The sequence below is a fragment of the Spermophilus citellus genome (genome assembly GCF_964194105.1).
Source record: "Spermophilus citellus genome assembly, chromosome: 6".
Taxonomy (NCBI): Eukaryota; Metazoa; Chordata; class Mammalia; order Rodentia; family Sciuridae; genus Spermophilus; species Spermophilus citellus.
This window is the reverse complement of record NC_138187.1, coordinates 118,743,856-118,859,291: the sequence shown is the minus strand read 5'-3', so window position 1 is coordinate 118,859,291 and position 115,436 is coordinate 118,743,856. Positions and strand designations below refer to the sequence as shown.

Genomic DNA, 115,436 nt, shown 5'->3' with positions numbered 1-115,436 from the left:
TGTGCATTTTTAACTTAGATGAGAATTAATTTTAGTTGCTGTTATTTCTTGCCTTAAAGGTCTTAATAGAATTTGAAAGGTCCTCGACATAGCATTGACTGAATACCCATTGTGAGAACTGCGCTAAAACTGTTCCTTTCTCAAATTCATGTATTAGGATTGGTATGACTTTATGTGTGATAGATATAGAGGCTGTCAAGACTTGAGGACGAAGACTATTTGAGGTGAATTGGCAGTAGAGAAAAATTTTGGAAATAGGAGAGAGAACTTACTTTGTGCGTACAAAAAGCTCTCTTATTCATTCCCCAAGAAAACAGGAATCTGAATTGTAGCCAGTAGGGTAGATGAATCTTACTGACTACTGCAGCGGAAGTAGGCCTGGTAAATTTTTTTTACCTGGTGAGATTTTTCTGAAATTTTATTTTAATATATTAGTCAAGGGGACCTCTACGTAGATTAAGGAGAAGAATGATATTTGAGGTGAAGAATAAGATATTTAGAATTGTGACTGGTATTTTAACAAAATGCTAAGTTCTAATGAATCTAATCAGAACTATGTAGATGGAAGATATATTTTAACTACTTATAATTATAAATTTTTTAAAGAGTGTTTTCTAAGTTAGAGAGCCACTTTACTATTTTTCATCCAGTCTACTAAACATATTTTAGTAAGTTGGAATTTAGGACTTTTTATCTAGATCAGTGGTGAACCTTTTATCTTATCCTACTTTTTTAAGAAAAATTATGTCCAATATCACTTGATCCCTTCCCCTCTCTGGAGCAGGAATATATAGATTTCTGTTAATGTTCTTTTACTTTCAACTAAATAAGATAAGCAAGGATATATACTAGAAAAGTCAGCATAATTCCTTATAATTTGAGTTGCTAGGTCATTGCTGTCCAACAGGACTCTTCTGTGCTGATGGAAATATTTTGTCCATACTAATAGGTAATCACTAGCTCAAGTGGCCATTTCATTTAGTTATATGGCAGAACTAAATCTTTAATTTTACTTAATTACTTTAAATTTTAAAAGCTCCATGTGTCTAATAGGTCTATTACAGCTATAAAGAGAATAGTCAGAGTATATATTTTAGTCTAATAAAAGGACAGTAGATTTTGGAATCATAAATTTATCTTGAACTTTTTCTGTAAAATTTTATGGATATATTTATCCAAATAAATATTGGTAAATACTGATATAATTTCATTGGTTGAATTTTTCATTTCTTTTTTGACTATTTTATAAGAGACAAATTGCTTTATAATTAAATGGTATCCTGGATAACTGTTTGTCCTTATAAGTAGGCTATTCTTGGTAACAAATAGCATCTGATCCCCACCCCCAGTACCAGGGATTGAACCCAGGGGCACTTAACCAGTGATCCATATCCCCAGCCCATTTTATTTTGAGACGGTTTCAGCAGTTGCTTAGGGGCTCTATAAGTTGTTGAAGCTGGCTTTGAACTTGCGATCCTCCTGCCTCAAGCCTCCCAAGTCACTGGGATTAGTGTCTGATTTTTAACATTACTGTTTGAAGTTTTTTATAATTAACACACCAAACTTAAGATCTTATTACTATACTCCAAGAGTTTAGATTTATGATGTATTGAAAAGGACGTATTGAGCACTGCTGGAGCAACAGATACCAGACACCATTCTAGTTTTGAATTCCCATGATTTGCACTCATATCTGGGTGCTCACTTATTTAGCAGGTTTTCTGAGAAACTGCTTTTAATTGTAGGACCCTCTTAAGTCTCCCAATCTATTCTAGTATACTGTCCACATATTGCCAGAGCAATTGTAGGTTGCAGATTTGCAGGGTTGGGGGGGTGATAGAAAACAAAGAACACAATGAATGTTATTAGCACAGCCAGTTTAAGATGATGAGGTGTTAACCACATTTGTATAGAGAACAGTTTCTCTAACCCCTGAATCATTATCCTGCATTTTAATGCACTTGGTTCATAAACATCAAAGCAAGAACACCACATTTGTATGGGGTCAGGACCAACTGGGGCCCAGAATGGAGAGACAGCTGAGAGCTGTGTGCATGTGTGTGGGTGGCCTTGCAGCTGTTGATTCACCCTCAGGCTACTAGACAGTTGCCTCTTTGCTCCTGCAGAACCAGACTTCAGTCTTAGGTAAAAATGTTTCCCCTCCCTTGGAAAGGACATAAACAATGGGTTGACATCAGTTCTGAAAACATCAAGGAGGCAGCCGGACACAGCAGTTAGTCTGAAATACTGAGCAGTACCAAGCATAACATCAGGGCTGTTTCTGACACAATAATATTTGTCTTTGTACAATAACACTGGATTCTCTTAAGTGTATTATAAATATAAAAGCCCATCATTCACAAAGTTCAGTGTGATTTTATCCTTTGCAAATGGCACCAATGTGAGGAATAACTTGATTGCATGAGTAATGACTGCCATATCTTGGTTGTCTCTAGATGCTGAGATATACTTCTTAACAATAAATGAAGTTATATTTACATTTTAGGAAATACCAGTATTTATTGTTACATGAGGACATAATTTTGGAATAAACTAAGTTCAGAAGTCAGTTTGGACTCTTATTAGCTATGTGTTCTATCACAAATCTCTTAAATTCTGAAACTGGCATGTCAATCAGGTATCATGAATGTATGCACAGTGCCTGTGTAGCACAGTACCTGATGTGTGGTAAGCCTTCAAGAAGTGTTCTCTATTTTTCATTTGGAGGTTTAGATGCTATGCTTCTAGCTTTGACATTCTTTCTCTGGTACATAATTATAAATAAATAAATAAAGCCCCCCCCCAATAAAAATATAAGGTCTGACATATACTGGATACTTACTGAGGTCTAGGAATGTTCCTGGAATCCCTCTCAAGAATTCTTAAGATTCCGGTTATATACAATACTGTGTGAACAATATTGTAGAATTTTTCTTAATCATCAGAAATTTTAAACATCCTCCAAGTAACATGAAGACATTTATGTAAACTATGCAATTTCAACTTTTCTGCTACCATTTAAATGTCACTGTGAAGACATGAAAACATGTCACTCATATGCTAGTTAAATGTAAACATTATGAATAGTCTTAAGTAAAAGTTTTAAGTGCTCCAAATATATTAAATGAATATAGAATATATAGTATTTTTTTTAAGAACATGATTTTAAGCCAGGCTTGGTGGTGCATCCCTGTAATTCCAGCTACACTGGAGTCTGAGGTGGGAGGATTGCAGCTAATTAGGCAGATTCAAAATAAAAAGGCCCAGGGATGTATCCCAGTTTGTTGAAGGTTTTGCCTGGCATGGATGAGGCACTAATTCCAATTTTCAGTACCACAAAAAAAGAAGAATGTAGTTTTAATAGTCTGAAAAGTCTCACATTGAGTAAAATAATCCTGACATTTATGAGATTCTAAAACATGTTTTTTTGCCTACTTACTCTGTTCTAAAACCCAAACTGTAAATAATGTTTAAACACTTTTAGGGTTCAGGGAGAGGTATATGCATTAGATGAATATTAAGAGTCTTGTTGGCTAGAATCCTGGATTATTTTTTAAATTTTACTAATTATGCTGCAGTGAACAATGAATATAAAAAATTTCACTCTCATTTTCACCTGTTTGTCTTCTCTTTTTTTAATGGAAACCTATTTTCTTGTTTTACTTTAGTGCATCTTTATCTATGGTTTTACCTTCTGCAATTTCAGTTACCCATGGGTACTCATGATCTGAAAATATATGGAAAATTCCAGAAATATAAAGTTCATATGTTTTAATTTTATGCCATTCTGTAGCATAATAAGTTGTTGGACAGTTCTGCCTGAGATATGAGTCATCCCTTTGTCCACCGTGTCCACACTGTATATCTACCCGTCCACTAGTAGCCATCTTGGTTATCAGATTTGACTGTTGTGGTATTGCAGTACTTATATTCAAAACTCTTATTTAATAATGCTTTAACGTGCAGGAGTAGAGATGTTGACAATTTGGATATTGCCAAAAAGAAGCTGTAAAGTGTTTTCTTTAAATAAAAAGGTGAATGTTCTCAAGTTAATAAGAGAAAAAAAATACTGAGTTGCTAAGATCTGCATAAAATATTTATACTCTCAAAGCATTTTGAGAGCAATCACATTCATATAACATTCCAGTATATTGTTATTCTGTATTATTATCATTAATGTCTGCCTGATTTATAACAATGAAACTTTATCATAGTGTATATGGACAGGAATAAACATACTATACAGGGTTGGGTACTATCCACAGTTTTAGGGGCCTACTCTATTTTTTAAATGTTGCCGTGAAAAATTTATATCTTAATTATCTGGATATGGCAGAAATGTACCTACTGGTATGACTAGAGTGCTGTCCAATCTTTTGTCTATTGGGAATTTACTGTGTATTGATATTGTTCTTTGTAGTACTAAGATAACAATATATTGTCCGTGCCCTGTGTTTGTTAGTGGAATTAAATGACTTAAGATGCAAGCGACTGATTTTTTTTTTTGCTATTATGAATTTAAATATTCACATTATGCTTTATACATGAGAACTAGATTTTAGCTTAGAAGGTTATTTTCTTGGAGATAATAGATAACCAAAACTTTGTAATTAAGGATGACCTATTGCTTCGGATTTACAATGTTTTCTAAAAATACCCATTTTACGATATTTATGTAAACTTATAATTTTTATGTGCACTAACAGTAAATCAGTAGAATATATTCTTGAGGTGGAAGTCTTATATATGTGACAATTTTTTAAAAGGATTTTATAGCAGACAAGTAGTAGGTGATTGTTTAATAAGCTGTGATGAAAATACTAAGTAAATAAGCATGTTGGTTTTCTTGAAATGTAAAATTAAAAGACATACCACTGTTCTCCTCTAGGTGGCATGGTCTAGACTGTCACTGAAACAACTGATATTTTTTTTTCCCCACTATAAACTAGTGGCCAGTTTTTAAACAATTGGTATAATTGTGGTGTTGATCAATTGTTACAATTGGTCAGATAACCATATTGATGTTAGGACAGTCTCTTCTTTAATGATCTTAATTGACTTTAAAAATTATAAAACAAATACCTTAAAGAAACAAATATTAAACCCAAATCATTTTTCTATGATGCTGGAGTCATTTGGGGTCACAGTGACACTCCCATTTTTTAATTTATTCCTTTAGATTGTGTAAATATCATGCCATTTGCTAGAAACTATAACGATGCTTTTATACCCAAAAGAACATATAAAGATATAACTGAAATAATCTAAAGAGAAACCACAAATGTTAGGAATCTTGATCCCCCTAAATTTTCAGGTTAATAGGAAACAACCTTTTCAATTACAAGATTGACTTTCCAGGCATCTCTGATTTTGTGAAGGCCGTTACTGTTTATTAATGGAAAAAATCAGCATGTAAAAAGTCAGTATTATGTTATCCATCAGCACATAATACTTCTTGTGTTTTGTATTGGAACTAAAATAAAAAGGGGCAAAACGTCTTCTACTTGTGAGATTCCTTAGTCTCTTATTTGCTTTCCAAAATTTAAAAATTCATTTCTCAGGCTCCACACAGAATACGTGAAACAGCTGTTAATCTGGAATCATCATTTTATTTATCCTCTTCTTCCTTTCTGCATGGCAGATTGGCTTTTATGGGTCTCAAAGAATCTTGACCAAGCACCTGTTGGAGACTTCATTTTTGTGATGTGCAAGTTATATATCAGTGTTAAATTTGTACAAGTAAGCAATTTCAAAGTGTAGCTGTAGTAGAATTTTAGAATTTGCTGCAGGGGCAAAGCAGAAAGACTTGGAAATATGTAAAATATGGTATCACCATTGTATTAAAAAGGGTGAGAGTCTGACCAGTTTATTCTTACAGGTTCAGATTTTAAAGTGGCTTCATATTATAGTGATTACCTGGGACAGTCTTGTTTTACCCCTGTTGTCTTAATGTATTTATGAAAGGCATCCTCTTCGTGCCTACAAGTTCTTATGTTTGTATTATTGCTCTAGTTCTACGGACTTTGTTTCAAACTTTGTTTTATAAGACTTGAAATAATTATCAGCATGTGTGATCAAGAGTGTCAAATTTTACAAAACTGTCAATTTAGCTGTGCTTTTAAATTATTAACAAACTTTTGCTGTTTAGAAATACTTATTTACTAGTTTTTTTCTTCTATTATAAAAATTTTATTAAGGTTTTCTTTTCTGTCATCTGTTATTTTTTGCTTTGTTTTCATTTTTAATTTCAGACCAAAGAAGCAGAAAGGCAAAGTTGATTGATACATGGATTTGCTAGTGGAAATTGACACATTTTGGAATTGTGCATAATCTATGAAGCCCACTGAGATGATGACAAAAAAAAATTCATCTAAAGATCATACATCTTTAAAAAACATTTCTATTTTATATTAGTCATACTCAATTATGAAAATGCATCTTTTTTTTCTCTTTCATATACCTTCTCGTTTCCTTCCTTTTATTTTTACTTTTTTGAAATACTTCTCTCCCCGACCCTGCCCTCCACAACCTAGTTCTGGGTTCTTGCTTTTTAAGTGATCCATGAACTGTGAGGTGGTGGGTAAGTGAGGCAGAAGTAGAGATTATGAAAGGGCATGTGTCAAACACTGCCCTAATCTGAAAGAAATTCTGTTGCTGGCTTCCTTTGTCAGCATTAGCATTTATTAAGCATATGTCTATATTCGTATGCTATCTCCCAAATGTCCCCATATGTTTGATTGCTTTTTCTCAGTCACTAAATGCTGTTTTAGTGGATGGATTTTACCAGGGGCAGAAATTAAAGGCTGTATTAATTTCAGAATATCCTGGAGATGACATAGGCCAGACTGCTGACAATTCACCTCCTAATGTAAAACTTTCCTCTGGAATTCTCACAGACAACTGAAAATGCAGAGATATGAGTGACCGAAAAGCCACAAGTAGTAATCAATCAGTTAATCATAATCCTAGAGGGTGAGATGATGTTTCCACAGTGGATCATTGAAGTGTGATGCATTTATCTCTTTTAAAGTCTTGCAGCCTACTGGCATGCTCTGCTTTTCCCTCTCCCTGTCTCTTGAATGTATCATTTATCTTTTTACCACCTCTGATCTCTTTAAGCCCTTCTCTTTCCATTTAGCCCTCTGGCTATTGTTGCCTCCTATTTCTTTATCACCTCTCACTTAGATTAACCCATAGATAAAAAATAGAAGTGTACTGGATTACTTTTCCTGGGGAAATCACTAACCTTTCAATTTCGTTATTCTAAGGTAAAAATGACCCAGAATAATAATTTATTATTCTGTAGATAATAGTTATTATTCCATAAACTTGTTTGTAAAAAAATGTATGCAGGGCATGAAAAAAAAATGGACTGCAAACATTGATTTTGGATTTTGGAATCAGATAAAATTACGTAAGACTGTAAAAACGTTCAGTGTATTTTTCATATTAAATGATTATTTTGCATTTATCAAGCGTTACTATTTGATGAAAAAATGTGATTCATTATGGGGCTAGGGTTATGGCTCAGTGGTAGAGCGCTTGCCTCGCATGTGTGGGGCACCAAGCTCAATCCTCAGTACCACATAAATAAATTTAAGAAAAAAGGTATTATGTCCATCTACAACTAAAAAAAATTTTTTAAAATATGATTCATTATAGTAGTTTCCTATATTTGTCCTCTGCACCTCCTGGTTTTAATGCCAGAAACTTTTGAGGAAAGCTTTTAAAACTTAGAAATGAAGTTACCCTTTGATGAGAATTAGGACTTATTAGATCAGATGCTCTTGCATGGCCCATAGGGGTGAAACTGCAGGACAGGGATGAGTTTTGTTCAATCTCTTGTAGGAATTGCACATGACTGAAATGAGTAGACCCATTAATGAACAGAGAAGAGCAACTGGCTGAATAGCTGCACCCTGTCCTCTGTTCTAGAAACAAACAAAAAACCCATTTTAGGGCATTAATTAATAAGAGAACTTAATGTTGAATACTTAACCACACTTTGGTAGTCATTTAGTCTTCTATTTGCCAAGTGTGTTTTCTTGTCCTTTTACAGTAACTGGGTACAAAATACTTTAATGTACATATGATATATATGATAATTAAATAATGATCATGTGCCCAAAGAAACTGCAAGGAGGAACAACCATGAAGCAAATTCTTATTGAGTTATTTCCTGGCGTTTTCATTCTATTTATGTTTGCTAAAGAGTGGAGGCCAGATGTATTTTACTACAAATTCCCTGACAATTGAAGAAGGATAGGATAAGGTAATTGTAAGTAACCTTTAATAAGCACATACTAAGTCCCAGGTATTTTCATAAGTACTTTCTCTACCTTGTGTAGTTTAATCCTCACAGTAATGTTATATGGTGCATACTCTGTAAATACTCACATAGCTAACAGTATCCAAGTAATTGGTCAAAATTACAAAGCCAAAAAGGGACAGGAATTTGAACCCAAGAAATTTTGTCTCTGGAGCCTACCCTTTTGAACACTGTGCTCCTCTGCCTCCTTGAGGTAATCAAGACAGTGTATATAGTTTACTCTTTTAGAGTCCCTAGCACACAGAATCATAGAAAATTTAGTGAATGATTTGCTTTTTGAATACAGAGATGAAAAGGCCTTGAGTTATTTAATAGATGAAGGATTCCTTTATGATAACCAGGGAGAAAGCTCTTGCAGTCATGCCTGTTCCACCCTGAATAAACTGCTCACCTAAGAGATAGAAAGGGGGGTCTCTTCCTCTCTTACAAGGGGGACACTCTGCCCATTTCCCACACCAGAAGAATTTACCACTCCCTTTCTGTCTCACCCTCCTGGACTTTGGGGAAATTAAAGCAGCCTCTTATAAATAGGTCAGAGGTCTTAGGTCTAAGGGGCATTAAGTAAGCAATATGTGTTCAACAAACTAAGCATTATGAACCAAGTGTGGATGTTTATGTTGGGAAGGGGGTGGTTATCAGAAGAACTTATGGCTTATGTTGTTTTCCAGAAGTATAGATGGGCTTTTGCTGCTCTACCCACACTCTGATCACAGTCCATGAAAACACAGGTGCATCTGTGTAAATACCACAAAGGTAGTCTCTAAATACAGTGAGAGTGCTCACTGACTTGACAGGAAGCTGAACCCACATCCTCCACGGAATATGCTGACAGCTAACTCAGGAAGCCAACCATATTCCAAAGTGACATCGTACTCAGCAGCTCTTTTGTAGTTCCTGCTGTTTGTTCTATAATTGCTCCAGCCATAAGAATCTTCACTTTTTGTCTTCTGTATAGCTTGATTACTGCAGCTCTCAGACTGAAAGGAATGACTTCACTTAAAGTGAAGGAATGGCTTCACTATGAACCTCCATCTTCAAGGGAGTTAAGTTTTCTGCACAATTTTCAGAGTTTCTTAATGTAATAATGAGAATTATGATTCTCTAAAAGGGCAAGAGAGTATCCTATATCTCCCCAACTTTTTGACCATAGAATTCTTGTCTGTCAGAAAGTATTCTGGGATCGGGGTTTCTTAAAAGTACACAATGCATAAGGATGTAGTGGATTCTGATGCAAAATCCAGCTCTACCACTTTTTTTTTTTTATTAAATTTGTTTTTTGTTTGGTACTGGGGATTGAATCCAGGAGCAATTTGCCACTGAGCTACATCCCCAACCCTTTTATTGTTTATTTTGAGACAGGGCCTTGGTATGTTGCCAAGACTGGTCTTGAACTTGCTATCTTTCCTGCCTCAACCTCCTGAGTCTCTGGGATTACTGGTGTACATCACGTGCCTGACTTACTGTGATATCAAACAACATATTTAACTTCTCTGTGCCTCAGTCTCTTCATCTACAAAATGTGGATAATAATATCCTACATTACTATGTGTGATGTATGTTAGCTGTTATTGTTGTTATTCAGTCCTCTACTGATATAGACCCCATACACATCTAAAGTTTAAATCCCAAAAGCTTTAAATCACAAGGAATTTTCTGAAACGTTTGAACTAGGGAATATCTGGACTAGGGAGTAATCTAGAGGTCTTGAATTTGGGGGAAAACTCAACAGAGTTTCCAGTTTAAATCATCTGTCTAGTCAGTATGGCCACAGAGTCATGCTAAAATTAAAATGTTGACTTTGAGCAACTAAAGGTAAAATAAAAAGGGAAAATTGAACAGTGGCAAGAATTATGCTTGTATTCATTAATTTGGACAAGGTTGAAGTAGAAAATGTCAAGTTATGAGTAGTGTAAAACAGTAGACATCAAATGCTTAAAAATCCAGTTTCCTGGATATAAACCGTGGAAAGAATGAAGTTGGTTGATAATGTCTAGTCTAGGAAGAAGAAGAGAAAGCCATACAAGAAATGTTCTAGGCAGCAAATTAAGAAGATGATATCCATGCCTTCAAAACAGTGAAACAAACATAACATCCTTTAGGTTAAAAAAAAAAAAAAAAGATGGATCTCTGTTTTCCAACCATCTCACAATCAAACGGAGGATTAGGTTGTAAACAACAATCTAATAATTTTTTAAAAGGCTTCAGAATAACAGCCAGTTATGGAATCCATAAAATTAAGGATAGGTCAAGAATCAGACTGGAAGGCATGTTTTCAGGGCTAGCCTAGCCCTCAGTGCACTGTTGCTTCGTGTGTGTGTGTGTGTGTGTGTGTGTGTGTGTACACGGGTGCACAGAATACAGAAGAGAAAACTTAATTCCAGAGCCAGCTATTCAATCTAGGAGGCTGCGAATGAACCACACTAAGTAAAAACGGAATGCTTGATAGACGTCCTTCAATAGACACAGCCAAAATGCCTATGGACAGTAAATAACCGTAAATCACTGTTGAAGGCGCACGCTCCACTCTCTCCCTCTCTTCCCAACAACCGTCCTCATTTCCACACCCCCTCACAGTTCGGGAGAGCTCGTGGTCTAAGTAGCGAGAGGACTTCTGACTGTAATCCTAGCACGTCACTTTGTTGAAGGCAAACACGTGGTTCGGAGAGAACTTATAAATCTCTCCTCCCGGCAAGATCGTGATGTTATCTGCTGGCAGCAGAAGGTTCGCCCGGAGCGGAGCTCCAGAAGCTCCCGACCAGAGAGAGAGCGAGCCAGGGAGCAGAGCAAGGGCTCAAATGAAAGAAGCATGAGAGAGGGATGGAGAACATTAGTATAACGGTCTAGGGAGCCATTCCAGGATAAAGTGAGGTGCTGGCCGGCTGAAGAAAGGAGGAAAAAAGAAAGAAAGTGTATTTCAGGGCGGCAAGTGCCTATCTAACCTTAGACAGAAAGTCCAAGCGGGATAGAAGCCAGGAGCAGTTGGGGAAGGGTGGGAGTCCAAGGGAACCCCTACGCAACTCCCTTAGGAATAAAGCTCCGCAGCCAGCGCGTCCCTGGGGCTGCTGTTGCAGTCCGTAGCGGGTGAAAGCGACCGGGGCGGTTGATCGTCAGTTGCCGGGTTGGCCTTTGGAGCGAGAGGAGAAGGAGGAGCAGAAGGAGGGAGCTGGAGGCTGGACGCGTTTGCAGGCGGCGGCGGCGGCGGCAGCAGCAGCAGCAACGTGGAGTAACCGAGCGGGTCGGCGCGCGAGGGCCCGGGTGTAGGCCACAGCGCGCCGCTCCGGGAGCACTAATTTGCGGCCTCGGCAGCCTCTGCTGGCCCTGCGGCACCGGAGCGAGTCCCCAACGCGCGGTGCGAAGCGCATCTGCCTCCCCGCGGCGCTCCAGGCTCGCCCGCAGCGCGTGCACGCACACGCGCCCGCGCGGACACACACACACACACACACACACACACACACACACACACACACACACGTGCGCTCCTCTGCTCGGGAGCTGCTGCTGCTCTTGCTCTCAGCGCCGCAGTGGAAGGCACGGCCGAATCTCTCCTTCTTTAAATATATTAATTACAGCCCGGGTTTGCATCGGCGGCCCGCTCACAACGCTCCCGACGCCCCTCCCGTCAGTTCGCCAGCTGCCAGCCCCGGGACCTTTTCATCTCTTCCCTTTTGGCTGGAGGAGCCGAGTTCAGATCCGCCACTCGGCACCCGAGACTGACACACTGAACTCCATTTCCTCCTCTTAAATTTATTTCTGCTTAATAGCCACCCGACTCTTTTTTCCCCCTCATCTCGTCGCTCCAAGAAAACTTTTTCTTACTCCGTAAAGTCAGGGTTCCATTGCCCATCCCATATTAATATTTCCACTTTTGGAACAACTTGCATTTTCTTTTTTTAAAGGAATTCAGGCAAGATACATTTTTCTACTCAGCATTGACTCGATTGTTTGCAAAAGTTTCGTATTAAAAACAAACAAACAATTCTATCCAATCTATGCTTTGAGAATTATTGGCTTCTATTTTTTTTCTTCTTCTTCTTTTAACCTAAAAAACAAAACACTTTTTTTCCACTTTTTTTTTTTTTTACAAAAAAAAAAATGCACTACTGTCTGCTGAGCGCTTTTCTGATCCTGCATCTGGTCACGGTCGCGCTCAGCCTGTCTACCTGCAGCACACTCGATATGGACCAGTTCATGCGCAAGAGAATCGAGGCGATCCGCGGGCAGATCCTGAGCAAGCTGAAGCTCACCAGCCCTCCTGAAGACTACCCTGAGCCCGAAGAGGTCCCCCCGGAGGTGATTTCCATCTACAACAGCACTAGGGACTTGCTCCAGGAGAAAGCGAGCCGAAGGGCGGCCGCCTGCGAGCGCGAGAGAAGCGACGAGGAGTACTATGCCAAGGAGGTTTACAAAATAGACATGCCGTCCTTCTTCCCCTCCGAAAGTAAGTACTGTTTTTCGCTTCCCCAAGGCTTAACGCTGGCCCGGAGCTCTCAGAACCGCAGCAGCTCTGGGAATCGCCCTTCCCTCTCTGGGTCCGGGGTTGCTCTTTTCCGGTTCTGTCCTTCGTCCCATTCACCTCCCATCCAGTCGTGTGCTGGAGACCCTCAGGCTTTAAAACGTTCACTGTCTGCCGTGTTTTTTCTCCACCTCTCCCTTCCCCCAACGCCTCGGTCCTTTTTAAGGAGTTATTCTCCTTTGCTCTTCCCTGACATCCTCAACTCGGCCACCAGTTAGGAAGCAACCTTCTTCTGTCAAACTGTTGGCGTTCCCCGGAGCAGGAGTTAAACTCAGAGGATCTTAGTAGCTTGTTTTCTTTGCCCCATTGGCGTGGGGCGCGCCAAACTGGAGCACGAAGGGTTAAAAAAAGTGGCTCCAAACTAGCCTCTCCGGAAGGCGCCCCCTTTCCGAGCCGACCTATCAGCTGGTTCCCCGGAGCCACCTCTATTGTTTCTCACTCCCCTAAAAATGTCAGCATCGCCAAAACAAAACCCGATTTGGAGACTCCTTGAAAAACCCTTCAGTACTTGAGGTATCTATTGCAAGCGCTAGGTGTTTACATTCCCCCTAGGCAAACCCTTGTAATCACGTCCCCTTTTGACTTCACCTGGAGCGGTAGAAAGAACAACTTGGTTTCTGACGTTTTTAAAGAAGGTTTTACTTCACTTTGTTTTTTCAGAAGTCACCAAACGTGCCTTCTTAAAATCGCTGGGTAGCAGGTCATTTTTCTTAGGGGTCTATCGACCAGATCATTTTAAACCTTGAGCTCTGTACTCCTGCCCTTTCATAAGTTTTCTGCAGTGCCTTTGGTGCATTCCTAAATCTAAGAAAAGACAGCTAATTTTAAAATAATAATAATGTTTATTATTATTATTATTATTATTATTATTATGCTTCCCTGAAAGCAGTGTCCTCAAAACTGGCTGGCACACAGTAGCACTGAGAGTGAAATGATTTATTGTGGAGTTCTTTGGGGAGGAGAGTAGTATAGAATTATCTTTAATTTCTTTAAAGAAAGAGCAACAGCAGCAGCAGCAGCAGCCAGTGATACCTGAAAGGGTTAAATACCAGGAAGAACTAGAAGAAAAAAGTGAAATACACTTCAGCATTTGAGTATTCCAAATCCTAAGTCATAAACTTTTCATTGGTTGCCCATTTCTCTCCTCCCCTTTCCATGCCCTATATACTTGCTGGCTGCCTTTGGGAAGTCTCCGGGTCTTGCCTAAATAGATAATACAGCCATCTCGGTAATTTTATCACCGAAATTCTAATTGCTGGGTGGTGCTTTTCTTTTTTAATATTTATTTTTATTTTGACAAGTCTCAAGGATGTGACTTGCCATGTCTTGTATTAATGGCCTTGGAATGTCTGCCCATATGTCTAACCCCAGTCTTTCTGGACACCTTTCTTTTGCTGCAGTTGTCTTCTCTTGTTATTCAATGGCAGAAAGAGATACAGGGAATCCTGGCAAGCAGGATAATTTTATTATCGTAATTATGGCACTGTCCACAACATCAATGACAAAATACACTCCACCCTGGTTATTCCCCTTGGGAAGCAAAACTCTTTATCTGGGATGGAGCCAAGGAGATATTAGGAAAGAAAGTTCATTGTACTTAGTCCAAAACCATTGAGACTGAACAAAGAGTTGAGTCAGTTTGCTCTCTCTAGCACATGCACTGGTTCTACTGGTATTTGGGGAGACAAGCAAATGTTATGTAGGACCTGGATAACTCATCCTTCAGTGTGTACATGCAAAAGCTCAAATGAACTGCCATGTGTTACAACACTGAGAGGTCTGATCTCACCATTCTGTGGATGTGGAAAGAGCAAGTTATCCAAGAAGGCATTCATTCTGAGTTCTCTCAAGCATTCTTAAGTCTGAGAGATGAAGATGAGCTGAGACAGTCCAATCCAGGATCATGGTCATAAACAGATTGGAAAAATTCCTGGATTATTAGGAGGATTTCAGAATATGGCATCTAAGACCAGTGTGTGGGTTCTCCTTTCCATTCTGCCCTCAGCTTCCAGACAAATTAAAACCTCTGATGAGATCAGGATAAAAAATAGACTATCAGTGTTCAATAAACAAATACAGGCTGTAAGAAGCCTGTGGACTGTATGGAAGTTTAGGAGCAGAAAACCATATTAATAGCAGAGTTGATACTACTGTGCAAGAACTGTGGATCATTTTATAGAAAGTAGGTTAACTGATTTTCCAGCACTTTTCTAGTTATTCTGGAATACAGTGAACTCTTCCAAAAAAAAAAAAAAAGGAAGAAAAGAAAAAAATTACTCCACCATATTTTTTAAAAGCAAGTTAAAAGTACAGCGTTGGCTTTTATACCAACTTTCCTTCTTGAAGACTTTTCTGCCTAGCTTTTAACTCGCCCATCACTGAATTGCTGCAGGGAGGGTGTGCGCCTGTCATTTCTTGCAGTGGATCCGGTGAGGGTCACAAGTCTCAGAGATGAAGGCATGGGAAAGATCGCTGGTTCATTTTTTTACCACCGACTTATTAGTGTTCAGGGAGTGACTTCAGCTCAAGTATTACAAATATGCTCTAATTATACTCAATGAGCTATATATCACTACAGATTGCTGATAGCCCTTTGTGGGACATTTTATGAAGTTCAGACTAAATATTTTTAGCAATGTGGAGATTTAAAAGTAAAAATATAAGAGATATTGTATATGCCCTCAGGCATATTTTGTCTTAAATATTATCCTTGGCTAAGTGTACTGTATAAATACAGTAAATATGAATAGAACTGGTCAGGTGCCAAGCTCCTAGTATGAATTTTAGTCAAGAATGTATTTATGGGATATAAATAATACTGTGTCAACATTTAAAGAAGGGGTCTGATTAGTTTTGAATTTATTCATATTGATCTTTTCACATGCTGTTAGTTTAAGACTCAAAGTGGAGTTAGGCTAAGGTTTACCGATGGTTTGCCCAGTGGGAATTAAGTGAACTTTGAATAGTTTGACAATCCATTTGAAGTCAATTCAAAAGACACTGCACAAGGTTTTAGAAATTTAGAGAGTGACTGTTGAATCAAAGTAGCATCTGTAGAGGCTTGGACATTCAGAAAGAAGAAAAGAAGAGACAAGTTTTTAGTTTCTTTCTCTCCTATTTTCATTGTAACAAATCAGGTAATGTTCCGACTATGGAAACCCTCACCTTCCCACCCCCATCATCTCTGCAGGGTCAGTTGGCAATGTCTGAAGACATTTTTTGGTTGTCATGACTAGGTGTGGAGTAGTACTCCTGGTATTCATTGGATAGAAGCCAAGGATGTTTCTAACCTTCCTATAAAGCACAGGACTGCTCCCCCTTCCTCTATATATCAAGAATTATCTGGCCCCAAATATCAGTATTGCCCATGGTTAGGAGCTCTGGAACCCCTGGTATTTATCTTGGCCTACCGAATTCTGTTAGTAGTACCATTTTAGAAGTAATAACAAAAGTAAAAGATCTTTGTGACCAAATAATATTAAAATGAAAGCATTGAATATAACAATCAGAAAGTTATCTAATTAAATAGAATATTAATTAGACCATTTTGTATGGTGTATACTTGAATATTGTGATCTTAACATCACCTACATTAGAGACATCAACATTTTCCTTTTATTTAGTTAAGAAATGGTGTTGACCCTTCCATGAGTAGCCTCACTCAGCAACAGTATGATGTTAGTCAGAACACATCAAAAAAAGAAGTGAGGAATTACCTTGGATTTTCCTTTCAAGTAAAATAAGCTGTTTTGTGTTAATGAAGAGTGGAATCGCCAACCTAGGGAACTGAAGAAAATAATCATTTTTGTTTATTCTATCATACTAATTTAGATAAACTAAAATATTCAGCTTAAAAAAATCACAATGAGGTTACCTTTGTAATTGTTTCACACAAATGCTAAACATTTAATACTAAGCAATCTGTTTTTCTATTTTCCTGTAATTTTCCTAGTGAAATTTTGGAATATAAAATGACTACCAGTGACACTGGTTTTGGGGAATGTGACTTAGTCTTCTCTTCATGAATATGTCTCTCTCTATACAAATGGCTGGTCTGTTGGCCAACTGCCCAATGAAGGAAAATGTTAGCAATTGCTGGAATACAGTAGCATATTTGGTTTATGTAGTATTTTTGTTTTATTTTTTTAAAGGCTTTCTCATTGTGTGTGTGTGTGTGTGTGTGTGTGAGAGAGAGAGAGAGAGAGAGAGAGAGAGAGAGAGAGAGAGATATGAGATCAAAGAACAGACATGAACTCTTTGACTTCCAGAAAGATTTATTTATGTGCAACAGACCAAACTTTAATTCCTTCTCTTTTATTGCATCATTGCTTGTACTAACTCTGGTACCTAATTGTGGTTACATTTAAGTTAGGCCACATTCTCATCTTTCAGGATTTCCTCTTTTTTACTTTTCAGACTAGAAAAAAAAAAAAGTCCTCAGTTTTTAACTGAAACAGTTAGATAGTCTTTGTTGCCAACGTAGGACAGCCAGCCTTATGCTTCTCCTGAGGAGACCCTGCTGGATAGAGGCTGGTCTTCAGAGAAGCTTGAGGGGTGTCCCAGGACCACTTGACCTCTTAGAAGGAACCCTGGAGTCCTCTCTGTCTCCACAGCGACCCCTGTGGACTACCCAAGGAGCTGCACTTTTTGAATTACAGTTTCTCCCTGGTGAAAAGACGATGATGTAACCTAGTCACAGCATCTTCCATATAAAGATATGAAAGAATGACAGATCATTTTTCCTAGAGGAAACGGGAATGTGAGAAAAAGGCTAATGACTCACTGTTGAACCCACATCAAATCTGGGTTAGAACTGAGGAGTTCATTGACTCCCAGGCCTTTGCCCAGAGATTACAACACACTTCAGGCTGCAATTTTAGAAGGTTCCGGAAGATAGACTGGAGGAGCCTACCTCTGGGAGAGGTGTGCAGGTCACCACTTGGGTTCGACTCCGGCCTGACTTCTACCCCACTGCCACCCCTACCCTTCTTTGGAGGTTCAGGAGTAAGGTGAACTGCAACCAGGAGAATGTGCTGAAGATAGCCCTTGCTGCTCTCTTGATGGAGAATTTCCGGTCCTGAGGGGATCCTGCAGAGATCACTTGGATCTGCCAGATGTGCTTTCCCTGCTTCGGCAGCCCTTCTGCTTTAGGGTGTATTCCATTTTGCAGATTCTGAACAGCTTGATGAAACATGGCCCTGGCTGAGATAAACAAATATTTCCATTGTCATTTTGAAAGCACATGGTGTGCTTTTGGTTTTTCGAGTGTCCTTTAAACAAAAATGTTTTTTAACCTAGGAATTCAATGTTATCCAAGTATTTTACCTTAAGTTTGATAATACATTAGGGATTCTTTGATGGGCTTGTTTAGACTGAAAGGCTTGCTTCTGTCATTTGTTTACATGAAATCTGCATCAGGCTCCAATCACTAGCTACTTCTGTTCCTCATTCGTTTTGTTTCTTTTCTGATGTCTGATCTCCAGAAATGGATGTTTGACTGCACTTCTCCAGCACCTTGCTGCCTGGATTGGCTGGGTGGCCTTAACTCAACACAGGGCTCTTCCTCCCAACCTGTGATTTGTCTTCTTGCCCTTTGCTATGATGTGCATGGAAGTCTACTGCTTATACATCATGTCCCTGTTCCACACTCAGCTGAGTCTCTGGGAGACAGAAGCCACTTCACTTTAGTGGGCCATAGTTTCTTCACTGGGTCATCTGCTTCCTGGAGGTGCAGAGGATTGAGATGATGTTTACGAGGAAGCACCTGGTACAGCTGCGTTGGACATGTAGCAGGGCTGTGCAAGGCAGCTCTTATTCACTGAATGGCAAACACCATTGACTTTAAGATGCACTGTTATTTTATGTACCACTGAGAAAGAAGTATCACTCCAGTTAATGCTAAAATGGCATTGATGATAAAAGAAAATCTGGACTTTAGAGATATTAAAATGTGATTTAAAAAAAAATGGCACCTGGGAACCACTTCCACTTCAGACTTCCATTCCCTTTTTTCTTTGTAAGTTCCAATCAGTGAATCTAGTTTCCTTGTTCACTCTAGTTTCCTGGTCCTTTAGGTGACCTTTGCCATTTATGGTCAGGGCACATAGAATGGCAGGGCTGGTAATCTACTATATGAGAAGGCCTTGAGAGTTTAGGCTTCTTCGGTTCTGCTTTCTTAGATGACATCCAAGACCTTTCAAGGTCTGGCCCCACCTTTGCTCAGCCCCTTCTCTTACTAAAGTCTGACATGAAAACTACATTCCCACTATATCATCTTCTTTGGTTACACAAATGGGCCATTTATTTTTATGCTCCTGAGCCATTGTTGGTGCTATTTCTTCCACTGGGAGTATTTCTTCTTCTTTTTTTGCTTCACTGGGAATTGAACTCAGGGATGCTCTACCACTGATGACATCCCAGCCCGTATGTATGTATGTATGTATGTATGTATGTATGTATTTAAAGTCAGGGTCTCACAAAGTTGCCCAGGCTGACCTTGAACTTGGGATCCTCCTACCTTGACTTCTCAAGTAACTGGGATTATAGGTGAGTGCCACTGTGCCCAGGTGAGATCTGTCTTTTATCACTTATTATAAAAGCCCTTCTAGCTTTAGTAAGATGCCACCTCCTTAAGAGGCCTTCTTTGGTTTCGTAGTCTTGCTGAATTGGCTCTCATTCTGCACCATCACTATCTTAAGTTTTATCTCTATCTCTGCCTCTTTTGTTCTTCGTAATTTCTCACTGTGCTCTGGGCTGTCTTCTTTATTGGTTTGTAAATGTTCTCGGAATAGGAACTGAGCGTCTAACTTCTCTGCACTCTTACAGAACCTCGCATAGTGTCTTTGTTTAATAAATATTTAACAGATGAATGAGCACTAAGATTGAACCACAGAGGATCTGAGTTCAAAGGGTCTGGACCAGGTGACACGGAACTGAAATCTGCTCACCTTCAATTTCAGGGAAGATATACTTAATGGGTATCACGGGCCAAGAGGCAGCCTAGGGCTTCTCGTGACCTTACATTTCCTGTTGCCCGTTTTTCAGACCATAATGAAAATGACAGTGATGATAATGGTGAAAGCTAACCTTTATTGATACGTACTCTGCAGAGATTTAAATACTATATGTGTATGTTCTACTTTCTTCATCTTCACAAGCATCCGTTTGAGGTTAGCACTTATTTTTTCCCTTTAATATCTGAGGACAAGGATATTTCTATTTCTAGCAGTGATGTGTTATAGAAGTAAGGCTTTCAGTCACCACAGATAGAAGAAACCATAATTCAGAATAGAAGCCCTAATACAGAACCCAGAAAATGGAGAACATGACTTTTCTTGTCCTCTTGAAAAATAATGCAGTGCATCTGGGAGAGCATGGTGACTCTCCTAGCAAGAATTGAATTTACATGAGTTTGGCTCTATTTTCCCTACCTCTAACATATTCAGCTTTTATCTCTGTATTTGATTGATCCCCAAATTGGAGATTTATCAAGTCCTTGGTTTTGATCTTTCCCTATAGCTTTGTTTTCCCCCATAAATTTTTGACAGATTTGATTGATAGGACATTCCTCTAGTCTCTTTCAGAGAATTGTGTTTGGGAAAGCAGGATGGTGCCACACATGAGCATGGGCTTTGAAGCTGGACAGATCCAATAAGTAAAGAAGGAAGAAGAACAAACAAGGGAATTGCACCAAAGCAATCTCAGAGGTTAAAAGGGAAACATCAAAGCCAAGAAGTCCTACTCTAGGATGGGTGTGGTGGTGCACACCTGTGATCTTAGCTACTCAGGAGGCTGAGGCAGAACGATCAGAGATTGGAGGTCAGCCTGGACAATTTAGTGAGACCCTGTCTCAAATAAAAGTTTTAAAAAGGCTGGAGATATAGTTCCATGTTAGAGTGCCTGCTTAGCATGTGCATGGCCCTGGATTCAATCTTCAGTACAAAAAAAAAATGTCCTACCATGGTCACAATGGTTAAAAAGTGGTCCTGTTTTGGTTACAGATTGGCTCTCTCCTTGAGAGTTATCAGAACTGTCTCATTGACATTCAAGTTGCTTCCTGCAGAGTTCAGATCTGGGCTCTGCCTTTGTTGGCCTAGTAGCTGGGGTTGGAGCCCCTTCACTTGACCTGGCTCAGTTTCTTCACTGGGTGAAGATGGCCGTTATAAAGTCTTGGTGAGGAGGTGTGTGAGGAAGCACCTAATGCAGCTGCTCCTGGCCCTTCCAGTCCCACCCCTCCTCACAGGTTCCTTTTCTTCCTTCTTCCTTTGGCGAGAGTCTCTGTGGAGGAAGAAGCCAGGACATTTGGAGCCAAGACTGAGCCTGGTTTGGCAGCTGTGGCTAGACTTGGATAGACCTCATTTCACCTTCATTACCTAGCATTAGCCACAGCAGTTTCTGAGCTGTCAGGTGAAAAGGGCCTTAGCAATGGAGTGACATTAGGAGAAGAGGTCTCAAAGAGGAAGCTGCATGAAGGAAAGTGGAAGGACTGTTCAGGAGAAATGAAAACCTGGGTGCTGGTATCAGAGAGCAAAGCCACCCTAAAACCTTAAGAGTGTTGTTGGCAGGGCAAGGTATTCACTGAGAACTGAGTTAGCTTCTGGCTTTGCTGGGGCTACCCAGGAACACCACTTCACTGATGTGAGAAAGCATTGCTGTCTGACAGGAATTGAATTGCTTAGATTTTGTGTCTCTTACAAGAAGGGAAAGCCTTATGGTGCTGAGAAAGAGATCCTCTGTGGACTGGGACCATCCCTTCCTCCGTTCTCTCAAAAATGAGCACTTGGATTTGTTATGCCTGATAAGTAAGAAATGTTTGGCTTAGATGTTCTTTTAATCACAGCGACTGAGAAACAGAAGGCAAATGGAAAATGCTTTTTGGATGTTGTGAAGCCCAAACTTTCTGAAAATAGTTTGAACACATTTCCAAGCCTCCACAGGCAGCTGTTTTCTTTCACACTAGCATGTTCCACACATCTCTGTTCCCTGGGAGAGGGTCCTTGTTGCCTCAGGACTTCCTAGGTCCTTGTGTGTTGGTAATGGGGGAGCAAGTTGTTCCCAAAGAAGTGACACTGTGTTCTTGAAAGAAAAATCATGGAGCAGCTATTTGAGAAAAGGAGTTGCTTTTTTGGAGTTGTTGTTTGTTTCAGGAAATACTACAGCAGCTTTCTGGTTTCATGAAAGCAAATGAAAGATGCTGGGACTTCAACCTTGGCTTTGGTCACCTGGCTTTCCCTGTTACCACCCTGACGAATACCACATCTGTCTTGACAAATTAGTTCACAGATAATCACTCATTCCTGACTTTAGGCTATTCTAGCCATCTTTGTTACCTCATCTTGTGAACAAGAATGCAGAGTTTGGTTGTGAGAAGGACACTGAAATGACCACAGGGTCCACTGACCTTTGCAAAAATTTATCTGAAAAAAAAAAAAAGATCATTGTAATTTTGTAGTGTATTTTATGAGTACTGAAATATTTCCTGTTGCCAGAATATAAATGTGAATATTCTGGAAAGTATAATTTAATTTTTAAATTTCGGATTCGTTTCAGTATTGGTTATTTCAATCCTTCTTAGAACAAGTGTATCAGAAATGATTCTGTCCACACCATTGTAGCTGTAACTTGGCATTCCTTCCATTGGGGGGATTCTTTCTCATACGGTCATTAGTTTCTTTCTGTTGACTTAGTCACATTTTCACTTCTGCTTTGACATCTTCATGGCAATGTCACTGGAGTCATTTTTACTTGTTTTATAATGAACTCTTATAATTAAGCTGCTGGCTCATAAAGCCCATAAGAAAGAAAGGTCAATGACTTATTCTGATTTTACATTATTATTATTATTATTATTATTATTATTATTGTTGTTGTTATTATTATTCCAGAGGCATTTCACCACTGAGCCACATCCCAGCCCTTTCTTTTATTTTTTATTTTGAGACTTGGTCTTGCTAAGTTGCTTAGGACCTAGCTAAGTTGCTAAGGCTGGCATTAAACTTGTGATCCTCCTGCCGCAGCCTCCTGAGCCACTGGGATTACAGGCATGCCCACTGCATCCAGCTTGATTCTACTTTAGGAGGAGGAAAAAACAATCATAGACAGAGAACATTTCATTTCTTTGCAGAGGATGGATGATTTAATGAAGGAACTGTCTCCTTGGATGTCTCTCTTTCAGGACTTTTTGGGCAAATCTTTCCATATCCAGGTGAATCATCCCTTGGTACTTTTGGCTCTGAAATTTGGGAAGGATGAAGAAAGGGGTGCTTCTGAGCTCCCAACTTCTACCTGCAAGTGGCAAGGCAGAACCAGAGCTGAATTATAGCCATCCTTTTAGGTTGCCTGTCCATCAAACTCCATCACCATAGGTTGCTGGCACTGTCTACACCCTGTTTTATATCTGAGACATCTTGAGGCATTTTTTAAAAAAATGTTACCTATTTGAAAAGTAATTTTGTCACTCATTTGGTCCTCTTTAGTATTAAACCTTCAGTTGTTAAATGTGTGGGCCATAGCCATGAACTAAGGTCTGACTTACCACTGTTTTACCAACTAGACTTGAGTTTCTTTCTCCATGGAATGAGGTGACTGGTGCTCATTTGTCTTGGAGAGAGGTACGTTTCAGAATTCCACTGTCAGAAAATATCACCATCAATAATGAAACTATGCATGTAGAGTCATGTCAAATGTCATTAATTCTTATTCTAAAATAGGGTCTCAAACCAAGTTGACCCCAAATCATTGTATATTTGGAACAGTTTTCCCTTTCTCAGTAATACTTGCTGGAAATTCTCTAAAAAGAGTTTAGTGTCAGGAGGAAAGATAGCATCCATGTTTAGAATTGTTAAAATTACAAGAGATGCATTGTGTTATTGGAGGGGTTGGGAGGACTAGAGCAGGAGCTAATTTGACATAAAGTTTATTGAAGCAATTTTAATGGAATTGAAGCATTTTAAGGAAATTTTTAATTCTGAGACAAGATCTCACTAAATTGCTGAGGCTGGCCTTGAACTTGTGATACTCCTGCCTCAGCCTCTTGAGTAGCTGGGATTACAGGAATGCACCACCACCACTGACTGCATTGAAGCATTTTTAATTCTGCTTAAGATATTACAGCAAGAATGGCTTTATTTCTAGCTAATAGACATTTTCACATTATATAAAACTGTTGCTTACTCAGAACATATATAAACCTTATGAGGAGATACTTTTTCCTTGACCCACCTAGATGGATTGCTTTGAGGTCAAATGATGTTTTATAAATGGCCTTTCTAACCTATAAGTCACAAAGACCTGGACGAATGGTTCTCAAATTTACCATGCGAAAAATCAAGCATGGTGTTTATTAGTAAATGTAAACTCCTAAGCCTTTGTCTCCCACCCCATCTCCAAATTATTATTCAGTGGTTTGAAGTTAAGCTTCAGCAACCTGCATCTTGACAAGCAGGCCAGGTGATTCTCTCTCAAATGATTCAGAAACACACTCTGGAAACATTGTTGCTTTATTTCTGAGCTGTGTTGTCACAGGCAAAACTGAACCCCAACACTTACAATTCATATCAGAATCATTTAGTTATTTTGTAAATCACCTATACCAAATTTTAATTCTGGGACTCCTATTTTATAACTTGTATAACCCATAGTTGCCCATTTATTAATTATGAGTGCCCAGAGTCTTCTAAAAAGCACTGTCTCTAAGACTATAAATGTCTCAGATTTTACAAACCATTTCGCATATATCTAGAGCTTCACTGATCTTAAAAAAAAAAAATCCATACCCCAATACTGCTTCAGTCATGTAGATGACTGAAAATTGATAACTTAAAAACTAAGGACTGCTTTCTGAGGCCTGAGTAGTCACTATTCGCATCTTTATGTCTTCATCCAATTCATGATCTTTTAAAAAAATTTTTTTTTAGTTGTGGATGGACATCGTATCTTTATTTTATTTATTTATTTATTTATTTTCTAAAGATAGAGTGAGAGGAGGGAGAGAGAGAGAGAGAGAGAGAGAGAGAGAGAGAGAGAGAGAATATTTTTTTTTAATATTTATTTTTTAGTTCTCGGTGGACACAACATCTTTGTTGGTATGTGGTGCTGAGGATCGAACCTGGGCCGCACGCATGCCAGGTGAGCGCGCTACCGCTTGAGCCACATCCCCAGCCCAATATTTTATTTATTTTTATGCAATGCTGAGGCTTGAACCCAGTGCCTCACATGTAAGGCAAGCACTCTACCACTGAGCTACAACCCAGCCCCAATTCATGATCTTAATTGCTAAGGCTGTGCTTGAAAATAAAACAGAAAAAAAGAAAGGAAAGAAATAATTTTAAGACTGCAACTTCATAGCAGAATGAAAGTAAACCAAAGGGGCATATTAAGTCGGGCATGCTGGAAATTGTAAATGACAATAGTCACGTCACCTTGTTCCTACCTGTGACCTGGGTGACCTAGGGCAGTGTCAGGGATCTGAATCCCATGGATAGAACTGTCCCTCTTCTGTACCACGACATCCAGTGGCCTGAAGAAGGTGCTGTTTCCCAGGAAAAGGATTGAAATCCCCCCAAGAAATGCATAGGGCCATAGTTTGGAGAAAAAGTATTACTAGCCAAGCGACTCACTTTGCATCTTCTACCTTCCTTTGGTTATTTTCTTGTGGATTTTTATTTAGGATAACTTTCAGCATCTCTTTTTAAAGACCAACTTTGAATGAGAAATCTTTGATTGCTAATCTTGTGACAAACAGTTTATACCCAGTGTAGCTTCCTGTCTTTGCTGACTGATTATTTGAGGGAATATTCTCCCTATCAGGCTGTGGAGAAAGCTCTGAAAATAAACAGCATGGTTGCTTCTTGGTAGGAACATATGGGAACAGATGTCAGCTGGAAGCAGAATATGGTGGCATCAGGGTAGCAGAATGTGTTTCTAGCAGCCCAGATGCTAGGCCTTCATTTCCATGCCACACTGGCCACAGAGAACCCCCATCTCAATGAAAGAGTGTGTTGGCTAGACCGCATAATTCATGTATGTGTGAAAAAGTGTCACTGGGGTCTTTGTAGGAGGCTGAATGTTGGAGATGGTAAGTTGCAGAGTATGGGAAAGGCTGACACTATCCATGTTAAAATTGAGTGATAAAAGGCACAGATCTGGCAAAAAAAAAAAAAAAAAAAAAAAAAAAAAGAGGATTCCATGAAGCCTTTGTTTTTTTTATCCAAAGAAGGGTTCAATTCAGGGAAGGATTCAATTCAGGTCTGAATAGTGACAGTGTTACTTGCAGAAGTATGCCCTGCATATATAAAAGATGCATAGTTTGTATCTATGCAAGGAACCAGGACAGAATTATATCATGCCAGGCCTAGGAGGGCTCAGTTACATAGCTAATATGATTGCATTCCTTAATCACTTTTATTTGCCAGTCTTTTTTTTAAATATAACATCTCATTCCCATCTTATAAAAACTCTCGAAGATAGCAGTATGTCTGCCTCAACTTGTAGGCACTGAAGTTCAGGTAAACTCCAGGGCTTGTCCAAAGATTCATGGGAAATCAATGATAGAATGGGGATTTTTAGCCCATATCTTCTCATCCAAAGCTCCTACTATAGGCAGGAAAGCCTTTGAATATTCAAGAATGTTTTTTTTCTTCAATTTGAGACATTTTTTTTTTTTGTGTGTGTGTAGTTTTGTCTCTAAGAATCAGGTGGGAAATATCCAAATTGCTTTTATTTTAAGGAAAGTGAAGCTCAGAATTTCTGGATGTCATACTCTGAGGGGAGAAATGTTTAATCCATTTCAAAGAGCTCCAGTTTTCAAAACTGTAGCTAAGCAGCTACAACCAATATGCCCTTATACTTTTGACTCATTTCAAGTCAGAGTTTTCATATGCCAGTTAAAAATAATGACAGGTGGTTTTAAGAACTCTAAAAATCTAGGCCAGCCAAAGAAACACCAAGTATTATTCTTAATGAGTAGGCTGTTTTTTGTCAAAGAGAGTCAAGACCTTTCTTATTCATCTTTAGTATAACTCAAGGTATTTATTTTACTATTTTAGTTTATAAATTGTACATTGTCATTTCAATGTTAGAGTGTGTTAAAGGGAAAACAGAATCCAGGAGTCTGATAGCTGGTTAAGGGAGGCCAGGAGATCTGGGAGACCAGAATCCAGAATCCTCTATAGATCTTTGTGTGTGATCTCCTGACCCTGGGTTGCAGGGACCTTGTATATCTGGGTGGGGGCAATAAGAACATTCAGTGAGTCCCTCTTCTACTTTGAGTCTTTGTATAGTTCTGTGTCGGGCCTCTCTTCAGTAAAATAGCTAATGACTGTGCTTTTTAAAACTCCTAGCTGTCTGCCCAGTTGTTACAACACCCTCTGGCTCAGTGGGCAGCTTGTGCGCCAGACAGTCCCAGGTGCTCTGTGGGTACCTTGGTGAGTACACTCGTCTGCTTTATTCCTCGTTTGACGTGGTGATATCAAGTCCGTCTTTGGTTTCTGTCTTCTGTGGGGTGTACATTAGAGGCTAAATAGGATTCTGAAATGCAGCCTTGTAGCTGAGTTTATCACAAAGGTGCCTGACATTTTCTAGTCAGAGTTTACATGAGAAGAGCTGATGAACAGCTTGGAAGATGTGCCATGATTTGACTGTAGCTTGTGAAAGTATTACTTGGGGGTAATGAAATATGTGTTCCAAGGGACACAGAGGGATTGGAAATATTGATCTCCTGATCCCCAGGGAGGCTTCTCTGGAGAGTTGAACAGTATAGCCTGAATGTCAAAGGAAGGTTGTTTTTTCATATCTTGCTTATGTGTGTGTTGCTATTCCCGACACATATTAGTTGCTTAATTACTGTTTTTGTTCTGAACTAAAGGGGGAAAAGGAGATTTTTCTCTCCTTTGAGGTTTTTGCAGGAGGCCTAAGGGAGAGTTATGCTGATGCCATTATTTGTGACTTTCATATTGACATGTCTGAGTTGCATGAGAAAATGGACTGACAGGGGTCAATCCTCAGCTAATTGGACTTGAGCTTGCTGCTTGCTTGAACTATTTATCCCTGACCCTCACACAAAGTGCAGGCTTCTCAGAGCCAGTGCAGTGGGTTAGGAAAAGGAGCACCAAAGCCAGAGGTCTCTACCTCTTTCTGATTTGGGACATTATTGTATTGCCACCAGCATTTATTGAATGCCTTCTGTATGCTGGGCAATGAGTCTGGACCTAAGATTAGAGCTTGAGTGATCCTAGCATTCAATAAATTCAGTGGCTGAGTTGTCCCCAAATCCTGCTTAGGAAAACAAGAAACAGACTCACAATCCTGGCATTAGTTAACCACCTGTATTTGAGGCCCTGAGAAGGTTTTGATTATGTTGATTGTAAATGTGGGAGGGCGGTGACCTGGATAGAGACAAAGGAAATGTTTCTATTTTTCTGATAGAAGCCTGGTTCCCTGGATATCCTATTCTGTAACTTACCGTGCTTAATCTTTCTTCTTAGGAGTCAATATAGTTTATTTACAGTGGCCTATGCTGGGATTTCCTCAAAGGGGGAAAAATGAAAGAAAAAAAAAACAACACCCTGTTTCTGTTGAGAGTACATGTTTATTTTACTACAGAAAGCCTAAGAGTGGCTAGAAGCTGCTATATGAATGAAGAGTGAAAGATTTAATGCATGCTTTTAAAGCCCCCTTTCACCAGTTTGGTGGTTCATGTCTATAGTCCCTGCAATGGGTTGGAAAGAGGTAGGGAGGCTGAGGCAGGAGGTTTGCAAGTTAGAAGCCCCAGTAATTTAAAGAGGCCCTAAGCAACTTATTGAGAACTTGCTTCAAATTAAAAAAAATAAAAATAAAAAGTTTTAAAAGGCTGGGAATATAAAAGGAAGGAGGGAGGGAGAGAGAAAATTTGAAAGAAAGAAAGAAAATTCAAACTCAGTAAAGAAAGATAATTAAAAATCCCTTTTGTGAAACAAACTATATTTGAATTTGAATTTTATTTCACTCCTTAAACCCAAAAGTGGAATGTCCAGTTTTTCCCTACCCACTGACTGGCTTGTTGGAAGGAAGAGAAGGGGAAAGAAGGAAGGAAAAATTTGTTGGAGAACCCCATGTTTCTAGTCCTCATCCTGATTCTTCTCATGTTGGTTGGGCAGGGAAGGCCAGGAGGGCAATCCCCAATCTTCAGGAAGTTGGGGTTTGGAGAGCTAAATGCCTCGTCCTTGGTCGCGGATCTAGATGCTGTCACCCATTCATTGGGTCCCTTTCTTCCCTCCTGCTTTGGACTGATTTCCTTTTCATCCCTCCCTCTGGTAGTAAAGAGGTCTTCCTTGGTTCTTCCGTTGGTTCTTCTTCTTAGAGTCTCCTTCTTACTTGGGGTGATTTTTTTTAACACCTTTATTTACTTGTTTATTTTTATGTGGTGCTGAGGATCGAACCCAGGTTCTCGCACTTGCGAGGGGAGCGCTCTACCGCTGAGCCACAACCCCAGCCCTTGGTGTTATTTTTTTATCACTTGTTTGTTTCAAACTTCCCTTTTCCTTTGGGGAAAAACACGGGAAGCCCACCTGCCCTGAAAAGACCAATCGTTTCTCCAAGGGTGTGGCCAGGTAGACGGGGCACGGCTTAGTGGATTCCCATGAGTGGGAGGCTCTTCTACTTTCCCAGCCCCCCGACCCTTCTCAGACCTTCCATGCAAGACAGTGGGGCTCTGCATGTCTTGTCTTGTCTTTATTTCTTCCTTTCTTTCTTTTTCTTTTCTTTCTTTTTTTTTGTCTCTGTTCTTAGAAATAGTAATTGAGTAAAAATGTAAGTGAGCGTATGCCAGGGGGCAAGCATCCAGGGTCAGGGTGAATTTCTCCATGCTGAGTGTGATTCTGAACACTCGTTAAGTGGAGTGGGCCCATGCCAAGCAGCTCGAGGGCCATCCCTGTCACCTTGTGTGACCGCCTCTCAGTTCCAAGGAGATGCTGGGCGTGGCTGGAGGCATTGTGGAGCTTTTGGCGCCTCTTTCTTTCCTCCCTCTGTAACCTAAGTGTGGTTGATAACTGCATGTCAGACACTGATGCTGATGGTGGCTCTGGGGCTCCATTGCCTTGAAATAAGAACAGGGAAGATGAAATGGTCCACGTCCTCACAGACCATGTGGTTGCACAATCACTTTTCTCTTTCTAAATTCATTACCCCCAATAATATTGGTGGAGGTTAGGATGACCTGCCTAAAGTTTCCTAATAAGATAGAGGAATCCAGGGCTGGGGTTGTGGCTCAGCCATAGAGTGCTCGCCTCACATGTGCAATGCCCTGGGTTCGATCCTCAGCACCACCTAAACATAAAAAGCAAATAAAATAGAAAAGATATTGTGCTCAACTGCAATAAATAAATAAATAAATAAATAAATAAATAAATAAATAAATAAATAAATGTTTTTTTAAAAAGATAGAAGAATCCAGAGGACAGGCAATAGAGACAGTGTCTCTACATGAATGAATGGATGTACAATCATGAAGGTGAATTCCACTTTTTAAGTACTTACTGAGTAACAGGCTTTTAAGTAACTCAGTTAAGACGTAAAGATGTTGTTGTTCAAAGCGTGGCTTGTATTTGTATCTCCTGAGGCATCTTAAAAGCAGATTCCCTGGCCCTGTCTCAGAGTCAGAAAGGCTGGGTGGGCGGAGCTGGGGACTTTGCATAGTCCAAACAGGCAGTGCAGGTGCTTCTGGCCTTGAGGATGTTTGCAGCTGTGTGAGGCAGCAGATGCAGGCCTGTTTACTTGTAGACATCCTGCTGGGAGGATGCAGATCAGTGAGGCCTCTGTTTGATCAGCTGGCCCTGCAAGCATGGGACCCCAATCTACAGCCCTAGTGGAGTTTTTGCTAGGTGCTTTTCCTTTTCCTAAGTTCATCCAAGAACTGAGGTAGTCCTGTTGCTAATAGTATCACATAAATCCCTTGCTCACTGTTCATTACAGAGGGGGGACACTGACTGTGCAAGGAAGTAAAAAGGGTCATGTAGAGAGGGTGGCAGATGCCCAGTTTGGAGATTATGCAGGGGAGTGAATTCTTTCACCCAAGAGCCTTTCACTCCAGGCAATCATGGAGTGGGAAGGGGATTTTTGAAGTGAATATTTAATGCATATGTGACACATACTCTATAATGTATGTTAATGTATAATTCCCTGGGGTAGTGTTTGGTCAAAGCACTGCCATCCTCTTTACGGCCAGAATCCCGTTCTGACACATTCCATGGGGTTAGGATCTAGCCAACAATGGAATGTAAACTCTATTATCTCAGCCAAACTCAGTTTCAGTGAACTACAGTTTTCTCAATCCAAATGGTGTTTTCTTCAAGCAGAAGTATTAGAGCAGGTGGGAATCTGACCAAGCTATTAATAAGTAACGTTAATGATAAATGACTTGGTATTTGATTTGTGCAACCCTGGGCCTCCTGGTATTCTGCTGTGATTTTTGAACCACCCAGTATTTTGAATCCAACCATGCAGTATGAATATTTTATGATTTTGGTAGTGTGTGTGTGTGTGTGTGTGTGTGTGTGTGTGTGTGTTTGTTTTGTCATCCTACCATTTAATGAAATATCTAGTTCTCCTAGGTGGTCTGCATCATTTAAAGCCTATGTGGCTATTAAAACGTGAGAAAAAATAACTTTCCAACACATCTTCAACCAAAAGATCTCTCTATATTATTTAAAAATATATATAGGGTTCTAAAATAAATGTCCAGTGCATGCAGAGATCTTTGGCAGCTAAAAGAGGACATCCTTATGATATACTAATTTATTCAGTGGTATTTATTGTGTGTCTACTTGTATCAGGCACTCATGGATGATAGGCATGGATGATACCACCAGTGAGTAAAACAATAAAAATCCTTGCCTCTGTTGAGCTTATGTTCTGTAGAAGAGGGAAGAAAATTAATAATAGAGGTTAAATAAGAATGATAGCATTTGATGAATGTTATGGGGGAACGAGTAGAACAAGTTTAGGATAGAGAAGTGAATTACGATTTTAAATAAGCAGGCCGTAGAAGAGTTAAGGCAGCATTTAAGCAGACTTGAAGGAGATCAGAAAGTTATGTGGGGAAGAGCGTTTTTGGCAGAGGGAACTGCTAGGCTATTTCTGGCCTGTTCTAGGATTATCAGAAGTGTCCTCAAAGATGAGATTAGAAAGATCATGAGTGACAATTCATGTGGGACCCCATAGGCCATTCTAAGGTCTGTGACTTTTTTTTCTCTGAAACGGTGGTTTTCGCCAAGGGCCCACTATGGCTATTAGATTGGGAGTGGAACTTAGGGTGGCCAGGGTAGAAGTGGTAAGTACATGAGCAGCCTTGGTAATGCACTGGCTGGAACTTGGTGACTGCAATTCTAGGTAAAACCACACAGGAATCTCAGACATTCCTTGTGCCGAGTTCTTTCTTCAGCAGATAGTTTGAGAGGTTCTTTATGTAGATTCTGTTTTTTTGTCTGTTTGGTGGTTTTTAATAGTCCTGAGTTATTGGCAACTCACCTCCTTCCTTTCTGGCAAGGAGTTGGCGCTGTGTGAAAATAGTCCTGTAGGTCTCCCATCTTGTGCTGACCAGCCGGCTGTGGCAGCTGTTGAAGTTTATACATGCTGTAATGCCTGGTAATAGGCCCCCTGACTCCGTAGCCAGGGACACCTGGCACTAAACTCATAGGTGACCATGCTTTAGCCTTCAAGAATGACAAACTACCTTTCCAAGTCAGACTTGGAAGGATTTTTGGATCTGTCCAGCTGTGCCTAGTGCAGGAAATGGAAGTGCCCTTGCCTAAATGTTGAAATGGGGTCATAAGCCAGGGAATTTATAAAACTATGTCTCTTATCAGTCAAAAAGCATTTCTTTTGGAGCAGAATTTGCTTTTTTTTTTTTTTTTAGTATTTGCAAAATACTTTATTTTTTTATTTTATTTATTTATTTATTTTTTATTGGTTGTTCACAACATTACAAAGCTCTTGACATATCATATTTCATACATTAGAATCAAGTGGGTTATGAACTCCCATTTTTACCCCAAATACAGATTGCAGAATCACATCGGTTACACATCCACATTTTTACATACTGCCATATTAGTGACTATTGTATTCTGCTACCTTTCCTATCCTGTACTGTCCCCTCTCCCCTCCCCTCCCATCTTCTCTCTTTGCTTTCTAATTCTTAAGTTTTGCATGGCAAGGATTACACTGGGATTCATCCATCTGTATAAGAAATATTGATTGAATCTCCTGGGTGCCACATGAAGCGTAGATCCTGTCTTTGGGGAGCCTACAACTTACTGAGGAAGTCAGGCAGCCCAAACCAACCAAACCAAAATGCCAACTCTGTGTGGTTGATCACAAGTGAGACATCTGAGAAGCCAGAAGAAGAATTGTTTAACTTGGCCCAGAAAGGTGAAGGAAGTCTTCTTGTGGGAGATGATATTCGCCTCCTGAAAGATGACCTTTGAGATTGTAGTTTGGCCATCAAGCAGCAATAGGAAGCTGTTTTATGTTTTCTGGAAGGAGAATGTGTTAGTCAGCTTTTCATCTCTGTGACAAAATACCTGAGAAAAACAACTTAAAGAAGGAAAGATTTATTTTGGCTTATGGTTTCAGAGTTTTTAGTCCAAGGTCAGCTGGCTCCATTGCTTTGGGCTTGAGGTGAGGCAGAACATCATGGTGGAAGGGTGTGGTGGAAGAAAGCATTGGCTCCTGAGGGCCAGGAAGCAGAGAGAGAAAGAACAAGGAACATGTCAGGGACAAGATGTATACTTTTAGGGCACATTTCTAGTGGTCCCAGCTCCTACAGTTCCCACCTTCTTCTGAAAATGTTATCAAATTATAAATCTATCTATAGACTCATTTACTAATGAGGGTAGAGCCCTTATGATCCATTCGCCTTCCCTAGAGTCCCACTGCTGAAAACTGTTTCATTGGGGACTAAACCTTCATTCAACACATGAGCCTTTGGGCAACATTCAAGATCCAAACCATAACAAAGAAGGTTTGTCCTTGCATATCGCTTCTTCCTATGTGAGCTTGCATAACCCCTATCTTGATGAATCATGAAACTGCAAGAAAGCTTAGTGTGGTCTTTGGAAAAATTGATTTATTTTTTTAAGGGAATATTGAAATGCTGGGTCTGGAGAATAGTCCAATATGTTTATGTCAAGTATTTATTATTCAAAGCGAATATGTTCAGAAGACATACTTGGCCTGTTGTATATGAACATCCATGTAACGATGTGCTGTGGTATAGTGGGACTCTGGAATAAAGCACTGTTTTACAATTTCAAGGTCACTTTCTAGGGCTTTCCTCTCAGTTTCAGTTGTATAAAATAAAAAAAATTCTCTCTTATGCATAGATTTTTCATTCATTCAACTTTGTGCGTTGGCTAAGCTTTGCTTATGAAATCTTCATTCTGGGACCCAGGCCAAGGGAACAGGCCCCCTAACCTGAGCATGCTTATCCAATGGCAGAGCCATGAGATATGGTTGTCTGGCTAAAGCAAGTCAAGTGTCCATGCCTGATTTTTGTTGTTGTTGTTGTTGTTGTTGTTCATGCACAAGGGAGAGGTAACATGGGGATTGACCTAGAGAAAAGGGACAGCCAAATTTTTGAACAAATGATAGTTTACTATAGATAGTAGAGGAGATGGGAAAGAAGATTTCACCCCTGTTAAAAACTTGATATTGTGAGAAGGACATGATCAGAGCCACACTGTTGCTGTATTGGTGAAACTATGGGAAGCTTGATAATAGATATTTACTAAATACTTAGTAGGTTGATTTTATAAGGTCAATATAAATGTTAATTCTCTCCATTTTTATAAATGACTTGCCCCTCCAATATAGAGCAAGTTTATCTACATAAAAAGCACAGTTGGAAGGACCAGGTTTCTGAAGCAAGTCCTGATGTGTTATGTGAAGTTTATGTATGTCAGGGAAAGTGAAACTCAGGCTCACCTCCAAAACATGTAGTGACATCCCTTAGCCTTAGGGTCTTAGATTGCCACCCTGGTTCTGACATGCCCAGCAGTTATCTGGAAGATGTTGTCCACGGTAAGGATTCAGGCTAAGTTTCCATGAGAGTATAAGTCTGGAGATGTTTAACTGTTTGCTAGAGGGAGCATGGTTTTCCTGCCTCTTATCTCTCTTGTGTGAGTCCCATGCCAACTTACACATCATGTACCGTGTCAGTCCCTAGAATGTTGTCTAGCCTGAATCTTGGTCCCCTGAAAGGGACCCAACAGGTAGACTGTTTGTCACACTCCTACCTGTTGTATCCAGTGAGCAAACTGAAAAGTCTAGCATGGGGCATTTGCTGTGTGGACCCCAACACAGTTACAGCTCTCTTCTCTGACAGCCCCTGACTGTGCAAGGTAGCTTGATGCTTGCAAGTTCGTAAATAATTATCTCCACAGCCTATTCTTAGTAGCAACAGATGCTAAGCTTTTCCAGCCTGCTCTCAGGGTCAGTGGTGGGAAAGAGGAGAAAAAAAATGAAAGCATTGTTTTGCACATGGCTGGACATCTGTATTTCTGAATTGCCCTGTAGTGGGTATGATGCAACTGCTGGAGCTGTTTTGCTGAATGTGAACTTTGTCCACCAACTGGAGTCTAAATTGGTTTTGGATCCTTCTGAAATCTAAATGGCCAGACCATATTTTTCTAATATTCAGTTGGATTGTATCTTTGCTCTGAAGTGGAGCTGACTTCTAATGTGTTCGCATGAGCAGCAGGGGTTGCTTCTCTGTTTTCCTGGTCTGTGTACTTGTTTTCCCAAGACTGCTACTTACTTCTTCCATTATCCATATTTGGGAGACCAGGAAAGTAGTTCCCTGTGGAACCCAGGCCACTGGGACTTCGAGGATGGTTAATTCTAGTGCTATTGTTAGCCAGAAAACAGATTGCTTTTCAGAAGTTAAACAGGTGAATCACCTAGGACAGCTAATCTATCAGGTATCAGGTATGCTGGTAGCATGGCAGACTTGGACTTGGGCTTTATATTTCAAAGTGTTTGGGTTCTAACTGTCAAGGCTGTGGTTTGTCTTTAGAGACTCTAGTGAAGAAGTATTTGACTTCACTATGCACCAAAATCACCTGGTGAGCATTAAATGTATTACATATCTTATTTACCTCCAGAAATTCTGTCTCAGTTGGTTCACCTTTTTAGCTTTAAAAACCTCTCCAGGTGATTCTAAGGCACAACCAGATCTGGAAACTTCTGTTTTGGGGATGTACATAGCTTTTCATAAAACTGTGTGGCTCTGTCTAGCTATCCATGTTTTATTTTGCATGAATTTCTGCATCAAACCAGCATCTATTTAAGTAGGGCTATTGATGGATGGGGAGCATGGATTCTGTTTTCAATAATAATATTACCGGTAACAATGCTAAACATCAGTTACTGCATAGTCATATTAGACACTGGGTTAATCTCTGTATTAGCACTCTACATAAACTCCACTATCACTGTCAATTTTATGGATAAGGAAGTTGAAGCTTACAGACATTGTATTTAATTTCCCCAAGTTATACAACTGATAAATGATAGAGTCAGACCTTGAACTTGATCTGTCTGAATCTACAGCTCATCCTATTAATCACTCACTTAGGAGGATAAACTAAATTTAAATAATTTTTTGAAAGAATGAAATATCAAAAGAGGAGAATCCACCAAGTGAAAACCATAGTCATATCTGCATGTGTTAAGGAATCATTCTTTTCTAACAAAGAAAAAGAGATGTGTTTGGATGTGTTTCTTTCCTTCTTCTTATTTTTTTTTTCTTTTGCAAACAATATTTTTCTCCTAAAAACATGTGGAACTTAAAGGCAGGCAGCAGATCCTGTGGGTTTGAATGCTGGTATTAGAATTAAGCAGTGGCCTTTGAGCTTAACTCAGGCACATTCTTCGTATTCCCCATTTGAAGAATGGAAATAGTTTCTTCTGATATGAATTTATATAGAGGATAAGTGCATCCCTGCAGTTATTCTCTTGCCCAGGCTGGGTAATAATTAGAATATGCAATATAAAATCCTGGTGTTTTTCATTTGGTTCCCTGGATAGAACAACTGTTTTTTGTTTTGTTTTGTTTTGTTTTCAAGCTGGTAAATCTGAGGAATTACTTTTGACTTAGATGACTGCATTGATTCTCTGATGCCTATTAAAAGATTAGAATAGTACCAGCACCTATCATTGGGCAGGACTCTAGAAATTCCATAACCAGTTCCTGGAAGACCTGTCAGTCCCCATACATAGGAAGGAATGTTGCAGATTGAGCCATCCAATAAATATTTGTTAAGCAAAGGACTGAACAGATTTTGCAAATATGGGTCACAGTAAAAGTAGCATCCTGCACATTGCTAAGGACTTCTTGGGAGATGAGGGAGGTCTTAGTGGATTGTCATGCTCCCACTTTCTTCTTGGGGGTCCCATGGCCAACTCTTAATTGCCTACCTGGAGGGACTCTGTATAAACCAAGCATAGCAATATTAATAGGCTTTAAAAAGAATCTCGTCATCACTAGCCTCTGTTTATATCTTTCAGCCTTGATGAAAGAATACTGACTTTTTCTTCCCCTAAGTAGTATTTTTCATATTAGAAGTTAGAAAAAGTTCAGTGTCCCCAGGGCACATAAGGAGCAGGAGAAAAACAGCTTGCCAGCGCATGTGAAAGATGAGAAGTCCGACTTCAGTGCCTTTGTATCCCCTGCTATGGGGACACCTGGATGAGCCCCTGCTCCCTCTGTGAGTTCAAACTTCTGTCACTGGTGCTATAAAGGGACATTTAGGCCTGTGTTTGTGGGTCTGTAGCCAGACAGCACAAGTATTTTTAGGGCTCTTTTTGTCTCAATTTGATTTCTGCTTGAAACTTTAACACATACAGGCTGTACCAAATGACTTTTAAAGTACTCTCCGAGTAGTGTAGGAGGTTTGGATTAATACTACAGCCTTTAAACAGTTTTTTCTTTCTTTCTTTCTTTCTTTTTTCCTCTCTTTCCTTCTTTTTATTGCTAAATATCCAACAGGCTGAACGGAGGAAATTCAAGTCTAACCCTGGAGGGACCCCTGTTTAGTCATCTGTCTAGACAGACGGAGTTCATATAATAGGCCTCTCTGTTTCTTTTGCTTTTTATGACAGACGGTGGTCCCTTTCTTTCAACTTAGTGAAGATGTCAACCTTTGTTTTGTTGATCCCAACCTGCTGTTGATAAGCCAAGAAAGTGACTCAGCCATGAGCCAACAATGACTCTTGAGTGTGACAGGCTGTGATCTCATAGAAGACAAATACAGGTTTTGCATTAAAGGCGACTTGGGCAAAATCCTGACTGTGTTACAGGAGGACAGTCAGTTACCCTTTGTGTACTTCATTTTTCTTTTCTCCAAAATGAGGATTAATTTATAAAAAGAAAACCCTGCTCTTCATCGTTCTTTAAAGATAGAAGTGATCTGACATATAAAGATACCTTGCACATAGTAGGGGCTGAATAAATTTTCATTCATTCATTTGTCACTCATCATTTCAAGCCTTTAGCTTTCTTGCTTTCCTGTTCTGAGAACCTATTGAAAAAATAGGAATTCTAGCTCATGTTTTTAATATCAAGATGACATACTTTGAGGACAGCAAGTGATATTTTTTCAAAGTTTAAAAATATTAAAAAGTCATACCAGTTTCCGTGACAGGAAAATAATACTGGGGATATTGTTTAAAAATGTGAGGCATCTAAAAAATAGTACAGTTCATAAAACCAAAGAGAGGAATGGAAATTGGCAGAGGCTGGGGTAGGGAACAGGGAATTACTAATCAATAGGTATAAAGTATCAATTAAGCTAGATGAATAAGTGCTACAGCTCTGTTATACAGTGTATCTCTAGTAGACAATAATATATTGCACATTTAAAATTTTGTTGAAAAAGTAGATATCATATTGTTTTTAACAAAAACAATAAAAATGGCCAGAATAAGGCAGAATTGAATTCTTTGTCATCTTAGGAGGGATGGAAACTCTCGAACTTGCCTAGAAGGACTGTACATATTAGTAACTTTTTTTATACCTAAGTGGCATGTTAGTCATCTCACTTTCTCGTCATTTCATTTTTAAGTTCCACGTGCATTGACTCTAAAAACAAGGATCTAAAAAAAATGTTTAATTTTGTTTAATTCACTAACATACACTGAGCAAATACTGTGGCAAGAACTCGGTGCCTCAACTAAAAAGATGAATTTAAAAAAAAAAAGAAGGCTGGGGTTGTGGCTCAGTGGTAGAGTACTTGCCTAGCACATATGAGGCTCTGGGTTCAAGCCTTAGCACCACAATAAGAGTAAATAAATAAAGGTACTATGTCCATCTACAACTAAAAGAAATAAAAATAAAAACAACAAAAAAATTAAAAATGAGATAAGAAGGATAGGAGCTCTCCTAAAACAAGAATTTCAGACTTCCCAATGGGAAGATGCTAGGATCACAGGATCCAGGTTTAAGTGGAGGTACTGCTGCTTCTAGAGACATAACCTTGGGGCTGGGGATGTGGCTCAAGCGGTAGCGCGCTCGCCTCGCATGCGTGTGGCCCGGGTTCGATCCTCACCACCACATACCAACAAAGATGTTGTGTCTGCCGAGAACTAAAAAATAAATATTAAAAAATTCTCTCTCTCTCTCTCTCTCTCTCTCTCTCTCCTCTCTCACTCTCTCTTTAAAAAAAAAAAAAAGAGACATAACCTTGGGCAAGTTCCCTTTTTAAGCCTCAGTTTCTTTTCTCCTATGCAAATGGGGTAATTTGGGTGAGTATATGATAAAGGACATACTCCCAATAACTAGTAGCCTTGCTTTTGGTATTATTGTTCCTTGTTATTCTATTATCCCTGTCTTCCCATAGATTAGAGCCTATTTGTGGAGACAAATTTGTAAACCAACAATCCTACACAAAGAAAAAAAAATTTAAATGCCAAATGGTGTTTACAATCAAAATACAATGGGAACACACAGGAAGGGGAGGGGGGTGGTTAATGAAACCAGCTTGTAAGGGAAGCTACCCCTGATGTCCACAGAACCACATGTCTGTTTGAGCCATGAATAGCCCCAGTCTTTACATGAAAAAGGATATAGAAAATGCAGCCTGTTTGTCAGCTGTTGGAGGGCAGAAGCAAATGTGGATAGTAAAACTTCTCACATTAATGTATGGTTCAGGACATCTTCCTACACTGAAATTCCAATAGGATCCAGGGCTTTACGTGGCTTGTGGCTTTGGATATGGTACGTCTGAGTCATGTCTCTTTCAATACAACTGTAATCAATAAAAATCCCTTTGTGGTTAACCACAGGGCATCCCTCCACACCAACCCCACCCCCACATCAGCGCTATGATTCAATTTAGTGCTCTTCCCCCTAATAGACTTCACATCGGGAGGCACTTGGCACTTCTCCAAGTACAAAGAACAGACGTCCTACTCTTGCTGACCCCTGTTACTCTGATGTCAGACTTCACTCAACCTGGACCCTGGGAAGATCAGTCCAGCCCGATACCCCGGGTGGGGAGAAGCCCCCCAATTTCATGGGAACACAGGAGAGACACTTCCCAAGGATGTAGTCTGAGGTCCCAGAGAGGCATCCCCAAGTCCAAAAGTCTTTTCTTCTAACTAATGTAACTCTGGCCTCTTCCTATATCCTCTTTAAAGTGAAGGATGAGACGAGGGTCCTCATCGGCCACCACCTCCTTAGCTGTGATTCGTTCTGTATGTCATAGTGTGTTTTGTTTCTTTTTCTTACCTGGAAGTGACCTGAGGCACAGCATGAGTGGTCGGTGCACAGGGAGGATGGGAGGAGAGGAGGCATGGAAAGGCCTAGAAGGGAGCCTCCAGCTCCCAGGGTCTGTGGCCAGCACCCATCTGGCACAGCACTTCCTGAGCCAGCTGAGCTGAGAAGGGTGCCTGCCAGCAGAGTCCAGTTGTCACCCAGCAGTCCTTGAAGCATGACTTCTGCCACCTACAGAGGACAGCTGGCTTCTCTGTTAACCTTTCATAGCAAAAGCCCACTGAAAGAATGTGGTGTGTTTAACCTTATGAAAATGCTGCTTCTGTCTCTGTTCCTCCCTAAAGCACAAAGTTAGCATTCCCATGTTTCTTTCAAGGTTGTCGCTTGGGAGGAGATTTCATTTAAAAGTTCTGAGGTTAAATATCTGGAAGGGAAAAGGAAGCTGATTGAAATGGTCTCCTTTTTCTGTTCACACATCTGAGAGAGATGTTCTCTGAGTTTTGACATCGGAAGAGGGAGGCTGAAGCCCATCAGCTGTGCTATAATCTCCTTTTACCATTGACCTTCACTTGCTTTGGTTGTTGACAAGAGATGGATCTAGAAATGTCCAGTTGTGATCAACTTCTAGTATTTACTTAATGAACCAGTTTACTCTTTGTTAAGTACCTATTTCCTGCCTCTTTTCTCCATACCTGTATTTGGTCAATAACAACAACAGTAATAATAACAAGCATACTGCTTCTTGTCTGCAAAGTACTCTTCTGTGCATATTAGTGACTGATCCATTGGATCCCGGAAGGATTATCATTTTCTGCATTTCACATATGAGGAAACCAGAGGAGAGAGAGATTAAGAACTTGATGGAAGCATTAAATGGCAGACCAGTGACACCCCACCTACCACTGTCATCATTACCCACTTCTAATCATGTGACCTAAAGCAGCAGTGTGGTGCATTGGTTAAGGTACAGACTCTGCACTGAAAATGGCCCAGGTCTAAAAGTTTGCAGAAAGACATTCTACTCTAGAAATAGATTCCACCTGATCTAGACCAGTGTACTCTCACACCAACTTAAAAACCTTCATGGTGCACACATATGCCGAACTCCTTAGGGTCTGAAACTGGGAAGAGTAACCAGCCTGCCAAGTTCTCTTTAGATGACTTTTTTTCTTTTTTTTTTAAACTAACCCCTTTGATTAGCAAACAGTACAAATGTTTATAGAGTTGGAAGATTTTTAATATCTTTATTTGAATTGCACAGAGCGGCCAAATGTAATTTGGCCCCAGGCTGCAGAGTGTATGTGTCTGGGTGCCAAGAAGCAACTGCACTCCGCCTGGAGTGCCACGCATTCCAGACCTGTTACCTTGTAAGTGTAATATTTACCAGATTTTTGCTTCATCTGGAGATGAAGAGCAGAGCTGAATAGAGAGAGTGGGGGGTGGGTCAGGCTGCTGGGAAGGAAGCTCAGCGTTCAGAGGAATCCTTCAATGAGTAGGTAGCTGGGAAGGTGAACGAAGATTTGCCAGAAACAGCCTTTTGGTTGGCAACTCTGGTGTCTGGGAAGAAATCATAGAGGCTAATGTATTAGAGTGCTTGACATGTGTCAGGCACAGTGCTAAATGCACCATCCTTTTATCCTCAATTCTATGAAGTAGACACTGCTCTTACCCTTTTTATAGACAGGGCAGGTGCTGCTGTGAGGGGTAAGTGGAGAATACCCAGCATCAATTCTGTGCTGCCTCAAGGTCTCTCTTTACTATAGTAAAAGGGGTATAGAGCAAGAGTGAATGCATCACCCTGAGCCAGAATGACCCAGGACCCTCCCTGCATCTTCTACCATGTTTCATTCCTTAACCTCCCCAATGGCCCTGAAGGTTAGGTGTTACTGATACCTTCAATATGAGAAAACTGAGGCCTAAAAGGTTAAGACAAGGGCTACACTGTTATGTGGAAGGGACAGAGTATGGTTTCGGGTCTGCTGAATCCTTAAATCGCTTCATGTTAATACACGGCATCTTCCTTTGGCACCACTGACAAGATCAAGCAAAACAAAACCCTAAAACTCTGGACAAGCTCCTCTCTATGATGTTCCTAAAAGAAAAGGGGCTTGAGGCAGAGTTCCAGATGGTCTGTTCGGATCCCTGTACATCAGTAAACAGCGCCAGTAAATGAGATCATGTTGGTAGGAGTGGGGTGTGTGTGTGTGTGTGTGTGTGTGTGTGTGTGTGTGTGTGTGTGTGTAATACCCAGGATCAATTCTGCGCTGCCCCAAGGTCTCTCTTTACTTTGGTAAAGATGGTATAGACCAAGGAGTGAGCGTATCACACAGGGCACGTGTGCACACACATGCAGAGGGGTATTGAGGGCTAGAGCAGAGAATTATTTTCAAATGGAAGAAATTAGCAGTTGCCAGAGAAGCACATGTGCAGTGTCCTATGTTTTTTTCCCATCATCACTTCCTCTGATGAGTAAAGATTGTGGGTCAGCAAAGGAAGGAGAGTGAATGCTGATTTCTAGTTCTTTCCTGCCTTTACCAGATGGGGGCTGCCATTAGTACCCTTAATGTGTCTGAAAAAAAAAATTTTTTTAAGTGTTTGTGTGAAATGAACTGTTGTGTTGAAAAGGACCCCTCCACCCACCCTGGCTCCTCCACCTCTTGCAGTGCCCAAGTCTGTCTTCCAAGGAGGCCGGAATTACAAACAGAAGAGACTTCTTGCTCCAAGGCCCCTTGCGAGGGCCCTTATTCAGCTACTGCTCCCTTTGCTTTTGGAGATTATGCTTTGGTTGAATCTCACCCAAGAACCAATATTTCTAGTTGAAGCTGGAAAATTATAAAAGCAAAGGTGTGAAGTGAAGCTGTTTGGTGAGTGCTGTTTGTGGAAAGACAGTCACCCCCAGTGAGGAGGACATGTGCTCAAGACACAGGCTCAGATTCCAGCAGGACCACCTCCATCAAGGTGCTCAGTGATGGGAGGCAGACGAAGTGGTAGTCGTAAGCCATGGGTGGTACCTCCACATTAAAGTAGACAAGTTGTTTTTTCTGTAGAAAATGGGATTTTCCTCTACTGGCTTTCATGCCACTGTGTCAGGTTTGGACATTAGGACAATGGAAATTATCCAAAGGATAATTTTCCATCATTTGAAATATTAAAGTAGAAGAGAAATGGATTGACATGCTTGTAATGAACAAGCCAGTCTTTGGGTAGAGGAGTTGGGTTTTGGAAGACAACTTGAACTCGTCAACTCCTGCTCCCAACCTAATGCATGATCATCTTCAAATGCCACCTCTGGTTTTCTTAAGCACTTGAATCTTCAATGGGCATTCATTTATAAGCACTGGTGATATGTGGAGGTATGACATGCTTTTCCTTTTTTGGCTACTTATCTTTGTTTTTGAAAATAAATGTCCATGGGGATGAGGAGGTTGTTGTATGACATATGCCTACTGCAAGTTGTTCTGGGAATCTTCTTGAACAAATTAGTTTTGCACATGCCTGTATTCCCAGTGGCTCAGGAGGCTGAGGCAGGAGGATTGTGAGTTCAAAGTCAGCTTCAGCAACTTAGTGAGGCCATAAGCAACTCAGGAAGACCCTGTCTATAAATAAGGTACAAAAAAGGGCCGGGGATGTAGCTCAGTGATTAAGTTCCCCTGGGTTCAATCCTCAATACCAAAAAAAAAAAAAAAAAAAAAAATTCTTAATTGAACACCAGATGAGAAAGAAAATGAGAATAAAAGGAAAAAAGAAAGGCAATTTCCAACTAGGATTCAAGAAAACTGTATTAGAAGCTCAAATTGTTGGATTCTGTCCCTAGATATTACAGGAAAGCACAAGGATCAGATTTGTGATGAATCAGGGGTTTAATCCGAAGTCTATGAGCATGAATGGACCTACATTGAGGCAGGATCTGGAACTTCTGTTTTGTCAACGTATAATCCTACAGGGATTTGCTAGTGACCTTTAAGAAGATCCAAAAAACAAAACAGGAAAACATGTCTTTTTTTTTTAATGCATTGACTATTGCAAATATAAACCTTCATTCAGAAAAATACAGCATTTAGAAATACAATAGCAGATTTGCTAATTTGCCTTTCAGAGGTCCCTTTTCATTTTCTTTTTTGATGGGGAAGTAGTTATAGGAGAAGTAAGAGTGTGAATGGCAGGAGGGTGAGGTGTCGCAGGCAATATCACACAGGCCCCTATTGGCTTCAGAGGCAAATAAAAATTCTTACCAAGAACTGGCAGCCCTTGCATAAGTCCTTCATCCTTTATGCTTGGGATGTTTGGGAGTTTTTTACTGGAGGATTTAATCAACATGTCAGAGGACTCACAAGATTCAGTGACATGTTCCATGAGTCAGAGATTAGAAGCTGCAACAAAATCAACTGCTGGCTTCTGAAGAACTTTCCATGAAAGGCATTTTTCAAGAAAGAAACATCACCTTTGGATTTCCCCGTCCCCAAAGGTAGAGAGTAAACACATCCTGAAAGAAATCACCACATTCCCAGAATCATTGTGAAATGACACAAGCGTGTTTTCTCTGTTCTTTTCCTTCCTTTTGACATCACAGTTTCTCACTTAGGAAGATTTTCTGGTTGTTGTAGCAGTTCCGTAAAAATGAGATATAGAGAAAGTTGACTGGGTTTGATTAGATTATGTAAAGTAATTCATGGTTTTCCCCTTCTCTTCTACAATATCTTGATTCATTAAAAAGAAAAAAAATGGAATTAAATAAATAGCATATCTATTTTGAATGTACTGGATGTGTGTCTTATTTTTAGTGTCTGTATCTTGCCACTCATTATTTTATAGGGTTGGAAGTTACAATCTTTTTCTGGTAGATAATTAAAATAGCTATCTATATTGGAATAGAAGTAGAACAACATGAGAATATCATGACTGAAAAGCATTAGCAGGCACGTGGGATATTGGAAATTCTTAGAAAAACAAATATGTTAAATGCAGTCTATACTATTAAGTGTTGTAAAACAAGATTTTGTACAATACGCATCTTACTTTTGAAGTGAAGTACTAAAAGTAGTCCATCATAAGTCACTTCTACTCTGGCTCCGCCACTTATTAGCTCTGTGACCTTGGATAATTGTTTAATTCAAGCAGGATGGTGTCATACAATGAGAATGGACTTTGGAGACGGACAAACCCAATAAGTAAAGGAAGGAAAATAAATAAAAGGGAATTGCACCAAAAGAATCTCAGAGGTTGAAAGAGAAGTGATAGCATCAAAGACAAGAAGTTCTACTCCAGGTCTCTGGCAGTTGTTAAAAAGTGGTCCTGTTTTGGTTAGCAGTTTGGCTCTCTGAGTACAAGTTATCAGAACTGTCTTGCTCTCCTTAGCCTTGGTCTCCTCACCTGTAAATGGAAATAAAAATAAAATCTACCTTAGAGTCCTGATGAAGCATAAACATGAAAATCCAAGTAAGACTCAGCTGCAGTATCGGCCCCTTACATATTGAAAAGTTGGCTTTCCAGATAGTAGATTTAACAACATTCCCTTGCATTGTATCATCCTTCCTTAGGTTCAGTAATAGTCCACTTACATTGGTAGGGTCTGCTCAGAACAGAACAGAAGGTAAAACTAAAATCCGTTAAGAATGGATGGTCACCATGAACTTGGAACATGACCTGTAGGGAGGATGGGTGAAGCCAGAATGTCTCTGACAGATGAAATAAATTGGCTGCAGGTGCTTCAGAGGCTTCCTGAGAGCACATTGCATCCCTATGCAGTAATCATTCATGGGGTTGATGATAGGTGATCTCACTTCACCCCCTTGAGAGTGGCCTGGGTCTTATGCATTGAAATCTGAAGGAACCTTTCCCAGTTTGAGCTGAATATGGTGAGTAGGAAGCGTGCACATTAGAAGTTAGGACCTGGGTTTGATTCTTTTTTCCTCTTGCTTACTCATACTTTTGGTTATTAGCTCTGAACTTCAGTTTCTTTATCTGCAAAATGGGAGATCTCTCTCAAAAGTTGCATGGAATTGGATAAGATCATGCAAGCAAATGCTTGTTACTTTGAATGACCTCTAGGGGAAGTATGGGCTGCAGATTCTAATTCAGTAAGAGTAAGTTTGAGTGCAGTGATGACACTTTGAACTTATTTATCATTACACATTTAGCAATAGTGCTTTCACATGCATGATTGTATTTGAGTCTGGCCAGCGCCTGTAAAGTGATCCCCAGTTCACAAGGTACTCTGAGGTTATGGACCTTCCCTGAAGTAGCACAACTTCAGAAGCTAGTGGGAAATTCTTCCTAAGAAATGGCAGTCTTTGGTAGAATGCCTTCTTTCCTTTGACAATGTGATTCGGGAGATTTTTACCACAGGTTTTAATATGACTGCAGGTCAGAACTAAAGCCAAAGTCTCTTCACTTAGCTGAAACAGACAACCTTGAATTGGGAGCTAGAAAATGACACACGAAGTATGGCCTGAGCTGGTGACAGGCTGGTGAAAACGTGCAGTCACATGGACCTTGTAGCATCTCCTTCAGAATCTGAACTATGCTTTTTATAAGCTTGGTCTTTGGACTCTGATTGCTGCTTGGCTCCTTCTCATATTTTTCCTTTAAGGAAAATTGAACATTTAAACTGTTAAACTGGTGGATTTGTCTAATAAACCTCAGTATCACAAGTCATCTAGTTCTGTTACAAGAAGCCAGCTACTCCCAGGGATGTCCTTAGCTCCTTTGTAGCTAGTTGTATGAAAAGGATGACCTGATGGGAAGCTGTTCTGGGGTTTTTCTAATCCTTGGTCTTTGAGTACTATAGAATAAACCTTTATCTGGAGGGGAGGGGACATGGAACAGTGGAAAGTATGAGTTGGGGTCAGATAGGCTTGGTTTACAATTTTCAGCCACTTTTCCGATTTAGCTGCATGCTATTGCACAAGTAAGTAGAATCTTAGTCTCTCCATTTATACAATGGGAGTGGAAGGGATTGGAAATTCTCTCAATAAGTAGCATTGATGTGAGATAGCCAGATGTCACTAAGGTTGAAAATAAGATTTTGTCCAAGAAAGCACTCTGTAGGTTGTTTTCCAGTATGGGTCCTGCTAATAACAATATTGTTGCAAGTCTCCTTACAGATACCTGGTATATTAGATAACCCAATGGGTCAGTCTCTCTTATTACTCTATCAGTGCTTTTCTAAGACATGTCCTACTGAATATGGCTCATGTCTGCCCACAGGTTCCTGATACTAATAGTTATAGGCTGAGGAGCAGAAGCAGAACCAATAGCCATCTTGGTTTGTTGGATCCTATAAGGCAGAGAAGGGATGGTTCTCATCTACAAGGTTTCCAATACCCCTGCTATCTTGAGTTTTGTGATCTTCTCTGTATTCCTGCTTAAAAGTTTTATGGCATCGAACTCTGAAAGTCGATGTGGTCTTTCCCCTTTTGTTCCCAGCATCCTGCTAATAATGTAAGTTTATAATTATTGAGCATTTCTATTTTATAGTTATTGTCTCATTTAATCTTTAATAGCCATCCCTAGAGGCAACTGCCAACACTATGATTATTGTTTAAAGATACAGAAGTGCACTGTAAGTGCCTCTTCTTCAACTACTCACATCTCTTGGCATAAACACCTAAAGAGGTACCGATGATATACCATATGAAAAAGTGTTGTCAAGACAGAAGGGAGAAATCGATTCTGGCAGTACTTTCAGAAAGAACAACACTTTGCTGGACTTTCAAGGATAAACATAATATGGCAAATAGAGAAGGTTTCTGGGTAAAGAACTAACCTAACATGGGTGTGGTGGCCTGTCAGCACTTGGCTTCTAGGATGTCTTTATCTCTAGAAAAGTCATGCCTTACACAATTCACAATAGCCAAATTATAAAACCAGCCTAGGTGTTCATGAACAGATGCATGGTAAAGAAAAAGTGATACACAAACACACACACACACACACACACACACACACACACACACAAACAGAGTTTTATTCAGCCATAAAGAAAAATGAAACTATGTTATTTGCAGAAAAATAGATGGAACTTGAAACCATTATGCTAAGTGAAGTAAGCCAAACTCAGAAAGACAAGGGTCATATATTTTCTGTTATATGTAGAAGATAGAATGGGGGGACAAAGGGATGAGAGTATTGGAGGGAGGGAGAAGTGCTGGAGAGGGATTTTGGTCAAATTATATTATTATCTTGTGTGCACACACTGATATGTAACAATAAATCCCACCATTATGTATAACTAAATACACCAATAAAAATGTGGAGGCTGCATCAGGGTAGAGCTTTTGAATGTGGGACTCCAGGAACCTCAGGGCAGGCAGCATCTCTCCCAGCCTGAGATGAAAGAGTTTTTTCCAAGTCGATCATTATTTTAGACAGGAGGGGACTGAGGTGGGTGGGGTTGATAATGCCCTTGGTGGGATCTCCAGAGAAATCATACCACCCTATCTTAATACTCGCTTCTGAAAAGCACCTCACATAAAGCATACTTCAAATCCCTTCATGGCCCAGTGGTCACTGTACAAGACCCCTTTGCACCTGACCTTGTGACTTCCTTTTACCTACACTGGACTGGTGGGGAGGGTATTCTGATTGAAGGTTGGTAAATGCAATTGACTCTTTGTTGACTGCCTTTATATATTGAGCTTGTAAAATGCCTTTAGGATTCTAGGATCTTTCTCTGAGATATTTAAAAGGCTTGAACATCTCTGTCTGTATCTCCTCTTCCCTCCTCTCCAGTCTCCACCCACCAGTATTATACTACATGGAAATCAATGCAAACTGGAAAGTTTACAGAAAGCAACACCACATGTTGGTGTCCTCTGCAGGAATAGAAGCTATAGTTAGTGGACCTGTGCACCCGCAGAGAAATGGGTGTGAAATTAGACATAGTGTATTATTATAGTAGAGCTATGGAATATGCAATAAAAAGAGTAATGTACAGTCAGTTGGCTCCAAAAGAAAAAAGAAGGAAGCGAGGGGATCAGTTGGAATTTTTAAGTCTGTGTTTGGGCCACACCAGTTGCCTCTGTGAGGCATGAGGGAGAAAGGTCTGAAGCTTGTCCCTTCACACATAAGGACAATTTTATTTTATTTTTAAAATTTTAACAATAAGGTTTTTTAATTAATGCATTGTAATTATACATAATCATAACATGCAATCAATAATATGTTGTGTATAATCAATAATTATATGTAATTACTATTACATATTCATATGTGCACACAATGTAGCAATATAATTTTAAAAGTACAGTATGATTTTGTCACTGAAACTGATGATCAAATATCATCTCTATTATTACGACCACTACTGTATCTGCTTGTTGTGCAGTCTCACCCTCACCCACCATGAAAGAAAGAGCAGACATCTGTAGACATCTCTACTCCCTGCTGAAGTATGGAGACCCTGGCACTCTTTCTCTTTCTCTCTGATTCTCACCTCTAGGTCGTTCCCAAAGTACCAGTTACAGAACAGGTCCATTGTGAGCTTCTGCCTGAACATAAATCACTTTCTCCATCTTGGTCCCTTTCAAGCACTGTCACCCCCCAAGCTCCTGTGCATTTAGACACAGATGCTTCTGTACTTGACACTAAAATAGCTGTTTACAATAACAATGAAGAGAGAAGAATGCTCTCACCAGAGGATCAGAGCCAGATGAAAAGGCAGCTTGATTTTGAATGTTGTTCTCTTTCTTCAAGTTAGAATATGATGAAGGTCCTTCTCAGCCTACTCCATTTAGATGGCATGTTGTAATGGGCTGTTTTGTTCCCTTGGTTACTTTATTCCTTACAGGGGAGTCTATTCCCAAACTTGATGTCAAAAGACCATCATTGAATTAGCACTTAGAAGTCTAGGGAATGGAGCCTGTCAAGGCACTCACTGTGATCCCAGGGACTTGAGAGGCTGAAACAGGAGGATCACCAATTTGAGGCCAGCCTTAGCAACTTAACCAGATCCTGTCTCAAAATGAAAAAAATAGAAAAAAAAAAAAAAAAGACTGAGGATGTAGTTCAGTGGTAGAGCATACTCCAGAGTTGATCTTAGTATTTCAATCAATCATCACTTAATTAATAAAATGTCTAGGGAATCATTTAAATCAAATCATTTCTGGGCATGGTAGCACATACCTGTAATCCCAGCATTTTGGGAAACTAAAGCAGGGGCATCACGAGTTCAAAGACAGCCTTAGCAAAAGTAAGGTGCTAAGCAACTCAATGAGATCCTGCCTTTAAATAAAATATAAAATAGGGCTGGGGATTTGGCTCAGTGGTCAAGTGCCCCTGAGTTCAATCCCTGATACCAAAAAAAAAAAAAAAAAAAAAAAATCATTTAGCCTTTGCATTATGGTTTTCCCAAGGGAAAACTGAGTCTGATACTATGTGATTTGCAGAGATTTCAGGCTCAAGTAAAATGAAGTTTGTGGAAATGCTTTGTGCAATGTAGATCCTATGATGATCTGAGGGACTGTGATTAATATTCATTGTCATTGCCTGGCTCAACTGTTGGAAAAGGGGTTTAATTGTCTTTGACCTTGTGATATGTATTGAGTACCTATTGGGTATTAAGAGACAACTTTCTGGGCTGGGAATTAGGACACAGCATTGAGAAGATGGTAGATTCAGCCCTTGTGTTCAAGAAACTCACAAAATGTGCTCTCACCTAATATAGAGTTGGCACTCCCAGTACTGCCCCATGAGTGTCCTGGTTTGGAGATCTAAAAAGGAATTCCTGAATGTAGTAAAATAGATATGTGCAGACCTCCTCCTAGCCCTCTATGCCAGAGCTACAACCAAGCAGTCACACAGCTCACTCACTGTTGAAGAGAATCCTTCATGGAAGAAAAACACTGAAGAGAAGTGGGCGGGGATTTTCAAGATTCCCTGGTCCAAACTCCTCTGACCAGTCAGTGTACCCAGGCAGTGTAACACAAGTGTTGTGTTGTACAGTATATATGAGTGCAAATCAACTGTATGACAAATATATTTTCTTTATTGGTAGCCTTTCAGCACTTTTACATACAAATACAGAATTAATTTATTCAGATGAGATTATTGACCTTTCTTTCCTTCCTTCCTTCCTTCCTTCCTTCCTTCCTTCCTTCCTTCCTTCCTTCCTTCCTTCCTTCCTTCCTTCTTTCTTTCTGTTATATTAGGAATTAACTTCACTGAGCTATATCCTCAACCCTTTTTCTTCTTTTTTGTCTTGAGGCAGAGTTTCATTACGTTGCCAAGGCCAACCTCGAACTCACGATTTTCCTGCCTCAGCTCCCTGAGTTGCTGCAATTACAAGCATGCACCACTGTACCATGCCTAATTTTTTTCTTTAATTTTTCTGACACAAGGAAATCCTCCAGACAAATTGCCAAGTCTTTAACAGTAGTATAATGAAACCAGTGCTATATGGCAAGAAACGAACATCATTAGTGATATAACTCATAGGCCCTGCCACAGTAAAATTTATTCCACTGACTTTAGGGTGTACTTATAGCCCTGTGCTGACTTTGTGTGGAATTTTCAGAAATATATCTTTGTTTTATTTTTGCTTTATTCTGGTTATATGTGTATATATGCTCCACTCTGGAACTCTGTGAATTCCATTTGCTTTCACCCTAACACATTTATAAAGCACTGGCCTCATTGAAAGAACTCTTCTTTAAAGAGGACTTAGTAAATGTTATTAAGGTGCATAGGAAGAACATGGGCTTGGGTCTAAATGAAGGCATTTGTGTTTGCTCATCTACCCAGCTGCCTGTCAGAAGAGAGAACAGGGGAAACTTCAGAAACCAGCTGAGTTTTTGACCCCTGCTGCAAAGCCATCTTTAAGGCTTCTCAAGAAAACAGAGAGTGCTGCATGACCGATCTAAGTGTCCCCAAATAGAAAACACTCATTCTCTCTTAAGAATTACCCTTCCATTCTCAAAATTACAATGCCTCCCAACTTTGCTGAGGTATAAAATAAATCCATACTAGTTGGAATAACTCTTTGAATGACTCTTTTCAGTCAGCTTCTGCTCACAGTGTCCCTCAGAGCAGATTAAAATTTGGACATTTTATAGCCTCTGTACTCAAAAACAATGAGATTGAAGCACAACTCTAGGGCTTTCTCTCAACTAGTTCAATTAAGTGAGAATAACACATGCTCATACACTTTAAAGGACTTAGCCATAGTCTGGGTTTGCAGTGGAGATCCTTAAAGACTGTTTTCCTTCCTCACACAAACGGTGGCCCAATGTTGCAGAACACAAAATTGCCTAGCACCCAAATGAACATGATTTCTTAAAACAAGCATAACACCCCTGGCCCCATTCCAGAACTCATTCATGCCACAGTTCATCTGGATTCCAATAATTCCTGTACGTTCCCATATCTTAATTGCCCATACCTGTGTTGCCAGTACAAACAGGATGAGAGAAGAGTGCACATCCTTAATGAATCCATCTACCAACCCTAAGAAAGCTCCATTACTTGGAATTCTAATATTCTTTGTAAGGCCCTGAATGGCAGTCTACTGAAATGCTATGGTGAATAGTAGATAGTTAAAAATTTCTTCTGAGCAATTCTTAGTTTCTACCATCTTTATATTCCACATAGAGAGCTACCATTTAGCATGAAGGAAAAATCAGATCTTCCATTCAGCTGTTTTTTGAAGGAAGCATATTTGGAAACTCTGATATCACTCTGAGAGTGCTGATTAGGGGAGGATGGGCATTCATGGGTGAGGTGGGTGCCAGAACCTTCCTCAGCCCTGTCTCATGAGCCATTTTCCATGGACACAGCTGGCCTGCAATCCACTGTGAAGATGTGCCACTGGGAGAGCCAGAAGCCTCATCATGGTGATAGGATGTGACCACAGATCCTCCAGGGTCACCCTTCTTATAGTCTTAGCTATTCCCCCTGGAGCTGAGCCACACCGTGTCCAGTGCAGGTACAGAGAAAGTGCTCAGAGAAAAGGATCTGGTGTGGATTTAGTTTGTATTCACTCATAAAAGTCCTAGAAACTTTGTGGCCTATGTGTGAATTTGGGGGATTGAAAGAAATAGATACTAAAGATCTTCTTGATCTTACAACTCTGTCTCCTGTAATATCATTTAACAATCTATGCATTTGCATAGATTTACCATATCAGACCTCAGACTCAGCACATTTGGAATGAGGAATCAAATCAAATAAATATACATAGAATTGTGGTATATTGTGAATCTTGCACACAAAAAAAGCCTCAGATGATGAAATCTGTAAAAGAGTGAAAAAGATTTGAAATGAATAGAAAAGTTGATATGAACACAAAGGCAAAAGAGGGGATGCAGGGAGGGGAATAATTGATTGTTAGGGTACATTAATCAAAGTACAAGTTCTACAATGTGGTAGTTGATAGTTCTACTCTATTCTGCCTTAAGAATTATATTCATATTTAAGTGTCCAGTTTTAAGATTGGAGTCAAGAGAAGAACAACCAGAGAAGGTGAATCACTTTCATGAAAAACAACGAAAGGAAATAAGACTTGTTTGCTTAGAAAAGTAAAGAGATGTGGAAGATAAGACATGAAAACTGGTTTCAAAATTTCTAAGTAGGATCAAATGGAAAGGGAGTAGATCATCTTGTGTGGGAGTACTAGAACCGTTGTGTGGCCCTTGTAAATAAGCAGCTCAGCTCAGGTGAGGGAAGAACTGTTGTGCAGAGGGAACTGTCAGAGGCTGGAGAGGACTGGCTGAGCTCTCAATTCCCTGCCCCTAAAAGCCTTCTGGGAAAGACTGTCTTTTATTATTGAGAGAAAATTATTGTAGGAGTTAGGTACCAGTAACAAGGAGAATGCACCTAAATAGGTGCCAGGCAATTCCTCTGGGTGCTCTCATTTCCACTACATTGAAGAGTTGCATGAGAATGAATTTCACTTTATTTGCTTTACTTTCTTAGGCTGGATAATCTAGACCATCTATTCCCCTTTATGTTTGCTCACTCCCAAACCATGAATTTAATATGTTAGTAATAACAGCCCATGCCACTTGGTTAAGTTGGTAAACAGTTTACAATCCTAGCAGGGTGTGCCCTGCCACTTATTAACTTAAGCTTTAGGGCAAAGCAACAAATCAACACAGTGCCTCAAAGTAATTAGGCGATTGCATTACAAAAGAGAGAGAAAGAAAAGAAAAGAAAAGGCCACAAGCAAGAAGCATACAAAAAATACAAAGAAATGCTCCCAGTAGAAGTCACTTATTGATCATTATGCATCACAGCTATAATTTTGTAAAGATTAGAGAAAGATTTTCAGGCTAATAAGGAGCCACTGTACCCATTAAGTATGTCAAAAATCCACACCAATCATTGTAGAGCTGTAGGGGAAGTGCATTGGATTCTGGACAAGGGAACAACAGAGTTTGTTTGGGATAAGAATACTTTTGGTGCAAGGATGAGCAAGAATGTCCAATGTTGAGCAAGAATGTCAGGGTTTGTGCATTTTAATCCATGACTTGCCAGTGTTTGGTGTAATCCTGGAAAGTTTTGATTCCTTAGTTTCTCAGTCTGTAAAAAGGAAGAAAAATAAAGTATTTCCCAAGTTTAACTCATTCAACACATCAATGCATGTGGCTTTCCTTTTATTGACCTTGCTTAGAGCCATTGACAAATTCTGGAAAAGTTGTATGGATAAATGTGTGGTAGGGTACTTGGCTCTTCAAACACCATTAGTGGAACAAAAACATGACGTTTTGCCCCCAGTATATCAAAGCACAAGAACATAGATGGAAAGGAAGTAAGAAAATGAGGAGAGAAAGAATGTAGAAAGGAAGGAAAGACGGAGAAAAATGGAGGGAAATCACTTTATGTGCTTTAAAGAATATGGCAGAGACAAGCTGCTTCAGTCTCTGGTTCCAACTGTGAGGACAGCCTGCCACTGTGAGGCCATTGGGAAGGGATGTTTCACATTCATGGTCCACCTACCCACAAAATGAATCCAGTCATATTCCTTTTATTCTTACTGTCTTTTGAGTCTCCTCTGGCCTCTCAGTGGAAAGAATCAGCCTGCCCTTGAAGCACCCAAAGCTTCACTGCAAAACCCGGCACACTAACCAGACTGCCTCCACAGCCCTGAGCTTGCTGAGAAATGGGGAGGAGCTAAAATCAAAATAGGTGTCTCCCTGTTAGGTGGGAGTTTATGGGGGTGATGGAAACTTTGGAATAGAAACTAGAAACCCCATGTCTGTCACAGGTCAAGAAAACCAAACACCATGGGCCAGAACCACTGTTATTTTACTTTTTTTGCACCGTGTAAGAAGGGGCCCAAACACTCATGCTGACAGTACGCACAGTCTCAAATAGCAGCTCAATGAAGGCCAAGTCACAAAAGTTGATGCTGACACAATTAGGCTCACGATTGCCAGAAGCATGTCAAGTTTGACACCAACCCCCTCTTGGAGACTCCCACTTTAAATCGCAGATGCTCTGGTGCCTTGTTACATTTAATAGGTGGGATGGCCGGAGAGAGAATCAGAAACCACTGCCGATGCCCTGTTTATTTCTCAGTCATTTTGTGTTAAATTGCTGTGACTTGAATGTCAGCAGTGTTTGGGATGTGGTAGTGAAATAAAATCCATATCCAGTGTGCCAAGACAAATTTCAGAAAACCCCAAAACACAATTGTCTTGGTTTCTTACTGGCTGTGTCTGTGCACACACAAATAGTAGCTCGTTTACTGCCCTCCAACCATTTGGTGGGTTGCTTGTCTTACTGCACTCTGGGGGATGTCTAATGAACCCCAAACTACTCCCCTCAAAGCTGGGGATGTCAGGAATGAGGGGCCAACACACTCATTAAGCGTGTCAAAAGTCCGCGCCAGTCACTGCTGAGCTGCTAGGAAAGCAGTCATTTCTGGAAAGAGAAATGGGGAGTTTGTTCTGTTCATTCGAGGGGCTTGGGCAAGACAGCCAGGGGATGCTACGGGGACACAAATGTGTGAAGGTCTGAAAGATACGGGGCAATCGTGGTCTTAGCAAAATATGTCTTGTGGGGGAGCATTCACAGAGTGGAGCACTTCTAGCTTTCAAACCAGGGCTGTGTGTTAAGGAGTATCAGTGACAATACCAAGAGAGTCTTGTGTTGCATTGAAAGGTCAAGATGATCTCAAGTTGAAGAACAGCAGCTTTGTGTCCCTTTTTTTGTAACCATGCATTAGTGTGTGCGTTGGTGTTTCTGCCTAGAATCCATTCATGCCTTCCACTCAGGGGGTTCCTCCTTAGAAAAGGCAGGAGATTCCAGTGAAAAACCACGGGCTATTGATGGTGAAAGCCCAACTCATCTTGACCTTAGCCAAAATGATTTCATTTTCCTCATTCTTAATTTCTGTATCTTTGAAATGGAATTTCAAACGTCTTTGCCGAGATGAAAGATATAAAGCTATTATATAATGGGAAGAAGGTCTTGAAGTAGGATTCCAAGTCTGCCCTGAGATCAGGCCAATACAATTGATGATGGGAATGGTGGAATGGACATACTTTATGAGTTCATGATACTGGATAACTGGATGTGAAGCCTGGCCAAGTTCATTGGGGTCAGACTATCATTGTCTAGGGCAGAAATTCTCAAAAGTTTAGATGCCTTTGTCCTTCTTTCTTCTACTCATTTTTTAGGGTACCTAAGAACCTCCCAAGGAGTTTGCTAAACTGCAGAACACCATCCCCACTCTTTGTGAAATACTGTTACATAAGATTCCTATGTCCACTCTAATCCACAGGAACCTGCACTGTGTTGTAAGACTCTTGCAGCTTTTCTCCTAGGGGTCAGACTTGCTTAGATTTGAAGATCACATGGACAGTGAATGCACCAGGCAGGAAGGTACACAAAACCTCTACGCCAATAACAATCCCTTTCATACGCACATCTTCTGAACTATTGACCTATCTGGCTTAGCTCAGAAACTCCCCAGGTACACCAAGATCAGTGCCAAATTTCCCTTGGAGATTCTGACTTTGAGAAAGCTGTTGTTAGACATTAAGGTCACTTTCTTCTTACCTCTTGGACTCTTCTAATCTGCTTTTGATTTTTACCTAGCACTAGTTTCACCAGTCAGGAGTCAACCAGTATCTTTTATCACTGTGGTTCTCAGTGAGATGTTGCATCCCCCTCTCCTGGATGATTTGCATTTATCAAAGCTTCCTGGGTGAGGCCAATGCTGTGGGTGAGGAACCTCACTCTGAGAACCACTGCCTTAGCGAAGACAGCAAATGCTCACAGATCATTGACCTAAGCATTTCAATGTGTCCCGCCCTTTTATTTTCCTGCCAATTAATGGTATAACCAACCAGATAGGGAATAAAGGATAGGCGTATGATTGAAGCATTGCCCTGCCTAAGGACTGAGTTCTGAACAGTCTTGGGACAGTTCTTGAAGGCACCACATCTACATTCTCTGACCGAGCCCATCTCATATGGGTGATGTTAAAAGACCTTTCTTCACTTTATTGTTTTTTTTTTTTTTAAGTAGTCCTATATGAGCATTGCAGTGAAGGTGGGATTGCATCCCAGCAGAGATGTTCGCTGGGAAGATGGGAACCTCTTGTTGCCCCTTATGGATGGATAAGGCTTTCATAAAACAGGTGGGATACTAAAGGACAATGTGGAGCTGGGGAGGTGTGATACTTTTGGTGACTCATTCCTCTCCATGCAGGCGAGAGGAATTAAGAGTACCCCAAGTCATTTATGTACCGCCCAGGACACTCAGTTGCTTCTGCTCATTCTTTGCTCTTCTAATTAAGTCTATGAGGCAATAAGAGAGCTGTCTCTCCTGGGGGTATTCACAGAAGCTCCAGTGTGACCACTTGGCAGCTTTGCTGCAGAGTGGGACAGGAAGGGTCCTAGTGGAAACTTTGGCTAGACTCAGCACTCCACATTTCAACCTGTTTGCCTGTATAATCCTAACAGTATGATTCAATACCTACTACTCAAAATATAGATGAACAAACAGGTTGAGAAAAGCCAGGTGATGTCCCTGTCGTCACGTAATTATCAAGCACTGGTTGATTTGGGGTCAGAATTGAGATAGTCTTAAAGATCCTTTGCTGTATGAAGATCTTCTAACTCTGTGTGGCTGCAGCAGGCTTGGGTTCAAAATTTACAGGACCTTTCTTCAACATGAGAATGTGAGGCCTCTTGTTCAAAAAGTGAGAGAAATGCTATTGGAGATTCTAGAATATGTATATACTTTTGCTTTGTTTCATGGTCTCTCTCTCAACCTGTTGTTGCTTTTCTTCCCTCCCTCTCTTCTTTCCTTCCTTCCTTCCTTCCTTCCTTCCTTTCATTCATTTTTTTTAATGGGCTATTTGCTATTGTGCTCCCTTGGGCATGAAAATACTACTCACAAGAACTTGGGGCCTGTCCCCAAAATTGGAGTGTCCAGCCCACCAGCAGTTGGATCTCTCCTGACACCAGTTATCAGCCTGATGCTTCATGAAGACAGACATCTCCCTTTCCAATGAGAATGCAGCTCCTGCTCATGGGATTTGCAAACTGTGCACTGGGATGTGCTTGGTGCTTAATCTAAGAGTCAGGGAGCAGCATGCTCCTACTGAGATGCCCATTGAATGCCCTGAGGTTCTGCCCGCTTCATGGGAACAACTACCAACATGCCCTTCCATGAAGTGGCATGGATTTTGTGCCTAACCCTGATCTACCTGGGGGGCAGAGGATGGCAGTGGTCACTGGGTGGCCAGGAAAGGCCGGAGACAACAGCACTAAAGACTAGGATAAAGAATGCCCGGAGGTGGATCAGCATGAAAACTGAGTCTCTAAGCCACTGTAGTGCTCCTTAGTCCCATGAAATCTTCAGTTGCAAAGCATTAATTCAGAAATAAAATTAAGGATTTCAAGATGGTGACCACAGACCATTGAACTTATATGTGGAGCTGAGCATGGGAATCCTATGTCCCTTCTCCGGTCACGTGCCCATGAAGCCAGCCCTGAGCTGTAGAGAACCAAAAAAACTATAAGTGAAAATTCTGGAGCCAAAGGTGCTTCTATAGGGAAAACAAATAAGTTGGTAAATTATTTGAAACAGACACAAGTCAGTATATATATCATGTCTATAAAGTTTGTGATTAAGTTCTATATTTAGGTTTTCTGTATATTATTACTTTGGAAATTAAGGACTGGTTAGATTTCCTTGTTATTATTATGATGTATTTTATTCTTTTTTACATTTCTCATTGTCTCAAATTTGATTTATCAGGCATTGAATGTGGCCAGGTTTGAGGTGAGGGGGACACTACTCACTTGATGTCATTCTAGAATCTTCTATGTGCAAGATTTTCCCTGAGAGGAAGGCACATGGCAAAGCATGAGAGGAGGACCAGAATTGGCCTGCTGGAATGAAACCAAAGGGTTGAAGGAAAATCAGTTTGATTGAACTAAAAAAGTGGGTCAAAATTTGGGAGGAAGAGGCAGGCCAGGATGTGAGTGTGGGTAAATTGGCAAAGGTCAGGCACAAGTACCTGACCACCTGGCAGTGGAATCAGAACCGGGATTGGAATTACAGAGGACATTAGAGAGAACTCCCATTCCAGAGGGGGAAATGAGTTCTTGGAGGAGGCAGAGGAAAAAGCTCCATCCCTCCAAGACAAAGTGGGCGGGTTGGGGCTGCACTAGCCATTAAACACCTACCCTGCTGCTCTGGCACCCTAAAGGCATGCGCCTGCTCCTCCTGACTGGTTGTAGAGGGGCCTCTTTCGGTTCGCCTGCATCCTGCATCCAAAAGCATTTTTGAAGTTAGGCAGGGTCACAGATAAGGACAGAGTAATTCATAGCAAAAAAATAAAAATATAAAAAACAATTTTTTTTAATCCAAATGAGACTTTTGGCAAGTTGGTCAAGTCCATCAGCCAAGCAGGGACCTGTGGCCTAGAGAAAGCGACAGCAGGGGACAGCTGGGACTGTCCCTTGGGAATGGGAGTTCTTTGGTCAGCAGTTTTTATTGTGGTCTTGTGTGCTGGTGCAGGGAATGGATAAGGCGGCTGCTTCCTCCTGGCTTGGTTGCTTTCATGTGGGGTTGCTAGTGGGGGATGCTCAGCTGTCCTTTCACTTTGTGCATTAACTGCTTCCATTTATAAAAGCACCCCAGATGCAGGTTTGTATTGTTCGGCAGTTGAAATATAAACTGCTTAAATGGTTCTGAGAAGCCAAGAGGTGGAGGGCTGTTTGCCCATGTGGAGGGAGCAGAACAGAACAACTATACTCAACCATCAAGCTACTCCCGTAAATATTTGCAGATGCCCCTTCAGAGCTTCAAAAGCTTAGGACAGGATCATTGGATGATTTGCTTAGAAGAAGAAGAAACAAAATTGACCTCATGCTCTAAGGCAGCCATAAAAAGGAAGAGTTGTATATGGACAGAAGACCACAAAGGGGAAAAAATTGCTCAAAGTTTAATAAACACAAAAGAGAATAAAAATAAATCTCAAGAGCACTTATTTACAAACTTGATAGAAGGATAAGATTGAGGCAGGCGGGCGTGAAAGATGGGTGTTTGGGGGAAGTAGAACAGGCCTGTGGGGGATCCACAGAAAGAGAAGAAAATGAACGAGATGTTTACTCTTGCTAACAACAGGAAGCACGCTAAATTAGCCTTGCTGTTTCAGGATGCTCTTTCAAAGGATGTTTGAAACTTCTGCTGTCTAATGTTGAGGATAAGTGAAGATGAATGCAGCCACTCTGGCCTGCAGAAGGTTCTGGCCAAGAGGGTGTGCAAAGCCAGAAGGCCTGGCCCCAGCTCTGCCCAGCCTTCTCTGTCCAGGCGTCCAGCCTGTTTTGGGTTGAGCTGGTTAGGATAGGACCAGCCTCTCCCGTCATTGGGGTGGGCATATTCTAGGAGAGAAGCAGATTTCTTTCTTTTCTGCAGTACCTTTTCAGACTGCTATGCTAGGGGGCTCCAAAAACCTTCTGTTAATACCAATTTCTGCCCTCCTGCAACTGCCCACCACCTATTCCGCAGTGGCAATGGCTGCAGTGGCTCATCGCTGTGTCTGCATGAATACTTTCTTTTCTCTGAAATCTGGATGCTTTGGATTTTGGGGTTTTTTTTGTTTGTTTGTTTGTTTCTGCAACTTCTGGTTCACTAGCTACAAAGCCTCAATTCACACAGTGGTTTTACGAACCAGCATCGAGCACGGCATGGTTTGAAATTCATTTCTTCTCTGTGAACTTGAATCCAGAGATTATCAAGTATATGGGGAAAAGGATGAGGGGAAACTGCCACAAGGGGGAAAATCTAGAGCTCTTAAGATGAGGAAATGTTCGTGTGTTCTTGGATTTTTTTTTTAAAGCATAATTATCAGGGCATGGATTTCCCAAGAAATCATGAAAGGTGTTCATTTCTATTTTAAGCTCCACAAGAAGGCTTGTTTATTTAGTAAGCTAGCATTGCCAATAGCCAGATGCCTGTGTCCTTCAAGACTCTCATTGATGACCAGCTATGCAAACTGGAGCTCTTTGGTGAACTTCATGTTTGCAGAGCACTGTCCTGAATATGTGGGAAAAAAAGAAAGATCTGGCAAATAAAGTCTATGCCCTTAAGATTCTTAAAATTTCTCAGGGGAAAGCAAGATAAACAAACATGATGCAGAAGTAATAAAAATTGTGCTTGTAAAAAAACAAACAACTGTGAATGATCATTTTGTCATGAAGCTACCTAATAGAAGAAAGGGTAGAAAGAAATGGAGCTACCAGATTGGATGGAGTCCTCTGGCATAGGGAAGCTAGATTTGCCCATTTGGGAAGAAGATGGTAGAAACATATTTGTCAAGTGGTAAGTCCAGTGTTGGTACTCAATAAATGAATGCTGTATATGAAAGCTTAGGGATAGAGTTGACCTGCTTTTTTGGTCCTGGTATAGCCTCACTTGTACATTTAAAGGCAATGGCAGATTATTAAAAAAAAATAATAATAACAGCAAAACTCTAAGCAACCCATGAGCTTGAAATAATTGTGCACTCTCTGCAACTCTTTTGCATGGTTCAGACGGAGGGAATTTGTGCTAATTCTTATTATTAACTAGGATTACCTTTCATCAACAGAATTATAAATAATGAAGAATTTTAAGACTGGATTTGGTATAGCCAGCTTGCTAATATGGTTCTGTTTATTTATATTTCCTCACCATAACTTGGTCATACGTGTGTGAAAAACCAAACTATTGTAGCCAAAAAAGATGAAATACATGGGCCTGGATAAAAGTAGACTATTTGGATGCCAAACTTTCAAGGAAAAAAATACATGGGCGAACTTCTTGCTATTTTCTTGGCACATCTGATTAAAGTGTATGCGAGGCCGACAGCTCTCTCCAGGCATCAACTGTCATGAACTTGGTCCAGTTCATAGCCATCTAGGATTTTCCACCACTCCGTGAACCTTCAAAGGACAGGGTTAGCTGCACGCCCTCCAATGTAGTTGGAAGTAGTTTGTTAATCTCTATTAATCTGCTACTCCTGTAACCAAGTGCACATGTTTATTTTACTTTTTGTTCTGGTTACATTGTTAGTGGTAGTAAATTGACCACTAGAAAAGAAATCATTCTGTAGATTTTTCCCTTATGGTTTGCGGGGGTGGGGGAACTGTCTCACACCACTGGTCTTTTTCGAGAGCAGAGTGGGTTTTATCATTTAATGATTGCCCTAACTCTTTACAGATGCCATCCCGCCCACTTTCTACAGACCCTACTTCAGAATTGTCCGGTTTGATGTGTCAACCTTGGAGAAGAATGCTTCCAATTTGGTGAAAGCAGAGTTCAGAGTCTTTCGTTTGCAGAACCCCAAAGCCAGAGTGCCTGAACAACGGATTGAACTCTACCAGGTAAACTTCTGTTTGGGTCATTTTCAAGGGTAATTAGTTTGAGATTTGCAGATAAAAGACTTTCTACTCTCTTAGATTTTCTTAGCTGGCATAAACTCTACTATACATGGTGGTTGTGTTAGAGAGCCTTCTTTATTATTACTGTGAGAATGATAGCTTGGTCCTAATCGCTCAGGAAGGGCCCCAGAGTGCAGTATCAATCTCTGTGCACACTAGTTTAGTGGCATTCACACTACTGCAGTCCCACCTTTGGGATGCTTTAGTCCAAGAGCCAAACCCCTCATCTGGGCCGTCAGAGACTAAGGCTAGATTCCATCCCGAGGAAGAAGTCAGCCGACCTTCTGCTTCTCATGCTGTGTCTCTCTCTTATTTTCCTCTTTCCTTCCATTCTATTGTATTTTTCGCTCCTTTTCTTCTTTACTTCCTCATCTGTTTACTAATTTCATTCATTTCCTTTTTTCCCTCTAATTCTACCCACACTCTTCAATCCTCCCTCCTCCCCCAAGCCCCTCTGTTCTCCATAATTTCATCTCCTCTCATCTTCCTAGTAGAGTTGGCGGGGCAGCTGTGTCAAAAGATGATGACCACGGGTCTAGATCCTGAGGTCACAGGCCTGTTCTTCAAAGCCCGTTATGTAGGTGGTGTCTACAAGACAGTAGCTTCAGCATCACCTTGGAGCTGTGAGAAGTGTAGAATCCCACACCCACCCCAGACTTATTGAATCAGAATCTACATTTTAAGGAGAATCCCCAGATGATTCTTATGCACAATGAAGCCCAACTCAACAGACAGTTAAACTACAGCATGATATCACATACATAGTATATGCCCTGGAGGTCCACCAGGGAGCTGACGTTTGTGTGAGACCTCCAGAAGAATCTCCAGATATATATTAAAACAGGATGAGGGATGGTCATTCTTGGCAGGAAAGGCTTGTACTAGGGACCAAATCCAGGGCCTCCTATATACTAGGCAAGTGCTCTACTACTGAGCTATATAATCAGTACCCAAATGACACAGGTTTATTTAGGGTACCTGGCACATGGTGCTCAGGACCTGGAGATGAGGAGAGAAAGATACTGCCCTCCAGGTAGAATATGAGAGGGAGACTAAAGAGAATTAAGAGCCCAAATCTGGAATCCCCAAGGTCAAGGAGCAGGTATGTGTGACAGTCTGGTTAAAAAGTAGGCTTATTTGAGGAAGGTGAAGGAATTGACAGTCGTGTGAGCATTCAATTATTTGGAAATTTGGATAATGAAGCTAAGAATTCCCCTTATATTTTTTATGAAAATGGGAATTACCCTACATCAATGTTGTAAATGAGATCTCAGGAACCAGTTGAATATTTTAAAACAGTTTTCAAGTACTAGTTGATATGCGTGCTCATGAAAAGTAATTCTTACTTTATTAAAACGGGTCTTCAAGAACTTCTGCTCAGGGATCTTTAAATCTTGATGTGTCTTCTGATAGAGCACTATGAGGTGTGACAGATGGCCAGGCCCTGGGCTTCTACTACCAGTGCAGTGTCATGGTGTACTTGTGTGTGTTTAGAAGTGTGTCAGACGACACTGACAACTGTCTTGTGGAGTTAGTGCTACCAGGGGTTCTTTCTACAACTCTATCCTTTCTCTACTTGACAGAGACACTGAGTCACAGAGAAATGGAGTAACTGGGCCAGGGTCACATGGCTAGGGAGTGGCAGGTCTGGGATCCCATTCCATCTCTGGCTTCCAAAGCCCTCCTGTTCCTCACCACGTAACTATGCTGTTCATAGACAATCTTTCCCTTCCTCTTTCCCTCAATAAGAGCCAGAAGAGAAGAAAAATAAGGAAAACTAGGCCAGAGGGTGGAGTGATGTTTGGAAGAGGAAGCAAAGATGGTTCCTGTGAAAAGAAGCCAGATTAAGGGTAGCCAGATAAATTGCAAGGTGATTCAAACAAACAAACAAACATGAGAACATCTCCTGTGTCTCCTTTTTTCCCTTCTTTTTTCAATTAAAACACTCAGTCTCTGTCTGGGCTGATGACTGTATTATGGATTATTCTCTTTGATGCTGTTTCAGTTATGTGGCTTCAGTAAATTGAAGGCAGGGTCTCTTAGTTCTTGTTGCCTGCAACATAAACTGCTAAATCACTGTTATTCTTTGATATCTTGGCCTTTGCTCTGATGAGTGGTCTCTGCCAGAAGGCTTGCTGATGACTTCCCTTCCTCCCAGAGGCTATCCTGGCTCTAAGAAGGGATGCATCCAATGAGGCTGGTAAAATTAGAGGAATTTGGTGAGTTCTTAGTAGATGTGTCCCCTTCTGAGAGATTTTTTTGCAATATTAACTACTCCATGACACAGGCAACCAGACACACGTGGATTTGAGTCTCTCAGTTGGAAAGGGTACAGCCCAAGATGGAAGTTTTTAGTTCTAAGAGGCAAAGACATGATGGTCACTGTCACAGAACACCTGTAGGAGACAGCTCCAGCAGAAAATTAAGAAAGAATTGAACCTTCTAATCTGTCTGGAACTCACCTTGCAGCAATATCACCTCCTGAAAATAGCTGATGTCCAGGAAATGAGTCAGAGAGGTTCTTGACCACAACAAAGCCCTCATACAGCTGAGTGATCAGGAAGGCAGCTGAGCCCTTTATCCACTTCTGACCAGGTGGATGGTCTCTAGGACCACAAGAAGTTAGAAGTACGGAAGAAGGGAAAGCAGAGGAAGATACCCTGACAGCCACAGAGATGATCCTTTAGAGCCAGTTGCAAACTAACTCAGGAAATCAAGTCATGGAAGCAATGCCTGTTGTGGACAATTTTGCTAAATCTTCCACTGTTGATAGTTAACCTCTATTTTATCTCCTTGGCTCCCTACCTAGTTTCTGACTTCTGCTTCTGGCTTGTTTATTTGGAGTCTCACTTTTGGATTGTTGTTTACCAACTTTCCACTTGCCTCCAGCTCTTATCTAGAGGTCTTTGCAACCTTCAGTAATAAACTAACTCCCTTTTGTAGTCCCAGGACAGAAATTGATGCCTGTGATTACAGACTTGAATTATGAAGGTGAGGCTAAATTATATTCAGGAAAATTGAACACAGGCAATAAATTTTAGAAAGGTTTATATCCAGAATTGCTGAAATATTACTTTGAAAAAAAAAATGGCTTGGTGCTTAAATGGGCAGATCTCCAACTATTTGGAAAGCTTGACTGTTCTGAAGAACAAAGTCTCTAAAGTTTCTAGATGTCCTTTGATTACTATATTACCTGACATATAGTTGACTCCCTAGAGTCAACTAGAGGAAGTTAGGGAGAAGTTAGGGAGACTCCCTAGAGGAAGTTAGGGAGACTGTGAATCAGTTCTTAGGGTGCTGAGATAGTTGTATGAGTGATTTATTAGGATTTCTTAGATGATTGATTTCACAGTTTCCCATGTATGCAACTGTGTGTGAGCATACATGTGGGCACAGGTACTTCCTCATCAAGTGTGTCTTTTATGAGGACTACCCACAGTTCTTTCTGGGAAGAAAAAGGACAATTGCTTCTGGACAGATGCAGTTTCAACAAGCTCTCTTGGTGATTTGGATGTGATCCTTCTCTCCTTTAGAACTGCATCTTTCCATTCTCATTTGGAGAGCATTGGGAGATTGAAGACCTATCCCAAATTTGGGGGGGGGGTCATTCTGTCTCATACAGTATTTCCTGGTACTCTTTTTAGAGACATAATATTAGCTTGATATCCTAAAATAGCACCTATGAGAGTGAGCTCAGGGTTTGTCTGTCTGGTCCCAGGCCACGGAGGTCTATTGGTTCTTCCTATCTGGGAGATGTTGGGACCTGAGCTTTTGATGAAGTTACACTGAGCTTGGATAAAACTAAAAACTTGGGAATTCGAGGTTTTCACAACCTTCTCCTCTTTATAAAACAGTCTGTCAGAAAGGTAGTAAAATAGAATCTTACTGTCCTACTTAGTGTAACCTCTGTCATGTTAATGAATCCTAACTAGCATATACTTCTATGATCCGGATATGGCTTCAAATGTATGCCAATAATGTAGGAACTATGAGACGGATAATGCCCTTTCATAGATGCAGGCAAAGAGGAGAGAAAACACAACTTTTTCCAGATAGAAAGTATCCTTGCTGTTTTTTTTTTTTTTAGGTTTTTTTCTTTTCTTTTTTTCTTATATTGGGGGATTAAACCCAGGGGCACTTAACCACTGAGTCACATCCCCAGCCCTTTTTGTTATTTTTATTTTGAGACAGGGTCTTGCTAAGTTGCTTAGGGCTTCACTAAGTGGCTGAGACTGGCTTTGAACTTACAATCCTTGTGCCTCAGCCTCCTGAGTCACTGGGATTACAGACGTGCACCGCTGAGCCTGGCTTCTTGCTGTGTTTTTAAAGCTTTATAACAAAGGCAGCCTTTATTGAAATATGCTCAGATAAATCTCCAGTTCTCTGGGAGTGGTTTCAAACCCACAAGTCAGTACTGCTTAGCCCATCTGGAAATTCGAACACATCTTTCTTTGATTAAGTTGCCTCTATATTTATGATTAAAATCATGACTGGAGTTATAAGATAGAGGGAAAATACAAAGGCAAATCTTTTTCAAGTTGAATATCACTTGTATGATGAGCAAGGACACCTGCTACCTTGGAGTGTGAGGAATTCTCCACTGTACAGTGAAGAAATGAGGCCTGGAGAAATCACTGGCTTGTCTAAGCCAGTAATCGGTGTCCCTAAAGAATTGTGTCCCTAAAGAATTCCTTGGGGCCATCTAATAATACCTATGCTTAGATCTGCTGCTCTGAGAACTCTGAGGCATTTCTAGTTTCCTCTCACCAAACCATACCCTTTCCACACCTATTTTCAATTACCTTACCACCTCCAGGGTAGTAGGATTCATATCACTGTTTGATTATGTATTTGCCAAATTAAAAAAAAAAAAAACTACCCAAAAATTGTATGGTCTCAAATAATACCCATTTTATTTCATCTCATAATTTGTTTATGAGTCAAAAAATTTGGTCAGGGCTTGGTTGATATATTGTTTAGTTCCGTGTGACTTTAACTGGGGCTACTTGGTGGCATCCAGATGGCTGGTTTGAAGGATCATTGTTGACTTTTCTCATATGCTTGGAGCTTCTCCTGGATGGCAGGAAGGCTGGACTCTGCAGGGACCCTCATTCTCTCTTCTGTCTCAGGGTGTTTCTATGTGGCTTCCATGGAGGCTCAGGAGTCTGCTTTATAAGGTGGAAGCGGCCAATCCTCTTAAAAACTAGGCCCAGAACTGATATTACTTGCACTCTACTGATCAAATGAGCTACAGGGCATCCCAGATTCCAAGGGAAAGGAAACAGACCCCATCTATCAATGGGGATTATATTAAAGAAGTTGCAACCATGTTTAATGCCATCCCCACCCACTGTGTAACGTGGAGTAACAGTTGGAAAACCCAAAGTGAGCATCTCCTTGTTCTGTCACCATACCTGCTTCCAGTCATCTAGAGATAAATCAGATTGAGCCTCTGCTTTTTTGTTCAGGAGCTGGTGAAAGAACAGATCAGTAAGCTATGACTCAACAGTGTAGTCTTTTCACCAATAAGACATGCCCACGGTACTCTAAGCAAACTCTGGAGAACCCAGAGAAATGCCTGAGATCCCATTCTGGTAAGTTATATTCATCTGGGTTGGTTTTGTTTTGTTCTGAAGTATAATGAAACAACTGAGGTTAAGTACTTACAGAGAAAAGAGGTTTATTTAGCTCAGTTTTAGAGGCTGAAAATCCAAATAGCATGGCACTGGCTCTGGTGAGGATTCCCTTGGCTACATTGCCTTGTGGCACCATGATAGCAGGAGCTTATGCAAGGAGAAAAGATGGATCACATGGTGAGTTAGGAAGCTAGAATAAGGGGGATAGGTCAGTCTGGCCATCTCCCTCTTAAAGTTTGCCTCATAAAAATTCCATTACCTCTCAGCACTGCCACAGTGGGGTCCAAGCTCCCAATACATGAATTCCTGGGGGACATACTCAAACCGTATCCAAATCATAGGGGAGTTATGAGACTTGGGGTTAATTTGCCATTTTGGTTAGGTTCCTTGAGTGGACAGACATAATTCAAAGAGGCTGAGCCATTGATCTGAATCAAGATTCTTTTGAGCCCAACAATATGTATTGCAGGGATATTTTAATAGATTAGATAGAGAAGTGGGTTTGGTTAATTAGAGTGCATAGTATTATGTTAGGACTATCTTCATTGTGCTTCAGTGTGTTTGCTACCTTTGGGATTTGGTGGCTACCTCTGTATTCCCTACTCACCCTTTATGAAGCAGGCTGGTGTGGTGTTCAATGTCATAGGAAATATGACCTATGTTTTCTGAGGAATTCCTGATTCACTTTCCATTTATTGTGAGAGTGAGATGAAACAAGGTGTGTTTGCCAGGTGGAAAGTGGGCACCCAACATATGTTTTCCTTCCATGTCACCATCTTAGATTTGACTTCTGTACCTGCCATTCCTCCAGGGGAAAGTCTTTGATTGACATATCAGTGAAAATCAGTTACCAGGTCATTTTTAAGATTAGCTTATGAATTCCAGACGGCTGAATAAAATTATGCAAAAATAACTCCCTGAGGAAGCACAGTGGTGTACTGAGTTCATATGTCATACTGCATCAAGAGAAAGAGCTAGCAAAATGTCACCTTCTCATGTGAGGCTGTTATGGGGCCACAAATGTTGGCACCAGACAGCTTAATAGAAGACACTCTGCTGGTGGGTGGCTGTTCTTCAGTAGAAGACAAATGTGCTGAGATGAAACAATCTCAGTGGGTTTACAAAAAAACCTGGATTTCTTGACTGTGGCCTTCAAAGACTCTGGCACTATTCATTTTTATAGAGAAGTAGGTCACCCAGCTTCAGCACCACCATAAGCTTAGGAAGGGAACTCCCTTCTCTACTGATCACTCGATCAGAACTTTGACAAATGAGAGTAAAACAAAAATCTCCTCCTGCTTTCTCTGACCTCTTTCTTTCAAATGTGGCATTTAAATCCTTGTTTAAGTTACATTTGAAAATAACCAGCTTTTCCAACGCACGGAAATCTCAGTTCTAGAGGAGGCTGGTTGCAAGGATCTAAAACAGTGGCTAAATCCTAAGTCATTTATATCTATTTATTTTTTTGGCCTCAAACTGTATACTAAATGGATTTTCAGATTTGAGGATGAAAGGGTGAATTGAAGTTTATGGAGCAAATAAGTAAACAACAATTTCAGTAGGGAAGAGTGAATTGCCTTTAAGGACATTCTGTATAAACCACCTCTGCAAAAGACTTTAAAATGTGCATCCCTAAGGCTTTAGGGTGAAAGTTCAAGGTAGATGGCTTTTTAAGAGACTTCAGAACTAAAAGGTGAGGTTCCTATCATGTCAAGGATCACAGTTCTACTGGGTTAATGACACTCTCCCCCACTACACATGCGAGCGCACACACGAACAGTGATACAGAGTTCAGCTTTCATTCTCATATTGCCCAAAGGGGTGTAAAATAAAAAGAGGTCAGCCAAAAAAATTGACTATCAGTTAAATTAGACTTGCAAAAAGTGCTACCCACCCCCCCCCCCAAAAAAAAAAGAATTATACTGTGCTCCTGTCTTATGGAATTTTACGGCATACAATCCCCTTAATACTGAATCCTAACCTGGCGCCACATTGGAGACATACACAGCATAGGAACCACTTTAAAAAACCACAAGGTATAATAAACACTTTGTTTGTACAAGGCTATTAATATCTCGGGGGATTTTTGAACTGATCAGATGGCATGCTTGCCTCTTAAGGAGATTGGGTTGTTACCATTTGCAGTAGATTATGATGTTACTTAGAGTCTCTGTTAACTCTGTGAACAGATGAGACCCCACGAGTAGTGTGAATAGAGAGTCCTTCTCCCACTTTATTCAAAGAAAAGTAGCAATCATGCAATAGTACCTAACACTCTTATTCTTTTTTTAATAGTGTGACTCAGTAACTATTGATGATTATTGATAACATATATAGTGCTTACTATGTGCTAGGCATTATATTGTAAGTGCTCTCTCTCTATAAATACACACACATCCCCATAGTGGTTTATTTAATTTTTAGAATAACCCCATGAGGTAGGTACTGTTATTACCCTTATTTTATAAATGAGGATACTGGGGTAGAGTGATGATAAGTGACTTTCCTAAGCCATGCAGCTAGGAAAAGTCAGAGCCAGAACTCCAACCCAGACAGAGCGCCCAGGGGCCATGCTCTAGACCACTTCACCATACTGGCAGAAGGAAGCCTGCAGAGTTGATTCCTTGTGGGTGTAAGGCATGGCTTTGCCCCTTTGGGGAATCTGAGGAAGCCCTTATTACTAAGGCAATTCAAAAAATCAAATGAAATGCAGACCAAAGCATCTACTTGACAAAGATTTTGAAAGGCCTAGGGATGATGCATGGAATCTGCTAGCTCAGTGTCTGCCTCCTCAACACTTACTGTTGTTATTATTATTATTATCCTTACAGTTTCCAAAGCATCCAGTTTGAATTTCTATACAAAACAATATCTTAAATTTACAGTCTGTTTAAAATCTCTTAAAGAAAGCTCACCTTGTCCCCTATTGCTTTAGGTCTGAGTTCTTGGTTGCTTTCTCAAGAGTTTGCTTTAGGGTCACCTTAAAGAATATTTTTCACTCACTCCACTCATGGTGGTCTCATTCAGTTGCTGATGAGCAACTCGGGGTGAGAAGAGAGGAGAACTTGCAATCAGTAAGTCCTGGTTTAGCTTTCTACCTTTGTGTGTGTGTGTGTGTGTGTGTGTGTGTGTGTGTGTGTGTGTTGGGTGGTGGGGGGGGTTACTGGGGTTTGAACTCAGGGACACTCAATCACTGAGCCACATCTCCAGCCCTCTTTTGTATTTTATTTAGAGACAGGGTCTCACTGAGTTGCTTAGTGCCTCATTTTTGCTGAGGCTGGCTTTGAACTCCCAATCCTCCTGCCTCAGCCTCCCAAGCTGCTGGGATTACAGGCGTGCACCACCGCACCTGGCCTCTATCTTTTTTACTTACTAGCTTTGTAGTCCTACAAATCACTCATCTCTCCGAGCCTCCGTTTTTCTTCATAAAATAGAGATAGCAGTTTTGTCTAGTGAGTTACCATGAGGATAAACCATATATAAAGTGTGGCACATTAAATACAGAAGCAGTGGATTATTATCAGAATCTGTCTTGTCCTCTAGAACACGGTTTCTATCTCCCCTAGAGTTGGCTCATGCTTATGGAGCTACTCCATGACAGTGTCAATCATCTCCGATTGGACGAGGTCTGATTCATTTCCTGTTATCAGTGGAAAAGAGCAGACTTACGGGAGCAGCTGTCATTTTATTATTCTGTTTGCTTTTTCAGGTCTCTAAGGGGAGCCACATGGGCTGGGGGTTGTGATGTATCTTGCTTTTCTTTTTGAAGACTGACTATAGAGCGATTGACCCCAATGGTGATGCTTTTTACCTCATTCCCTTGTCCCATAACTACTTTTTTCTATTCCGCCATCCCACAAATGGACTGGATTCTTTGCCTCTTGAATCGATTTTCAGTAAGTCCCCACCCACCACCCATCCTGTTGTAAACGTTCAGTGTGCCGTCTTTCTTTTCGGTAATTTCCACTAGGGCAAAATCTGTTCCAAGGCAGGATGTGTGCTTCTTTTTTTTTTTAAATGCCACCGATGATCAGAATATTTTTTGCCACTCCTGTGTTCAGAAGATCTAACACATTCTCGAGAATTCTTTCAGCAGGGATGAATATCAATGCTTGAAAGGTAATGTTGATTTTTTTTTTTTAGAAAATTGCCAAGGTTCTAAGCAAATAGTTCAAGCAAATAATTAAATTGATCTTCCTAGTATTTTGTTAGCTATATTTGAAATCCAGCCACTTCCTGCGTCTCTGTTGCTTCCTCCCTCTCACTTGGGTTATTCCAATGGCGTCTTAGTCCGTCTCTTGTTTCCCTCAGAAAGCAGTCAGCAATCCCTGAGGAGATGTGGGTCATGTCAAAATCCCCTGTTCACTGTAGTCACCCTACTGTGCAGTGGAACACTGGCCCCTGTTCCTTCTATCTGGTATAAATTTACCAGCCTCCCTCCCTCCCCAGCTTCTGCTAACCACTGTTCTACTCTATTACTATGAGATCAACTACTGTATATTTCAAAGCAACTAGAAGAGAGGATTTTCAATGTTCTCATCACAAATCAATGACAAGTGTTAGAAGTGATGGATATATATGCATTGCTCTGAATTTACCATTACACAATGCACATGCATCAAAACACTGTACCCCATAAGCATTAAGAACTAAAATAAAACTTATTTTAAAAGCCCCCTGTTCTAATCCCTACAGTGACTTCATATACCACAGACTGTGCCTTATGCAGCTGCCTCCACCTGTCCCTTCTTTGCCTACTCTTTGACTGTAACCTCTCTGACTCATGCGGCTTCCACTTGCTGACCTCTTTGCAGTTTTTCAAACACCCCGAGCTCATTTCTTCCTGAGGCTTATGGCCACTGTTCCCTCCATCCACGGTGCTTGTCCCCAGCTCCCTGCCTGGCTCACTCCCTTCATTCCTTTTGGTCTTTCCTCACATGTCTCTGACTCAGGGGGGCCTTTCCTGGCTCCCCTGTATGACATCTCAGTGTCTCTCTGCCCAGCATGTCCAACCCCATTCTCCACTGTACTCTTCTCCTTGATACTTTTCTTCATAATTTGTACTTGCTCTATCCTTAGGCAGTTTATGGTGTTATCTCCACTTCTAGAGATAAACTCCTGAAATGGTTCTTGTGTAGTGGGTGATTAATAAATGTTTTTGAATGAATTTATGGAAAATTTCAAAAGATTCAAGTACAAGGAATCTTGTGAAAATAAATATGCAACTTCATGCAAAGGGTTTTTTTAAGAATTTTTTCTTTGTTCTTTTTAGTTGTACATGACAGTAGAATGTATTTTGACATATTATACATACATGGAGTATAACATGTACATGGTGTGGAGTTTCACTGGTCGTGGATCATATTTGAACATAGGAAAGTGATGTCAGATTCATTCTATGGTCTTTCCCATTCCCATCCCCTCTCCTTTTCCTTCATTCCTCTTTGTCTAAAAACTATGGAGTACTTCATGAATTTTTGTTTGTCCTTGCACAGTGGCTATGCTAATCTTCTTGGTATTGTTCCAATTTATATGTGCTGCCAAAGTGAGCACCATGAAGAAATTCTTTTAAGAAATGTTACTCGTTTATTATGATTTGGAAATTCTACATTTTAAAAAAGATATGGGTCAATATTTATGAAGAAAGGAATGTATGTATCTACCCATTTTGTATTATTTATTCATGGCCAATTCTGGTGAAATAGATAATAACAGCATAGGTTAAAAAAATAAAGTTACAAATTAATGAAACGGATATTCTTGAATAACTACTATGGTTTAAATATAGTTTATTCCCTAAAGGTTCGTGTGCTGGATGCTTAGTCTCAGTGTCACAGTGATGGAACCTTTAAGATGTGGGGCTTAGTGGGAGGTAATTAGGTTATTAAGGTGCTGCCTCAAAAAAATGTGGTTTATTTCTGTATTGTGGGTGAGGGTTGTATAGTGCATACTGGATTAGTTACCTGAGAGCAGGTTGTTATAAAGTGGCAGCACCCATGTTTGTCCTCTTCTGTTCATGCCACTCACCACTATTGCCACCAGCCATGTTGTGAAGTAGTAGAAGCTCCTCAACCAGAGATCAATCAAATGTGACTGCCTAAGCTTCGACTGTGAAATCACGAGTCAAATAAACCTCTTTTTAAAGTATCCATCCTTAGGTATCTTATTATGATAATACAAAATGAACTAATATAGTAACTCATAAGCTCTGTATATTTGTAGAAAAACTGTACAGTTTCATTATTGTATCGTCAACTCTCCCTAAATTAAAGTGTTTGGCTGAATATTAATAGGGATTTAAATTTAGTACAGGTCCTATATGTCTTAAGAGCTAGGAGAATGGAAAAGGGTGTTTGAATGGCGTTTCCCAAGCATGTGTATATTGAAGTCAGAGTGGAATTGGAAGGTGAGGTCAAATAAAGAGATCAGAAGATATGGCCTCAGAGAACTCTCAGACTTGTTGTAGAGACTCCTCCCATGACAGGAAACAGCTGGGTAATTGTCAGAATCCATAGTGTGTGATAGAGCTGCAGGGATTGAGAGAATTCAGCCAGGAGAAGAGTGTTATCATGTTGGCTTAGTTTTCCTTCAAATTTTGCCCTTACACATTGTGCAACACAATCTCTTTCTTTGCCTGCACTGAGGGACTTCTTCCTGTTAAGTCTTTTTCTGTGCTGTGTTGTTTCTGCATGATGGTCTCATGAACTCGATTGAGCTGCCACATCTGAGAGACTGTCCATTCACACAAAGGACTCCTTCATCCTGTAGACCTGTGAAATGAATTCCCTTATTTATGCCCACATGAATGAAAGCCCATCTGTAGAGAATGGGAAAAAAAAGAAGGAAACAATATAGAATTATAAGGTGTTTCATCACAGAAGAGAGACTTTCTTGTATATGTGTGTGTGTGTGTGTGTGTTTAGCTTGAAGAGGTATCTAATGACATTCCCATAAAGATCATTAAAGATCTACATATGCTCTACTTTATCATGACTGCACATTGGAATGTATAATATAGGTACTTATCAATGTGCATAACTATGTACCGTGAAGAGACTTAATATGGTGACCCAATAATGTATCTATCAGAGTTCCAAAGAGGCTATATTTTTTACTTGCTTCCTTCTTCTGAAGCTCATGTATATTTCATGAGGGCCGACTGTGCAAGCTCTCATGAAGTTCTTGCCAAGTATATTTAGGACACCTTAGGTGCATTTCTGAAGGAGCCATGGCAACTGCAGGACATGATGATGGCTGAAGTAAGGTAAGTACTGGGTCTGCTAAACTGCTTCTGAAGAACGATAGTGCATTATGTTGGTTTGTTAGGCAGCTCTGAAGTGGCCCATGTGGTCAAGCAGGCTACACTAAACAGGAAGAGTGAACTACATTAGTGCCAATGCAGAATAAGCAGTCTTCCCCAGTTCTGGTTCTCTATAAGGCCCCACTTTCTACTACCAAAATTTCTCTTTCTTGCTTTTTCTCCCCCATTTTCATTGCCTTCCTAAGGTGGGATAAGTAGAAAGGATAAAATACAGTATAAAATTGCCTATGCCGACTGGTGATCCTTCCTCCTTGACATACCTCACCTCTGCGGGGCTACATGGATGCGTATAAAATGCCAAGAAGTTTTTGTCTATCGCAGTAAAAGACTGTCCATGGGCTTGTCACTTTGTAATGAAGTCTGTTAGTTGATGAGAATTTACCAAGCAGGGGCTGTGTATGGAGCTGTGGAGAAGACTGTGGGGTAACAAGAAAGAGAAAGAACATTCCTTTCCCTGAAGGACTTCACAGTGAGATTGAGCATTTAGAACACACTCAACATAGCATAATTTGTGAATACCCACTCTTATGGGGTAGCCAGACTGAAAAAAAAAAAAAAAAAAGATTAAAGGTATGTTGATGTTCTGATTCTCAGAATGTGACCTTATTTGGAGATAGGGCCATTGTGGATGTAATTCGTTAAGATGAGAGTCATATTGGAGGAGGGTGGGTCTTGAATAATCATATGACTGGTGTTCCTATAAGGAGAAGATCATGTGGCCGGGTATGGTGGTGCTCGCTTGTAATCCCAGCCACTCTGGAGGTTGAGGCAGGAGTATTGTAAGTTCAAAACCAGCTTCAGCAACTTGAGCAAGGCTCTTAGCAACTTAGTGACACTCTATCTCAAAATTAAAAAAAAAAAAGTGGGGGGAGGGGTTTTCTGAGGATGTGGCTCAGTGATTAAGTGCCCCTGGGTTCAATCCCCAGTACCAAATAAATAAAGAAAGAAGGCCATGTGAAGATGGAGACTATACAAAGATGAAAGCAGGGACCAGAGTCGTGTGGCAGAAGCCAAGGAGTGCCAAAGATGGCCAGCAAACAACCAGGAGCTGGAAGGAGCAGGAGGGAAGGGCCCTTTCCTAGGGACCTCAAAGAGAGCATGATCCAGCCAACACCTTGATTTCCAGCCCCTAGATCCGGGAGAGAGAGAGCATTCTCTCATTTTAAGCCACCCAGCTCGTGGTACTTTGTTACTCCAGTGCCAGGAATCAGATACATCAATAGCTTGGCCTTGCCTGACTCCTATCAAGCAAACTCTTCAGAACCCCAAGTAAGCAAGTTCATAAAGGGCAAAAGGCCACTGAATAGAAAGTGAGCACCTTTATGTGCCCCCCTATCTAATGAGCCAGCATATCTCTATTACCTGGGTCTCTCGGTGCTCAGGATCCCTGCCAGTCTTAACAGATGTTGATATGAATTTTTCTATCATATTCTTGCTCCAGGAAACTCCCTGACTTCCCTGAACTGGAGTAGATGTTCTGCTTCTATCCGCTCATTGTGCCCTGTGAACACATGGCTTTAAATTCTTAGGGAGATGTTTGTATTCCCTTACTATTCAGTGAATTCTTTTAAGAACAGGGACCATTTCATTGTCCTGTAATTTAGGTGTCATGCTTTGCTTACATCTGGTCTTTAATATTTGTTGAACCACATCAGAGAAAATAAACTATCAAATAAATTCAAACAAGTGAAGAAAGGAAAACTCAGTGCATACTAGATGCTCAGCTGTTATGCTGAGGATGAATGAATGACTAAACAGATTAACTAAGCATGTTAAGTAGTTCAGCACCTCTAGCTATCATCATTTACTATTTTTCTGTCATTATTATTTTTTTACTCCTCCATAATCAATGAAAGCCTTCTGGAGTAGGAATGTTGGTGTGGTATGTTAAAGTATCACTTGTTCCTCCCATAGATAAGCCCAAAAGTGTGTTCAGGGATGCACTTTGTGTGTCTGTCTCTGTGAGTTAGGATTTCAGTAGTATTAGGATTTCAACTCACAGAGTCAGTTTCTTCTAAGATCAAATCAGTGAATATATATTCCTTATCTGCTAGTGCCAGCAAACTAGAATATAAGAGTGTGTGGAGATTTAATTAAGTTTTTGTTTCTGCCCATCTTTGAGGAGCTTAGTATTCCATTGGAGGAAATAGACATGTATATACATACATAATTCCCCTCACAGTATGTGCAAGGGGTCAGATATCCGGCATCCAGGAATTACATGGGGAGCTAGGAAAAGAAGTCTGACTTTAGTTTATACCGAAAGTAAGCATTTCATTGAAAAGCTGGAGTTGAAGTTTGAATTTGAAGAATGTAAAGTTTTCTCTCTTTTTTTTTTCTAATTTGGTCAAAATTTTTTAAGGTAAATATCAGAGGTAGGAGAAAAGCATTCTGATAGGGTTACTAGTCTAAAGACAGATTTTAGAATACATAATATATGTTTTAGGGATATTATTTAGCTTAGGCCTTCCAGAATGAAAGGTGAGTCTAGAATGAGAGGTTGGTAGCCAGTTGTATATTATATCAATTATACTATATGCACTAAGCATTAAAAGCTTCTGGAAGTTTCCGAAAAGGAAAGGAACATAATTATAGCAAACATTATGAACAGCAAACACTATGATTGGTACGTTGCCTATTCTGGGACATTCAATGATCTCAACAATGTAAAAGGTGAGTTTGAAAATCAGATTCATCAATAGCTTGGCCTTGCCCAACTCCTAAGCTTCTGAACCCTTCCACTATGCTAACAATCTTCAAGGGCAGTTGGCACAGCCCTACGGATTCTTCAGAGAACCTAAGGGGCCACTGAGGAAATGGAATGAATAGTCAATTGGCCCAGGTGGGTGGACTCCTTGTCTAATTAGTCCTCACAATACACTTCAACTGGTGAAATTCAACTTTTCCTTTGCTGTATAAAACCTGCCACAGAGTGTTAATTAAAGAAACAGCCAACCAGGAAGGAAGTAACTGAGGATCTGGGAACAGGTTCCAGTTTTGGTCTTATGATATTTAACGTTGTCATCACCAACCTGATGAAGACATTGGATACACAGTCACTAGTACTATGTGGCTGCAAAGGCTAGTTTACCTTTGCAAACTTAAAATTCAGAGATCGTGTAATAAAGTACAAAATTAATACAGACACACATATTGTTTGCATTTGCTTCCGAGAGAGAGAGAGAAAAAAGAGAATTACATAAGTATGGACTACAGTAGTGGCATTCAGAGTGGTCCCTGAACCAGCAGCTTCTGCCACATGTGGGAACATGTGAGAAATGCAAATTTTGGGTCCCAACCTCATTCTATTAAACCAGAAGTTCCGGGGCTGGGCTCAGCAACCTGTGTTAATGAGCTACTCAGATGGTTTGGAAACAGGCTAAACTTGGAGGCCAATCTTCCTTTCCTGCTTGCCTTCCTTTATTTCTTCCTCTTTATTACCTCATTACAGAAGGGATTTGTAAAATCCGACATAATGACAGTCTGTGTATAAGAACAAAAAAAATTGCTATGTCTCAATGGTGTGATGCAGATACTGCCAAAAGTAAATTATTTTCATTAAAAGTATTGTTCAGAACAAGGGAAACAGCAGTTACTCCGAGGATATCCTCCATATACTGCTAGACTTTATCTGGAGTATGTTGAGAAACTAATTTTAAGAAGGATATGGAGAAGGGGCTTGGCAACGATAGTAAAGCACCTTGAACTTGTCCTGAAGGAAGCAGTTGAAGGACACCACTGTTGTGATTGGGACCAGCCATGGAGAGGAAAGAGAAAATGCACTATTGGAAAACTCCATGGCTGGCATTAAAAGGGCCATATGTTCATCCAGGTTCTTCTTGCTGGGTTTTGCACCCAAGTGATTCAGGCTTCTTTTCCTTTAGCTATAGAATGTAGAGACTAAAAGCCATCCTATTTAACCCGTGGGGTTTTTGTGAAGACTGAAAGACATGTGAAGATGTCTGAAGAACTACAGTGAATTGTGCAAGCATGAGGCGATGGTGCTACTATTAACTGAGACCACTTGATGGGAATTTCAAGTCCAAGATCTAGAAGAATATGATCAATTTGAATTGTCCAAAGTGGGATGATCTTTTTCATAAAGTAGAGAGTTCATTGTGCTTAGACAAAGACATATTAGAGAGTGAGTTGTGTTGGGTTGGAGCAGATGGTCTCTAAGTGCCTTTCTAATGCTGGTGATTCATGTCACTGAAGTTAATAACTCTGGGTCAAGCAGATCTGAGGGAATCGTGCTCATAGCCAGCAGAGTGAATGTTTAATTCAACATGTGTTAGTCACTCTGTACAAGTCACTGCAAACACTTAAAATATTTAAGTACATTTAAGGATTAAATACTGTTGAAATACTAAAAACATTAAGTGCATTTAACACCAAGATGGACTAATACTAATTACCTTGATGCCAGTTTTTTTTCTACAGAGCTATTGTTATAGTCCCTTTCCATTAGAAGTCTGATAGAAATACATCCTTGGTCTCCTATAGGACTGTTAGTATCTGATTATGAAAAGTTAACATTGAATCCCAATATTTTCATGTAACTCTGTGATGACTCATAGGAGTGTAAGTGATGTAGCTGTTGGTGTCTCAGCCAAATCCTGGCTTGACTTATACCATTATTTCTTTAAGTTCAAGGTTTTCTCTGGCTATAATTTTGCATCCAGATTTTTACTTCTTTTTTTTTCACCCCCAAACTATTGGGTAATATGAGTGACTTTCACCTCTATTCAGTCTCTGGCTGGCTGCTTGCCAGTGGTGGAGAAATGAATGAATCCTTTTGTGTAAAGGTTTTGTAACTCAGTGAAGAGTTTAGAGCCTTTGCCAAAGGAGATATGTGAGTATTTTGCACAAGTTATATATAATATTTATATACTAGTAATGTAAGTTCACCAGTGTTGAAACACCTCTGTGGGTGGCGGCTAAGCGAGAGACAGCTAAATCTCATTTTCCATACTTTAGAAGCCCTCCTTTCTAGTTCAGTCAGGAACTGTTGTTGGTCAGCTGTTTAATTAAAAAAGAAGTTAAAGTAGCTGAGTATATAAACATAAGAGGAGAGAGACAGAGAGATGCAAACCTTAAAGTTTTGAACTTAGAACAAATGTATGTGAATATATGTCTATATGCACATATGTATACACACACACACACACACACACACACACACACACACACAAACTTACATACTGAGGTTGAGTTTTTTATAAAAGGCCAAGAAATTTTCTTTGATATAGCGGTGCCAATTGCTAATCTGTGCTATATTTTTTTTTTGCATGAACACATTCATAATGCATCATCTATGATTTCTGGTTTTTTAATTAACTTGAAGTACATAGAAGCTTAAGAATAATTGCTGAAGAGCCTGAGTACAGGATTCTTCTAGATTTTTATCATATTATTTCTTTTTTGTTATGTATTTTATAGCTATCTCCCTCACACCTAAAATTAGGGAAATAAATGATTGTGGTAAAACATAGAATAAAAGCTACATTTTAACCATTCTTTATACAAGTCAAGAACATTAACTGTGTTCACAATGATGTGCAGTAATCATCACTATCCATTTCCAGAATTTTTTTTTTAATCTTCCCAAATAGAAACTATTAACTCTTTAAACAATAAAGATCCATTACCCTGTACTCCCGGTCCTTGGTAACCTCTATTCCTCTTTCTATTTCTATAAATTTTGCCTGTTGTAGATACTTATGTAAGTGAAATCATGCAGTATATATCCTCTGTATCTGGCTTATTTCAATTAGTTTAATATCCTCAAGTTCTTCTTTGTTGGAGTCTGTGTCAGAAATTTTCTTTCTTTTCATGACTGACAAATACAATACTATATGGTATACTACATTTTGTTTATCCATCATCTGTCAGTGTTATATTTTCCCCCAGGTTTTGGCTATTGTAAACAGTGTTTCCATGAATATTGGTGTAGAAGTATCTGTTTGAGTCTCTGTTTTTAATTCTTTTGGATTATGCCCAGGAGCAGAATTGCTGGATCATATGATAATTTTATGTTTACTCTTTTGAGGAACTGCCAAATTGTTTCAAAAAAAAAAAACAAAACCACTTTCTCTTACATCAGTTTGTCTTTGTGAAGAATTTCCATGACTTTCAACCTGGTTTTCACAGAAGCAACAATTGTCTTTTCTTCCAGTCCTGTATTAATCAGTTTGAGCCATTTAATTAACTTTTATCATCACAATAACAAGTCCAAGTGTTTAGAAATGCATACAATTAATATTCACTAAGTGTACAACTCAGCTGGCAAGACCAGCAGTGCTTAGAGAGTAAGTTTTCAGCCTTGACCCCCGTGTGCTGTGGGTGCCAGCCAATACAAAGAACAGAACATGGAATGGATGGAGTCATCTGGTTAATCAGGCCAGTTCAGTGCTTGCAGGTGAAGAAAGCTTCTGCTACTCACCTAAATTGACCTTTTCATGATAAAATGTGTAAGAAATTATTATCGAAGATCTAGAAAAAAAAAATCAGCCGCCCTGGAGAACGGCAGACTGTGAAGGCTAAAATAGAGTGAGAAGTTGGCTGATCTGGTCAATTTTGTATAAATTATTGAATGTAAGAAAAGACGAATGAGCAAGAGCAGCAGGTTGATTTCCCAGGCCACTTCCCACTGCGGGTGATAAATGATAGAGAAACAGGGGAAAGGGAGTTGTACCTATTCTTAGGAAAAAAGATAGCTTTCAAATTAAGATTCCATGCTAAGATGTGATTAGAATGTGTCCTCGACCATTCCAAAGTGAAATCATGAAGCTATAGAAGGAATACTTTTATATAGCATCTTCCATCCTTGTTAGCTACCCAAATGATTAAAGGCTTGAGAATTGCCCCTCTAAATATGGCCTGAAGGAACTGGGTTTATTTAGCTTAGAGAGAGAAAGCAAGCATGCTGAGGGGGACTTAATAATAGTCTCTGAGAATATGAGGGATATTCTCTGAGTGATGGAAAGCAGCTGTTTCCTGTTTCCACTAAGGACTGCATAAGAAGAGTGGAGTTAAATTGCAACAAGTGGATGTAAGGACTCCTTGTCCATAAAGTTCAAGACAATAAGCCCACAAGACTAAAGTCACTTCTCTGCTTCAGAACTATAATAGCTAACTCTTTTGGGGGGTGATTTACATGTAGCCTGTTCCTGAATCTTGAACTAGTAAAACATCTAGACGATCTTTCACCCTTTCAGAGTATGAAGTTGTTCATTGTCTGAGCTGGCTAATGCCCTGATTGTGGAGGAAGCCATTATCCTCAGTCTTTCATGATATTTAAACCAGAAAGAACTCCAGTCTCTTTGCTCCCCTTTGTTGTGTTTTCAGAGCAAGATAATCCAGATTTATTCCTTCTCTATGAGGTAAAGAATTTTCATAGACTTGCCAATATGTATTTTTATTGTCCATTTGGTCAGTATGGCCATGATTTATTTATTTAAAAGAAATGCAGTTTCTTCAGTGATATTGAATGTTATATATATATATGTGTGCATACATATATGTCACATATGTCATGGGCATTTAATATGTGATACACTTATTTTGATACATAAGTAAACTATTAAATCATTATGTCATATATATATATATATATATATATATATATATCACATAATAATGAAAGCAATGTTTTAGGACCATAGAAAATATGCAAAACATTATGTAATAGTGTATCACTATAGGAGATCAGCTAGGAGATCAGCTAGGAGAAAAATCCAAAGACAGAAAAAGGAGTTCTGGGTATGTTATTAACTTTTAGCCAGTAAGACAGATGGAAATGCCTGAGAATTTCTTCTCAAGCATTATTTTTATCCTTCCTATCCTATGTTAGTTTAATTATGCCATTTATTCTGAAGTGGATAAGTAGTGTCTTACTTGCCCAACTGGGAGTTATTTCCAAGGAAAGCTTTGATTCCCAGAGGACTGACTGATGTTAAGCAAAGTTACAGCTTTATGTCAGCATTAACTGTGTGTACATTCCACCATGGTATATTTTCATCCTGTACTGACATCTATTATAATCTTATTTAAAGATCTCTGCCTTTATTATTAAATGTGTTCTGCCATCTGGAAAGGGGTCAGGGTGAATCATGATCTGACTTTGACTTCCCTAACTTTTTTTTTTTTTTTTGGCTTTCCAAATTCCAGCACTGAAGTAGAAAAATGACTTAGAGTTGCTTTGTATCCTCTTTCTGTGCTTGTTCACTGTGAGGGACTGAGGGACTTACTTCACCCCCCTGAGTTTCTGTTTCTTTAATCTACCTTACAGCAATATTTTGAGGATTACATTAAGTGAAACAATGTGTGCCAAACCCAGAGCCTGTTGTGCCCAGCCCTGGAGTCATGTTTATTTGCTTCTTTAATTCCTATTGAAGGATCATGATTGCTTCTGGATTCTCTTTATTTATAGGGGTTCTTTGGACCATTGGGGCAGGCCTGTAGAATATGATTTGTGAAAAATTCATGAGGACACCCAAGAGTCCAATCATAAAATCTCTTTCCTCTTTTATACTTTCTTAATCCAGAAAAAAATGGCTACTATAATGCCAAATATTCTTGTGTTGTCAAATCACCTGGAATAAATTGTGTCTACACACTGACACGGAAAATGCATTTTAAAATCAATAGGAAATCACACTTTTTTTTTTTTTTTTTTTGCTTTGCAAGGCTAACAGAGAGTTAATAAATTATTTAGATCTTCAGAGAGTCACTTAATAGACAATGATTCAACTGAGTCCTATGCTTTGAAATGCTATCAAGTTGAAAGCATGATCCTTGACTTGGAGAAGCTTGTGAACTTGTAGAAGAGACCAAACCCATAAGTATGGTATGAAGAATTAGACTGAATGTAAGAAAGGACAGGGAAAACAGGTCCTAAGCCCCTAAGTACTGGGGAAGCAGAGGCTGTAGATTGAGGGGAGGATTTACTGTAGCTCTAGGAGACTTAGGATGGTGGATTGGTTCATAAGATATTACTGTTTCAAGATAGAATTGTTGAAAAACTATTCACTTCCCATAGAAACCCAAGAACATGCTGCATTTGTTCTTTACTTATTTGAAATCAACATTTCTTTCTAAAGTCTCAGTTTTGAGCTGATTTGCTTTCAGCCTCTCAGAGGCACACTGTGCCAGATTGCTCCTGCCCAGATTCATTCTTAGGCTGCGGGATATGGAATATCTTTATAAATCATCACAAGTCGTACTGAGAGTAAAAATCCCAGCTAGAGGCTTACCTCAAAAGCTGAGGCAGGACACATATTTTAATGCCAATGGATTTAGGAACCAAGGTTAGGACCTTGCTGTCTTTGGCAGAAGATTTATAATTCAGGGACTTTGGAGGGTGAGCGTTGGGTTTTCTGAATGGGACCTCTCCCCCGTCCCTCTCTGTACCCCGGCTCCCCAAATTAAAGAAATAAGGAAGCAGAACAACAAAACCATTAACTTAATAGCATAGAATTTATGGTCAAAATCTCACAAAGCTTATGTCAGCAAAGCAAAATAATTACTGCCACTTTCTTTTAGACACTTGGCTTTATGGTTCCCGTCACCTATATCATAACATGCAGCTGATTTAGTAGCTCTATTTTTCATGGCAAATGGCCTGGTGTTATGTTTTTATGTATGTGGCCATGCTTGAGATGACAATACGTGGACACACTGGTGTGCAGCTAAATTTAGATAATGAATCAGGATAATGTTAATGGTTTGGGTTTCGTCAGGCTGTCGGTATGCCAACTGAGCTTTGGCTCTTGCCTTGTCTCCCTCTAGATCCTCAAATCCAAAGATTTAACATCTCCAACCCAGCGCTACATTGACAGCAAAGTCGTGAAAACAAGAGCAGAAGGCGAATGGCTGTCCTTCGATGTGACTGATGCAGTTCATGAGTGGCTTCACCATAAAGGTTATAACCACCTTCTAGTTTTCTCCCTAGATGTGTCCCTAAGTTATTGTAAATCGATTGCAGATTTAAAAGTGTAGATAATATACTTACAAATGACCTCCTTGACTTAATGTTTTCCAGATAGGAACCTGGGATTTAAAATAAGTTTACATTGTCCCTGCTGTACCTTTGTACCATCCAACAATTACATCATACCAAATAAAAGTGAAGAGCTAGAAGCAAGATTTGCAGGTAACTGAAATTGCGTGGTGGGGGAGGGCTTGTGTTGATAATCTCATGAGGATAAAGTCACTTTGCATTGTTGGATGAAGTGTGTTGGCAAAAATATGACGGGAAAAAAGTATAAGGAGGCAGAACAGACTAGAAGAAAGGGATTGTTTCCCAGTTTTCATACTCGGCAGTACCCCACCATGACTTGGTCAATACTAACTGATTGGCTCATTGACCCTGAAAAATATTGACTAGTCAGTTAAACTCTTTATTCTTCATTTAAGCAAAGCTCATTTTCCATTTATTATGATATTATAGAACTATATGACATACACTCAGTGAAATCCATTGATAAGTCCCTAAACCAAATATCAGAAACCGACAACTGTTTTTCATCAGAGAAAAGAGTCCTCTCAAGCCTCAGTTTCTAAGCCTTAACTTCCCTGTGTTGGAACAGTTGCCCTTTTCTAGCCTGTACCCAATATTTCAAGTTTCTTCCTTATCAGACTTTTATAATAGCTGATAAACACAAAGCAAGGCTTTAGATTTCCCATGCCTACCTTTAAGTGAACTAACCAAAAACCAGAGAGAATAAGAAGATGCCAAGGGCTTGGGTCACTTGGTACATTGGATAATGAGTCAGTGGGGAAAGAGACCAGAGGGAAGCCTGTGCCCACGTGCCAGTGCCACATCGGCCTACACTGCCAGGTCAGGGAGCTGATTTTTCTTCCCTCCTAACATCACCTGGGACCTCCATCCACTTTTAAAAGGCTACAGTGGCCCCTGCTCATGGAAAAATGCTCCCCGAGGTTTCGAGATTTATTTCAGTCTCTAACCTAGTCATGATTCTCTTGAGTGTGGAGATTAAATGCTTAAACCGGCAGTCTCCTGAGCATGCTTTGGGGAGCTCAAGTTTCTAAATCTCAGATGGAATCAGGAAAGTGTTGAGGATGCCATAAAATAAATGAAAAAGCCCTTTCTTTGCAGCTTCCCAAAATAGCATTAGGTAAGGGTGACTTCTGTTTCACTTGAACTTATTTCACTGCCATGGAGCTAAGTCTCAGTTTAGGCTCATTAGGAAAGTCTTCTGAGTTTAGCAGTCTTAGGAAGAATGTGAGCCTGCGGGTGACAAGGCATGTTCTATGGCTGCACGTTCATTCGTGGAGGGTTTGAACACAGCCTACACTGAGGATCAACTCAAATAAACTGCCTGGGTTGCCTGTGACCATGGGTCAAAGTCTTCTTCTGCTGTGACTTCCTAAGCAACAGCTCTGCCTTTAATGCTGTGCTGCCTTCTGATAAGAGCCCCACATACAAGTGTAGTCACCTGTGGTAGTCCTATTGTGCCACATCTGTTTCCATGGGGAATGATTATAGCCAGCCAATGCTGTCATGGTGGTCATCACTGCTATTTGTGACTATATACAAAAGAAAAGAAAAAAAAAATATATATATATATAGCTGATAATATATGATGAAGGTAAAGCTAAATGTTTATTACCCAAATGCATTTTTTCAAGGTATTGATGGCACCTCCACATATACCAGTGGTGATCAGAAAACTATAAAGTCCACTAGGAAAAAAAACAGTGGGAAGACCCCACATCTCCTGCTAATGTTATTGCCCTCCTACAGACTTGAGTCACAACAGTCCAACCGGCGGAAGAAGCGTGCTTTGGATGCGGCCTATTGCTTTAGGTAAGAAAATGGAGATAAAACCGAGCACCTGTGTCTGTTATACCTTCTTCTGCCTTTACTTTTTCCTACAAATTGACTTCAGTTGAACTCATAGACTGAGGATAGGCAGAGGACAGTACAGCCCTGGTATCTTGTAATACTGTTCCTCTCACTTTGAGAGCTTGTGATTGCATGCAACTTTTCCCTTGATTTCTAGTATATTGTGATCAAGTAATGGGTGGTAAAATGCAAGATATATTCTCAAAGATAAATGCCTTAGATGGTTCTCTGAAAATAACTGTTGTACTTTGTTTTTAATGTAAAAGGACAATAGAGGCTAGCTGGAAGAACTGCCCAGCGGTGGTCAGAAAGGAAGGTCCCTTTCAACCACTTCCCTACATAAGCGTTTGACAGTAAAGGTTTGACTTTCTAGGTCACAGACAAGGGAGTCAGGGGATAGGACTCATGAGGTCATCCATTGGGTTATCACAGCATCCTATCATGAAAGTCACTTAAGATTACAATAAGACCACTAACACCTAGCCCAGGCTATGTGGTCATTAGCTGCTTGTTGAATAAATGAATGGGTCACTTTCTGGTTTGGGATAAGGCAGGTGGGAAATCAGCTTTAAAATCTCCACTGATGTTTCTTTCAACAGAAATGTGCAGGATAATTGCTGCCTACGTCCACTTTACATTGATTTCAAGAGGGATCTTGGGTGGAAATGGATACATGAACCTAAAGGGTACAATGCCAACTTCTGTGCTGGAGCGTGCCCATATTTATGGAGTTCAGATACTCAGCACAGCAGGGTAAGTGTTTGGCTAACTCATCTCCTCTGTTCTAGGCTGTCTGCTATTGTATTTTTAAATGAACTGTAATGGTCTTTATGCCCTTTTGCCATCATGTGTGCCTAGGTGCTGGATAAATCTTTTTAGATGAGGAGAAATGTAGGCTGTAGGTAAAATAAAAAAGTAACACTGATCCCTTTCAAAAGCAGATCACACCTTCTCATCAAGATCATAAGCGACTTGAAGAGAGTTTTGTCTCTTGTTGTATATTTTTAACAGCTATACACATAATTAGGTTCCTCACTCCACACACACAAAAACAGTTTGAATCAATATACACATAGTGTCATATGTAGCTAAGGTGTGAAGGGACCCAGAGGTCCATCTAAAAAAGTATCTGTTATCACCTCCATTGGGGACTGGCATATTAGAAATAACACTGAAGACTGCAGTTGGTGCTTTGGTGTATGATTTATTGTAGTAGGAGAATTAGAAAGTCCTTTAACCTCTCTGAACCTTAAATTTCTAATCAGTAAGAAGGAACATCTATATTAAAAGTTATCTTTTTTTTTTTTTTTTTTTTGGTTCCAGGGACTGAACCCAGTGGGCCTTACCCATGAGCCACATCCCCATCCCTTTTTATATTTTAGTTTGAGACAGGGTCTTACTGAGTTGCTTAAGTCCTCACTAAGTTGCTGAGGCTGGCTTTGAACTTATCATCCTCCTACCTCAGCCTCCAAGCTGTTGGGATTATAGGTGTATGCCACCAAAAGTTATCTTTAAATTGATAATGCTGAACTGGAGAGTTGTTGTGAAATACAAAAATGATACATGTGAAATGATTGGAAAATTAGCATAAGTCTTTCTGAATACAGCCCAAAGTTATCAAGAATCTGCATATATTTGGTCAAGTTATTTCCACCGAGATAGAGGACTAACTCAGAAGGCAGGTCCAAGTTTGGATGCTGTGGGTTCCCAAATCCAGATCAGCAAAGTCTTTTTCTTTATAATAATGCTATTTATTCATATGCTTTTTCTTTCCTACATCTTTTATGATATAGGATTATAGAGATGGAAAGGACTTCATAAATAATCTCGTTCAAACCTTAACATTTAAAAAAAAAAAGCAGAATGTCGACTGTGTACATGACTTGCCCAAGATCAAACAGAAAATGAAGGACAAACCAGGGCTTGGAAGGCAGCCGTCCTTTTTTATATAACCTGGCCTCTATTTGCTCTGTCTTACTGAGTATAATTCCTAAAATGTGGCTTCACATGGGGACTTCTATTCTGCTCTTTAGGCGTCTGTAAATCTCCCTATTAAAGCGGCATTAGAAAAATTGCCTTCACTGCAGGGTAGGAAAATAAACCTGTTGCCAAAAAGAGCACAGAATGCGTTCAGCTGAATTCAAGAGTTTGGGGGGTTATCAATTATTTTAGACAATCTGTGTTATAAAAATTCCTCCTCGGTTCTCATGAAAAATCATGTGTTAGTGGAATACGAAGTATATTTATTTATAAATGCCTGCATAGGCTGGAAATGAAATTGACAGATATGGTTCCCCTTCCTTCAGCTGTTTTCCCAACTCCCCTGAAGGCTTTGGCACTCTCGGGTGACCACGTGCTTGCCCATGTGAGGGAAGCTTGCTCATGCCTGTCCCTTTGTCTGAGCTCTCTGGCCAGGCTGCTTCATCTGGGCTGCGGCAGCAGTAGCTGTAATGTGGGCACGGCCCAGCTGCCAAGTAGAAACATAATTCTCCTCCCCGATACACAGAGGGAGTGTGTGAAGGCTGAGACCAGGCTTGTTTTTCAAGGAGAGAGGAAGAATAACTGTCATGGTCACAAATATGTGGTTTGGACCGTTACCCAAGACACCAGGGGTAGCTTAATAAAGTAGTCAGTGTTGCTGCACTGAACAGATCTTGTGTCTTAGGATGAAAAAATTGCAGTGAATCTCGAGGAAAAGGTCACTTACTGTTTGACTAACACATTAATGGCATCCTTGGAAATGTCTCTGTGTCATCAGTGTGGATCCTACATACTTCCATTAGTAAAAGTCATATACTCTTTGATACAGAATGGGGACAAAAGTACAGGGCTAACTGCACAACTTTGTCTTCATTCCGTTTTAGAACTGGCTGTCCACTCCTCCCTCTCAGCCACTACCATTTATCATATGAAAGGTTAATGGAAGGTTCATTATTATTTTTTAATGTATTTTCTGGTTGTACATGGACACAATACCTTTATTTTATTTATTTTATTTTTATGCAGCGCTGAGGATCGAACCCAGTGCCTCACTTGTGCCAGGCAAGCGCTCTACTGCTGAGCCACAACCCCAGCCCCATGGCGGGTTCACTATTAATACTGCTTTTAAGAAAAATCTAAGAAAGTGAATAATGAAGAATGTAGATTGCATTTGATGCCATTCTTAACATCATTGCAGTTATGAAGCAACAGTAAATGAAAAGACTTTTAAAAATGACAATTTAGGCCAGGTGGCATGGCACATGCCAGTAATCCCAGTGATTTGGGAGGCTAAGGCAAGAGGATCGAAAGTTGGTGGCCAGCCTCTGTAATTTAGGGAGGTCCTAAGCAACTTAGTAAGATGGTCTCAAAATAAAAAATAAATAAAAGAGCTGGGGATGTAACTCAGTTGTAAAGTAGTGCCCCTGGATTCAATCCCCAGTGCAAAAAATGAAAGAAAGAAAAACGACAATTTGGTGACATTAAATTGTCCTGCAAAGATAATTAACATAGAAAGATTTTACATTATATAAAGGTGTCCTTTTCTATGCCCAAGGGTAAGTTGAAGCTCTAATGACAATTTTAAACATTTTATTTTTTTTCTTTTTTATCCGTGTATCTATGATCTCTTCACCTAGCATACATGTATTATTTTGTCCAGTCAAGACTTACTAGGGCTAAATGATACAAAGTCTACAGAGTCCTCAACCTCAAAAGATCTCTTAATTTTCTTGGGAATTTAAAACATACACTCACAAAACAATTTCAGTTAAAAAGTGGTTTAGAAACAAGACCACATACTACAAGATATGGCAAATGTATGTGGCCGCGATCAGAGTAGGCAAGTTGGGAAATTAGGAAAATCTGCAGAATGAGTAATTTTGTCCAATCTGACTTTTATAGATCACTTGTTTAAAATGCATGAAAAAAAAGCATCTAGTGCAGAAAGGGTGAGTTTGGTGATTGCTAAGGACACATAACCAATCTGACCAAAATTTAAAGTAAAAAAAAAAAAAAACAGTAATATACCCCAAATAATTAAAATTGCCTCTAAGTGCTTTGGCTGATAACAATGTAAAATGGTTGTTGAAAAGATAATATGACTTTTCTTCTCTCTTTTTTTGTTTTTGCTTTTATTTTGGTCTTGCTCTGTGGTATCACTCCTTTCCTGTGTCTATTCAGGTTCTCAGTTTATATAACACCATAAATCCAGAAGCATCTGCTTCTCCTTGCTGTGTGTCCCAAGATTTGGAACCGCTAACCATTCTCTACTACATCGGCAAGACACCCAAGATCGAACAGCTTTCCAATATGATTGTAAAGTCTTGCAAATGCAGCTAAACTTCTTGGAAAAACGACAAGGCAGAAATCATGATAACAACAGCAACGACCATGATGATGCTTGTAACAAGAAAACACAGAGAGCCTTGTTTCATCAGTGTTAACAGATTTTGAAAAAGCGGTACTAGTTCAAATACTTTGGAAGTTTGCATTCTGTTTGTTAAAACTGGCATCTGAAACGAAAAAAGTGGAAGGCCTTATTCTACATTTCACCTACTTTGTAAGTGAGAGAGAAGAAGCAAAATCTTCTTTTTTTTTTTTAAGAAAAAAAATAAACACTGGAAGAATTTGTTAGTGTTAATTATGTGAAAGAAAAAAAAAAAAAACAGGAAAATCCCATTAAGTGGAGTTGCTGTACGTACCGTTCCTATCCCACGCCTCACTTGATTTTTCTGTATTGCTATGCAATAGGCACCCCTCCCGTTCTTACTCTTAGAGTTAACAGTGAGTTATTTATTGTGTGTTACTATATAATGAACGTTTCATTGCCCTTGGAAAATAAAACAGGTGTATAAAGTGGAGACCAAATACTTTGCCAGAAACTCATGGATGGCTTAAAGAACTTGAATTCAAACGAGCCAGAAAAAAATAAGAGGTCATATTAATGGGATGAAAACCCAAGTGAGTTATTACATGACCAAGCGAGTCTGCATTAAGATAAAGACCCTGAGAACACATGCCGTGTACCAACTGCCTAAGGAAGCTTCGTGTAAGGTTCAAACACTAAAAAGCCTGTTAATAAGAACAGAATGAGTCTGTAAGATTTTTTTTTAATTTTCCTTTTAATTGTAAATGGTTCTTTGTCAGTTTGGCATACCAGTGAAATGTTGAAATGTTTTGACATGTATTGATCAAACTTAGGACCTTCGAGTATTGCTGTATAGCTAGGCTACAGTTTTTATTTTTTCTTTGTTTTGGTATATGTAACCAGTCCTGTATTATTAAAATAGATGGGCATAGAAGCCAGCATAATTGAAAACACATCTGCAGATCTCGTTTGCAAACTATTAAATCAAAACATTAACTACTTTACGTGTAATGTGTAAATTCTTACCATATTTTTTATATTCTGTAATAATGTCAACTATGATTTAGATTGGACTTAATTTGGGCTCTTTTTAATGATCATTCACAATTGTATGTTTCCTTTAGCCGGCCAGTACTTTTGAGTAAAACCCCTAGATTTTGACTTGCACTATAAATACATTTTTAAAATAGTATTTGCTCTACTTGTGCTTTGTGTATTGTTCATTTTTATGACATAAGCTACCTGGGTCTACTTGTCCTTTTTTTTTTTTTTCTTTTATGAAAAGAATAGATTTGAGTTCAAGTGGTCTTCCTTCATCTTCTAAGCATAATTCATAACCAAGTCAGTTAGGAAGTTAGGAAACTGGGGATATTGTGAACACATAGATAAGTGAGGGAAATGTTTTAGTTTTAATGAGGGTTTAAAGATCTGAACTCAGAATCTTGGACTGAGTTAAGAAAGGGTTCTCTAATTTGACTTAATTAGTGTTTTCACAGAATTTCATTATTACTTTAAAGAGGGCAGTTCGAAGAGAACATCTTTTCCTTTAAAGTGAGAGTTTTAGTGTTAACGGGAAATTGAAAAAATAGACATTTTATTTGGTTTTTCAAAAGAGGGAAGAGTCCAGGTCAGCATTAGTCATTTCATTCATTTCACTGAAGTTAAGACTTTTATAGATGTTCTTTGAAGGTTAGAAAGGCACAAGCCAGAGCCTCCCCTGATCAAAACATTCTTTCCTTCCTCTGAATAAGAGTCACCTAGAGCTGAGGCTAACACTTACTTTGCTTTAATAACTGAGTTGCATCATTGCAGAGGAGGTACCTTGTGTTAGGTTTGTAGGATATATTTGTCACTTATTCAGGTTTAAGATAAAAATGTACAGGTAAAACAATGGAATACTTTCAGTTTCACCTAAAGGGCAGCAGAGTGAGGCATGAATCCAAAGAGAAGTTGATTGGTATGGTGTGCTTCTTTTTTGGAATTTCTCACCATGAATTCAAATGAAGAATTGGATCTTGCAAGTTTGAAAACTGGAAAAGCAAGAGATGGGATGCCGCAAATAGTGAACAATCCTTGTGTTGGGTGGAACCCAATCCCAGATTTGACTGTGTGTTATTTTTTTTCCTCTTCCACTTTTCTATTAATTCTGTGTAAATCACTTTTATTTCTGCAGGTATTTTCCTCTCAGATAAAACGACATTTTGTTTTGTATTATTTTGTCTTTCCTTATGAATGCACTGATAATATTTTAAATGCTCTATTTTAAGATCTCTTGAATCTTTTTTTTTTTAATTTGGGGATTCTATAAGGTCTTTATTTCCCATAAGTAAATATTGCCGTGGGAGGGGAGGGTGGTGGGAGGGAGTCGGGGAAGTGTTAGTACGTGGGTGGGGACAGCAGTTTGTATGTGTTAAGCAGCAGTACAATTTTATGGTTGGCATGGTTAAAAAGATGGAATATAAGAATAGCTGTTTTGTATTTTGATGACCAATTATGCTGTATTTTAACACAATGTATGTCTGTTTTTTTGTGGTGCTCTAGTGGTAAATAAATTATTTCAATTATATGTTGCTGTGTTTTTCTATTCTTAGTAACATCCTTGAGACCAGCAAACACCCGTGATGCATGATGCACTGAGAATATTCTCAAGCTGGAAAAGTCAGGTCACCCCTAAAGTTGTCCTTTGTACTTTTTTTTTTCTTCTTCTTCTTAAGAATATTTGCTTCAGAAATGTCATGGCTCAAGAGCCAGGACATATCTATCAAGGACTGAAGAAAGCCCTGTGCAGTCTTTTTATTCTCTTATTTATTGCTATTTGGTAATTGTTTGAGATTTAGTTTCCATCCAGCTTGAACATCTACCAGAAAAAATGCAGAGAGATATTTCCACCATGATTTGGCTTTCTGGTTCTATGTTCTGCCAACCCCAGGGCCAAAAGAACTGGTCTAGACAGTATCCCCCGTAGCCCCATAACTTGGATAGTTGCTGAGCCAGCCAGATGTAACAAGAGCCACGTGCTCTTTAGAGTTGGTTGTTGGGAGCAGCTTACTATTCTCTCAGTTTCATCTGTACCACTCTGCGCTCACATGTGTGTGTGCAACACACACACACACACACACACAAAACACCTTATTCCCTCAAATTTCCCTGGCTGTTACTTACAAGACCAGACTTCTCAAGTGAGTTGCAAGTCTCAATAAATAGAACTAATAAAAAAGTAGTTGTGACTCAATCTGGTTTTCTTGCTTTAGCTAATGAAAGAACTAGTTTGTGCCTGTTGTATCCTCTGAGCATCACACAGAAACAAACCACCTAATTGAGTATTGAAGCATATAGAAAATGTTCCCTTTTCTGCAATCTTTCTTGTGTTTGATCATTTAAATGCAACTCGTAGGCAGAAGAAGTGTTCCACTCTCAACGTAGTTCAGCTTCTGTATAGAGTAAGTAGCTGGTGCCAGGCCTATCGCTCCAGCTCACCACACATTTAATTGCTGAGTGAGGGTAGAAGGGTATTTTAGGATCACAGTGATGCAAAGAGCCACCTAACAGTTGACCCTGTGGTGCATTTCTTGGCCACTCTATGTCTTTGTCAGTTTTGTTGTTGGTGGTGGTTGTGCTGGGGGTTGAACCCAAGGCCTGATACATGTTTAGCATGCAGGGCTGCACTTGGCCCCACCATTTCTTTATCTTTAAATGAGGATGAGCACATCTGCCTTGCTGAATTTTGTCTGTTTCTTTCTATGCCCTTGTGGTTAAGTGAATGAACCCCTGAAAAGTACTTGTCTTGGTGTTTGGTCTGTAGCTGATGATCCCTAAATGGTAATCTCAATGATATTTTTCAGCCTGTTCTGGTTTTAGTTTCTTTCAACCCTGTTGTAATGAGCATTTAATTGCCAGTGTATGGCCTAGGTCTACACTTCTACACTTCTGCATCTTGATACTGTAACCTTCAGATCCTTAGCTCATGAATTGATCAAGCCATCAGTCATTCCTGAAGTTGTTGTCTAACGCTGTACGGTAATCTTCTGGTTACATCATGGACAAAAAAAAAAAAAAAAAAAGGTTTTAAGTTAGAGTGGGAATGCTCATTTTAAGCTTTGCTTAAATCTGAAAAAAAAAAAAAAGAATCAAAAAAGGGATAAGGTGTCCAGTTGCATGACTCTGTCCCTAACATGGTAACAATTTTAGTGTCCCAAGCACATAACAGACACTGCTGTCTGCTAACTGATTAAATCTCACATTTAACCCTAAGATGTAGGTCTTTGTAATATAAATCCATTTTCAGGGAGGTAAACAGATGAAGCATGGTTACGTCAATTGGTTCAATAACATAGTTTGTAAGTAGAGGGTCTAGGACTCAATTGTACAATACACTAGCCACATGTGGCTACTTGAGCAATTTCAATATGGATAATATGACTTGAGATATGCTATAAGTATAAAATACACACCAGATTTTGAAGACTTAGTACAAAAATGTAAAATGTAAAATGCCTCATTTATAATACTTTTTATATTGGTTATGTGTCTAAATAATATAATTTTATATATATATGGGATTAAATAAAGTATATTATGAAAATTGATTTCACCTGTTTCTTTCTCATTTATTTCATGTGGTTATTAGAAAATTGAAAATTACATCTGTGGCTCATGATTATGCCTTCGATTTATTGCTATTTAGATAGTTCTGGGGTAGCATTTAAAAGCAGCTGTGTTTAGAAACAAAAGCTCAGCCATTCCTTGAAGCTATATTTTCAGCCTTTGTTTCTGTCGTTGAACCATTTCAGGTCATACTCTACGAAGCTGCTATTTTTGTAGGTCAACACATGTTGAATAGTGGCAGTTCTCTAGGGTGCTGATTGACAAAGGTCGTAATGAAAATTCAAATCTCATGTAAACCTCAAGGGTTTACATAAACCCAAACTGCTATGTCCTGCTAAGTGACAGTACAACCTACTCCTAGGCAAGCTGGGCCATCGTACCAAAAATCTTCACTAATGTGCTTGTGACAACTTTTCCAATCATGTTTAAGGGAGAAGTCACTGGTGTTGAGATGACATCGGTTTTCTGGAAATAAGCTGGGCTCCTTCCTCACGCTAACAGCCCTAGAGGTATGGATTCAGGCTTTTATTCCTGAAACTAATATCTATAGGTATGGATCCAGGCTTTTATTCCTGAAACTAATATAAGTGGAGATACTTTCTAAAAAAAAATCAAAATTTAAAGTACAAAATTTGATTTGGAGCCTTCAGGAAGAGCCCACAATGAATCTCTGGGCTTTAGTTAACAAATTCCTTTGTTTCTATGAAAGCTATACCTGTGATTTTAGCAAAAGCTAAATCCTGAAGCTGCTGCTTCTTTTTTTTGTACTAAAGATGGAACCCAGAGGTGCTTAACCACTGAGCCACCTTCCCAGTCCTTTTTATTTTTTATTTTGAGACAAGGTCTTGCAAAGTTGCTTAGAGCTTCACTAAGTTTCTGAGGCTGGTCTCGAACTTGCCATCCTCCTGCCACAGGCTCCAGAGTTACTGGGATTACAGGTGTGTAACACCATGCCCAGCCCCACACTTTTTTACTTACCTACTAAACTGATCACTCTGTTCTCTGGCCTTTTTCTTGTCTCTGTCAATATATTCTACGTGCTAAACAAAGAAAAAAAAACAAACCTGATTTTACTACCATTCCAGGTTAGAGGCAATAGAGGAAATATTTTTCTACCTCTTTTGGAACATAAGAACTAGATCCTTTGAGGTTGGAGAAATCATTAATACAAATATTATCCTGGGATCAACATATATGAATACTTGAGATTGCAAAGGGAAGGATTTTCAGTTGCCTTTTTTCAAATGAAAATATTGCTTTAGGTTTTTCCCTAATTGAATCTTTATTTCCCTGAAATACTGTGTCCTTTGGTTTCTTTATTTCAGCAAGTAATGGCTGTTTGGAGAAGGGATGAGTGTGTTCCTGTAATTGGGCAGAGACCTAGTAAAAGGAACAGAATGTACTGAGGGAGACTTTGTGCTGTGTGATCAAAACTAGGAAAATCATTCAGCCTTAGAGAACAGACATAATTAAACAGAAAGAAAAAAAAGCGGTAAAGAAAATGGCCCAGAATAATCTCTTAGGCTTCCCCCACAAAGCAGAATTTTTCTCTCCTGTAGGTGCCAACCCCACTGAAAGAACACAGATGTGTTCTTCAGGTGACATCACCAAACTCTGGCCAGCCCTAGAGATGGAAACCCTCTCCTTAGGTCCAAATCTCCATTCTGAATCATATAGAAAGTCCCAAATCTCAGGATGTTGGGAGCAAACAAACTAAGAAGTTATGTAATCCGATACTGCTCTAAAGGCAATGTGAAGTCATGCAGTTTGGCTTGTCCTCAAGCATGGGTGTAACACTAATTTCTTCATTTGAGACAAAATTAAATTAAACAGTACAGAAAATGGAACAGAACTTTAAATCAAGTGGTAGTGGTTCATTTAGCGAAGGATCAGATTTCATATCATGTGGGCACATCTTCCTTTTTTGCTCATGGTTCTGCATAGCGGCATTCAGATTCCTACAAAGGTGAAACATAAAAGATGGCCTGAGATTCCTAAAGAAGTCCCAGGGAGATCCAGCAACCTTTGGAAAATTGTCTCCTTGTTACAGACTCTAACAGTTAACCATGAGGAAGGACTCCTATAGAGTTTGTTACCCAAGGACATAGAAATGTAAATTGTAAATCGATATGATGGAATCAAATAATACATAATATATTTTTCAATTTATACCTGGGTGTATATATAATTTTAAATGTCATATATACATGGTGTAATGTAGGAAGTAATTTCAACCCAAACATGGTGGCAATGATTATGATTTATTTACTTTTTATCAGGGACCTGGAATAGTGAGATTCATGTGGGCAGGATGGAAGTGGAGGAGAGAAAGGACAAAGAGAGGTGGGTGAGGAAAGGAGGGGGAGACACTGAGCACCCACGCCATGCATTCTACAGCTTTAGTCAAGACTGGTGTCTGCAGACTAGACCAAAGCACCTAAGTGAGTGGGGACAGAAAAACAAATTGTTCAACCAGGTTGAACGTCAAGCCAAAGGATTCAGACCAGGAAACCTGCCGTGTCATTGTCTTTCAGCAGTAGTCTGCAAAAGCTGAAGTGCTAGATGCATCAATGATGTTACCTGGTAAAGGTGCTCCTCGTCCTGACCCTGCCCTGCTGTGCTAGGTTTCAGGAATAGCCACACCCTCCTCCCCCAGGAGGCTCCCTCAACACAGTGAGTGATCCCAATCCCAGGCTTCCTACTCCGGATGATCGCTCATTTAACTTGTGGTTCCAGCAACTTAGTACACAGCTTAATTCATGTAAATTAAAAAAAAAAAAATGTGTGTTAAGTGGAAGAAAGGCACAGATGGGTTTGTAGCTTCAACTCCACCACTGGCCATATATGGGACTCAGTGAAATCCTTAATTCATTGCCTTCTTCAATAAAGCAAAAGCACTGGATTAGGTAGCCTATAAAGTCCTTTGCCTTTTTTTTTTTTTTTTGTCTTGTTTGGTTTTTCTTGATTCTTAGATTGCCTTCCTGTGTTTTTCTCCAATTGCATCAATGAGCAGGAAGCATCTATTCTTAAATTCACTCATTCAACACATTACTGGGCATATCCTGAGAAAGTGGGCAAATAAAAGCTGTTCAGACCTCACGAAGGTTATGATTCCTTGGTCCCCTTCTTATTAACGAAACCCTAATCCAGTTGCCTCCAGTCCCCTCTTTGCTATTTCCTTGTGGAACTCATACCTGATTTCCAAGAAGAATACGTATTCTTCCTGTCTCAGGTTGGGCATGAAGTGAAAGAGAGGTAACAATTTCATTTTCTGGTCTTCGAACCCAAAGCAGTACACAGGGAGCTGTAGCTAAGGATTTCAAATGTGCCTCATCTACACCTGTATCTTACCCATATGGCAGAATCATGGTCTTCAAGTCTATGGTGTACAATGTGGAGGTCTTGAAGGAGGTGCTGAGTATTTGTGGCATGTGGGAATGGTACAGGACGCTAACCTGAAATGAAACTTTGAGGCAGCTGCAGAGGCCCCCTCTTCTTGTGATCATGCAAGAGAGATTTCAGACACGTGGCTTAGAGTAACAGGCATAAGTTTATTAGAAGGGATAGAAAAAAGAAAAGGGGGCACTGTTGGGTAAGAGGAGAAGGATGGTGTACTTCTCATGCTCTCTGGATTTATTGGGAGTCATAAGAAAGTTTCTAGGGAGTCCAACCCAGGTCCACTTCTTGACTTTTGACTGAGTATAGGAACTGCACAGGCGACCTCTTGAGAAAGGTTGTGGTACTCACAGAAGTGGAATCAAGTAAAGAGAGTCCCCCTGTTTTTGCCTCAATTTCCTGTCCCATTAATTGTTTTATTAACCCCTGAATAGGCCTCAGCAATCGTTTTTTTTTTTTTTTTTTTTTTTTTTTTTTGTGAGTGTCTTAATGTGTTGGTTGCAAGTGTTATTGGGGGTTGTGACATAGCTTCTGTGATAAGAGAGGGTCCAGACCATCTATTAGGGTGTGACCTGATTTTGAAATAAACTTTTCTTAAAGGCATGTAATTTATGGCTAAGAGTTTTCAATTCATTGTCCTTTCCCCTGCTCATACACTCATGGCTGACTAACTACCTAACAGGAAGATCATGAATTACATAGTCAGAGAAAAGTCATTGGCAGATCATATTTTTCAAAGATGCCATAATATACCCCATCCCATATGCCCATCTTATATCATAAAATTGACACTCCTTCCACACATATGCAATCTCTCTATTTCCCTTGGATCTGGCTGGATTTGAAACTACAGTGGATGTGATGCTACAGGATATCTAAACTCAGGTCATAAAAGATAATATAGCTTTTGCTTGGTTCTCTTGGGATGCTCATTCTTGGAAATCAGCTGCTCTGTTGTGAGGAAGCCCAAGCCACATGAAGAAACCATGTTGAAGTTTCCAACTAACATCCCCAGCTGAGATCCCAGATGACAATCAGCATCAACTGCCAAACAAGTAAGTGAGGAAGCCTTCAGATGGTTCCAGTCACAGCCACTGACTTCCTGAAACTGCTCAAAGGACTTCAAGCCAGAATTGCTTAGCTGAACCTAGTCAATTCCCAGAACCTCCAAATGTAACAATAAAATAATTATTGTCGTTTTTAAGCCACATTTGGTGTGATGGCTTACACAGCAATGGGTGAAATAATCACTTTATTTACCTTTGCAAAAATTGATTAAACCAAATCAATGAGTAAATAAGAAAATGTCAACAGATAATTTATATGGTACCACTTAACTTAAAAATAAATTTCTTTTTGAGTGAAATTGGTCATTCAGGAACTTCTTATATTATCAGGAACTGTACCGTAACAGTGGTCCACTTTATGCTTTGGATATAGCCCTTGCTACTCTGCCACTGCAATTTATTTTTAAAACAGACACATTTCTTTTTCTCTTCCTTTTTCCCTGCTCCTCCCTAACCTCTCTCCTTTTCTAATCTCGGGGGAAACAGGATTACTTTTCTTCCCCATTTTAGGCAGATTTATCTGTACATGAGTAAACACCCAACATAGGAAACATAATAATCCAGACTTTGGGGATAGTACCAGAAGATATCAGACATGATTATCTCCAAATTAACAAGTGAATTACAACTCCAAAGAGAACACATGAAATGTAGCCTTTGAATTATCTCTTTAAAATCCTGCTAATGGGCGGAATCAGAGTTTCTGGGACTGGAGACTCATGTGTTTCCCTTTTGCTAGCAAAACAATAAAATCTTTTCTCCTTTTTCAAAACTGTGTCCTCATTTATTGGATTGGCATCAGAGACAAGGATTAAGCTTTTGTTAACAGTATGAGTTGTTGAAAATTCAGAAATCTACAGTCTCTGTTCAGGAGAATCTCATTATCTTGTAAGAGATAATTATATAAATAACTAACATACAATATGGAAGTCAAAAGCAATTAACTTATCAAATATTTATTAAGCACCAACTATGTGATAGGTGCTCTATGGGTATTGAAAATGCAATGTGGTTTGAGGGACAGGAAGGAGATCTTGTAACAAAAGTAAAAAGCTGGTCTAGGTAAATCTGATGCAGTCCTGTGCCAGAATTTATCAACTATATTTAACCAAATAAAATATAAATTTATGAGAAAGTATTCACCACAAAGGGGCCATTTCAGTGAGACGTGAAACTGCAAATATTTAAAAGACTGTCAATCAGAAGATGAGCATCTATAATGTTATATGATAACAAACTTCTCCAGAAATCTCCATCTTCTTGGCTTCATTCTCTGGTACATGATGCTTATTTACCCATCTAGCTCTCCAAAAGCAATGCCCAGCTCTCTAAAAAGGAACATCTTTATTTCCATTTCATGCACGGTGAGGGCACTGTTGGGTCTCTAGGGAAAATGTCAAATATCGACCATGAAATGTTTAGAAGATCACAGTTTGTTATTTTCCAAAAAGATGTACCCTGGGACAAAAAGGAGAATTATTTCTTCACATGATGGTGCCTGAACTTCGTAATGGAAGTTTGGCAAATGGGGTGGTCTGTGATCCATCATCTCAACTAGACATTTCCTGTGGGCCTGAGTTTTTTCTATGGGAACTTTCATGAAAATTTCTCTCCAAAAGAGTCCTTCCCTGGGGGCAGTTCTTGCTTGTCTCTCCCCAACTGATGGAGACGTCTGGCTTTGAGATAAGTCCCAATCAACTCAACTTTATTGAAAAAGTAGCAATTTTCAATTTTGCCCTCCCCCCCACACACAAATTAAACCAACTAGTTGGTTAGTCTTAGGATGCCAAAAGAATGTTTATTTTTTTCAACAACTCTTTTTGTGTTGGCATGTGCACCTTTAATGAGGAATGTTCCTGATAAAAGAGGAATATTACCTGAGTTTATGATTATGAAATGAACATATCCTCCACTATATTTTACACTTTGGCTCAAACATGTTTTCCTCTCAGCACCTATCTGCCTGGTGCAGAGGGTGGCAAAGTGAATGAGCAAAGAGTTAGTTTGTCTGCATGGCCCAGGATTTTGTGCTCAGTTGGTTTAGGGAAACCAGGTTACCACATTTATTTCTCAAGAAAACAGACCCAAAAGAATGTGAATGCTTGAACTATACAGTCCCAAGATAAAATCTGTGAAAATGTGAATTCATAATGCTTGGCACATAATAGGTACTCAACAAATGTCAGGGTCTTCCCCTTCTCCCTAATCACATTATAACCCTTGCCTCATGGTTTTTAGTGGCAAATCTCCCCTTAAGACAGCTTCCAGACTTTCTTCAACCCTATTCCAAGGATACTTGTTTGACAGCTATTACCTGGCCATCAGGCAACACTTGTATAAGTTGCTCATCAATTAGGAGGTGCACACCAATGTGAACCTGGGTCTACAGATCCCTCATCCCGCCTCACAGCTTTCCAATTACCCACTTCTTTTGGAAAGCTGCCCTAGCTACAACTGTGCCAAAGTCCCCCAGAGGGTGATTGGTCATTATCTGATGTCCTTGGAAGGAGGAAGCAACCTGCTTTTTTTAAGGGGAAAGGGAGGCAGCAATTTCTGACAGCTGTTGAGACTTAGGCCTTCTGGGAATTTGCGAGTTTTATAAAAGTTGTCTGCCCCTTACCATGGTGGAACACAATTGATTTTAAGGAATGTTTGGATAAAATATTTTCCAGGCACACTTATCCCTCTGAAAGCCTATGTTATAGGTGACAGCATTCCAATTTTGAGGCATGACTTGTGCCAATCCACACAGGCAATGAGTGCTGACACATTCCATGGGCCATTGGTCAAGTGCTCAATAGACCAGAGAGAAAAAACCCACAAAGGAAAACTTGACCAATAATGGGGACTAACTGGAATCATGTATGGAGACTTAGAGTGAAAATTTCTTCCCCAACTTGTCTTGCTGGGCTCTTCTACTATCTTATACCATTTCTCTTGCCTGAACCTCTACAAGTCGTGGTGTTTTGGATGCTACTCAGCGTGACAGAACATGACTGACTGTTTTGGGGCTATCCTTGGTCATGGCCTGCTGAAGCTAAACCTGAAAAGTACATTGACTATTTCTAAATAATAGTTTTTAAAAAACCCTATATATTATATATAACAGTAAAAGAAAATACTGCATTAAAAAAACAGACTTATGATAAGAAATTACTAACCCAAGGACAAGCTGTTGTATGTGGGTGATTTAAGTTTTTATTTTGAAATATCATTCAATCTTAAAAGCAAATGATTATGTACTTGATTATGCAAATGATTAGCCTGAAGAGAAGATGAGAAATGGTTGTCAAGGGAACATCTATATTTTTTGCTAACAATTTAAAATATAACCACTACTATGTTCTTAATGGTCTCATATATTAAAGGCCATATAATAATTCCTCTTATGGCCAACTGCTAAGTAAAATATTAATCTTTCCTGATGTAATAGGAAGCTTACTTTAATGAGATTATGAGAATACGAAAGCCTAGATTATCCAGGTTCACTGTGGCTGTCAGTGAGCTCTAAGCTGAATTTTATAGTCGATCACAGGTCTCCTTTTAGTTTTCTAGGTTGCCAGGTAGAATTTCTTCTCCACTCTCTGCTGTCCCTGAACCCCTGCTCTGTTTTTTCTCTTTTTGCTGCAATTCATCCTTTCTGGACTTAGACAAGGCATAAAAAATCAATAAAAGGAAAGATTAACATCGATGAAGAGACAGGTAGCACAAAGCTTAGTCCTCGCACGAGTTGTTACAATTTCCAAATTAGAGTGTTTTTATTAAAAGAGTTTTCCATTATTTTTTAATCTATTCTTATTTCTTTTCTTCTATTTTATCTGTATTTCCTACCTCCATTTAACTCTCCCTATTCTCCCGTATGATCATAGTCTAGTGAGTAACACAATCATAAAAGTTAGTAATTCTAGGGCCATGAGATGTGGGATACCTTCTGGAGGCAGGAAGGCAACACTGAACTTTTCTTTTTCTTCAAATGTAAAATAAGTAAAAGTAAGCATATCTTTTAGGATTACAGATTATCTTATAAAATAACTAGCATAGTTCCTGGCTCATTGAGAAAAAAAAGTCTCAACAAACAGCAGTATTGATACTTATAGCATTTATAGATCTGTAAATTAGATGATCCTTTGTTTCAAGTGATGTTGTCAGGAAAGTCCTGAACTGCAAACCATGAGACATCATTTGTTTTGGCTTTAGCTGTGCTTCTTACCAGATATGTGAGCAAAATAGATAAATCACTGAATCTTCATTTGGTGGAGTGGATAACGAGGCACTCAGCACAAGTGTATATACCTCATATTTAGTTTAATATGAGAAAGTAGAATGAAACATAGTTGAGAAAATAGAATGAAACAAGTAAAAATATTTTTACATCATAGTCTAATACAGTGTATCTAAAATATTATCACTTCAAAATGTAACCAATATGAGCCTTTATTATTGAGAAATTTTACGTTATTTTGATTTTTCATCTTGTCTTCAGAGTTTGAATGAAGTTGTGTATACATTGTGAGTCAGACCAGCCACACAGCAGTTGCTGGTGGCTACCATATTGAATAGCACAGACTCAAAGCCTATGTTTCTACACTAGGAAATAGAAACAATAATTAACACTCAATACCGATGAAGATGTGTGAAACAAACATCTTTCTGAAATGGGAGTGAACACATAAACATGTTTAGCTTTTAAAAAGAATTTTGACTGGAAAAGATTCTTATAAATATTATATACCTTCAATGATGCTACTGTAGGAAATTATCCTAATAAAATAATCCAAATCACTCCAAGCACAAAAATATTAAATACAATATTCCTTGTAATTATAGAAAACAAAAATAATTGAAAGGCCCAACAATATGGAATTGGTTGAATAAATAACTTGTATAGCATGCATCACACAGTATAACCATATAGGATAATATTACATAGTGGTTAAAATCACTCCTTATTAAAAAGAGATGGAAGTATTTTAAAGCTGAGTTTTGGTGATACTTGCATGACAGAATAGATACGCTAAAACTCACCAAATTGTATATCGTGAGTTACAATTTGGTGAGTTTTAGCATATTTGTATGCAGTATAACATGCATAAATTATGTCCCTCAATGAAGACTAGAATGTTATGAAGAAATATTTAATGAAATGTTAAGTGCTTGAAATCATTGGTTCAAATTTTTCCAAAAATTCTACATTTAAAAATACAAAGACATATGAAAAATTTTACAGTAGGCAATAAGATTTGGTGACAAAATTATTTTCTTTTTTGTGTGTGTTTTCCTGTATTTTCTATAAAAATATTTATTAGTTTTTCATTAGAAAATGGAACTGTCACAAAATTATGTTTATAAAGAATGTCTGGTGTCATGTAAAAAAATACACCTAGTTTAACTTTAAGTGACAGGAAACAAAAGTGTATGTATGAATGACTAAACCTTGAGAAGAGTAAACAGTTCTACCCTGAGTTGTGGTGATGCTTGCATGATGGAATAAATGTACTAACACATACCAAATTGTATATCATGAAAATGTTATAGTGCATAAATTATGTGTCTCCAATAACTGTATCCATTGCTGTTAGTCAGTGCTTTGCATTCATGCATACAATAATTCTAGAAGATAGATCATATTATATACCCATTTTCCAGATGAGGAACATGGGCTAAGGAGAGGTTAGGTAAATTGACCAAAGTCACTCAGGTCTTAAGAGGAAGAGCAAAGAATATAAAATCAGGCAATGGTTTCCAGAATCTATTCTCCTATCTACTAATTCAATTCAGCACAGAATAGTTTTTACTTAAAGTTCCTGCCTCCATGTGATGGAAGAATAGTTCTTTCTGTGTTATTTTTATAATTTTCACATAGTAAACATGTATTACTATTATATTACAAAAATTTTTTATTAAAAGATAAAACAAGAAATATCAACAGCCTAAGCCAGATAAACACAGCTTATTCTACAGGGTTTGGTAAGGATTAAATATAAATATAAAACCTTTGTCTTCACTCTGTAAAGTAATATAAGAGTTTCACTAAGACTGTTAGCACAGTGTGGGTCCTTGATTGCTGCTGCTGACTTTCTGAAGAGCCATGAGGCAGAGGGAGGGGATTCGGCCCAAAAGGGAAGTACGTGGAGCTTACTTAGGCAGGTAGCCAAAATGGCGGCTTGGCCACTGCTATAGCAATTTCACCAGATGAAAGTGCATCTAGGATATTTAGGGATAAGATCCAGTAGTTCCAAGTCCTGTTGCATTGAGACCAGGGTCTACTTCCCTTTTGTCTGTTATTTGTCATCTGAAAAGGGTCTTGTTCTGGAAGCATTTTATTCATTAAATTTAGTCCCTGTCTTCTCTTCCTAAAAGTGGAATCTGTATCATTCAGATTGTTGATTCTCTATATTCTCTCTTGGAAGTCTCCTGAGCAGGACAGGAGTAAGTGCAATATGTGAGATCATGGCAACAAAGGTGACCTTGTCTGCAAATTGCAAGTGTCCTTCCTTGCCACAGAAATGGGATTCCAAAACAGATCCAGCCAGAGCCAGCTGAGGAGCTTCACAGAGTCACAGCAGGGTGTTCAGCTTTATACATAGTTGTGGGATGACTCACTACCAAATGCTTCCTAAAAGAGAGACTCCTTAAGTTACGGTAACATTTTAGAATGGTATTTATAGTGCCAATAGAAAATAGGAGGGGCAAGTTATTTGGAGCATTGCCTCTTTCTGCACACCCCTGCCTCCCTGCCAGCTATTCTCTCTCTCTCTCTCTCTCTCTCTCTCTCTCTCTCTCTCTCTCTCTCTCTCTCTTTCAGTTTCCAAGTCTTCTTTGTCCCCTGACTGAAGGCAGAGCCTGCAAGAGACAGGCTTCCAATGCCCAAGGGGGCTCTGCAATTGACCCCCTCACTGGCAGTAAACAAGCTCTCAAGGGTTCTCATTATATCACCCTCTCACCCAAACCCCCCGCCTTAGCCTCTCAAACTGGACCCTCCAATCTGTTATGCTCCTTCCAACAGCTCTGTTCTCTGTTTAGTAACAATTCAGATGTACTGTCCTGAAATGAGTGGAAATGCCAGAGGTTATTTGTTCTGGTTTCCTTCCACTGTGTATGCTCAGTTTCCGAGGCTGTCCGTTGGTTACCTAGGATATGGCCAGGGGAGGCAATGGATTGGCCGGGAGGTTGGATGGATTCCCTGGGAGGCTGCAGAGCAGGCCTTAGTGGTCAGTAGGATGCCCTAATTGAGTGCCTGATTATCCATTCACTGACCCCTTCTGGACTTGCTCACAGTGTCCTTCCCCAGGACTCTGGAAGTTTTGCATACATAGCCTTATTTTGTTTTTTTCTTTAACTGGTTGTCTAAATTTATGTATCTGTCTACCACTAGTCTATGGAATCCTTTAAATCAGTGATAATATGTTAGTCTAGATTGCATCAGCACAGTTCAAAGCACACAAGTGGTGCTTAATGTACATAGGTCTAAATGAGCTCTTTCTCTGTGTATTGTTGTTGTTTTGTGGGAGTGAAGTTTGAAATAAGATTTAGCCTTTTATTAGTTTGTCAATGGTTTTTAGATAAATAAACCTAATGTTTATTTATTATTCACCTATTTGTCAGGACCCTTAGATATTTTAATTTGTTTAATTTTCTCTACAATTCATTGATTAAGTGAAGATTATTGTTATCAGCTTACATATGAAAACACCTAGTTCAGGGACATTAAGTAATTTTGCCTACAATCTCTGCTATTAAGTGGTAAAGGTAAGATTTAAGACTCTAGGTGTTTTATTGTTTATACTTCTCCTTAATGCCCCCCAAACTAGGTTGTTAGCTACCATATGTATGCTTTAATTGTGAGAATTAAACTGGGAAAATATGGTTTTGTGAAAGAGCATACTCAAAGAGTTTATACTGAAAATAAATGCATAGCTAGACAAATTTTTTGAAGTTTATTACTATGGAAAATTCCAAATATACACAAAATTAGAAAGAATGGTACAGATTCCCCATGTATCCTTTATCTAACTGACTATTTCATCCACATTTCTACTCATTTTCCTCTTCTTTCCACTGGATTATTTTGAAAGAAATTCCAGATATTGTATCAATTGACTAAGATATTTTAAAATCATTAACATGATATGCCTACTCCTGGAACAGGAACATGTCCAGACCATTCTGATAAAGCTTACTAGAGAAATTGATTCCCTCTGGAATCGGCATCCACCGGGCTGCTGATTTTTCCAAAAGAATAGGGCCAATAGTTTACAGTATCTTCAGACCCCATTAGTTTGTTAGAGGATAACATGTGTCCTGGATTAGTTGGAAGCAAGAGATCCATTAAATGTACTCCATATTTAGATTGATTCACAGTTTGGGAATAGTCATGCAATTTTGCATGTCCCGAGAGGAACCTCAACAGAGTGCTCTAGATCAGCACAAATGAGTTAAACTTTCAAGTGTTATTACTTTATTTTCCATTGCAGATTTTATATGTAATATCATGTAAGGGAACATTTTCCATTCTTTTCAATGGACTCTCTGTCCATTTCTCAGAGGCTGGTTGTTGGTAGTAACAGCAGGAAGGATAACATCCACAATATTTTCCCATTACACCCTCAAGAGTAAAAGACTGGGTTGGAGAACGAGCAAACATTTAAATGCTTATAGGCAAACTTGCAATTACCCTAGCATTTTTTTAGAAAGGTTTTATGAGGAAGCCTTATCAAGAATGGCCTTTTATCTGAGGGACATTGTTTTTTAATTATATTCTTCACTATGTTTTGGGTTAGGATTGAAACTAGAGGTTCTGACAGTGGGATTTCAGAAAGAGGTCTGAGAGAAATGTGTGTGCACACCAGCCTAAGAAGGTGGAGAGTGGTGTGTGGAGGAGATAGGAAGGGCACATCCACCAGGATGAGAACCATTTTGGAGTCTGTAGCTTTATATACTTTGGAAGCTCAGGTCTAAAAATAACTCTCATTTGGAACGGTTGTTGTTTATCTGTATCCTGGGTTTTCCCATTCTTAAAAATACCCTGACATGCACATAAAGACTGTGTCCCAAAGGCTAATGCTCTTTAATCCTGAAGGGAGTGGTGAGTAAATTCCTTATGTATCAATCTCAGAATAGGTCTTGGAGCTATTCAAGGGTATGCCATAATGTGAGTGATTTCTCCTTTTTTTTTTTTTTAAAAAAAAAAAAGAAGTAAATGGTCATGGATGGAGGAAAAGAGGAGTAAAAAGAAAAGATGAATAAAAGCATTTGGACAAAATAAATATTATCCTTAACATTTGTGGAGAGCTTAAAAGAATTATTGCATAGAAATGGTTTTATCTGAGAGTGGGGTGGGGGAAGAAATTGTGTGAGAATATTTTCCCCTTGTGGCATTTCCAACTGGAGTCCAACCAGAAATTCTGAAAATCAGGGGAAAATGCACTCTGAATTTTTTGACTCAAGGGATTCTGATTCTTTCCTCTGCATTCGAGAGTAACAGGCCTAGGTCATGTCCAGCATGCCCCCTCAACAGAATCCCTTTCGTGTATCTGTTTCCAACAGAATGTCTGGCAAGCAGACTCTCTGAATCAGCGTTGTTTCTGCATGGCTGCTCCCACTGCGATGGAGTCCAGGCGAAGAGCAAAATAAAAAGAATTGAAATTAACTCAAAAGGACTGGTGAAGGTTTCAGAGAGATCCCAACTTCCTCTCTGAATTGACTGCCCTCCTCCATGCTCCTCCATGTGCCTGGGCACCACCCTTTAGGTTGAAGGATTTGAGTGTTATTTCTTCACAGTACCTGTTTGAATGGTGAATTAAAACAAACAAAAATTTAAAACAGTGTACATCTGAACAAGTTGGAAAGGTCAACTAGGGCTTGCAGTGTCTTTGTTTTTTTTTTTTTTTTTTTTTCATTTTGTTTTGTTTTGAAAGGATGTATTTCTGCATGACTCACTGAGTTTCTCACTTCCGGCCAGAATTATTACAAAATCAATCTGGGAGACAATGAGCCTGCAAAAGACTTCTCTTCATGGACTATGGATGGACCCACTGTACCTTCAGGCACCCCTTTGCTAGTGGGCCATTCCTTAGTCCCCTGCAGGATCACCAGCAAAGTAAAAACCTGTCCATATCTAACAATTTCTTTCTCCACTGAGCCTTGGTGCATTTTGGGAGAATCAGTGGCTACTGGGACTTTTCTCTTATGCAACCTTACTGGGAGAAAAATAATCACTCTGGAAAGGAATTATATAACGGATGGTGATAACATTGCTTATGGTGATTGTTATTTTGAAATGTTCTTTTTTATAATGTATTTCAGGCACTCAGTTTAGATTTCAAGTTTTCAAGAAAAATCATATATTTTAAGAGAAAAATATCCCTGCCCTCAAGAACCTATTGTTCTGGTAGCATTTCTATAGTCATCTTTGTTCCTATAGGACAAATTTAGATGTCTTCTCAAACATCTAAGAAGGCATGTCAGATATTATTTAACTGCCTCCTGAGAGACTTAGTTGTTTGTGGCCATTCCCTCTTTATATTTGGTGCAATTTCAAAGAATAATTTAACTAATTTTTTAAAAAATTCACAAATATAGACTAAAGATGGGACCACTTTAATCATTTTTCAAGACATTAGTTTAATTGCAAAAAAAAAAAAGCCTTAACTATAATTATATATTATGGTATATGTAGTCCCAGGCTCACCTTTTCTCTTAATGCCTCCCCTCCCCCCACTGTCCTGGATGCTCTCTACTCACATGCTTGTGTTGGTACCTCAACTCTCTGAGTGCTTAGCCCAACTTCTTTCCTGAGCACTGATGACTCCTCTCAAAGGATTACTTGAATAATTCACTCAGGGGATTGGTCATTTTAACCCAATGGTTAAAATCTGGAGAATTTTTTGTTTGTCACAACTTGGTTTAAAAGGTGCTCCTCACATGTTGGGTAGAGGCTAGAGATGCTGTGAGACATCCTACAATGCATGGGGAAGGCTCCTACCACAATGACTTACCTGGTCCTCAATGTCAATAGTGCCTCCATTGAGAAATCCTGCCTTAACCCAAGATGAAACTGAAGTAGTTTTCTTCCTAAACCACACTTTTCCCATTAAGTTTCCATTGAATCCTATTTATGCCCTCCTTTGAACTTTACTACATATAGTCATGTATTACATGGTACTGCTCTTTTGAATTGTGAATATTGAACCGAGTGTTTTTTTGGTGGTGCCAGGGGATCCAACCCAGGGCCTTGTGCATTCGAGGCAAGCACTTTACCAACTGAGCTATATCCCCAGCCACAGATAAATGACTGTGTCTTCAGCAAATGATTGAATCCTGAAGTTTGAAGATGATACACTGGGGTGATGACAAGGCTTTCCTAAGGAATCCAGATAAAATTTGGGCAAAAAAGGATGCTCTTAGAGACTTAAACAAATTAAGCACACATATAAGGGGAGAGGACAGCATGTCTTTATTTAAATGGGCTAAGATTAATGATAATCTTAACCCATTTAAATAAAGCCTTGCAATACAGAAAACAAGAAATAACAGAATGGATGACTTAGGTTTAGGCTTAGAGGGCTCACGTTGCTTAATTTGGGGGATATAAATAGCTATAGAGTGTTGTTTCCTGGTAGATGTTGGGAATTTCATTGAACCCCATTTTCACTCAGATGACACAATCCTTAAGACCTTTCCCTTCCATTTGCTTTAGTTCCAAGAAACATCCAGATTAATAAGCATGCTTCTCATGTGGGCAAATGGAAATGTTTCCATCAGTTCATAGAAAGGGATATTGGATAAGAGAGGCCAGCATTGAGGATGCTGGACATAGTTATCCCACATAATAAACTAGTAAACTCTCCTTTTGGTTCACATGTAAAATTCCATGAACTTAGAGTATGTCTCTTCAAACTTTTATCCATGCCTTGGGTGATTGATAAGATCCATTTGCTGGACCGAAAAGTGTGAAGGACAGACCCTGGTTTTGGATCATTCACCAAAGCAATACCACGATGGCCACTACTTGACCAAGAGTGTCCTTTGTGATATCCCTATTTCTCCCCAAGCCGTTTGTTCCATCTTCAAATATCTTAATATAAGATTTCCATTTCCATCCCAGATCCTTTTATTTTCACTTTTTTTTAACTTCCAAAGTACTTTGAAATTTCCCTTCATACTTTATTTAAAAATATTCTTATGGAGGGAAAAATAAAACCTCACACAAAACTTCTTTCTAATAAAGGAAACAAAACGGGAAGGTCAAATTGCTTTTAGAGCTTTTTTATAGATCTGGAAGCACTGAAGACATTTCATCATTAAGAAAGTGTGACAAGTAACGAGTACCATTGACTTAGGGTTTCTCAGGGACAAACCAAGAATAGCAAGAGATCTTTCTTAAGAGACTCCTTATTTGACTCCATTTTTCTGAGAACAGCTAGGACTAATTAGAAATAACTTACAGCTTGTATTAGTTACATTCAAGCATTTGTTAACAAGCTCTCATATGCAAAACAAAGATTGATTTCAACTTGATTCGTCACTCTGGTTCTTTTTCCATGTTCTGCTTACATCTTTCCATTTAACTGCAAGTGTCTTGTTTAATGTCATTAATTAGCAGAGGAAATATCTCGAGTGCTCCACCTAATTATAATCCCAGTCATGAATGCTGGAGAAAATGTGGCTTTTTACTAAAAAGAAAACAGTCTAGAACAATGTTATGCAGTTTATAAATTCCACCGAACCACTGTACAAATAAACAATGCTACTGAATCACACAACAAATCATCTCACAATTAGGCCACACAAAACCAGCTGGTTTACAAAGAAGCCCGTGAGCCAAGGAGGAAAACTTTGAAGATAAATATTGCCATATGTGAAAAGAAAAAAATAAAAATCCCAACAAACCTTAATTGCATGGAGCTTCATTTTCAAATGTTATTTGCCGTGGGAATAAAGGATTTCGTGTTGTGACCCATGACTGTTGTAAGCATCCTCTACAGTGTGGGGGATAGAATTACAGATCTGATTGGAGGCAATGTAGGCCTACATACATATGAAATGTGCCTCCTCCTTGCTTCATCTCTTCCTTCTCCCTTCATTCCATTGGCATTTCTTAATACCCAACATGCATGATCAATTTTCCATTAATCTGCGTGAATTCTCCACTTTGTACCTCAATTGAAAAAAACAGAATGTTAAATGCCAGTTGGCCCCTCAGAACTGAGTTAGTGGATATCCCCAGAGCATAGACCCATTTTAGTATTTGTTAGAGTTCAACAAAAGGCTCCCTAAATTTGACAATCTATCCCAAAGCCAAGCATTAATGCTCTTTGGCTTAACTACAATTCTTAGATTATTTTGCCTTTGACAGTAATGGCAGTTCTTAGATTATACTCGTCACTGACAGTGACTGCATTTTTTGAAACTTATCTCTAATTTATGTCAACTAGTAGTCATAGTGGGACATTCACTATAGAAAAAATAAGAGAAATCCCAGGGTGTTAGAAGCCTAGCTAGTAGTTCCAAGATATGCAGGCCATAGTCACCATTTATGAAGCCCAGACACTGAAAGACTTAAAGAAAGATTCTAGGAAAATCTGACTCTACTTTTAATATTTATGAATGCAATACTTCGCTTTATGAAGGAAACTGCTCATTAGTATTATGTGTAAAATATTGATAAGCATAGCTTCTCTTTATTCATAAATGCACAACTTCATAGGAAACTTTCTTTGGTCCAT

At 39.6% G+C, this 115,436-nt stretch overlaps 1 protein-coding gene across 3 annotated transcripts; it reads left to right on the top strand.

Moving 5' to 3' along the window:
• The first annotated feature begins 11,025 nt into the window (after positions 1 to 11,025).
• Positions 11,026 to 97,227, top strand: TGFB2 (transforming growth factor beta 2). Of its 3 annotated transcripts, none has more exons than XM_081297703.1 (8): positions 11,026 to 12,767; positions 27,182 to 27,265; positions 63,247 to 63,410; positions 86,214 to 86,346; positions 86,467 to 86,577; positions 88,192 to 88,254; positions 88,893 to 89,046; positions 92,455 to 97,227. In XM_081297703.1, exons 1-8 carry the CDS (start codon positions 12,422 to 12,424, stop codon positions 92,477 to 92,479), a joined length of 1,080 nt encoding a protein of 359 aa, XP_081153829.1. In that variant the 5' UTR covers positions 11,026 to 12,421; the 3' UTR covers positions 92,480 to 97,227. The 3 variants fall into 3 exon arrangements, with proteins under 3 accessions (XP_081153829.1, XP_081153827.1, XP_081153828.1); XM_081297701.1 differs by having other exon boundaries at positions 88,077 to 88,254; XM_081297702.1 differs by lacking the exon at positions 27,182 to 27,265 and having other exon boundaries at positions 11,028 to 12,767; positions 88,077 to 88,254.
• Positions 97,228 to 115,436: the final 18,209 nt, after the last annotated feature.

Coding starts and splice junctions, on each gene's coding strand:
- TGFB2 (XM_081297701.1), top strand. CDS start 12,422: ATGCACTACTGTCTGCTGAGCGCTTTTCTGATCCTGCATCTGGTCACG. Junction 12,768..27,181: donor GTCCTTCTTCCCCTCCGAAA/GTAAGTACTGTT, acceptor TAAAACTCCTAG/CTGTCTGCCCAGTTGTTACA. Junction 86,347..86,466: donor TGAGTGGCTTCACCATAAAG/GTTATAACCACC, acceptor AATGTTTTCCAG/ATAGGAACCTGGGATTTAAA.